The following is a 137,726-nucleotide window of genomic DNA, read 5'->3' as shown; positions in this document are numbered from 1 at the left end:
GCAGTCCAGTAGCCATGGAAGATGTTTATTTTTCTTAGAATTAACCCAGCTGTGAGCTGGATTAACTGACACAGAGGCCTCTGATCACCTCCAGATGTTTGTGAAGTACCCGAATAGCAATCTGTGTCTGCTTTTAAATCTGGTTTGCACTCATGAGGAAGAAGAAAAGGGGAAATAATTTGACCAGTGTTGGATTTGTGTGGTTAAGATGATGAATAATGAATTTTATTTGTGCATCCCCAAATCCAGAAAACTGGTCCTTAAGACCCATGGCTTCTTAGGATTTTCTGGGTTTTGTTTCTTTTATGCTAGAAAACTGTGATATTCAGGGTCTGAGTCTTTGCTGATGAACACCCCCCCCCCCCCTCCCCCCCCCGAGGCTTATTAAGTCAATGCAGAAGTACTGGTAATAGTTTAAACTCATCTTCAGACACCTCTTGCTTCTTGTCCTGCCCCTTAGCTGTTTATTTTACCTTAGCACGGCCACTGATCCCATTATTTCTTATCACAGGTTTTGTCTACCTTACTGAGATCAAGTTCCAGGCAATGCCTTACTACCTGAGAGCTGGACTACAAAGGACATGCATGGGTTGATATGGGAAGGTATGCTACAGTTCGCACTGGCATCAGAGATAAAATTCCCTTTGAGTGCAATAGGAGCGAGCCATCAGTCCCAGGGACTATAATTTGCTACAGCTTTATGTAATGCCTTATGCAGAAGGACCCCAGCGTAGTAGATGCTCGAGAAACTTTTGCCATGAATAATATTGCAGCAACAGGAGTTTCTGATTAAAGGAGACGCATTGCAAAATAAGTAAGACCGTGTAGTGTTGTCAGAGGCATTATGTGGCAATGCATATCCCTCTGACAGCTGGTGCCAAACAGCCCAACCTGTCTCAGAGTATGTCTTCCAACACTCACTCTCCTGTGCCATCCAGCCAGGGGAGGGGGAAGAGCTGCACCAATTACAGCAGTTACTCTCAGTGTTAGGAGCAGCAGGATTTTCTTTGCATTAACATCCCTTCATCCAGTGCTCATAACCTGTTCACTCTGGATTCACAGGACAGCCTGGCAAACCTGTAACAGTCCTGTATGTTCTTAAATAACAAGTGTTGTCCAATTTGGGATACCAGTGTTCTTGGCTTACTGAAATCATAATTGAAAAAATTGTCCCATTACCTTGCTTGGGAAAAAGCTTGCTTTCGTTCTCTTCCCGTTAACTCCTGTCAACATACACAGTGTAAAAGCCTTGTCGTTTAACACAGCTATGTTAATATTGATTTAACATATGTCAGCTGGGACTGATTTCTACCCAATTCATCTATTTGCCTGTTTTATCCACCTGTCTATAAATCTAATTTGTTACGCAGACATTTCATTCCAATATGGTCTTAATATGCACTATGGGAACAGCCTTTGCTGATCCATGCTCCAAGCAGAGAACAGCACCTGTGTTTTCAAAACGGGCTGCACCCAACAGGGCAAATTGTAGATAGCTATAGAGGATCACAGATGAACCAATACCTAAACACAAGAAAAATTAAAGAACAGTTTTCTTAAACCTCAACAGAAATGTGGCTGTGCAACATTCTGGCTTTGGCTGTTATAATAGCCTTGCATGTATTGCCATTCAAACTGTTGTAGTCTTTAGTATGTTATGAAGGTAGTGACAACAATAAAAAATAAGAACAGGGCATACAGTGACACCTTCCAGACTAGATTTCTACATTGGTTTATTTGCTTAACAGACCATTACACAGAATAAAGAGTGAGTTTTCAAAGCCATAAATTTAGTTAGCTGATCACTGGAGATTTAAAAGGCAGAGATATAACAAATGCCTGACCAGCATTCTTCAAATATAACCCCCAGAGATTTTAATAAAAAAAGCTATATCAGGAGCTGGCAAAAAATATTCAAAAGAGTTAATAAACCAAATTATAACATTAACCTATTCAATATTGACTGTTTTGTAAGCGTGAAACTATTTTAAAAGATGAGAATGTAATATATTCCTCCTTTCCCCTTCCTGGAATTAAAATTATTAGTTTATTATTGAAACTTCAAAATAAAAAACAGCACTTAAAATAAGTTTTGCAATAAACAGTACCAGCTCAGAGCTACGCCTTTTCTAACAAATAAAGTTGTCATAGTATAACCCCAAGATCTACCACACATCTTTGCACATACAGCCTCTCCAGCATCTGTTTATAGAAAAAGGAGCAAGATGTGCCTGTTAGTCTACAGACTTTAATTAGCTCAGATGAACAGCACATCTACAGGATCATTTTAAACACACAGGAATAGTAGGTTTCTGAAAGAAGCAAACCAAGGATGACATTTGGATGAATTCTGAGGAGAGCTCTCTGGGAGCTGAACAGACTCAAGAAAGTTCATATAGCTCATTCTGCTTTCCACAGTTCTTAGAGTCATGCTGATACTAATTAATTCCTTTGGTAGTCAAAAGGCAAAAGAGAAAAGACACTGAGGTATATTTTACAGACTTTAATTCTACAAGGTGTTTAGTACCTTAAAAAATAAAGCATTACTGAATCCAGGATGGCCTTTGAGCGTATAACACACAACTGAAGCTTGGATGTCATTAGCACAGCTGTCAGGGCAATCTAGGGCTTACTGAAGAGCCTGGGTGAGCACAGCAGTGGTGAGCCTACACGGTTAGCTACTGCGGCTAACCGGTTAGCTGGCTGAAAACGTGTTCCTGTGCTCCTGCAGAGGAAGCTTGAATGCTTCAGCTGTGTAAGGTGGCCACCCCTGTGTCCGAGCACTGCCTCCCCTGGACTCGAGGGAGCGAGCGCTGAGGAAAGGCTCTGAAGCAGATCTCAGGCGCTTATGTCCACATCCACCGTGAACCAAAGCATCCTCTTCTCCATCTGTGTTACTATGCACTGTCCTCTTTTGCAACAGTCCTTACGCTCAGCCAAAATGGCAGCAGCTACAAGAGGGAGAGGAAAAAGGGAAGGAAGGAGCTTTAAGAGGAGTCACCCTCCTGAATAACTAATAGTCTTTTTATATTCTATCACACTGCCTGTTAGCAGCACAGATGGTAAAAAATACCCCCAAATGCAAAGGAGTCCAAAATCAAGATATAACCATGTGGAACCTAGACAGGCTGACTGTGTGGGGTAAGCAAACAGAGTACATTTGAATACAGCTAAATGGCAAATCATCCATTGAAGACCGCAAGGCATAGTGTAGGTTTGCAGAATAAGGGAACTTGTCACAGCAGTTTGAAGAAGGACGTGGGGTCATGGCAGTTACTGGGCTAATTAGAAGGTCCCTCTGTGACGTGGGGGTCCCAAGGTCTAAAGGAGGAAGTGAAAATGTGCCTGCATCCAGTTGCAAAGAAGTTGCCACATGTCTGTCTGACATCGGTGCAAATCCTGAAGTGCTCAGCTGGCTCCTGATGCCTGCAGCTCAAGAAGGATGCTAGTGAATTAGCGACTGTGGGAGCAGAGCTAGGAATGATTAACAGATTGGAAAATGCCTTCTAGTAAAGGCCTGCAGGAGCTCAAATCTGTGCAGCTTAGTAAAAAAAAAGAGGGGTTTGGATATTCTTGATGACAGTCTAAGGATACTTGTTAGGGCACAGAAATACCATGTTAAGTTTCATTATGCTGACAGAGAATGGTATAGGCAGATTCATTGGCTAGATATTGAAGTGCAATAAACTGTATTCTTAATAGGGAGAATATTTAGGGTTTGGGACCTCCTTGCAATGGTGTGGTGGTTCTACCTCCATGGAAACTGTAATATGGAGAGGGCTGGTTTTCCAACTGGTCTGCTCCAATGCAAACTGAAATGAATTCAGGATGCTTCTCTCACCCGAGTTTTAGAAAAACTGGGACTGCATGGTCACAGCAGCTCTTCTGGGTTTTCAGCACTGAGACACTTGCACCTTCCCTGGCCCAGCTTTCTTGAAATTACAGTTCATCTGCATGCGCTAGGCCTGCATTTCAGCCATAAAATTAAGGCTTGGTCCTGGAAGTAGATAGCTCAAGGGACCTGGCCTACAAATATGAGAGGAATTAAAAGGTTTCAGTGCCTAGAATCAGATATTGCTATTGTCTGGAGCAGCATGCAACTTGTTTGCTAATGAGCTCATTAATCCTTTGCTCTCTGAAGATCTTGCCTTTGAGGTTAGATAAAAGCTTTTCTCCAAGGAGACTTCCTCTTCCTTGGCTGCTTTTCTTCCCCAGGAGCAAAGACAAAACTCATGCAGAAGGGTGTGTTTTGAGTCCGGAGTTTGGCATTTGTTAATAGGGCAGCGAGGGCATTTCCTCGACACCCCAAGTGGTGGCAGTGTTGGATAATTTCTGATCTTAGCCCCGGAAAGCTTTATTTTGCTTAGAGGGGGGTGGTTGCTGAAACTGGAGCTGGAGAAGAGCCGAACAACATGAGGTTGTGCTCATGCTCTTGCCTCCTAACCCTGAAACCTGGATGGATCAAAAGATTGTGTTATGGGGCCCTGGGAGCAGGTGATGGAGGAATAAAGCCATGTGCATTACAAACACTGCTATTTCTCCCTGCTGCATCAAGCCTTTTTAGAGGAATTCGTGTGAATGTTTCCAAAGCCCTCATCAGGATTAGCTTTTACATGTGTCCAGTTCATGCTGCTGCATTTTCTTTGCCTCCTTTTTGAGGCAATCCAGAGGCCAGAGGAAGGCATATTAGCTGGAGTCCAGTAATGAGAGTGAGACCGTGGTCTATACAGGGACTCCACAGGAACAGGGCAGAGCTGCTGAAGATCTGTATGGTGAGAGCTGAGCCCCTTACCTATGTTTCTGTGGGCAAACCTGATGTGATGGCTTCAATACTCCCCAACATCACACTCGTGTTTCCCTGAAGCAGAGGTTTCTGGCTCTAGATTTGGGACGTGGGAAGGAAAACGGTTGCAACGCTTTGATGGGGAAGAACTCATCAATGAAGACCTGATCTTCACATTGGGGTGGAGATGGGACTAGGGGGCAGTGGCGGGGAGAAAACCTCGACTATTTTGATATGTTAGAGGTGTCAGGTGCCTCTTTTCTGACACTGTTACACAACCATTTTACATATCCCTTTTTTCCTGGCCCTCAACATACGAGAAAAACATTAGTTCTTCCTTTTTTTGAAACAGATGGAGGCTGCTGGTCGCCACAGCTCTGCTGAGAGTCAGTTCAGTATTTGGAATGTACATGGACTTGGTAAAATATGTTCCTTTTATGAACTGGCTAATCTTTGAAATGCAAGTTGCCTGAGTTGCCTGTACCATCTTCAAAGAAAAGCAGTCGATGCTTTTTTCCCCACTCTTAACAACCATGCTCTAGAAGTCAAATAACTCAGAAAACAGGAAATTAAATGAATTACTTGCAAAATCCTGCAGACGATTCTAATTTTGTTTTTACAGCTAATTAAGATAATATGTTTTTATACAAGACAGAATAACTACACTGCAAGATTTTTTTTTTGCATGTAATTTATTTACTTACTTTATACTTAGTGTCAGAGTCCATTTTCTGTAACCTTTATTCATAGTAAAAGAAAACAGATATCTTTCATGTAAGGTCTTTGGAGCATATGTACCACAAGGACATCATCATGACACTCTCTGGAAGCTCAGCAGCTTATCAATGAGATCTTTTGAGCTCAGTATTCAAGAAATATGCTTCTACACATACCGGCAGAAACAGGAGCAGTTTTTAAATAAAGACAAGCCCAGTGATGATTCCCAAAAGAATAAGGCAAGAGACCAAAAGGATGGATGGATCTTCTTAAAGAATGAAGAACACTTTGCCAACAGATTGAAAGTATTACTCTTTGCTGTACTACTCCAACATTTCTGTTTGCTGAAAATGATCGGCATGCCTCTGCTGGGCTGGAGACAGCAGATGGCACAGTGTGCCTGTCCCTCAAGGCACTGTTGGGGTATGTATGTGGAATGATTTTTGTTGGTCTCAACCCAGGCAGGTCTCATCTCAAAGGCAGTCATGACTGCTTCATATCCTGGCAGAAGCTCCAGCAGAAAAGCCAGTTTTGGATGTACACAGCAAATGAACTGACCTGAACTGTGGCTTCCTACTGGCACGCTCCTCCAAATTAATTTTTGTTTTCTTTTCTTGGAAGAGACCATCCTCCTCCAGGCCTAGCACCTTCCACATGTATCAGGAATGTACAGCTTCTTAAAGAATATAAAATGCTACTCAGTGAAAAAAAGTACCAGTGAGCTACTCAGAGTGGGGTTGTATTAGCATTAGTGTTTGACATAGGACCATGCTTAGTTAGTGAGAAAACCTGGCATATGGTATCTTTTGAAAATCTCCACCCACAAGCTAGCCTGATACCTACTGGCAGGTGCAGACATTTGTAACAGAAATAGTAGTATGCATGTGAAAGCATGAGAAAAAACAACAGAGCAATGGTTAGAAGAATGACCTGTGCTCATAGCCAAGGACATAATTGTAAGTAAGAAAGCTGGTAAACACCAAGGAATGTGTTGTTTACACCAAGATAAGAGAGCTTGTGCTCTGATAAGGTCACGCTCTGGTGCCAGGAGGATGGCAACAGAAGTACAATCTGGTGCACATGCCATTCTTCCAGATCTCCCAATGGGGCAACATACCACAGATGCACAGATACTGAAAACTGGGAAAGAAAACAGTCAGGAAACTTGCTTATATGTCTTGCTGCTTTGCAATATGTGCTTGTGAGAGTATCAGTGGGCAGAAGCAACTTACACAGATTTGTAAAATGAAATCCCACTTCCCTATCACAGGGTCTTGTGCTCAGTCTTCTTTCACTAATTTCCTACACAGACAGTAAATAACACTTTAATTTATAACTGGGAACTTCACCTAAAGGAGGCCACCCATGAAGCTTTGTTAAGAGGTACTTGCCTTTCTCAGTGTTAAATTTCAAAAAATAATAATTGACAACTTATTGTACCCAGAGGCCATGGGAGCTAGCTTCCACCTGCAAGACATTTTGGTTGTCTGTTGCTTGAGAAGGATGACAGAAAGTGGGTTAAAAAAAAAAAAAAAAAAAAAAAAAAAGGCATATTTGTACTTTCAAAATGTCATTAGTCAAATGGCTGTCTAGATCTGTAACTCCAAACATGTAAATCAATGCTGGTTTGGGAGCTCAGAGCACACACTTCTTCTCTTTTCACCTTGTAGGAGATTATCAGAAGCAGTCAGAAAGAAAACTCCCTGCTGTTCCTGACCTGGAAAGAATGCTCGGGCTGAAATGCTATTGCCTGAGGTGCCAACACAAATAGCTAGGGGGAAAAGTCAACCCCACAGCATGGAGAGGTAGAAGAGGGGACAGGATGGGATAGGTTACTGCAGTAGCAGAGAAAAGAGTCAACACTGCAGAGTTCTGTTCCAGTAGTTAATGGAAATGGCTTCTGAATAAAGTGAGAATAAATAAAATGCCAGAAATCAAGCTTTGTGCTTGATATGCCTCGTTACTAGCTGGAAGGTAAAAAGACACAGAGAAAGTGCTTATAAAGAAATGGGAAGAGTGCCCATACTTCAGAAAAATAAACAGAAAGGTCTCTGCTAACTGTGAGGCAGGTAGTCTGAAGCAAGCAAGTAACAGTAAGGGGGGGAGCTCATCCCAGGATTTGACTCTCTTAGGACTGAGATGTATGCAGTGCAAGTGCTCTGAATCTAGGAGCAGGGCATAGCAGCTACGATGAAGAGCCCACGGAAGTTGAGGTCTGTCAGATTACCAGAAAAACAGGAGTAACCTCACTGAAAGATGGAGTAGATCAAAGCAGAGGAAATAGATCCCAAGCAAAGGTGATCAGAGTGTCATTCTTGAGATCACTGCTGAATTGCAGAACTCCTCAGGAGAGGTGGCATCTATAGCTTGGTATCTGCAATATTCTTTTTATATTCAAAGCAAAGCTTATGCCAGTTGGATTATAACAGGAAACCTGGAAACTTTCCCAAAGATGAACCTCAGCCTGTGACTGGATAGCTCATGGTCACTTTCCTGTGTAGCCGGAGGCGCAGATAATTCACCTAAGATGATTCAAAACCCTTGACAAGCTGCAAAGGCAAGATTCATGCTAGGTCTGTATAAAGTCTGTACAGTTTTAACCAGGACCAGTGAAACAGAACAGAAGTTTTGTATTGCCCATTTGGCATAAATCTCACTTGTGTACAAGTTTATGCTTTATTTGCTGCCAGACTGCCACAGTGAAATTTCAGCTATATAAAGGCAATGAAATTTAGCCTTCTTATACATCCATTACCAGTAAGAAGGCAGAACCTGACCTCCTGAGGAATTCCTGCGTCTTCTTGTTATAGACTCTCTTGAACACTCTGGCCCTTTCTCAAGAGAGCTCCTTATAGAATATATTAAGTGCAAAAAAAGTTACTTCTCCCTTATCTTTCTAATATCTCCAGCAGGTCTAACAAACCTGAATTGCTGAAAAATTTCATCTTTCTCAGTTCTTCCATTTCTCCTGAACAATCAGTTCAAACTACCTCAATGAAAATTGAGACAAGTTGCTACTGAAGACAAAACCTGTTTACCTTTTAGGCCCAGAATAATTCCTTCCTTCTCTACTTGCCCAGATGTATCTTTTTCTAATACTTTTTCATCTTCTTTCTCTGACCACTTATAAATCCAGGTCATTGATTTCTCTTATGTTTATATCTTATGTGTAGTATAAAGACAACTAGCACACTAGCACATTACATTTTTAAGGTGTATGACCAGATGGGATTCAATATGGTAAGAAGCAAACGGCAAAGGCAGGAAACGCAGCCAGCAACTTCTTGGTGGCTGAGGGAACATTCCTGCAGGGAGCAAAGTAAGAGATCACACAGAGCTTTGCTGTAGCATTCCTAAAGAGAAAGGCTTGGTCAAAATGCCTTCAAAAAGTGGAATAAAAAAGGTTGAAATCTGGACACCAAATACATTTATGTCTGTCCTAAATGGACAACAAATACAAGATGCTGATCTTAACACTTTTAGGCATGGTCAGAATGCAAATTCTACATAATGTGAGTCTGGGCTGGTGCCATTTCCATAGTACAAAGATTGGCAGGAACTTTTAGTTTTCAGGCTCAAGTTTTCTCTGCTTCTGCTCAGAGAACAGCTTCCCAGCAGACCACCCTACCTGCTGGCCATGACACAGAGAAGGAGATCAGCTGAAGAGGTCATAATTTTGAACATAATTTTTGCTCCATTAAGCTGGTGTCAGAAGCAACAGGCAATCCACATAGATGCTTATTGGTGGTTGGTTGAAAAGGGGAACTGATATTCTTCTTTCCTCTTAATTGCAAATTATGGCTAGAATATTTTCCTGTCATGGATAGTGAAATGGAGTTTAAAACCCCACAACAACCCCTTAGATCAAGTGATGAGTAACAGCTAAAAGCTGACTCATCAGAGAAAGTCTGCATGATCCCATTCCTCTATTCCTGCTCTTGCTTGGCTTAGGCAGATGTGACAGAGCAAGGGCAAACCACAGCAGGATCCAAGGCAGAAGGGGGTTTGCAGCAGGAGAGCATCTTCCTTGGCACAAATCAGAGCCAAGAAAGACAGAAAAAAAATAACCAGAGCTCACAAAGGGGATGCATATTTGCAGCAGTAGAAAAGAGAAGTGAGGAAGCTCACCCTCGCTCCATGTGTGCAAGAAGAGGGTCATTCTCAGGGGAGCCGTGTTGCTTGCAAACCTTTGTCAGACCACAGGGGCAAAAAGATGAGCAGTTCCAGTTTTTAGCAAGGACCCTGGGGCAGTCTAATCCAATACAACAGCAATACACAGAATTAGGTATAACAGAGTATTCACAAGCTGATCAGACTAACCACTTTGGGCTAAGCATGCTTGCTATGACACTCTCCCACTTCCTCATCAACCCTTCATCAGGCAGTTTCTCCTTGCTTGTTCCCTGCAGAGCCCTCCACTGTGTCTTCCCGGGTGACCACACTGGGAACTAGTAGTGTTAAAGCACATCTACTCCTCCATCCTTGCTCCTGTTCTGGGCTCAGCTGTTCACTGCTTGGTATGTGACACAGAAGCATTGACAATTGAAATTGCTTTCCAAAAGCAAGAGCTATCCACACATTGTGCTGCCATGCACGTGCAAATGATTATCCAGTCATTTCAAGTATAGTTTAGCCATCCAGGTTATTTATGTCTAGATTTCAAAGACTGCTCTACTGGGCAGGAGATATTCAGTGGTCTCTAGAACTAGTCATTTAAGTTTTTTCCTTTGAATGCTCTCAGTTGACTACTACAAACCCATGAATTATAATGAGGCAGCTGTCTGAGGCTGCTACATCCCCATGCTGCTAGAGAGCATCTACCTTTACTTCCCAGCATGAATTCCTAGCTCGCAGCAACCTGTACTGTATGTTATGAAGATCAGTCATTTGGGAACACACGCAATGAGAAAACACTTTGTAGCTTTCTGCAAACCCAGGAGTATTACCAGACTATGAACATCAGATTTCTTCACTGATGTACAGACCTCCAGACTGATGGCTCATGGGAAGTCTCAGGTGTTACTTTGGCAAGTACTGGCTTCCAAGAAAAAAAAAAATCAGAGCTCTTTTCTGCAGTGGCTCAGTAATGAAGAGCACAAGAAAACACTTGGTAAACACATTATTCTTGTGAAGGACACAGTTCTTTTGCAGTTCTGGGAAAAGAAATTGTTTAGTCTAATTCTGATGTTGTAGTCTGCAGACAACCACTCTAACGTAGTTCCTTTTACCATCACAATAATATGTTTTCCTTTCCTACTGCTTGTTTTTCTCCCTGGTAGATATGACATGTTATGCTCTTGGGTTTCCTTAAGAGCTCCTTTTTGTCTCTCAGTGCTGGTTTCTAAAACGATTCATTTATATCCTGTCCTCACTTTACTGCTTAAGCATTTGTAATGTTTTAACACTCCATCTATTTTAATTGAAAGCTTAGCCAATCCAATAAAGGCTGTTTTCTCCCTCTTTAGGCTGATGATGTGGCAGGATTAGAATCTGATCCAGGCTGCTATGGGGTAGCTGGCTTATCTTGGCGGGAGAGCTGGAACTCAGTGTTAAATCACTGCAAGAAGAAACTGTTCCAAAGCCACACAGATTCCTCACAGCACTTCCTACTACAAACATCCTCAGTCCCACTGGAAAGAAAAATGGTGCAGAAAGGTGGCAGTGCTTGTAAGCTGTGTGACTAGAGCAGGATCTTCTCAGAGTAACAGCCTCTGGCTCCACCGACTGGTGTACGATATCCTTAATAAAAGTGAAGCTATGAGTGGGCCCTGGCTGCTATGGGATGAGGACTTACCCCCTTGATCATATGTAATTGGCATAAAATATCCAGTTTAGTGGCCCAGTACTCATAGCTGGTGCTGAATGCACAAGTGAGAAGATTTTCTGCCTCTCTTGTGGATGAGGCAAGCTGGAGAGCTGGCATCTGAGAAGCAGAGAGCAGGAGCCTCCAAGAACCTGTGGCACTGTCAGGAATGGGAGACTAACAAAACCCACAAGCAGCTGGTGTTCCCATTTAGCACTGCCCCATTAAGCACTATTCTTTGCTAGAAATAGCACCAGTTTCAAGTATCTGCCCTTGGGACATATTCCAGTTTGAAACTTTTCTAAACAATTAAGTGAGGAAAGCAGGGTGTTAAAAAGTGCCAAGTCTGGGCAACACTCAAGTTAAAAAAGTGATGTTGGTGTGATTTAAGCTGGAGAACAACAAATAAATAAATAAGTACAACAGTGTTCACTTTTTTTTAAAACTGTTTCTCCAGAATAGCAGCTTTATGAAAAAGATTTTTTGTAAAGGGCCTGTTGTATATTGTACCAGTTCAAAGGGAGGAGCAGTTTGCTCCTTCACTGTGTTACCTCTTGAGTCAGCGTCTGGTTGGAACATGGTTACATCAGCAATTTAATTGATCTGCTGTGATTCATTAAGCAAAACTGTTTAGAGAGAGCTCAGAGTTTGGAAAAGGAAGGTTGTTCAAACACTCATGCACTCTGGCTCCAGATGCAATCCCTATCTGAGGGTGTTGTCTGAAGGTATCCAGACGAGGAGCTGTACTGAGGTTTTTCAAACGCCATGATGTTCCAGCCAGGATCTGATCCCCAGAGCACCCACTGTTCTTACTTGGAGGCTTATCTCAGCTCTCTTATTTTTTGGTTTGCTCCTCTGAGCTGTCTAATATCTTAAGACTTTAACCCAGTGAACAAAGTGAAGGAAAATATTTCTCCTTGAAGTATTCCCATAAAACTCTAGCTGACTTCTTAACTCCACTGTGGCATTGTGTAACTGAAGTACCTAGCTTCAGGTATCCAGCATACTGATGTAGTAGTTTGTAGTAGGAATATCTCTCTTTTCTCCGAGTTTCCAGACAATCAAACATCCTGTGCATAGCAGATTCAAATTCCTAGAAGTCAATCTTCTATGTTCCACGGGGATAGAAAGCATTACCTTAGGTCATAAGACACACCCCTTGTATAAGCAACTTCATCCCACAGAACAGAGTTAAAACATATTCCAAGCCAGATACTCATGGACAACAGGTTTGAACTTGGCCTCTTCCAAATGAAGGCTGCTAATAGACAGTGGGTTATCTCAATACATTACTTTGTTAACTTGATTGTGCCTTAATTTGCTATGTCACTCTTTCATTTTTTTCCCCTGAGGAGTGCTTTTTTTCCTCTCAGTCTTTTTGGGATCTCTGCTTGTCTTCATGTTAAGGTGCACATTTCTTAAATTAGTCACGGTACCTGCACTCCCCCAACTCTTAAGATGTCCCATTTTGAATAGAAAATTAATGCTTTAAGCAAACAAAATCTTTTTGCCTTCTAGGCAGAATATATATATATATATAAAAAAATAAATCTGCTTAATGTTATTCCTTCTTAATATTTTTTCAAAAGCAAACTCCAGTAAAATTCTGGGTCCACATCTCTCAAGCATAAACACAGACCAGGACCATGCCTCCAAAGAGTGAGCTGTTGAAAAAGCTTGCTTTCAAAATTTTCTTAATGTGTTAAGCCATTAGCTGATATAAAAAACTTTCCACCTAACCTGGACACAATTAATTACACCATCAGTAAAAATAAACATCATTTTTCCAGTGAAACATAATGAGTTAGGGCAAGTCCACTCATTTAAGCTTAATAAGGATCCCAAATTGTTTTGCAAATATACTGTTTTTGTCTTAAATCCTGTCAGTGCAAATAGGCAGAAACCAATTAGCAGTTTATTAGTGTGTTAAGGTGTTAGTAATTCTTATTATATAATGAATCAATGTTTCTGCATTAGCTTTCAGTCAGTGATTAAGCAACACACTTAAACACAGACTTAACTCCAATTATGGGAACAGTCCTCTGAAGTTAGGCATGTATTCAAGCGTGTAAATTGTAAAATGCGTGTCATTTAGCTATAAAACCAAGGGCACTCTGAAGCAAGGAAAAATTCAAGCTGACGTGTCTCCTACTGTTGTAGCTTTTCAAAAGCTTCCATTTCTGTTCCTGTCCCCACTACTGTGTTGTTAGTTAATGGTTAGTCAATCCAGAATAGCCCTGTGGGGAGAACAGCAAAGAAAATTGCTGCAGGTCCTAGAGCAGGGTGATAGGTAGCAGTGCAAAGCATACACTGTAACTGTGGGAGAGGAGAAGTGCCCAGGCCTCACATCTGCCTGGAGCCCCTTGCACTGCCATTGTGGCTCTGAGCCATATGTGTATCAAAGTAAACTGAGGAAGGAGTGTCCTAAGCCTGTAGCATGGTAAGGCATGAAGAGGTCAAATTCAGACAGCTCTACAATGAGCTCTGTCTGAATTTGGAGATAAGCAGTACGTATTTCTCACTGAGGTTTCAGACCTCTAGCCCAGAAGAAGACAAGCAGAGCTGAGCAGTGCCTGCAGAGCCGTCAAGACTCTGGTCAGTGCCAGGCTGAGCCAGGTGCTTTCAAGCTGACCCAGCAGAGTTCACCACCGACGGCAGGGTCTGCAGTCTGGCCAGTCCTGACACAGGCAGCATGATCGCCTATAGGGTTTCTGTATTACCACACTGGCAGCCTGCCCATATCCATCCCCGCGAGGGGGGGATGCAGACAGCAACTCAGAGTTGAGAACAACAGTACCACCTTGCATATGTCTTTTACTTGTAAAAAAATGACTGAAGCAGGCAAATGTTCCTTTTTTTTTTTCCCTCGCCCAAAAAAGAAGAGCGAAAAGACTTCATCTTCTGCCTGAAGTGATTCATTCTGGCAAGTTTCATCCTAAATGCAATAGCAGACATTTAAAGATAGGTAACGTTTTCTGTATCAGAGAGTTTTATTGCCTGCCTCTATAGCACTGCCATTTCTTGGGGCTGTCCTTTATTGTACCAATCAGTGACCTCCTAAATCATACCAGATTAATGAAGTACAGTAAGTTCACTGCTTTAAAAGCCCTGAACTTGGCAGAAATCCTCACGTGAACAGAATAACACATTTTGAACCAAATAACTCATTTTAAACATGCTTTTTCTTATGTCAGTGAAAGCTAGTACCTATTAGAGAGGGGAAAAAAAAAAAAAAAAAGTGCAACTCTTTCACAGTACTTTCTCTTTGCCATGCCTGTGTTGGAGCTATTCCCTCACTCTGACATTTTTGGGGTGGGAGAAGTTGACTCCACTACTGTATCCACTGGAGAATTTGTGACCTAGCTGATGTTCTTACCAAGAAGTAAAAATGGGATGACTAAGATCAAAACTGATTTCCTGTGTGTTACTGCCGAAGGCACTCTTTATTGTGTCACTCATTTTCAGAAGAAGGAGAGAAAGAAAGTTTCCTTGTCCCCTTAAATCTGTGGACAGCAAAACATGATATAGAGGACCACTGAATTCATCATGTGTTACCCCCTCACTGGACTGTGAAGCTCCTGAAGTTACTCAAGCACAATGCAGCTCCCCATGGAGACTAAGTGGTTGAAGCACACAGATGCCTGTGTCCCTCAGACCCTCGGAGACTGACCTCTTGCCCATGCTTCTGACATTTCTACGCCTCTTCCACCATGAGTCCTGATTCTGCTGAAATGAGAGAAGTACAGTTAACATACTCACTGCCTCCATCAGCTGGGTTATCAGTCTGTCTTTTAGTAACTCACAGGTAGATAAGCTTCATGGTAGCACAGTGCATCTCTGGCACCTTCCACCCCAGAAATGTCCTTCCAACCCCAAAGTGGTGGGAGGTGGTGTTGGATGGGGGAATCTCTTCACACAGTTCTTGGGAGCCTGCACAGCATAGGAGTGGTGGAACTGTTGATGGTCACACCGGGTCTGGCAAGCAATGCAATTTCCACCAATGCTTGCCCTCCAGAAATGCCACTGACAATGGCAATGTTTCAGTGGAAAGACATCTCATCTCAACCACATCAGTCTGGCTTTTATTCCTCTACCACCAGCATCCTCTGCTTTTGCAGGACAACCAAACCCAAAAATTCTTGTCAAAGGCCCTTTTGTTTTCAGACTGTCCCATGATACGAGTACTCAAGTTGTAATCATAAGGGTCTCCTCACCAGATCCATGGTTCTTTCTTCCTGCTGCTAGCTCCCTGTGCTGAGCAGCACGCTGCAGAAACACAAGCGTATGTGAGGGCAAGTGCAGTGCCCACTGCCTGTATTGGTGGCACAGGAAAAACTTGCCGCTTTCCTTTCTCATTACCAGATCAAGACTATCATAGGTATCTTGTATGTATGGGTTTTTTTCCAGAAAATTGTTTGTCTTTCATAAGCTTAAGTCAATTGCTTCTTTGACAATAAAATAAAAAATCAGTAAGGTGCTTATTAAATCTACAGGTGGTAAGAAGCTTTGTGAGGTTGATAGGCATTGACATTTTGGGGTCCTGCAACATAGTAATTTACTGTGTGGCTGTAGCCAACTCATGACAATCTTTCCCAGTCAGCAGTCAGAATATCCTCTCTGGAGGCCTACTTCAGTCCCTCAGAGATATAATAACTACCTCCATTTCACAAGATACAACTTTCTCAGGAGCAGGTCTGAGACCCTGGAAGTTGCTGTTCAGCCATGCCAGGAGCTAGGGAGCATCTCAAAGCTTAATGGTATTTAATCAAAGTATGAAGAGTGTTTTTTAGAGTTTGCCTTCTCTGATGTGAATACACAGCAAAACCAAAGCAAAACAACCTCCTCTAAACAAGCCTCAAGAGCTCACAGGACCATAAACCACGATCATACAACTCTCTCCCTTTGGCAGAGGGGATGACATTATGAACAATATACCAGAACTGTTAATTTTATTTTTCATCAGTTCTGGAAAGTGTTTGGGTGTCAGAGCAGTACACAATAGACTCAGATGCCATGCTAAGCCTATCTCAGCTCCCTAGATGAATGAGGTGGGATTAATTTTTATGCAAACATTCACATCACAGTTACTTGTTACTTGTTTTCATGTACAAGTAACTAATGTACTCTTGGAGGAACTTGCACAGCTTCACTTCTACACCTACCTTAGTGCCTAAATTGGGGGTGTTTACTTGGGTTTATGTCCTCCTATCTTTAATCATCTGGCTGAGGTGTTAAGGCTGGGAATACAAGTGCTCTTTGACTCACTGAAGGGACTGGAGAGAACCTGCAGAGGACAAGCTCACCCAACTGAAAGCTGAATTGTCTTCTCAACTGCCACCTCTTTCCACTCACCCCACACACATCTTTGGATAAACACGCTTCTAACTTAGGGATCTAGGTCATGTGGGCTTTGCATCATCCATATATCTCTGTACGGACAGTAGTGATGTATCCAGGGATATGCCTTTAAGTGCTTGTCCTCAATACCACTAACTTGTGTCTAAATCTTAACCATTACTGTGCATTAAATCTGGCAAATGCAAGTCAATATATACTCTTGCTAACAATCTCCTTCTGTCTTATTGACAAGCCTTTCCTATGGCTTCCTTAAACTAGCACAGGTTAAATATATATAAGCTATTTTTAAAACTTTAAGAAGAAGGAAATTGGAGCCTATATTATGTGGCAGAACGTACATTCAGCAGTGCTGAATGCAAGCAGAGAGCTCATTGCTGTGGGACACATAGCAATGTTAGCAGCTACTTGCCTTTAATATGAACAAAGTACAGGGAGGGAAGGCTCCTGCACCAGACATGACACAAGACACACTCTGGTGTGTCAGGTCTCTGTCCTAAGCCCAAGTATGCCCAGAGGCTGCAGCACTGCACTTGAGATTTAAAAGAACTGCAGTATGAGGACTGAGGTGGCTTAGGGCAGTTTTTGAAGTGGTAGAGCAACCAAAGGTTGCAGAAATGTTCCACAGGTTGATTCAGAGCATCCAGGAACATCACCCTCTTCACTGAATTGACAGGCAACTCAAAGGGGGAAGCCTGGCTTTAATTTTGGTGAATGTGCTTCCTGATATGTTCATATATCTGTGGAGCGCACATTTCTCATATGAACCATTATTTTTTTTCTATCTCATGCCCTTTGATCTGCAAAGGATGGAAAGTCCTTGACTGGAGAGCCCCACTTCAGTTATTTCCTCCCCATGTATATGTATAGTATGACATTTATAGATCCAAACTTTTATGTGCATGCTTACATGGATGACAAATCAGTGACTAGGCTGAGACACATGTGGAAGTGTGTCCCTACTCTCAGCCCATTTTCTGCCTATACCCCTTTTCCTTTTTGGTTCTTCCCTCATGATTTCACTCTGATACTATTTGTGGTTCTTAATGTCTTTTCTCTTCTTCTAGCCACTGCTTCCCTTTCGTTCACCTGTGTTTCTTCTCCAAGTTCCTTGAACACCTTTGTTTCCCACACAGAGGTGGCAGCATAGGGGTTGCTTACCTATTTTTATTTCCCTTCTGATTTTTTTTCTTTTACCCTCCCTCATGTGTTTTTCTTCTTTTAGTTCCCCTTCCTGAATCACTTGTCTGTTTTGTCTTTGCAGAACCATAATCCTCTGAATCGTCTTTGCTCTTGACTATACAACACCCTCTAGGCTGACTCAGCCCAGGCTGTGTGGGAACTGATTGGGAGTGAATCAGCAGCTCAGTGCTCAGAAGGGAATTAACAATCTATTTACTCTCAGAGATTCCTGTCTCTCCACCTCCATCTCCAGTGACCATTTTCCAAATAAAACTATTTATAATCCTCAGATATATGAACAGCCAGAGTGCTAGAGAGGGGCTGGAAAAGTTGTGTTACGGCAGTAGGTGGCTGAAACCGTTAAAAGTTTCAAGTGGCAATAGCTAAAATTAGTCCAAGTGGAGAGATTATTAGCTAGGAGGCCTAGGAGGCTTAAGGGTCCTACACAGCAGGTGGTCTGTTTCCAGAAATCAAAATGTTCTAAAACACAGCAAATATCTTTTACATTTAATTGTTACTTTTATTCAATTCTAATTACAAAAATGGTCTTTCCTCATGCAGAAGTATCACAAAGCAGTAACAGCAACAAGTATGTATACAGAGTGGGAATTTTATAGTATACAGAAACTTTTTGTGATAATGTTTTGAAGTACAGTTTCTCAATACTTCATTTCCAACACAAAGGCCTGTTTCAGACATGTACTTGGAGCAGCCAAAGCACGCTGCAAAAACCACAGAACACGCAGAAGCTATTCTTCAGCAGAGCCAGATTCCTCTACCTCTGCCCCTGGGGAAATGCTGTTGTTAATAGGATGCTTCCTAATTCTTTTTCATAGTTTAATATTATTGCACTGCCTGCTGTTCCCTCTACATTGGATGAATATGAGGGAATATACTGTCAGCTGTTGACAAGGGGATAAACCAGGAGCTAGTCTATTAAACTCAAGGTCCTACAACGGCAGAAAGGGAATATAAGCAATCAGAGGACAGATTCTGCAGAGGAGAGGGAACAGTTTCTGAATGGCTATTTCTGTAATGGCTGCAGTCTGAATTTGACAGATGCACCTCCAGATGAAACTGTGAGGTCTTTTGCTTGTTTTTATTGTGATTGGAATGAACTTGTTCTCTTTTTGTTGTTTGTCACTTTAAAGTGACTGTGGTCAGCCCAAGTGGCTCAGAAGCAATTAGAAAAAACAAAGCCTTGTAATTTCCCTGAGTTTTTAGGCTTAGAGAATAGGATAATCATCCATGAAAAATGCTTCTAAAAAATTCAACACGACTCTTGTGCTTCACTCTCTGTGCTTTGCCTGTTAAACACATGTCCATGGCTGGCCAGTAACTAAGTACAACCAAATAAAACAAATTGAAAGGAGAGTACAAAACATAATACCAAGGCTGGAATAGAAAGCATTTGCTTTGAGGAAACATCCTTTGATTTGCGAGATGGAGGGTCCAAAACTTTATTTAGGAGGAAATGCCTCAAAATATTTTCCCTGTGGCATCTGGCAAGCATTAAGTTTTTAACTGGTCCAATCTTAAATGGGCTTGGGATGTTAGTTTTAGAAGCAACCCTTCTTGTAAATACACTGTCACAGGTCTGCCACAGAAGAATGGCTAGAGAGCAAGCCAGCATAAATTCCTAATAACCAAGTTATTTGAATTAAAATTGTACCACAGGAGAACCACTTGACTTCCACTATCAAAATGATTCCAAGGAGATTAGAAAGCATTTTAAGAGAGCTATGAATACAGAAGAGAAAGAAGACAGGATGGTTTGGGTTTTTGACAAATTTTGTGGTGCCCACCAAGGTAGGTAATGCACTGACTTCAAGAAAAGTTTAGCAGAGAGTTGAGAGAACTACTGGTCCTTCAGTGACCACTTGTGCACCATTAGAGGGGAGGAAAGAGAGAAATATTAGTTTTTTGAAGAAAATAAATTCTTACGGGTCAAACCCATTTCAATGGATTTTACATTTTGGAGGCTAAGGTTTTAGTTAACAACAACTGAGCTTTACAGAGCAATCTCTGGAGAAGAACAATTCAGATCTTTAGAAGCACACTGACCTGCTAAGCAAATGTCTGGAGGGCTGGAAATAGACTGTATTTTAGGGTCAAGAAAATAAGACATCTTACTATTTGCCTTTTCTTCTTCACTACTTTACTTGAGGAACAATCCCATTATAAACATCATTACAGAGAAATTGTCTAGCTCTTGCACAAATACATTATTAATGAAAATGTGTTCTAAGAAGGTTTCCAAAAGACAGTGTGTTTCAGTGTCACATAATGTGACTTTGTTGCATGCTGGTTACTGAGAAAAAATGAAAAGAAGGAACTCTGAATTAAAAAACAGAGCTGTTTTCTCTGCAGACAGAACCATTAAGGGATGGACATTTCCATTTAACAAAATAATCAATTGCATTAGCCTTTCAGCCCCTCATGGTCCCAGTTAGTGGGAGCATGATACAGACTCATTCTAGGATGCTTTCTTCTGCCTGAACTTTTTCTTTGGAGGACCATATGCTCTGCATATCAAATTCATAAGAGGAAAATCTTCTCAGTTTTAGAATTTTAAATCACTTTACCTCCCTCTTCCCTTTTCTTAGTCTTCTTGTTAGTTCTAATTTTAAAGTTATATTTGATAGAGAATATAGAGTCATAGAATCATAGAATCATTTAGGTTGGAAAAGACCTTTAAGATCATTGAGTCCAACCATCAACCATGCCCACTAAACCATGTCCTGAAGTACCTTGCCTATGCACTTTTTAGAGTACCTCCAGGGATGGTGACTCCACCATTTCCCCGGGCAGCCTGTTCCAATGCCTGAAAACCCTTTCAGTAAAGAAAGTTTTCCTAATATCCAATCTAAACTTCCCCTACCACAACTCGAGGCCATTTTCTCTAGTCCTATATCCAGCCACCTGACAGAATAGACCAGCACTCACCTCACTACAACCTCCTTTCAGGTAGTTGAACAGAGCGATAAGGTCTCCCCTCAGCCTCCTTTTCTCCAGGCTAAACGACCCCAGTTCCCACAGTGGCTTCTCATAGAACTTGTTCTCTAGACCCCTCACCAACTTGGTTGCCCTTCTCTGGACACGCTTCAGCACCTCAGTGTCTTTCCTGTAGTGAGGAGCCCTAAACTGAACACAGGACTCGAGGTGCGGCCTCACCAGTGCCCAGTACAGGGGGACAATCACCTCCCTGCTCCTGCTGGCCACACTATTTCTGATACAGGCCAGGATCGATCCAGCCTGTCCAGATCCCTCTGTAGAGCCCTCCTACCCTCGAGCAGATCAACCCTCCCTCCCAACTTGGTGTCATCTGCAAACTTACTGAGGGCACCCTCGATCCCTTTGTCCAGATCACTGATAAAGATATTAAAGAGAACCGGCCCCAAAACTGAGCCCTGGGGAACACCACTTGTGACCTGCTGCCAACTGGATTTCACCCCATTCACCACTGGGCTCATCCAGCCAGCCAGTTTTTCACCCAGCGAAGAGTACACTTGTCTAAGCCATGAGCTGCCAGCTTCTCAAGGAGTATGCCATGAGAGACAGTGTCAAAGGCCTTGCTGAAGTCCAGGTAGACAACATCCACAGCCTTCCCCTCATCCACTAGGTGGGCCACCCGGTCGTAGTAGGAGATCATGTTGGTCAAGCAGGACCAGCCTTTCATGGATCCATCCTGGCTGGGCCTGATCCCCTGGTTGTCTGACACACTCAAGGTGAAATATGAAGTGAGGAGTTGTGTGGCCAGTTAGGGACACTGTATACACTTAGAGCTTAAGGATACACCTTTGGACCTGAGTCCTTTAAAGCTCATTCTGCCTTGGCTTGCTGCAGCCATAGCAGAGGCAGTGTGATGGGGGTGGTTCACAAAACCCCACACAGACATCTCCTGAGGCCCACTGTCTCAGATGCCAGTGGCAGGCAGGGACATGTGTGAGCTAAATGTGAAGCCAACTAAGAAGCAGCAACTACCTGCATAATGTTTTTGTGGGGCTAAAAGTCCAGGCTAGTCAGTACAAATATGAATCTACCATTTGTTCCCAAGGGCTCAAATTCAGTCAGCACAGAGCCTGGCCTGGATTTTCTGAGGCATTTAACTACAAGTGGCATCAGAGAAAAGTCAAAAGGAGAAATAAATCAGAGCTCCACTGGTGGTGGCTGTTGCTGCCTAGAAAGGAAGAGGGGCACAAAATAAAAAGAGGTTTAGGCTGTGCAGAGGGGAAAGGACAGCATCATGGAGACTAAAATATCTTTTTAAACACCCTCAGCATTGGGGCATAAAGGAGTTGACTGCCAGATGGCCCATCCCAAGCTTCAGGAAGGAGTGCTGTGCTCCACACCAAGATCCCCAGCCCTGTGGAATGGCAGAATTATTGTGAGGTCACTCCTCTCTCATGCTATTTGTCAGCAAAGGAGTGAATTCTTTTCCCAAAGAGATGATCAAGGCTGACTCAGACGGCCTGGTATTTGAATGATATTGGGAAGCTAGCCTCTGTAGAAGCTAACAACTTTAGTCATTAACATAGTGAAGGTATTTTTTGGTACTGTTCTTGGCATGCATTCAGAAACATTGCCATACCTTCAAAATACTTTAGTACAATTTGCTCAGAGTGGACTTTCAAGTGACAGCAGCTGGAACCAACCAAAACCTATTAGACACTTGCTTAACAGGTGCAATTCCTGGCCTCCAGTTTACAGTCAGTGTCCTCAGCTAAGTGGATCTGGATACTCACTTATTTCTCAGATCTTTCAGTCTGTGTCTAACAGAGAAGGGGGTGAGACTGCCTGGATCTCCTCTGCATGATTTTTCTTCTGGAACTGTCATGCAAGGTCTTTTCTTGCATATCACATACTAAATGCTTTTCAGGACAAGGTATGACCACTGGTCTCATCTGACAGAGAACAATGTAAAGTAATTGTACAAGTGCACATCACTGTGACACACAGAGGACCACACTACCTTTTTTGCAACACAAAAGAAAAGACAAGCCATGTCTAGCACAGGCAGATGCCCTGGGTGCTGCATATAGAACAGTGCTATTGGCAGTGCGCTGCTGTGTCCCACACCAAGACTGCAGCACAGGTAAAGAAAATAGGATATGGCTGGAATATCATCTTCTGGCTAATCCCAGCTGTTGGGTATTGATGGCACCTGGCCACAAGGCTTTATTTTATGTGAAGGATCAGGTTAGTCCAAGAATGGCAAAGTCACATATGAGCTGGAAAATCATCTTTCCTAGTTCTATACAGAACACTGCTATGAGAGCATAAAGGTGAAGGAACTGTCAGTAAGCTGATCTAGATTTCCCTTTCAATACCACTCAGAGGATGTTCCTACTGTAATCTCCTTCATTTCTGATAGTTTTTTTCCCAGAATTGTATAGCTCCATCTGAACAATATTTTTGTACTAGTTTGTCATATCACATACCAGAAAGGAAAAAAATGTTGCCCTGTTTTCTTTCTCACCCACTGTAGGAAAACAAAACATAAATACAACTGTCCTAATAGAAGGTCATATTTGTGTGAAATTAAATGAGCTTCTCAACAGCTAGCAGACATGATATCTGTTTGAAAATATCAACATCGTAGATTTGGGAACCTTCAAATTCCTTCTCAGATGAAAAAAACAGAGACACTCCAGTGGGAAAAGCAAAGATAAACCTAATCTTTGGTCCTGACACTTTCTGTTCTTGCCACACATTGCCCCTGTACAGACTACAGGTGACCAGAAACAGAAATAAAACAGACTTTTGAAAAAAATGTATTATGTATAAATTATTTATTGGAAAACACGTGTTTCTTATCTCCAGAATACACAGATAGAAGGTTTGCTCTGAGAAACAGGAAGTGGCATCCAGGAGAGTTATAAGTCCACTGCTATTGCAGAGCAACTTCAGTGATTTGGGTGGTGGAACAGAGCCTACAGAGGACCCTGATGAGAGTTACAGTGACACAACGCTGTTGGAAGACAGATGTAGAGCTCCAAATTACCCTAACAATAGGAAGACAGTGGAAATCCTGAAGGACAAGGACAAATACCCCAAACTTAGGTAAGAATATATAATTACATTTACAGAGGGTGGGAAAAATTTGTTTTGCAGCAGTATTTCAGGAATGGCTCTGTAGGTTTCACTGGATCATAAGCTGAACAGCGTTGTGCTATTGAACAAAAGGCAAACATTTTATGGAAGTATGTAAACATAAGTAATACTTGAAGAAAAAAACTCTTCTTGACTCAGTATTAGATGGTCTCCTTCTCTTGTATTAGGCAGTAGATGTCAAGGAAAAAACCCAAAAGACCAGACCAGTTGGAGAGTTTCCAGAGAAGGAAAAGTTGCTGTTCAGAGGTGTGGAAAATATAACTTCTGAGAAAATAGAATAAAAATTGGATGTAAGCAAAGTAAAGATTGAGCAGAGCCACAATAATGTAAAAAAGTTTCTGCAAACTGTAAGGAAACAGATCTCTCTGCATGTTGCTTGTGAGAAAGGCTACTGCTTATACCATAGCAAGTAACATTTACATTTGGCACAAGGAGAAAGTCTGGAGCCACTAGGAACATCAAGTACCAGATTGTTTGTGAGGGAGGTTACAGAACTTAAAATCTTATGGGACAAGAGAACCTCCCAGAGCAAAGTGATGATGAATACTGCACACCAGTCTTCATGAATGTGGGTCAAAAAATAGCTCTGAAATGTTGCCAACCTTGTATAAGATGCTGGTTAAGACTGCCTTAATATTTCTCAAGGCTGGGGTAATGCTACGTGGGCATTATGAACACTGAAGTGTATGAAAGAGGGCAGACTTTCAGAACAGCCTGAGTTCTGATAGAAGGACTCCTGCTGCAGACCTATAAGCAATAATCTTATTGAGGAAAGAAATGAGCCTTTTTCATGTCCCCAGAGCATCAGGGAAGTCTGCAAGGCAGTGGCTGTCTCTGAGCTGTGCTTCGTTCAGATAGTGACACAGATCGTGATGTGAGGAATAAAGCCATTGGTATCTTCTTGCAGATGAATGTGCAGAAAGCCACTCACTCCACAGTTTCAGCTCTCCTCTTCCTTCCTGGATGGAAGTCACAGCAACCAAGTCCCAGGTTGCAAAGGATTTGCTTTCTTCTGAAGATGCTCTTGGTTGCTAAGCAGTAACTATGTGGGCATTAGACCTCCACAAAATCTTGGGGATCTGCCTCACCAGAATGTCATGGTGAAGCTCAAACATCCCACTGAGATGTGATTACATGCAAAGTTTCCATTATATAGTGCTAATTTTACTGAAGCACCTTAAAATAGTTTTTTTGAAGGAGTTAGACAGGAGACTTTTTTTGAGAGCTTAGGCAACTGGATTCAACATGATAATCAATAGTATGAAGTCCAGTTGGAAGCTGGTAACTAGCAGTGTATCTCAGGGCTCAATACTGGGTGCAATTTTGTTCAACATATTTATTAAAGAATTGGATGATGAGGCAGAGCGTAGTCTCAGCAAGTTTGCTGATAACACAAAACTGGGAGAGTGGCTGATATGCTAGAGGTCAGGCTGACAGCCAGAGGGTCCTTGACAGGCTGGAAAAATGGGCTGAAAGTAACATCATCATGTTCAACAAGGGGAAGTGCAAGGTCTTGCTTCAGGGGAGGAACAAGCACCAGTGTATGCTGGGGACTGACTGACTGGAAAGCAGCTATACAGAAAAGGACCTGGGGAGGCTGCCTTTGTGCTGAGCCTTGGCTGGCAGGGCTGCTGTGGGGTCCCACATGGCAGCTGTGCCGTGGCTGTGGGCACCACTGAAGACTGCCAGACAGTTCCTCTGCCTTCCCTGACTCCTTTATGTACCCTGTCCTAGCTCAAGTCGTGCTAGCTGTCTGGGGGGAGCAGAGGGGTGGGGGGTCTTTTACTGGGGGCTGTGTCCCCTGGGGCAGAGCCAAGGGGGACAGGCAGGTGGGGAGGGCAGCCCTGGGTGCTTGCTGTCCACAGGGCTGCTTCTGCTGCTGCTTTTCAGCCTGCAAGTAGACCCTTCAGCAGGTATTTACCTCCCCTCTCCCACCACTTTCTGGGGCTTTCTTTGTTTTTCCATTCCTAGTGCCAGGAATACTCAGGTGCTTTGAACATCTCTCTTGGCAGGACATGGCATCGGGTGGTGAGGAGGCCCCGGAGCAGAGCAGGTCTCCCGTGAGGGCCACCACCAGCCAGCTGCGGCGGGCAGGGTGGCAGGAGGCAGCAGCAGATCACTCATGCATCATCTGCCTGGGTGAGATCAACAACGCCGCCTATGTCAACGGATGCTTCCACGCCTTCTGCTTCGACTGCATCCGGCGGTGGGCTGCCAGAAGACCTGCATGCCCATTCTGCAGGAGGCGCTTTGACCGCATCCTGCACACGGTGAGGGGGGATGACTACCAGGAGTACGTGGTCGGCTCATCCCGCTACCGGCAGATGATCCCGGCTAGGGAGCGGGTGCGCAGCAGATTGCCGGAGCACCGCTACAACCTGCGCCCAAGGCCCAACAACAACGAGCGTGCCACTGGGGGAAGGAGGCCTGCAGGGAGGGGCCGAGAGTTGGAGGGTAACGCAGCTCCATGGCGCTCCAACACCTCTGCCCGTCAGGCTGCAGGGGAGCGCCCGGCCAACCCGGCGGATGGACCCGTCCACCGCTATGACCTGCAGTCACTGAGAGAGCGTCTGTTAAGTTTCATTGATAGTCAATAAAGATGCAGAAGCATTTCAGGTGTGTTTTTTTCAAAACCGAAAATGCTAGCTACTGCGGGGAATGATTTCCAGCCTCCCCACCTCCCTCTTCCAGCCCCCGGGGCAGAGCTGTCCAAGCCCCTTGACCATCAGCCGGGCCACCTGTCCTGAAGGCCTGCAAAGCCGGGTGCCATGGACAGAGGCCATGCTGACAGCCCTGTCCCTGCTGGGTCCTCCTGCCAGCACCTCCACACCCAGATGGCCCCTGCCATCCTCCAGTCACAGCCCTCTCAGCCTTTCTCTAACACTTCTCTGTAACAGCAGCTCAACTCCTCCAGCTGCAAACACTGTGACTGTGAGGGAGGAATCATCAGGAAACACTTTTTTACCCTGAGGGTAACAAAGCAGTGGTACAGGTTGCCCAGAGAACTGGTGGAGCCTCCATCCCCTAAGATCTTCACCTGGACGTGGTCCTGGGCAGCTCACTGTAGGCAGCCCTGCTTGAGCAGGGGGGTTGGACAAGGTGACCTCCAGAGGTCCCCTCTAATGTCAACCATTCTGCGACTTAGGTGATGGAGCTTCTAGATTGATAGACCTTTGGCATTCAAGGGGAAATGGCACTGTTTTCCAAAGCAGCATATATAACGAAAGATACAGAACCATCTCATTTGAGTTATTGAGTAACTCGGAATTATGTGGCTCAGAAACATTACCTTATCTTCTGCTATTCTCCCTGGAAGTTCCACACAGCCCATTTTTCTGCAAATGACTTACTCTTCCTCTCCCCTCAGTCTCAGTTACAAGAACTTGTGTTCTGCATATAACTGCCCAAATACTCATCAGGGGCACTGGGGTCATTCCAGAGTGAAATCAGAGAAAAGAGTGTTTTAAAAATTTGTCAGTCCCTCTTGTGAAGCCATACTTGGCTGATGTACTCCCACACATGCATACTTTGACGCTGTAGACTAAAGTAGGAGAAAGTGAGAGTGCTTCTCACACTGCTGCAGTCACTTTTCAATTTGTTTTGGGTTTATGTAGTGGGGTTTTGGTAGTGGAGGAGGGGCTACAGGAATGGCTCTTGTGCGAAGCTGCTAGAAGCTTCCCCAGCTCCGTGTCAGACCTGCCTCTGGCCAAGGCCAAGCCCATCAGCGATGGTGGTAGCATCTCTGGGATAACAGATTTAAGAAGGGAAAACTGCAGTGGAAAGGGGAGTGGGATGTGAGAGGAACCCCTCTGCAGATACCAAGGTCAGTGAAAAAGGAGGGGGAGGAGGAGTGGGGGAGGAGGAGCGGGGGAGGAGGGGATGCCCCTGCAGCCCGTGGTGAGGCGGCAGGCTGTCCCCCCCCAGCCCATGGAGAGGAGCGGGGGAGCAGATGCCCACCTGCAGCCTGGGGAGGACCCCATGACAGAGCAGGGGGATGCCCCCCAAGATAGTCATGACTCCGTGGGAAAGCCCACGCTGGAGCGGTCTGTGCCTGAAGGACTGCAGCCTGTGGAAAGGACCCACAATGGAGCAGTTCATGAAGGACTGTCTCCTGTGGGAAGGACCCCACGCTGGAGCAGGGGAAGAGTGAGGAGTCCTCCCTCTGAGGAGGGAGGAGCGGCAGAGACAAGCTGTGATGAACTTCCCCCAAACCCTATTGCTTGTCCCCCTGTGCTGCTGGGGGGAGGAAGAAGAGAAAAATGGGAGTGCAGTTGAGCCTGGGAAGGAGGGAAGGGTGGGGGAAGGTGTTTTCAGATTTGTTTTTACTTCTCATTATCCTTGTTTTGCTTTCATTGGTAGTAAATTAAATTGATTTTGTTTTTTCCACCAAGTTGAACCTGTCTTTTGCCTGTGACCATAAGTGGTGAGTGATCCCTCCCTGTCCTTGCCTTGGCCCCTGACCTTTTCTTTCTATTTTCTTCTGCCCATCCCACGGGGTGGCGGAGGAGTGAGCAAGCAGCTTCGTGGTGCTTTGTTGCTGGCTGGGCTTAAACTATGACAGAATTAGACACTTGCAAAAACAGAAATCAGTGCTGTCACTACAGGCTGCAGGAGAAATGAGAGAGAAAATGTGATATTTGCTATGGCTTCTAGTTTGCTTACTTGTAGATGTTACTGGTTGTACATGGTGGGTGCAAGGACATTTTGGTGGGTGCAAGGACACTGCAAGCAGAGTATAAGCATTTTAAAAGTAAAAAGCAATCATGTACTGGCTAATCCATGAAAGGTATACAGGATTGAGGACAAACTTTTTAGTAGGGCCTGTTGCAATAGGATGAGGGGTAATGGTTTTAAAATAAAAGAGGGTAGATTCAGCCTAGATATAAGGAAGAAATTTTTTACAGTGAGGGTGGTGAAACACTGGAACAGGTTGCCCAGAGAGGTGGTAGATGCGCTATCCCTGGAAACATTCAAGGTCAGGTTAGACGGGGCTCTGAGCAAACTGATCTAGTTGAAGATGTCCCTGCTCATTGTGGGGGGGGGGCTGGACTAGATGACCTTTAAAGGTCCCTTCCAACCCAAACTATTCTATGATTCTATGATTGGACAAGCTACTGAGTGACTGTTAGTATGCTTACCACACTGGTGAGCCAACCAAATACTCTTTGCTAACCAAGCAGGCATCATTCAGGAGGGATGATATACTGTATCATAGAATCATAGAATCATTTAGGTTGGAAAAGACCTTTAAGATCATTGAGTCCAACCATCAACTCAACACCATCATGCCCACTAAACCATGTCCTGAGGTGCCATGTCTACACGTTTTTTGAACATCTCCAGGGATGGTGACTCCACCACTTCCCTGGGCAGCCTGTTCCAATGCCTGACAACCCTTTCAGTAAAGAAAGTTTTCCTAATGTCCAATCTAAACCTCCCCTGCCGCAACTTGAGGCCGTTTCCTCTCATCCTACTGCTTGTTACTTGGGAGAAGAGACCAACACCCACCTCGCTACAACCTCCTTTCAGGCAGTTGTAGAGGGCAATAAGGTCTCCCCTCAGCCTCCTTTTCTCCAGACTAAACAGCCCCAGTTCCCACAGCTGCTCCCCATAAGACTTGTGCTCCAGGCCCCTCACCAGCTTGGTTGCCCCTCTCTGGACACGCTCCAGCACCTCAATGTCTTCCCTGTAGTGAGGGGCCCAAAACTGAACACAGGACTCGAGGTGCGGCCTCACCAGTGCCCAGTACAGGGGGACGATCACCTCCCTGCTCCTGCTGGCCACACTATTTCTGATACAGGCCGGGATGCCATTGGCCTTCTTGGCCACCTGGGCACACTGTTGGCTCACATTCAGCCGGCTGTTGACCAGCACCCGCAAGTCTTTTTCTGCCGGGCAGCTTTCCAGCCACTCTTCCCCAAGCCTGTAGTGCTGCATGGGGTTGTTGTGACCCAAGTGCAGGACCCGGCACTTGGCCTTGTTGAACCTCATACAATTGGCCTCAGCCCATCGACCCAGCCTGTCCAGATCCCTCTGTAGAGCCCTCCTACCCTCGAGCAGATCAACCCTCCCTCCCAACTTGGTGTCATCTGCAAACTTACTGAGGGTGCACTCGATCCCTTTGTCCAGATCACTGATAAAGATATTAAAGACAACCGGCCCCAGAACTGAGCCCTGGGGAACACCACTCATGATCAGCTGCCGAGTGGATTTACCTCCATTCACCACAACCCTCTGGGCTCGTCCAGCCAGCCAGTTTTTCACGCAGCGAAGAGTACACTTGTCTAAGCCATGAGCCACCAGCCTCTCAAGGAGTATGCCATGAGAGACAGTGTCAAAGGCCTTGCTGAAGTCCAGGTAGACAACACCCACAGCCTTCCCCTCATCCACTAGGCAGGTCACCTGGTCATAGAAGGAGATCATGTTGGTCAAGCAGGACCAGCCTTTCATGAATTCATCCTGGCTGGGCCTGATCCCCTGGTTGTCCTGCACATGCTGTGTGAGCACACTCAAGACGAACTGTTCCATAATCTTTGCCGGTACCAAGGTCAGGCTGACAGGCCTGTAGTTCCCTGGATCCTCCCTCCGACCCTTCTTGTAAATGGGCATCACATTGGCAAGCCCCCAGTCATCTGGGACCTGCCCTGTTGACCAGGACTGCTGATAAATGATGGAGGGTCGCTTGGCAAGCTCCTCTGCCAGCTCCCTCGGTACTCTTGGATGGATCCCATCTGGTCCCATACACTTGTGAGTGTCCAGGTGGTGTAGCAGGTCATTAACTGCTTCCTCCCCTGGATTATGGGGGCTATATTCTGCTCTCTGTCCCTCTTCCAGCCCAGGGAACTGAGTACCCTGAGGATAACTGGTCTCAGTATATACCCTGGTGCCATACCAGAGCTGGCCTGGATTCATGGTACAAGCACCTTCCCCTTCCTTGGAGAGAACAGGGAAGCTCGTGGAGGGGATTACAGAGTGCTAGTTGCATACGTCAAGACAAGAATTTCCTTGTGAAACAGTTTTTCATTTAAAAAAATACCTGTTTGTCAAAACGGGAAGGTGCAAATTTCAGTGAGGCTTGCAGAACAATAATTGCACTCTTCCAGAATTACAGCAAGAGATGCATAGCTGTGAAATTGCTGTAAGCCGAGTGCACATCACACTTAGCTACCACTTTCAGCTGTGGTTAGGAGTTGTTGCTTTGTGGATACCAGCTGTTTCATGTGCCAGCACATTCTGTACTGTTTCTGCCACCTGGTTTGAAACTTGCCATTCTGTCATTTCTAGTTTTTTTGTTCCCATAAATGTAGAGGCCAAGGGGCTGAGAAGGGTGATTTAACAATTTACTCTGCTGCACCTCTTCTAAGAAAGCACAACTGCACTCCAGCATCATGGTCCTCTTCAGCAGCTCCATTCATGGCAGTCCTGAGAAAGCTGGCCCTGCTGGCAGCATCTGTGTTTCTTCTCACTGCTAACCTTGTTTCTGCAGTTTTATTCTCCTTTGTCTACAAAACAGACCAGAATTCTCAGCTGAAGCAGGCAGTGAATTGAGGACAGCTGTTCCACACCTCTCAGCTGTGGGGGGGATATCCAAGGAATTGGATTATGCCTAGCCATACTGTGGGAACTGTTGCTCTGAAGCCATTTCAGTGCCACAACTCTGACATAACGTTTGCTTTTCCAACGTGTATGTATGTGTTCCACTGGGTTCATATACAGTATAATTAACTATACATTAAAAAGAGAAGTTAGACTTGCTGTTACATTTCCGTTACAGGTTTACAAAAATAAGCCCCTGGTCCTAACATCCAGCATATCTCTCTTGCCTATTCACTCCTTTCTTTGTGCAGTAAAAGTCAGCATTCATATCTTCCTTGGGTTACAACTCTAACATCTCCAAGCTTTCAATTCCCTATGCTAACAACCTGCTGTCTACACATGGGTGGTGCCAGTCATAGATTTGCTGCTTTGTTAGCATCCTCTTGAGGGTTACAGCCACAATGCCTTTTCCTTTAATTCATTACTTTGTAATCTTTAACGTCCTCCATAACCACTGCACTGCAGATAATAGAGCTGCCTTGCAGTTTCAAGACGGTATATGAACAGAGCATGTGTACCACCTTAAAACACAGATACTTATCTATAAAAGGCAGATCATTATTTTAAGCTTGGAAAGTTAAAGCCAACCTGTTTAACTCAAGATCAAAAAGATATTAATTAAGGGAAGAGTTTTACGAATGTGAAGACCTTAAATTATTTCTAGTCCTGTTTGAAAAACGACAGTGTAAAAGTGTACACTCTCTATAACTGCTTGGGATTTCTTGTAACTCTTTTTGCTCTTAGCAGAGATACTGCTTTTTTAAAGATGAGGAATACACTACAAAGCAGTTGGAAAGTGAGCATTCAGTAGCAGAATAACAAATGCTTCCTTACAGTGAGCCAGAACCCCATGGTACTTGGTGGAGTAACTGGGGAAGAGGACTTTATTTTTTTTTCCTGTTAAATTGAAAGTGACCTACCTACTTTTGTCCTGTTAACTCAAGCAGAAGATGTGCCTCAGGCATGATTAAGGCCCAAAGTAAGCACTTCTAGCATGAACATTTCTTGCAGCAGAAATACTGTTCAGATGAACTCTAACTGCTGTGCTCCTTCTGTGAGGATTTCCAGGGTCCAGCAGCTGTGGAAGAACTGGAAGAAAAGCTGATGGCATTTTTCCACCATGGATATGCAGGTGTCCTGGGAATCCCACACTTCAAGGAATTGCCTGATTTATTGCTCTTTAATTGACCAAATGAAGCACATGAGATGAGCAAGCCCAACCCATTCAGGGTCCACTGAACTTACTGCACATGTGCAAAAATAACTGCAAAGCCATGCAACAAAGCTGAGTCTTGCTACATTGCAATGGCAGAACATAGCATCAATTTCTGCTGGAGAAGCATGTAATAGAAGTATAGGGCCCTGAGCTAAAAAATTGCAGTTTTTAACTTAGGCTTAATGACAAAATAGACTTTTTTTTCTTTTTAACATCCAAGAAATGCCCCAGTTTAACTTCCAAAATCTGCTTTTACACTCTAGAGAGTAATGCCCTTCCTGTACCTGGGCACGCTATTAATATGTGTTCCTGTGTAAATCTGCTGTGACTGAACCACAGAAAACTCTTTACTTAACACATGTTTTTTGCTTTGAAAGGAAAGCCCTCACTTAGTACATTAAATACTGATACAGATTACTTCCTAAGCACTAGCATTCATTTAATAGTTATTTACACTGCTAGTTGCACATCTTGCACATAATATTTCTATTAATATGTGTTCCAGAAAAAAATGTTTGTGGGTAAAGAGAATGATACTAGCAGCCAGTGTGGCACACCAACACCAGCAGATGCTGTTGGAGCACCCTGCAAAGCTCCCTCCCTTGTTGCAAAGTGTTCAGAGTTTATTTGTATTTGATACTTTTTTTTTTCCTGAAGACTGTGCTTCATTCTACAAGTATCATTTTTCAGTAATTTTTTAAAAAAAGATAGCAGGAAGCAGACAGGCAGGTATGTAACACACAATTACAGAATTAGGTAAAGTAATCTCTGTTAATTTTACTTCAAAATATGGTTCTCTTCTTCGTGGTGAATGTGAAAATAAGAGTTATGGGACTATGTATGCACCATGCCTTCTGAGCTGGGCTCATGAAGTGGTGGGAGACAGATTTTACAACCACAGAAGGCTGGGCTATCTAAAGGGATGCTCAGATAAAGGTCTCCTTTTGCCAGCCCAGCACTAAAAGCCACACTGGCTTCTTGCTTGCTCAGCAGAAGCCAATTCTCTCCTGTACCTGTTGCAGCCAGGGTCCAGCTCTCCATTACTCACTACTCAGTAGTGTGGTAATGGTCTGGCAGGTTGAAATTCAGTTGACTACTGCATTAACAGTGCTATGGGTCAATTCCATCTCTGCTTGCAGCACAGCTTCTTCAGGGATGAGAAAAGCATGTATTAGAAATATGGTCTATTTGTAATGCAAGTCCTGAAAAGGAAGGTGGAAAGTATCTGTAAAGCACAGATACTTTCCAGAGTGGAAAGTGGAACTGCACTTGAAATTACGCATTTCTTAACAGTTGACAAAATCATTGCAGGGTCTGGGATAGACACCTGTTCCGTTTCCTTCCAGGCTGTAGTCCTGTAGGATCTGTGCTGCGGAGTGGTTCCTGGTCAGCAAATGCTACTTTCCACCATGGCAAAAAAATTGGACAAACTCAACATGAAAAATGAAGGCACTTTTCTAGTTCAATGTCTCTTCCACAGCACATGGCTGGAAGAGATGCTGTCACTTACTTGCTGGTTGTGTGACTATCTGAGCATACTGAGCTTCTTGATAGCTAGTAAATGCATCAGTGAAATGACAGTAATGTTAACGTGATTCCACCACAGGATGTGACTTTTCAAATTCAGTTTAAACATCAATATGGCAGAGGTCCTATTTATTATTCTGAAATGAGGATGATTCACAAGGACCGTAATTTCTTATTATTCTTAAGTCCATCTTTACATACCTATTCAAAACCCTGCAGTGCTAGTAGAAATCATATTTAACATGTACATCACCGACAATGTCACAGTACTGTGGATTTAGCAACAATTTATTGGTACTGTGCCTTACTGGGTCTATGTCTTACAACAGGCTTACTGATAATGTGTAATTAAGTCCCACAATGTGGGATTGTGTGTGTTAATCTACCTCTTTTAAAGTAAGGTGTCACTAGATCATCTTCAGCACAGTTATATTTCAGTGACATTTCCCTTTTTAAAAAGAGCTGGCGCAAGGGCAAGGTTGTGTCTGCATGCACACACACCGCATGCATGCTGTAGTTTGCAGACATCTTGCCAAGCTCCTCCACCTGATGTCGCACAGAAACATTAAACTCTCTCTGGAGCAGAAAGACCTAAGTGAGGCTTGTGGGTCAACTCTACTGATATTAGCAATATTCCAGTTCAGCACTACTTTGACAGTAGAAATCATTGTTTTTCTTCTTACAGTTAGGCCTATAATCTCACATGAGTGCACAAGGGTTTGCAAGACTAATCTAAAACCTGCTGAAGGGAAAAGAAATTGTTCCTTTTAAGGCAATGTGTTTCAGATCAGTCCAAATATTTATTAACAATACTTACAGTGTTAGGCATCAGCTTTTGTACTTTCAGGATGAAAATAAATGCCTAATTACTGGTGAACTCTTTTACAGTTCTTTGTGTAACTCTTAAAATGTATTTCTATGTAATTCTAAGCATGGAATGATGACCAGAACGTGTACACATACCATACAACCTTACCAGCATTTGCATGAAGTCTTAGTTACTGTCAGCTAAGATAACTAACAACCTTTGCTGAAAAATAAGTCCTGCTGTTTTTGAGGTATTTCTAAATGCTAAATTCATCAAGTGCAAGAAAAATAGTGACTGGGAGGTTTTTTGTCTTTCTTTTCTAGTATGTTGTTACAAACTACAATGGCAAGAAAAAAATGGATGCAACAAGCCTCAAAATCTCAGTTCATCTGAATGCAAAGTCATATGGACTGCACTGTACATTCAAGTGTCTGTGGACAGTTACCTTCTGGAAAGCGAATTCCTGAACTTGGTGCCACTTCAATAGCCATCAGGCAAGTAAAAGGTCACAGCTGAGGTACCTCTAGGCTTTCCAAGGGCGGGAGATTTTACACCATGTATTATAAGTCCTAGAAGTTTAATTGTGGCTTTCAGGACCTGCTTTCCTCACTAATATGAATCTTTTCCCTATATTGAATCTTAACTCTTGTATACTGTTTTCTTGTTCCATTTTGTTCCATCTCTCTGAACAGGATATTGTCTCTAGGCATTTTTTTTTGTCCAGCATAGCTTAATGCAGACCAGGTTTAGACATTCAAATTAGTGACCCTTTCAATTTAAAATAATTTATCCAGCTTTCATATAAACAATAAATACACTTTTTGATACTGCCCAATCTAAAAGCTGAACCTTTTACAAAAATTAGCAAGAAAACAGAGTAAGGCAGTTTTTCAAAATGAATGAAATATTTCTAAGAATGAGGTGCCCCCAGTAAAAACATTTTGCCAAGCTCAAATGTTGTGGTAGTATCTGACTAATAATGCATGGCAATAGACCAGGCTTTCACTTTTCGTGTTAAAGCCACTATTTACTAATTTGGTTGCCTTTGACAAGGCAATTGCCTCTTGACTTCATTGAAAAAGCCACCCAAATAATTTCACGCCATTTTGCTCTCCTCCTCACTGCCTGTCCCCTTGGCAATACATCATGTTGGTGTCCATGAAGCAATCCCACGTTTGGGACAGCAGCCACCAGGGTGAGGAGAATGCAGGTAAAACTGCCCCAGTGCTGGGATTTTTCAGGTTTAGTTCAAAGCACCACATTAAGCTCTGGAGATAGCCAAACCTCCAGTGACCTCACTGGCTGTGGGAGCGTGAGGAACGCACCCTGCCGACACCACTGCCCTGCTTCTTAGTTTATCACCATCTGCCCTGTTGAGTTTTCAGCCTGCCTTCTGCCTCCTCCTCCTCAGCCTTCATGATAACGCCACCCTCCATACCCTTTCTGTCTGTCTTTCCCAGTTAGCCCTGGACCTTTTTCTCACCATCCTCCACATCTCTACAAAACACTTGCTTGAGCCAACAGGGCACTACCTTGCTTTTTCGTTCCCCCCTCTCAGGCAGGCACTCAGGACTGGCACTCTTTAACTGAAATGCCAAAAAGAGCTCTGCCTTAAAATAAATGGTCACAGGATCTTGTTTCTCTTGCCTTAACCACCCCAAGCTATGACAGTGTGGAGCGTGGGTCCTCTGGGACACCAAGCATACAGCAGGCTAAAGCAGCAAGCACATGCCTTGGTGGTATTAAACAGCAGCAACAGGCATCTCCTCTGAGCATAAAAAGCAGAAGCCTCCCTGTAACTCATTTAAGTCCTCTCTTCAGAAGCAAACCCTCTCCATTAGACTTCTGAAATCTGCTTTACTTTGGGGAGTACAGCTCTTCAGCTGAGCTCAGAAATCAGTCTGGCAGTGTAGTCCCCTGTGGCAGAAATCTCCAGAGCAGGCACAGCATGAAAAGCAATGCCCGCCTGCCTTAAGATTAATTTCCACCCAACATCCACTGGAATTCAGCACCGCTGGCACCCATGCATTCAGCCCTTGGGGCAGGCAGGAAGGCAGCCATACCACCGATGTATGAAGTGCTTAGAAAAATGCTTTGAAAAAGCCAAGGGGGAAAATCTGCATCCTATTCCTTTGCTGGCACCAGCCATTTTTAGCCTGCCTGTTTCAATGGTCTTGAAACACCATGCCTCGCTGGTGTCATGCTGGTACTCATGTAGATAACAGGAGGGAGCGGGGCAGATGCAGGAAAATGTCCGCAAGCCTGAAATTCAGAGCACCAAATCGATAAGTGCAAAGGTAAAAAGCAGTGATGGAAAAGGGGTGATACACAAGGTTGCTAGCAACTTAACTCTTCTCTAAGGTCCCAGGTGGCAACATTTCCTTCACCATCGAAACCACCTAGCCAACAAATTGAGGATGAAAAACATAGGGAAGACTTTTACCACTACTATCTAGTTTCCTCATACATGTGTTTCATGAGTACCTATTTACAGGCACAGATAGTTACTGACAACAGTCAGGTAGCTGTCTGTTAGTCTTCTGTGAGCAGGGTAGGTAAGTGTTGCATACTCAAACTTTACATGACTGATATGAAGACTAGTCTGGGACTCACTCATTTTGGAAACATGTAGATTTCTAAGTTTCCAAGCTTTCTTAATTTGTGCATTTAAATAAAAGAGTTGGCAAACAATAACACAAGATATATTAACTTGCAGAATGGTTCAGCTGTTGAAATTTTTTCACATTTTTCAAACATCATCTTGGATTCAGGCTCTGACTGTCCTGGCAAATGACGAAATCATGGCTTTCATGTATTGCAGTGAGAGATGCATTTATTTTATACACAGGCTCACCATCAACTTTAAAAAGGCAGTTAGCACTGTCGTTATTTTCACAGGGAAAGTACCTTCCCCCCCCCGCCTGCTCTTAATGTTCTTATCTAACAAAACATTTTTTTTCCCCTGAAAAGCACTTCTGTGTATATCACTATGTGCACACTCTGTCTGAAGGAGTAGATTTTCTCTCCAGGCTCAGGGTGATGACATGGCCAAGCACTAACTACAGTCACTGATGATGTGGGGGAGAGCTGTGTGTGTGGCATTCATTGGTGAAAACTAGACATCCCTCCCTGACACCCCCTTCCCCTCCCTGTCCCCTGACACTGTAATTGTCAGTTTTCCTGAGAGTGTGAAGCAGGAGATTAGCTGTGCTTCACAAACTCCGGCAGCTCCATGCCTGTGCACAGGGTAAGCACTCCAGCCTTCTCCAGGGCAAAGGCCGGGTGAGCAGCGTCAGTGAATTTGTGCCTGATGGCAAACAGCACCAGTCCTCTCTCTGCATTGAAGAACAACAGTCTGCCGCCACTGTAATCCAAGAGGATGCCAATCCTGGCTGGGTATTCTGTCACACAGACATCGCTCATCACACCGGTGTGAAGAAATCTGTAAAGCAAGCTGTGGGAAAATGGAAACCAGAATACAGTGAGCTTCTTCATGGAGATTTACCAGAAATAACCTGCAGCTTAATTCCCACCTATTAACAGGTGGCTACATACAGCAGCATATCACGTGGCAACAGCATTTTGCTCAGTACATAAACAAAGTGATTGTGGCATCGCTTCAAAGCCCTGCCTGGCATGCTGATTAGCCCTTTCGCTTGGCATCTGTGGACTCTCAGGGTACAAGCAGACTGGCTGTAAGCATATTCCTCTAGATCTTTCTTATTACATGTCTTTGTGGGGATTTAAGCATGAGCTCTGCTTTGGCAAAACCCTCTGCATTTCAGATGTTTCATTTAGGTAGTTATGTTCATGCATCTATATGATTTCACACTAAAAAAAAGCACACTTATTTAGATCAAGAGCACCTTTACACCACCAACAGGGTTACGCCTTACAAACCTCCAAGCAGCCTGGCACTGGCCTGCTGAAGTCTACCCCAGCACCCTGCAGTCCTGCCACAGTGGCATGTGGGTGCCTATCACTGTGAAGGACAAGGCAGGAAAAAGGCATTCCCTATGGAGGCTTGACATCTCCTTCAGATCGAAACAGATTCTAAAAAGACTGCATTTATGTAAATAAATACAGTTGCTGAGATTTTGTGAAGCAGTTCAGGATATGAGCCTGGAATGACAAAGCAGTGGGAAATTAGTTTTTTAAGTTTTATTCACCGGCTGTGTGAAGGGCAGTACACTGGTCTGTTTGATATTAATTTTAGTTTTTAAGGTGCTTGATAAGATTTTTTTAATCAAGAGGAGGTCTAAAACTCCTTTGTAGTTGTCCTTTTCTTATTACTCAAATTTGCAGAAAGAAAGCAGGTGAACCCTTTTGATCTCTTGATTCTTGAAGCTGGCCAGCTTTATTTACATGAAGGACAAGTGACTTCCCAAGCAACCAGACTGACACAGCTTTACCTGGTTCGTGTAGGACAGCACCGCATGCACCAGGAAGTATCACTCAGCCCCAGAACACTGCTCCGTGATATTGCCTCATAGCAAACCCCAATCCTGTAGCTTCTGCAGGCAGAGACAATGATTTCCCAGTAATGACATCCCCGAGCAGGCAGCAGTTCACCCAGGACTGAAGGAAACCTGTTTGTGGGAGAGATGTACAGTAAAGTGAGTGTAGTAGTAGATCAACCCTATTGTGATATTTCTTACAGCCATGTCATGCAGCAGCACCTAAAATTACTAATGGATTGCACACTGTTCTAACTGCAGGGTTTTATCAAAGATTTGAATGTTGCCACTGAGAGTAATTTCATCTTTGCACTAATATGGACTCATCTTAAGGAGTGAAAAACATGCAACTTTACCCAAAATTATTTGAAGCTAGCAAAAGGCAGAAAAGGTAACTTTGGAGGCAAAAAATGGACCTCAAATTTAGAAGGCTTGTTCAAACCTGAAAGTATGGCTGTTTTAAGTAGGTACAGTGACAAACATCTTGTGTGTGTTCAGCTGTAAGAGTAAAAAAGTGCTTAAACCAGTAATACCTCGTTACCTTTGAAGAAGCCATATCAGTGTGGCACAACTTATACAAGTGGACCTGTGTTTATGATGGGACTGATATCAGTATGCCAAAAAAAATAAATCACATTTGCAATGGGTGGAGATAGCCTGATAAAACTGTTTTAAACATATCCCAGGAGCACTTCCTAGTTCTTCAAAGCCACAGATGCTTTGGAAAACGTTACCAATAATGCCATCAGTAGAGGAGCAAAGTATGGAAGATGGATTACTTCTAGCAACAATGTATTAAAAAATAAGCCACAAATCTAGCCTTCTTAGGGCAGCAACAAATTGCTTTGAGGCTGAAGTGCTATGAAGGATTAAGCAGTGACCACGGACTGAGGCAAACCCAGCAGTCCCACTAGGTACCGCTGCCTTCAACTTTCTGGCAGTTCCTCAGTGTGACACTGAACTTTTCCCAGCACCTGCATCAATGCTGCTACTGGCTTTATTGAGATACTGCAGTGTTTGAAATGAGGGTCAATCACACGAAGTCCAGAGGCTGCATGACTGAAGCGACTCAGTTCTTCCACAAAAATTAGTTAGCGCCATGTGAAAGCTACCTATAGGCAAAAATAAGAGTGCGGTGCCCATCCTGAACCCCATAGGGTGGTCGTGCTTGTCATGCTGCTACTCACCCAGTGAATTTGGTTTTCTCAGGAAGGTGAATCACTGTTGCATTGGAGGAGATATGCAAAGCAGGATGGGCTGTGTCACTCAGCAGGCGAAATCGAGTTCCTGGTACAATTCATGACAAAGAAACACCAGTTCTGAGAGGCTGGCAACGTTAACACAAGATGCATCATAAAATGTTAAGCAACAGTTACTGCCATCTTAGCTGAACAGAGTTGTGTCTGCTGGCAGGAAGGAATGACAAAAAATTGGGTCCGAATGCAAGGAGTCTTCCAAGCTGCCAACTGGGACGGCAGTCTAATATTCAGAAATGTAGCTAGGTGATGAAGAAGTCTTCCATATTTAAGAAGGTTGAATAATTTTCAATCAATTGCTTTTTCAAAATAGCAAATTTGAATTTTGAGGCTGGTTTGAAAGAACCATACATGATTTAACACTATTTATCTAGAAACCTTGAAGTTTAAATCATCCGTTACATTTTAAAACAGCTCTGCAAGCTTCCTTATCCCTGAAACCAAAAGTCCGTAAGTTTTTAATTGTGTGGGGGTTTTTTAAGGTCATGGCATCTTTTATCAGAACGTGCTCTGCCAAACTCAAACAAACTGGGATCCCTGAAGAACATTTAATCATTTCATATCTCTGACAGAATTCAACGTTTTTGCTTCTGAGATTGCATCAGTTTTATGTTGATATAAATATACAAACTTCAAGTGAAGTAGTCCCTGATTGTGTTAATTTTAAGCAGATAAAATATGGTCCCTTTTACCTCAATAACTTGCTTATTCTCATATCAGAAAGTTCATGTATGATTTCCAGAGGAATATGCCATCTTTGTCTGCTTTGCCCCTCCATCCCATTGTTTCGACATCAGAAAACGGTGATCTACCTTTCGTTGAGATGAGAGCTGCTTCACTTTGTTCACTTGTCCCAAATGTGTTGACAGCCCTCAAGTAGAAGAAATAGTTCACATTGGGCTCCAGGGATACTTTCAGTTCAGGTGTCCTTATACCAGCAAAAGATCTGCAAATTTTGAAGATTTTCATACATGAAAATGTATGCAGATATCCAAACCAGGAAAGCTGATTTATGTAAACAGCCAAGCCATCTAACAGTATTGTTGATTACTGAAACAACAGGCACCACAGAGAAACTCCAGACTGGAAATGTGAACACTGTTTTCACAAAAACCTGGGTTATGTAGGAGCTTTGGCACTTTACTTGAGGGACCGACGCTCCTTAACTTTGACAAATTTTCAGGCTTTCGTTCCTGTACTACCTTCTCACTCAGTGCAGTCATTTGTTGTAATGCTCACTTTATGTTCATTTTGCAGCATAAGTCATCACAAAGAATGCAAGCAGCACAGAATCAAATTCTCATCTGCCTCCTGTGAAAAGTCTGCTTTACAAAATGAACAAGCTTCTGAAGAAGAAAAGCACTTTTAATTAATTCAGTTGCATGACAGTGAATGCACTTGTGTTTGTACTATCTGGGCACAGGCTCCAGATTCAAAACAACCGATACCCTTATCTGAGACTGCACAGAAACCACACACTTCTTATTATGAACTCACAAATAGTTCCTCAACAAAGTCTTTGCTTTGTCTCCCTCATGGTGCCATGCATTCTAACAGGCTGGTTTTGCAAGAGGCAGCAGCAGGGGAACTGCCTTTGGACAGTGCCCTGTTTTGACAAAGTCTCCCCTTTGTGGTGTCTCAAAACTCCAGCCCCCACAACTTCAACCACTGATGTCTTGACACCTCCTGGAAAGCAAGAATCAGCACCCACTCAATCTGCTTCACGGGTGCTTTGAAGCGCCAAAGTACTTTGGATGGCTAGAAAGATGCCAATTTTATTTTCTATATTGTCAGGAGTATGAAAGATTGGCTTAACAAATTCTCATACACTGGATCCTGATTTTCCCCATTTTGCTTTGTATGACAATGGCTAAGCCAGACAGTATATACCCACTGCATTGTATGCCTGCAGGTAAAGACTGTTTATCTGTATAAAGTAGATAATTTCCTCACAGAAATGCTTACAGGAATCTTCAAGGCAAGTATTTAAATTCATGAACAGAAGACGTGCCTTTCGAGAGCATGCAAGGCACCCTCCCTTCCACCTCAGGTTTGAGAGTGGAGCCCAGGATGGCCTTCGTCCTGTAGGTAATGTCTCTACGGGAAGCTAAATTAAACAAATTACCTATTCCAGCACTAATTACTGTGACCGCAGTGGAGGTAAGGCAGGCAAGTCAGAAGTCATATCATATCGTTGCTATTAATTTGTAGTGACTGTTTTTCTCCGTATCTCCCACCAGAGAGCAGTATAATCTGAAGAATAATCAGTGCTCATCGATCAGGATTTTTGACGTGCCTGTTTCTGCTGCATTTATGACATAAAGGTAAAATTCCACAGCCCTACAGACACCAAATTCCTGCTAACACCACATAGAGCTCTGTGTCTAGGTGGATGGCATCCTGGGGAAAGACTGGTGCATCATCTTGATTAGTCTGTAACAGGCATTTTGTACTGACAGATGTCATTTAAAGTGATTTGAAAGCATTGAGAAAAAGCACTGGGTGCTCCTGTGATCTGTTTTTTCAATTTGAGAGAATTTCAGAGAATTTGGGGCTCTTGCGTGATCAGTGCAGGGCTATGCCACCTTTGGGGAATGTGTTACATTAATGCTGGAACTGATGCAGTAAACAGAAGTGGGTTGCCTGAACACGGTAGCAATTGAACAGTTTGCTTCATCCCCGTGACTAACCAAAGCCCTGACTGTGAGAGCACTTCAGCAAGGCCCTGGGAGTTTGGCAGGCTGGTCGATTCTTACTGAAGGGTTCCAGGAAAAGGTGCAACCTGATGATTTTCCTGATGACAACCTGAGCTCTTTAGACTTGAAAGAGGAAAAAGGCTCATCTGAGTATAGAGGACAAGAGAAAAAGGGAAGATGAGTCAAATAAACATACAAGATAGGAACTGGGCAAGGAAGCAAATATGAAACAAGTGAGACAAAGGAAAACCAGGATGGAAAAAAAGGCAGGGGAAAAGTAGTGGGCACTTAACTAGAAATTTGTCCATGCTTCCTAGAGAAGTCACACCCACTATATTCCTTAAAAGCACCACCCTGACATCTTTGCTGTGAATCTGAAGCACAGAACACCAGAAAGTTTTGAGCAAATAGTTCTAAGTGAGATGAAGGGATGATACGCTAAGCTATTTATCAGAAGCAATTTGTGGCATCATGTAGGTCAACATGTCTTAAGCATAGTGATGGCCTCTATATAAGTCCTTCTTCTGTCTTCTGAAAAATGCCATGTAAATCAGTACCCTTCCAAAGAAATTAGGAGATCTTCTTTTTCACTATGTGCTATTTAACTGATGATTAGTTAATAAAACACAAAATTATTTCTAAATGCAAGTAGACAGGTACATTCTGGTGTAATGAGTAGACCTGGGGTATTCATATTCTGGAGTCTGGATCCCAGAGCGTGGGTATTCAGGGAAGATTTGGGGTCCAGCTAACTGCAGAATAGGTCAGCCATCAGAGTTCAGACTTGTGTCTCTTTCAAATCTGAAATTCTCCAAATCAGAATTTGGTTGTACGTTTAAATCTGAGAGCAACAGCATGCCTCTTTTCAGTTGTAATTGGGAGAGAGAAAAGTCTGGACTTTAAGCAAATCTGGTCAGTGAAACAGTGATCAGATTTTCAAACAGCATTCTCTGCTTGGTAATCTATTTTAGTCAGATTTAAGCTGCCTAAGAATAAGAGCTCGTCAATTTTAGCTACAATTAAGGCTTAAAAAACAGTCTTGCTGCTGCCAACTAATGAAACAGAATATGCCAACAAGAAGGAATTTCATTTGCACCACTCTGAGCCAGGTCTAAGCTCACAAGAGGCTGCGTGCAAAGAAGAAATAGGTCTTGCTATTGCCTCTCCTTCTGTCTAGAGGATAGGGTGAAGAGGGAAAGTGAATACCAAAGGCTCCCTAGCAATCACTGTAGTTTGTCATGCTTCAGGTTGACCCTGCAATCAGTGATAAAAAAGCAAGGATGAGGAGAAGGTGTGATTACTGCTTGGCTTACAGCATACAGGTCAGACATAGGAGAAGGGAAGGGAAAATGCATCCTGACTGCGTGGGGGAAGCCTGTTTCATTTCCGAGCTCTTGTAACAAGCATTGCAGCTAGATCTTCCTCAAGATCACCTTAAGTATTGAACTGTGTAATTTTGGTCAGGAAAGAGAGAGAAATCCACCTACAACATTTCTGATGTCAGCTATTTTCTACTTCAAATACACCTGCCCACTTCATAGATGATTGGAAATGTAATAATGTTGTTATTAAAGCGTGAGGCATCCTCATCTTTAGCCTAAACGTTATCATGTTTGCACTGTCCCCACAATGTCTTCGTATCATGATACAAAATTCAGTGCATAGACATTCAAGAAACATGTGAAGTTAAATATTTTAAGTATGTCCTCTTAATCCCTCTCTTTATAAGAGGAATCTTTAAGTCTCAAAATACAGTCTCCAAATTTCAGTATGCGCAATTCAAAGCAGAACTGAAAGGAGTTATGTTTCCTCACCTTTAAATTGCCAAGGAATATTATAGTAGCATTTGTCTGTTAAATTTGTGATTTCCTTGGTTTTAGGGAAATCCGATGCTGTGTTTTGATGCATGTTTCTCTCATCAGTATCCTCATTTATTTCAAGGAAACAATGTCTGTATGGTATTTTTTAATATTGCATGAACCCAGCAAATGAAATGCCTTGCAGTGTTTCAGAACACCCTCTCTGCTGTATGTAATAGTCATTTCCACCCCCAATATTCCACTGAAACAGCACCTGTGCTGGCACCACCGGTGTGGAGTTAGAGCTGAAAGTATGCAAGCTTCCCAAGATACATGTGGAAGCACACAAAAGGGGTGCACCATGAGCAGAAAAAAGTTCTTGAAGCTAAAAATAAAGAACAAATAGCTCTGAATTTGCTCCCAGCTGTGCATGTTTCCCTTCGTCTCCTCTGTCCCAGGTCTGGCTCTTTTGGGGTTAGATCACCATAGCACCACCTGCAATGGTCCTCGCTGCTCTCTGAGACGGCAAGCCCAGCACATCCAGGGGGGAGGAAGATTCCTTGTTTTCCACACCTTGTATCCTGAGCTGGCAGGACAGTCATGCAGGCAACACAACAGAAGAGAGGCTTCCCTCTCCTTTTTCTAGCATTAGACCTGCTCTATAATTAGACAGAAAATTTTGGTCACTAGAAATGCCAGTCTCGCATTGGTGGAGAGGATGACACTCAGTCACTTCCACTTTTACGAACTGACTGCATACTGTACTAATTTCTGCCTCCCTGAGTCTTACAGATTTCTCATGACGTGATACATGGTTTCCATCTGAACAGCCCACACACCTAATCCCTGGACTACATTTCTCGCAGTTTTCCATCTTCCACCCACAGCTCCATTGACTTCTCAACACAGAGGCTGAACAGCAAGAAAATAGCAGAGCTCTGGAAACTGAAGGAAACATTTCAAAGCCCCATAAAGATTCTGAAAAAAGAATCAACCCGGGAAGGAGCTTTAAAACCACAGCAGCAGGTCAGGGACTCATTGTTGCAGAAGACTGAAGATGGTTTGGTATGAAACCATGTCCCTCAGGTGGCAAGCTGGCAAGGGGACAGAACCCAGAGGGAAAACCAGATTTGGTTTATGGTATTTAGAAGGAAACTTTAAATGAGGATTTACTTCCAGATGCGCTTCAAATTCTCTCCTTGGGGAGCTGGGACTGCTCCAGACATGCTCCAAGGACCTCCTTGGAGATATTGAAAAGCCACCTGGGCAACTGGCTCTAGGTGGCCCTGCTTGAGCAGGGATGTTGGACCAGATGACCTCCAAAGGTCCCTTCCAACCTCAACCATCCTGTGGTTCTGTGACATGGCGAAGGCTACAGGGGTCCGGCCCAGACCAGGGGCTCCACACTCATGTCCGGCTGTTCTATGGGGGCATTTGTCCCTGCCTGCTCCCTTGGTGGTGTCCCTTGCCTTGGGTGGGTTCCCAGAATGACATCCGTGAAAGCAGCCTTGTGGGATGGGACCATGCTGCTTTCTCCAGGTCTACCCTTGGATGTCCTTCCCCAACCTCTGCTTTCACACTGTGCCCGCAGCAGCAGCTGTGTGAACTTTGCAGGGCTGCTGGTACGTGTGTTTGAACTCCCACCCAGGGACTGGGAAATCACTCAGCTACAGGGATGCTGCAAGCATGAGAGGCACAGGCTCTCTGTCAACAGGCTCTATATTTGGCTGGTCCCCAAGATGAGTGTTGCTCAGGAAAGTTGTGTAGGGCAAACTCCAACCTTTCAAGGAAAGCAACCAGAAGAAACTACAGCATTTCCAGACCCAAATGCTAGGTGTGCATAAAGATACAGTTTTATTCCACCTGATACAGGTACTTGACATAGTAAGTCGAAGCTTGCCACAGGTACTTCCAGCAGGCAGCTTCTCACTACATCAGCTACATAAGGAATTGATTTCTAGTCCTAACTTGCACCTTGGGGGCCTTGGATGGGAGCAATACAGGCAGCATGCTCCATCTACCAGCAGGCTCTTTCTTCCTTGGCTTTATGCAAAAAATTGTATAGATATCTTTAAAAAAAAAAAAAATTTATCACTGAAACATCTTGTGCCATTACAGAACCTTTTGAGGTTAATCTCAAGGGGATGCTTTTGGAAAAGGAAACAGGGACATTGCTTTGAGGGAAAATAAGTGGTAAAAGATGGTCTTTGACACTGTAAAAAGAGGTCAGAGCCCTTCTACAAATACAGAAATTTAAACTACAGCAATTCTGAGAAAATTCATGATTTTGTCCTATGGGAATTTTTCACAGTTGTCACAGTAAAAGGCCAGATTCTGCCCAAAGGGAGGCCAAAAAGTCAAATGTGACTCAGTATAATTATAAACATGTTAGATTTTGCACAGGGTCACTTGAGAAAGGGAATAGGTCAGTTCTGGCAGCTTTTTGCCACAGTTCAGACCACACAAGAAAACTGCTTGGTGTTATTGACACCTCACTCATGGATTACAGAAACTGGCACACTTTCTGGTTCAGTTTTGAGAAAAAGAAGCAATTCCAGTTAACAGGAAGGAAACACAAGGGCAAACACACAGCACAGGTTTTGGGAGCAGCTACATTATCCCTGACCAACAGTGACTTCGGCAGGTTGGCAGGGACCTGATGGCCTCACGAAATATGTATGAAACAGAGCAGGTCATGGCTGCCCTCCAAGAGGCAGGAGAGCTCGACAAGACCTCTCCTTGATTGCATTAATGCAGCACATTGGTTTTATGTCAAGTTTTAGCCTACTTTTTTAAGGAGCAAAGCACGCACAATTTCACTGTCATACTTGCCTACTAGAAACCTGTGAACCCTTTAGTCCACTTAACTAATTTTGACTGCAGGGGGTGGAGGTCTTCCCTCTCTGCCACATATCCATGAAGTCCCTGTGAACTAGCCCCTGGGGTGAAGACCATAATCAGGCTCCCGGGGAGGTGAAGATGACAAACTCAGCTGGGCTGAGGCTCTTCCACAGGGTCCCATATGGCAAGTTAACCAGCCCCCCCCCCCCCCCCCCCCCCCCCCGGCTTCTCAGACCTTTGCAACTGTATTTTGCTGGAATATTGTTGTCATTGTTTTTAAAAAACAAATAAACAAAAAAAAAAAACCCAAGCCCCAAAGACATACAGAGCACCACATAATTTTCTCTTCATTTCAATGCAGTGCATGGTTTCATGACTCAGTGGTGCCTACATCCCTCCTTGCCCTCTCATCTACGCAGCACAGACTTAGCATAGGGGAAACCAGAGGGCCTGGCATAAGCAGACACCACCCCCAATTTCAAAGCTGCTCTTTAACCCCTGTGGCATGCCTGCACAGCTGGGAAGTGCTGAGCTCAGCTGTGCTTTGGGAAGCACCTGCCCACACAACAGCGCAGATGGGTCACCAGTATTCCAGGGACACCTGCATCACCCTTGCTATGCCCCAAGCCAGCTCCTATCTTGTTCACCCCCAAGCAGAGAGCAAACTGGGCCAGGCTCCTCCATCCTACTCCTTCCCATGGAGCTCAGCTGCCCTCCCCTACCCTGCCTGGGGCCGTGGCAGCTGCAGGGCAGCAATTGCTTCCCCAGCCAGCACAGCCCTGAAACTTCTGGCTGATTGCAGGCAGCGCAATGTCGCCGGGGTTTTGGCCCCAAATGAAAGGGATTGCCTGGTTAAGCAGAATAAAAAGGAAGTATTTTTATGTCTGAGACTAATCTCATAGATTAGTGTCTGTCCTGTAAGTTCCTCGGCACGCAGAAGCAGATTTCTGCCTTGCGCGGTTGAAGGCAGAATAAACTCTTGCGTAATGACCTGTGGTCTGGTGGACACTCATTAGTGGCTGCCTAATCCGACTGAGTGGCACTTGTGACCACGGCACTGACCTGAGACCCTCTCCTTCGGGCGAGTGCTGTCGGCAGTACTCCAGGGTGAAGGACTCCGCCGATGCCGAGCCGGCACACCAGCGGACAGTGGCTGTGTCCCAACACACCATGCAGTCCTCGGCCTTGATGGTGGGGATGGCAGGTGCTGGGGACATGGGGACAGAGGAACACGTTAGCTGTACTGTGAAGAGGGCGCAGGCGGCTGGAGGGGGATGCTCCGGAGGGAAAGGAAGAGTTGCTTCCCTAAAACCCCATGGGATAGTTAGTTTTGCCCGTCGAGCAGTGATCTTTTGCTTGTTTGTGTTTCAATGGCGGAGGGCGACATTATAGGGACACCCCCCCACCCCATGGTAGGACAGTCGCTGTGAGTGTTTGTGCATTTCTGCACATCCTTAGAACGCCCGTGTAGATTTTTATGCCTTTCATCTAGCACATTTTCCTCATTTCTGCCAGTCTTCAAGGAGCAGGGCACCAAGGCGTACTGCCTACAGCTCTCCCGACATCACCTCAATCCTGTCCTCAGCAGTCTCTGCATGAACTGCATCAGAAACAAATGTGCTGCTGCAGAACTGACAGGGAGATGCTGACTTTCTGCTTAATTATATCCTGTTTATTTTTGCAATGCTAAAATTTGGTACTGTAATTTCTCTTTTTCGGAGCCTCAGCTTAAGAGCTACAGACCCAACTGCAAGACATAAAATGGAATGTAGAATAGTGCACTGAATGCAAGCAATCAAAAGCTATTGTGCAAAATTGCACATCCAACTTCATAGGCTGAAAATGGATTAGTTGTATTCACTTGCTCTTTCCCTTTCCAGGGAATAACAACATAAACGAACCTTACAACCTGTTGTTGAAACTCACATAAACAGTCTTAATACCAATCCTGAAAAGAAAGGTTATTAATTAAAAAAGGTCATAGAAAGTTATTTTGCTTTTGAAGAGATTGGGTTCGGTTCCAAATAGGAGGCCTAAGACAAAAGTAGACATTAGACAATTTTATGACAAGTTAATCTTACAGAGCTGCAACAAGCATTCCAGATACATTCTGTTTTGTAAAAAAATAATTTGTTATTAGTAGAAAAGGAACAAAAAAACCCCACAAGAACGTATCGATTTCCTGGTTTAGTGAAAATCAGGAGGTTAGCAATTCAGGTTAAGATTGATGTTTTACTACAGGAACAGCTAATCTAGGTATTCAGCAGAACAATGAACCTGTGGGATAGATTCTCATCTGGTAATAGATCTGTGTAGCTCCCTTAGCAATAATCCCTTAATTCTCTTCTGACATATTTGATTATTGTCTGTTTTTAAATGCATCTGTTCCTAAAGAATGAAAAATTAATAGCTAAATCCCCTAATACCTGCATTCAAAAACTGACACAAATACCCACATTTATGTATGTGCAAACAGTATGTCACAAGACATCAAGCTTTTTTTTTTTATTGGAAATTATCTGTCTAAAGAGTAGATGGAGTGAGCATACCAGAAAAAGTGTTATTGTGCTTCTGAGATTTTTTTAACAAATTAACTGCAGTTAGAATATATATCTGATGTTCTTGTAATATTCCAGCACTCATATAAGTGATCTTATAAGAGGCAAAGAGCCAAAAAGCCCAAACCGGTAAGTTCTTACTCTGTCCCTCAGATACAGGGTGAGAATCACATAGGTTTTGAACAACAGAAGAAGGTGCATTCATTCCTATAACTTTAGGATTGCAAAAAGCCTTCATGTTGAGATCAGTTTGAGATGGACAGGGAAGAGGAGGGATAGAGAGATACTTGCTGCCTTCAGCATCCTTCCCCCACAGAAGACACTGCATGGGAATAGCATGGTCCCCAGGGGAGGGCAGGGGAGGACAAGCTGTAGTCTGGGAGGTGGAGGAGCAGGAGACAGGAGGTGCTGGAGGGATGCTGCAGCAGCACCCGCCTGCATTCCCCGCAGTTTCCCAGGCCCACTGCCACCTCCACGGGTGCAATTCCAACAGAGAAACCTTGTGGGGGTTCCCAACACCTGGAAGAGGCACAGCTTTGATCTGCTGTTAATGTGTATGTTCCCATAACTGCATACAACAGCAAATTATTTTTTTTATGTGCCAACTTTTAATTTGAATTACTAAAAATAAACTCTAAATTCTTGCTTCTGAGTTCATTGGGCTACTTGAAGAATCAAAGTATTCTAGCTTTATATCAAAGTAGCTGGCCTCACACTGAAGAAGTGGTTTCCATCACCAGTGCTCATCTTTCCACCTTTGGTGTTAATGGGAAGCAGCGGTTTTGCGCTAGTCAGTGCTCGGCATTGTCCCCACAAGTCCACCTGGGGCTCAGTGCACTCCAGAGAAGGTTCACTTCAGCTTGAGGGAAGGTGTTTAATGGGCCCTGATTTGATCTAGTTTATTTGTTTTCTTAAAGAAACAGGCTAAAGGAAGGTATCAAAGACTCCAGGAAATCAATCTCTTTTGAATGCTGTGATTTTGGGAAAAAGAATGGTGAGCCTGATGCCAAAAGGCAAAGACAGTTCCTAACATAATGGCTTCAGAGAGGTGAGAACCCCTTTTTAAATTATGATTTATTATCTAGTAAGAACTCATTATTATTTGACCATTTTGCAGGAATTCTGCACCATGTTCACAATTACACTGTTGAAAAATCTGAATTTCCACTTTGAATTCTCTGGAAGGTGATCTTTGCTAAAAATATGAATAGCAAATTGAATATCAAGGAACTTATTAACAAATTTGAAGTCTAGTGGATTAAGCAAAAGGCTTGAAGCTGTGTTTGCTGCCAAGTGATTTCAACAATATACTCAGTGTTGTACACAGTTATTTCATTACAAAATTATTAAATACTCTTTCTTGTCTGTCTTTTCTGACTGCAAGAATAGAATGATTGTTTTTATCTTGTAGCACTAAAAAAATTGTCTGGCAAGAGGGCCTCAGACACAAGATGCTTCACCTTACTCGTAATTCAAGAAGCAATAGTTTTGTCAATACAAATTACTAAAGAAATTAAAGTTCAAAAAAATTAAGCAGTCAAATGAAGCTCATGAACAATACTCATCTAATTACTCAATTTATACCACTTAAACAGCAGCAGAGCATCTCAGCAACACCTGAGATTTGTGTCCCACTGAGCTAGACGCAGTGTGTAACCTTGGTGAAGCAGGCCTTCCCTTGAAAAGTTAATAATTTGAATCGATGCAGCATAGATGTACTTGGGAGGATGGCAGAGGCAAAAAATGCAGCTGTTGCCTTCATTTTTCCACAGGAGAAGCAGCAGCAGCAGGGAGCAGCCAAGTGGCTTTCCCAGAGCTTACCCAGAGCATTGCAGTGCACCCACAAGAGAAATTCATAATGTGCTACCCCAATGCCCTAGTCATGAGGCCCAAGACTGGAAACGTCTTCAAATCTGAATGCCTTCAAGATTCCTCCCAGGAGCAATTATGCTGCTATATCTTAGCAAAAAGGGAAAAAACTGTGAGTTGCCTGCTATCTGCTAGATGGGCTAAATGAAGCGGTTTCTTCTGTTTCAGTAACGCTATGGACTAGAATTGGTCTAAGGACCTGAAGCTTATATTAATCAAATGCCAAAATATGTACATACCGGTTTTAAAAATGGCTTTTTCACTGGGTAAGCTACAGCCTGTGCCATTCACAGCCATGACCCATACACTGTAGCAGCGATCTGGCTCCAGGTCTTCCAAAATGCAGTGGCTCTCCTTCACCGTCACTCTGTACTCTTCCACCAAAGCTAGGAGGAGAACACACAAATGCATGGGATGTCACACTCATGTGTTGCACTGGTAGGGCCTACAATTGTGCCTCTCAACTAACATGTAAAAACCAGTCAATTAAAAAAAATCCAGAAAGCGTTACTAGCCAAGATCTCCATATTTTACTCTGACTCAGTTTTAACAAAGTTTCTGACGTGCCCTTGAGTTGAGTGCACTCAAACCCCATTGATGGCAAGGGGAGATTATGTCTCTCAGTCCTGCTGAGAACTAGACTGCAAATTTGGGACATACAATCAGCAGTTATCAACCTTGGTTTCACTGCTCTATAACATAACAATTTGTCATAATGGACTTTATAGTCCTTAGTTATAAATTGGCTATTATAAAAAGCCCTTAGCATCCTTTAGCATGCACACACCTACACACATGTGCCCACATACACACATGCACACATGTATTTGTGCAGAGCCTAGGAGCTTAAGTGACTTTATGATCAGTCTGAGCTTTTTAATGAATGAGCATTTCAATCCTCTTTTCTCAATTTCATATTTAACATCTGAAATATTTTAATGTCATTTTGAAAAAAAATCTTTGTCTACACGTGGAGATACTGATTGTCTTTTTCTGTCATTATTTTTATTAGAACACATTTCCAAAGTACAGGCAGGGCCCTAAAAAACAGATGCAGCCCATCCCTTTAGGAGCTCTATCTGCACTCCCCACGAGTATCCATGGGGCAGCATGGACATATCCTCTGTGAAGGTCAGGCCACTTAATAAAACGGCAGCTCAGCAGGGATGGTGCTGCTTCTCTGCAAACAACTGCCCTGCATTTTACAGACCATGATATTTATCTTGCATTTTGGGGTATGAAGGGGAGGAGAAGGAATGGTATCTCCCTCATGCTGTCCTCAACCTTTACCCATCCTTAATCCTACGCATGATGTCTTCATAGCTCCTCTTCTCTCTGCATCCTGTGCCCACTCCTGTAGCTTGGCCTCCCCTCTACTGACCCCAGCCCAGAGCAGAAAGGACTACTGCCATCATGAAGGCAAGACCTTACGCACCCTCTGCATCTTTGCTGGCTTGCAGCTCCTCCATACAGTAGACCTGGAAGCAGTCGATGGCATCCCCATCGTTCACAGACCAGTAGATGGCAATGGAGGTGCTGGTAGCTGAGTTTGGTTGCTGAGGTACGACAGTCGGTGTCTGTGGGACTGAGAGGAAAGTCTCCCATTGTTATTCACACTCCTTTACTTTCAGCCAAATTGCCTACACGTTTATGAGGCAACCCAGTTGCTTATTTTCACTCAGGTTGCTTATTTCCACAGAACACGTACAGCAAGTACATGAAACATGGAATACTGGTGCAGTTTTAGAGCAACAGGTTGTCTTGGTTTCAGCTGGGATAGAGTTAACTGTCTTCCTAGTAGCTGGTACAGTACTATGTTTTGAGTTCAGTATGCGAAGAATGTTGATAACATTGATGTTTTCAGTTGTTGCTCAGTAGTGTTTAGACTACAGTCAAGGGTTTTTCAGCTTCTCATGCCTGGCCAGCGAGAAAGCTGGAGGGGCACAAGAAGTTGGCACAGGACACAGCCAGGGCAGCTGACCCAAACTGGCCAACGGTGTATTCCATACCATGGGACGTCCCATCTAGTATAGGAACTGGGAAGTGGGGGCTGGGAATCACCACTCGGGGACTAGCTGGGTGTCGGCAGGTGGTGAGCAATTGTCCTGCGCATCATTTGTACGTTCCAATCCTTTCATTACTACTGTTGTCATTTTATTAGTGTTATCATTATCATTATTAGTTTCTTCTTTTCTGTTCTATTAAACCGTTCTTATCTCAACCCGGGAGTTTTACTTTTTTTTCCCCAATTTTCTCCCCCATCCCACTGGATGGGGGTGAGTGAGTGAGCAGCTGCGTGGTGCTTAGTTGCTGGCTGGGGTTAAACCATGACATAGGTCCTCCTAAACTAGGAACAGAGTAAAGTAATTGCTCAGTGTTTGAATCTGCCCATTTCCCTCACAGTCTGGACAAAATAAGATCCAGTCCTAGTACAGGGACCACCTGAACCCAACGCAAAGTGTGTGCCCACACCCTGCCCAGCTCTTGGGGTCCTTCCCCATGGGGCAGGACCACCATGCAGATGAGTCACGGCATGGCTGTTCATTTTCCATCTCCAGCAGGGAGGCTCCCAGGGCTATGGCAATCCTGGACACACAGAGCTGTCATACAGCTCCAGCAACCCCTCTCCTTTCCCCAAATGAACAGCTCCCTTCAGGTCAGAGGGAGAGCTCTCCAGCTCTGCATTCCACTTTGAGGCACACGTGCTGCTGAAACCCCAAGAGACTCTTGACAACTTCAGGCCACCTCCTCAGAAAGGCCAGAAGACCCTGGAGCCTAACACAGGCTCCTTTGGGTGACTGTCTTCTCCATTACCTGACCTTGCCTTGTAGCACAGGCGCCAGAGGACAGAACACCCTATGAAGAGGATGACCATGAAAGCAGACTGAAAGCACTTGTTTGTAGCCAACAGCATGGGATAGCTCACTGACAGGGAGTGGGAGCTTGCAGAGGAAGAAAGCCTCCTCCAGAGACAGACATATATGGCTGATCCCAGAAAGGCAGGCAGGGGAAAGGACCTGCCGCACTAGGAAGGGATTCATGCAGTGTGTGAAATCCACTGACATTGACAGCAGCAGGGATGTGCTTTAGGCAAAGGAAGGCTCTAACAACACTGGGGCACAGGAGGCTACCTGCAGCCCTGAGTCCACCCTTCCCCAGAGGTGGACTCCTACTGCAGCTCCACAGCTAGATGCTCCTGCCTGGCACGGCCATTTTCCCCACAGACCCAGTGGACAGAGAATCCTTGGTGCACAGGTGAATCCAAGCTCTGCCAAAGCACCTGAACCCCATGGGACAACCAGGAGCATCCCTCACAAAGAGTGCTTCAAAGACCTCCAAGGCTCCCCACATTTCATATAAACTTTGTCTCCTGATTGGCACAGATCCATCCCTGATGAGATATTGTTCCCCACTACGATTATGGCTTAAAAGAGAGGGAGGAGAGAGAAAGAGGCAAAAAGCCCCCAAAGATGTTCATTGTTAAAGTGATTGCAGGGAATGAAAAGACATGGTTCTATTTCTTCACCCAGTAAATTTCCATATTGCATGAATTCTCCTAGAATCTCAGCAAAAGCTTTTGCTTTTTTTCATTTATCTTCACAGTAATGATGATGATCCCCTGTGGCATGAACAAGGCAAATGCAGATGCTGGCTGTTTCCTTATGATTTATACAGAGAGCTACCAGTACAGTTGGATTACATCTGCTTCCCATCGAAAAAAAATTATCCTTCTCATTGCTAAAAACAATCCACATTTTGTCTTTTGACTGCATGTGGAGTTGGTCAATTTAAAAATTGATCGTGTTTAGGAAAAGACTTCCTTTCAGTGGACCCAGTGGGGAAACCAGCTTTTTTTTTCTTCCTGTGAAGTTGCCTAGAAACCGCTATTTATGATCACAGAAACCCCACAACTGCAAGATTTATTATTATGCCAAATTTGAATGGAAGCTAGCTTAATGAATGAAACTTCTGGGGAAAAAAAGATATATCAAAATCCAGTTCAGTAACATTGCAAAACATTTGATTTCTAATTTCCTTTTGCATAATATGAAGCAAACTTTTGAAAGGATGTAATTTCAAAGCAAGAAGTTGAACTATTCTTTTCAGAAAGAGAACATTTATATGTTATCAAAGTGATGATCCCTTTTAAAATGAATTTTAGTCAAAGAAATGAGATATTTGCACCACAAGTTTGCCTAAATCATATTTTGCAACAGGAACATGTGACATTTTCTCATCAGTTCAGTTTTTCACTGAAGTGCTGTAAGTGTAAGGAATTTTTTCCTTCATGCTACCTAATCTCCACAGCCCCCAGGAGAAAAAATAATAATCCCAAATGTTTTATGGACATTTAGCCCTTTCCAGTGTAATGAGAAATAACATTTCCTTGTCTTTGTGGACTTGAAAGAGAGTAGTTACATACCTCTGTGACTCTAATGGAAGATTGTTACAATAAGCAAAGGTCCTCACCTTCTGGTATAAAAGGGAAGGATGCGTGGCAAGCTTTGGAAATAATTTTTCCATTTTTAAGTTATTCCCACTCTTCTTGTGGCAGAGCCTGGGTTCCAATATGCTCAATGGCATGCTACAAGTGTTTTTTATGCTTATGAATTTGTTAATGAGGGTGGCTGACATGAAAGGAGGAAGAATTTGAGGGGAAAGCACTTTTCACTAGTGGATATGGAAAATTTGGAAATGGGGGGCATTTTGAAGGAAAGATGTTTCTGAAGTGGTGAAAATGAAGTTCTGTGAAATTGTTCTGTAAAAAACTATACTTTCTGAAGGGAAAATAAGTGTATTGGAGAAACATGGCAAATTCACACGTATTTCATCAAATGGCTTCAGTCAAAAAAAATTCTGACAGTGTCTGATATTTGTCTCCAGTATGTGACAAATTATGTACTCAAGGCATTCAATTCCAAATAAAGTTTCGTGTAGGCATTTACCTCTATTTTCCTTCAGGAGGGGCGTACTCTTGAAAAAAAATTATATATATTTTGTCTACTGCTCACAAAAGCAAAAAACACAATAGCAATTGAAATACTTGGTAGTGGAAGTGAAGAATGAAAACCAGGTATAAAGGATGAGGAGCTTTGAAGGTCACTTGCTAGTGGACAGTCATTCATTTCCAGTTAGTCAAAGCAAACTGGTCTGGAGCCATTTGGTGTTCAGCAAACATAGTAGTTAATGTAATTGAAACTGAAAAGCAGATCTCAGCAGTTCAGGGAAAAAATGTGTTGGAGTGTGTTTTGGGTTTGCGTGGTGCAGGGGGTTTTTTTTGGTAGCGTGGGAGGGGGCCGCAGGGGTGGCTCCTGTGAGAAGCTGCTCGAACCTTCCCCAGGTCCAAGTCGGACCCGCCGCTGGCCCAGGCCGAGCCCATCAGTGACAGTGGTAGTGCCTCTGGGAGAACCTATTTAAGAAGGGGAACCTGCGGTGAGCAGTGGGATTGGAATGTGAGAGAACCCCTCTGCAGACAGCAGGATCAGTGAGGAAGGAGGGGAGGAGGAGCGGGGGAGGAGGGGATGCCCCTGCAGCCCGTGGTGAGACGGCAGGCTGTCCCCCCCCCAGCCCATGGAGGGGAGCAGAGGAGCAGATGCCCACCTGCAGCCCGGGGAGGACCCCATGACAGAGCAGGGGGATGACCCCGGAGATGGCCATGACTCCATGGGAAAACCCGTGCTGGAACAGTCTGTGCCTGAAGGACTGCAGCCTGTGGGAAGGACCCATGCTGGAGAAGTTTGTGAAGGACTGTCTCCTGTGGGAGGGACCCCACAGTGGAGCAGGGAACAAGTGAGGATTCCTCCCCCTGAGGAGGAAGGAGCAGCAGAGACAAGGTGTGGGGAGCTGACCCCAACCCTTACCCCCTGTTCCCCTGCACTGCTGGGGGGAGGAGGGAGAGAGAACCGGGAGTTGAGCTGCGAAGGTGGGAGGGGTGGGGGGAAGGTGTTCTAAGGTTTGGTTTTACTTCCCGATAGCCTTGTTTTGATTTGATGTGTAGTAAATTAAATTGGTTTTGTTTCTTCCCCAAGCTGAACCTGTCTTTTGCCCATGACCACTAGTGGTGAGTGATCCCTCCCTGTCCTTGTCTCAACCTACAAGCTTTTCTTTATATTTTCTCCTCATCAGACCATGGCAGCGGGGGGGGGGGACGGGGGGGGGGGGTCGGTGAGCGAGGGGCTGGGTAGTGCTTTGTTACTGGCTGGGCTGAAACCACAACAGAGTGACTTGTGAGAAAGGAAATACACAGCATGACAAAATGGGTCTGTCCTCCTGGATGACCTTGCCACTAGTTAGCAGCCCAGGAGGAAAGAATGATTGCAACCATAGGACTGCAAGAGGAATTTTAGGAACTAAAGCAAGACACATAGCATATTTGCACCACTGTAAACTCTGACTGAGAGTGGGTTACAAAAAGATCTTTTTATCTGACTTGCTAAATAGTGACGCTGAGATAACGCTGTATGCACAAGTGCCTGTCCAAATTCACCTGAGAACCTTTGAATGCCACAGGCAAATTCATAGAAATCTGACAGGGAGGTAAGGTCTCGGAGATAATTCAGTTCCTCTAGGTCTAATAAAAGTAGTGGTGTGGAGGAGAGAGATGATCTCCCCATAGTGACACTGCTGAGTGGTCTCAGCTCTTATTAGACTCTGGAGAGTCTGCACAAGACGGCACTTCTCCAATGTCCCTTAGCACCTGAAAATCCAGCCAGGAAACAAATCACCTTAGGGAAACCGATGTTCTAGTTCCAGTGGTCTGGGACCAAACATGTGAGAAAGAGGCTTTGCTTGAAAAGCCAGAGAGTGACTATGGCGGTGGTGGTGCATGTGATGGTGAATGGGAGGTCACAAAGTATGACAGTGAGATGCGAGATCCCTAAACAAACCTTGTCTTGAGAAAGAAACACTGGAGTGAAGCCCCATTATGAGGAAAATGAATCCACAAATTGGTGCTGACAATTTCTTCATTGACAGCTGTCCAGATCCAGATAATTTCTATAGGTCTATGTACAGGCAGAGCAGAAAGCCTACACAGGCAGGATTTTTACAGGACATGAAATATCAGATAGAGATTAATAAACACCATTATTACCCCATTTTCACTGCTGCCCTCTGAAGCAGAGGCTATTTCCAGCTACGGTTAACCACTTTCTCCTCACGTCCCATGGAAGTTTCAGGTGCCTCTGTTCACTTGCCACAATCCCAGGGACGTCAGCCATCAGCCAGCCCCCTACCCTCCTCCCCACACCAGCAATGCTGGGGTTGTCCCCCTCAGGGGAAGACAGCTCAGGAGACCCTTCGATTGCCTCTTCTGTCCCTGTCTGTGAGGAAACAGCAACTTTAGCCTAGAGAGATTTACAGAAAGAGACCTTCTGCTAGTCTGAGGTACAGATATCTGAAACGATGCAAGAATCCCCCACTTTAGCACTCTTCTCTCTGTTGCTCATCTTAGTGCCCTACTATAAGCCAAACACTTGTGCACAATTAGAATTCATTTTACATTCAACTCTGATTACTAATTACATGGTTTGCAAATTTATACTTCTCAGATTCTGTTTTTAGCTTCCTAAAATTTCCAAAGCATTGCCAAAACATTAGCTTTTGTAAAGACAATATTCTGAGATTCTTACCAGCCACATGTTTTAAGGAGTCCTGGTTGCTTTGTCCTGGACTGTCTGCGTAGTGCTCAAACAGTGAAAAAGCACTGGGCACCTTTTCTAAAGAGAGGGTAGTATCCATTGCAGAAAGTAACCTATTTGGAAGAAAACACATAGCTGTCTGTATAAATCCCTTGTGGTGTCACATAGTTTTCCAAAGGCCAGAAGCAAAGACCACGCGATATGTGCTTCTCTAAATATTGCCCACGAACTTGAGGACAACATGCAAGGAGAAGCTGTTTCCCTGATTTTGAACATATAGAGCATACTGCAATTTCAGATCAGGAGCACAGGGAGAGTGCACACTGTCTGTATACACTTAACCCATGAGAACGTGAGGATTTGAAGTTCACAGCAAGACTCCCAAGAGCACAAGGGTGCAGACTTACTAACGCAGTGCCTTTAAAGGTTACAAACCTTAGAGCTAAACTACAGCAGCTGACTCCAGAGACATAATGTAAAGCAGCTGCTTGTGGCAAGCAAAAAAAAAAACACGGAGAAGGAACATAGATTCCACTTAATTAGCCCATACTTGCTGAGTTCATTATAGGAAAAAACCCAACATATTTTTAACTCTGAGGCAGAAGCAGCTCCAAGGAACAGAAAGATTATTTTTTCCAAGGCAACAGAGTTTTACCTTTCTCGCCTTCTTTTTCAGTCACAAAAGTAGTTAATTATGCATAATCTTAACAAAGCACAATAAATATAAAACATGCTTTCTTCAGAAAAACATGCATTGTTATATAGACTTGTTCTTAACATTTTTAGCAAGTCGGGTATTACCAAAGTAAAGTAATAACCAAACCCATGCACAAAACAGAATAAACTTTAAGTTTAGTGTGTGTAAGTAAACACGTAAAGACCAAGTATACAGAGAGCTTTGGAAAATTGTTTTGTCCCATTATACCTGCTCTATTACACAATAAACTAGATGCAGATATGTGGCCAGATTCTCACATTTTGACTTACAACAGATGAGTCCGAATTTATAGTCCTAATTCTGCAGATTAATAGGAACCATGAAGGAGTGTTTGGCACATTCTCTTTGGACCACTCTTCTGGGGTTGTAATTTGACTGCAAACTGGAACTCTCATGTCATTGTTATACCCCAGACCATGTCAGCATATGTAATGCTGTGATGGCTGAGGCAGCGCTGATGAGGGTATGTTTGATATGCACTGCGCAACGCCCAGGCCCTTTGGGCAAAGTCAGTGGTGGTGGTGTAGGCAAAGCACGTTTGGGGGCTTGCATAGGAGGAGCCTGCATCCAGCATGTCTGAGCGCTTGTAGTTCACCTTATAAAACCTATGGGGGCAATACGGGCTTATGATCAAACACTTCTCTCATAAAGAATGGGTCTCACCAAAATGACTCCCTTGAGGAAATCACTCATGGCAAAGAACTGTTTGTGATTGTATGTATTTACTGGTATGTGCAGGCAGGCCAGGATGCAGCTGTTATGAGGCACCAGCCCTCTGAAACATGCTGAATCAGGCAGTGCCGATGAAGAGACATGGGAAAACATCAGCCCATAGTCTCCTGGTAAGCTTCTGAAAGCTACTTAGTCTCATTTTTTTTTCTGCAGTTGTGTTCAGAAATACAGTCCAACAACCCCAGCCATGTGAGTGACACATTGCATTATAACCTTTCAGAGACCAGGTAATACAGAACCAGACTAGTGAAAAAAGAACATACTACTGATCTCTAAGAGATGGAAGCATGGTCAAAATGCTTTTTAGTATATGTGTGTATAATGATAACTACAAGGAACATCTGTTTAAAAATGTCTGTATAGAGATTTAAAATTGAGCTGACATTTTAAAATGCTATTTGTTTAATTGATGTATTACAGAACATGTGCAAAACACTTCAAAACCAGTCAGTTACAGCAACAAGTATAAAACCTCTTCACTTAATTTCATTATTTGCAAGGTTTATAAAAGTAGCTATGAATATTGGCAGTGTGTTTTCAAAGCTCACAAATACCAAATGAAGCATCCAGCATGCTAGGCCCAGTACTCACTACAGTGCACTTAACCCATACTTCATATACCTTTTATTCAATTCTTTAGATGACTAGAGGAGGAAAAAAAGATATGTATTAACTGTTATTGAAACCCTGAAAATGTTGAAGTGCCACTCATCTGACAGTCTTGCTACTCTCCACAGACATAAAATACGCACAGCTTTATTGACTTGATGTTGTCTGGGATGCTGCTTATTCACACCAGCAGAGAATTTGGTTCCTTAAGAATATTCCACTTCAGAGCTCTGGCTCAGCAGGCTGTTAGAGTCTAAATCTGATTTTAAGCTCCTGAGGGGTCAGTATTCAGTATCCAGGTTTAAATACCAGAGAACAGTCAAATACTTTAGTAAACCAAGGCTTTTGCAGAAAGAAATCACCTGCACATAAAGAACACTTAAATCCAAATTCCAGCTGAAATCTCCTTCATAACTTTTTATTAGTAGAAGATGGGTGAGATTTGTAGTCATGGAGTGAGAGTTTCTCCCATGCTCCATGAATCTTCAGCTAATGTTTCCTGGCTCATGGACAGAAAAGTTCCTGTCCTTTATCACTGACAGAAAGGGGCAGGGAATCTAATAATTTCCACCAAATTTCACCACAAAATAATTTCAGATTACAAAGTTATCTTTCTGCCAAAGCACTGATCCACTACCTCACAAAGTTTAGGAGAATAAGCTATATTTTTCATCCATCCCAAAATCTACCACAGCATTCACTTTCTTACAGGATACTAAGACATTGCGTAGCTTGGAGCAGGAGAGAAAGCCAAATATTGCTCCACCATTTCTATAACTGCTGGTATATGGGCTGCAGGCTTGTATTTAGAAAGCTGTTTTATTTTGCATGAATGATCAATCTTTAGACAGTAATTTGAACTTTTCATTTCTTGCATCCCAGTATAGTTTCTCTGCAGTTTCCAGACTATGTGCTAATTCCTTAACGGGAGAAGATATTGTCCCAGAAATCCCATCCCCTTCAAGACTGCTGATATACTTCTACAGAGGAGAAAGTGCCATGGCTCAATTATAGACAAGTCTTGCAGCACAAGAACAATCTTGGTGGACCTAGGCCATTAATAATTAACTTGCAAGACCCTCTGAAACCACTTTATGGCTGATAACTGTATGAGCTAGGTAACTCCAGTCATGCAGATTCACAAGGGATGATTTTTACATCCAGAAAGGACTGTTACAGACATGTACCTCACATGCACATTCGTAAACCTAACCCATCGTCATGGTTTAACTCCAGCCAGCAACTAAGCACCACACAGCTATTCACTGTTTTTCAGTAAACATTTATCACAGCCTCAATAATTTGAGTGCATAACTATTGTCTGTGTCTGCTCATTTAAAAAAAAAACATAGAAACCCCACAACCCAACAACTCCGTTTCAGATAATTTTCAGTTACACTTTCTTATTTGACCTATATTTTTCATACAGTAAAGTACCTTTTACTCTAACATTTCTTACTCCTCAGTGGATAATTAATTCTGGATAAATTATCAGACTGTCTCTTAGCCTGTTCTTCACAAAACAAAACAGAACCATTTTAATGGCATAAGTCACATTTTCATCCTGTGCATCATCTTCGCAATTCTCTCTGAGCATTCACATGACAAAAGCAAATGATCTAGCAGTTTCAGAGTGGAATAGCTGAGCTTGCAGGATTTAGCTATCTGGAGAAAAAAGGTAAGGTAAATAATTCATTCCCACCCTAGGTACAGTGTAAGTGCTTTCCTAACTAGTATCATAAAAACTACAGTATGAAAGCCACCTTTACTTACATTTAGGAAAACAAATCCATCAAGTTCTTCCATTTCTTTTACTGTTGTCTCCAAAGCTTCCTTTGCTGAATCAACAGTTTGCTGGAAGTTAACCATCTGCTCATACAGGTACTCCATTTTCATCTTCTTTACTTCCTCAAAGTTCTCTGATTTCTCATCATATTGTGCTACCACTTTCTTAAGCATCTCTTCATTCTGCTTTTCCAATAACTCTGCATTTTTCTTACAGTTTTCCTGCAAAATAAAAACAAATGTAAATTGATCTGCAGAATAAAATTAGAACATTTAATGAATATACAGAAATTCTCAATTACCCATACATGAGCCATCCACCAGACTCCTTCTGGCATCCTGACAATAAGAAAACTTTATTTCTGTAAGCAAGCTCATCTGGGAGAAGTAATGCTAAAGAAATACATTAAAAACAATGGCAGACATTTTTTTTACTGTTAGTGTTTAAAATTGACTTCTATATTTAAGCACTGAGACAGGAAATCTGACTACAAAATAGCTAAAAATCCATACTTCCAACTGAAATTAAGACAGTCCTCAAGGGTTAAGAACTTGCGCATTAAGAACTTAAGACACTGGGCAACTCATTTAGATGCTTCATACAGTATTCTAAATAAAGACACAGTGTGAGCTTTTTATAAGCATAAACAAAATTAAGGCAACTTTTTCCTCCAGTGCTTGCCAGTCACATATTCCACTTTGCAATAATGTGCAAAAAAAGCAATCTTTTTCACCCCCTAAAGTTAACACCTTCCAGTGGGAGAAGTCAATTTGAGGACTGGAGAAACAGCCTTTTTTAGTGGAAGCAATGATGCTACAAAACAAGGCAAGCATCTCTTAGAAGTAATTTTGTAGTGGGAAAGAAAACTAGTGTGATAAAACACTGGACTTACCTCAACAGAGTTAAATAGCGATTCAATATCACTCACAAACTGTTCAATCTTCATTGACTTTTCTTCCAGTGCTATTAGCAATTCACTTAACTGATCCTGAAATTTAAAAGGTCTCAGTAACATAAGCATGTTATTTTATAGAGCTTTTACATGGAACTTATTTTAGGTGAATGTTTTTGTTTTGCCACAAGCCACCATTGGAACAATTGCTATATGAAGTTCAAGTATCGCCTTGGCTACAAAGACAGGCACAGATATAGCAACTGGAACAGTCACAAAACTGTTTCCAAACCAAAAAAAGTGAGCTCAGTTCAACAAGGTGCTGAGTGTCTGTACAAGTTTTTGAACGTTACAAATTCCAACACAGCTTTGCTAGAGACTGAGGGTACTCAGAGCCTCATGAGGGTCCTCGAGAGATCACAGGAACAAGCCCATAAAAAGGAAGACAATGCAGGTAATTATGAAGCTAATAGATTATGCAGTGTCATGATTTTTTAATCAGATTTTTAAAGATATTTCCTATAGACCATGGTTGGATTAGGTGTGGAAACAAAAGCAGTCCAAAGGACAACAGGCATCAGAGATGACTCCGAACTTTTTCTTAGTCCTTCTTGACCTTTTGTGAAAACAAGCTGGCTATCTGCTTAGCTGCCATTTATAATTTATAAAAATACTTAGTTTTAATTAGCTAGCATAAATCTAAAAGGAAGGTTAACTTCCTTTGGTAACAGCTTCCTATTATGGCAAACTTCTACAGCTAGATCTGTTGAAAACTAGCATATGATTTTCCATGAATTATAAATGTCACATTGGACCGTACAATTGAAAGCTCACTTTATAAATATTTAGGGCCAATCACCAAAACTCAGAGGCAAACTTCTGTTTGTCAAGACAACCTATAAAATCTGACAGATGCCATCCATAGCTCATTTCATTTACTGTGAAGCTATGTTCCTACAGTTAAAATTCAGGCAAGAAGCATTTTGCTATGTTAATGTTTTCTCAGTAATTATACAGAAGTAACAAGAAACATACAAATGCCATCCCAGAGTAACCTGAGCTCTAAGTGCTAGAGATCACATGAAGCCAAGCTGGTGTTGTGGCCAGATTTAATATTGGCTTCATGTCTGTGCCGTGCAGCCAGGGAGAGATATAATGGAATGTTTATTTGCGGCTTAACTTGACTCGCTGCATTGTGGGTACATTCAAGGGATGGCTGGGGTCTGTGACTTTATGACTTGACTTACTTCTAAGTCAAGCATGAATGGCCATATATAAAAAGCAGCTCCACTGTCATACATCTGCACACCATGGAGATAGTTTGTAAATACTGATCTTTGAAACTGCCACATTGACTTCTCCTACTTTTAATTTCTCTTTTTTGCATATAAGTTAACATAAAGATAACATAAATACCATTGATAAAAGTTTGTAAATACTGATCTTTGAAACTGCCACATTGACTTCTCCTACTTTTAATTTCTCTTTTTTGCATATAAGTTAACATAAAGATAACATAAATACCATTGATAAAAGCTCTTCTTGAATTTCAGTGAAATTACACAAAATCTATATTACCATCAACCAAACAAGCGCCAGGTAAGAGACCTCGCCTTTCTGATACTGGAGTGAGATTAAATAGCTGGTAACCAAGAAAGAAACATCTGTATACTTGTACATGAACAAATCCGATATGGGAAAAGTGAGACATCATATTCATGCTGTTTTCACAAGCAGAACGGCAATTTAATGAAGAATAGCTTCCACAGAAATGAAACATTTTCACTAGTATTGATAACAAAGGACTAGGCTACTGAAATAGAGGGCATTTTTATCTATCTTGTAGAGTGGTACAGCTTAGAGATAGTGGGAAGAAATAGAACTTGCTAAACTCTTACCTGCGCTACAGCTAAAACACTATTGGCACAGATGAACATGAACTTACAGAAGATGAGGATGGCGTTTCAACAAAACTGTGTAGTGTAAACTGTGTAACTCCTCTAATGTCTCTAAGCAACCTACACATGTAACTGGAACAGAGAACACTTTATGGTGATACTGGTCCTTACATATGGAGGTTTCTGTACCTTCTCAAGTGAAATGAGCTGATGTTACTAAAATTTTCTTTTCATAGAAACACTCTTCCCATTTCTCCCCCCACACATACAAACCAGAACACACTTACACAGGTGAGAATGCTAAAGGATGAAAAGTCTGGTAACAGCTACATATAAACAAGGTCATTCAAACTTCTGAACAAATCTAGAGAATACCTTAATAAGACAGTGTCCCTTCAAGATCTCCAACAAGTGTTTAGGAATAATTTTTATTTTATAGATATTGTGACTTAGCCTCTGAACTACTCTCTGGAGTCTGACAACACAGGATTGTCTGGAGAAATTAGCCTCAGTAGCTCCCTCCCTTACCCAAATTAATTCTTACCTTCATCTTTGTTGCAGCATCATCTAGTGTTGTGACTTCATGGTCTTTATGTTCTCCAAAAAGCTTGTCAATAGCAGATATTGGGCATTTGCAGTGGTAACAATATGTGTCTGCTTGTGCTTTCTTTAGTTCTTTTTGTGGGCTCTCAACTTGAGGAATGTTTGTTGTTGATTTTTCAGGATACATCACCACAAAGCCTGAATCTTCAAGCTCAACAGGTGTTCTTTGCTCTGGCTCATTAACAAATTCATAACTATCACCAGCTTGCTCAAAGGAGTCCCTGTCTTCAAACAATAGCTCCTCATGTGTTAATTCTGATGATAATTCATCTTGCAAAAGTTCTTCTTGTGTAATCACGTCATAGTCCATTGACTCAGCGAGATCTTCATCAACATCAGGGTGCTGCTTCTCCCTTTGCAAGTCTGGTTTCTCTGTTTGCTGAATGGTAGGGACACAGGAACGATTTTCCTGAGTATACTGATCATCTTCACTGTCTTCAACAGGAGTCCTGACATATGGGACATATTTTTCCATTTGAGGAACTGCTGTTATATCATGCTCTTCTTCCTGCTTATTACCAGCTTCTTGATATGCAGCTCGCTGATAATCCACTAGTTGACTATACGCTTGATGACTTGATTGCTCTGGCAACTCCTCAGTTGTTTCTACAGGTACATTCTCTTCTCTTTGTTCAGTGGTATCAGTTCTTGCACCTGAAAGAATTACTTTGCTTCCAAAAGGAATGGCATGCATTGGTTTACAGATTGTTGCTTGAATGTCACTGTCAACCTGGACTTTCTCTCTCTCTACAACACCCCTTTCTGGCAGAACCTCAGTTGTGACATGTTGAAGATCACCAGACCCCTGCTTGTGTTTGTCCTCTGAACTCTGAAATGAAATTCCTCCACTAAAGGACTCATCCTCTGGTATCTGGTCCTTTTGAGGACCTATGGCCTTACTTGGAATTTCATCTTTAAGAATGTATTTTTCAAAATATATTCCTGTTCCATCATCTGTGTCTGAATTTCTACTAGGGAAAGATGCATTAGAATTAGCACTTTCCTCATCAGAGGGAGTCTCATCCTTCTTCTTTTCTCCTATTGCTTCTGCATAGAGGTCCTTGTACAAAAATGACAGAGCAGGTGGCTCCTCTAGAAGCTCTGGATTAACTGCAGCAACAGTGGTAGGGAACAACAAAGATCGTTCTAGCACTCCTTCTTCGGAATCAAAGAGTGGGGTCCCTGGTGACTTCCGTTCATCTTCTACATTTGTAACCTTTTTACTGCTAATATCAGTTGATTTCTGCAGAGGTAAAGGGTTTGGAGCATCTGCATAGGACTGAATTTTGCTTTCTTCTTTCACAGTACCATAAAAGACTTCATCCAGATCCTCAAGTAAGGAAAACTCCTCTTCCAAAGTACCTACCTCAGCACTTTCTTTAAAAGATGCAGCTTCTTCCACAGGTTCATTGGGATCTTCTGTCACAGGAAACAATGAGCTCGGTCTTTCAAAATGTGGTTTAATGGGGGACTTGTCATCAATCAATGTATACTTTTCAAAATAATCCATATCGGACATACCATTATTATGATCCAACGCTGCATTATTGTTGTTTTCTGGCAACACGGGATTTTCTTGTTGGGTTTCTCCAGTTTCCTCAACATCATCATTTTTGACCAAACCTTTTAGTTTTTGGCTTGCAGGCCTTCCCAACACTGAGCTTTCTGAAATTTCTGTGGTTCCAGAAGCTAGGACTCTGTGGCCATCGTCAGATAATTTTCTTTTAAATGAAGGATTTGTTTCCAAGTATTCTAGTTTATCTGGCATCTGTTTACTTTCTTCTTGATCAACAGAAGAAATATGTGTAGGAGCATGAATATTGAGTATTTCATAACCTTCTGAAATTATATTAAATAGATCTTTTTGTTCAGCAGTCTCTGGAGGACACTGACTCTCTTCTACAATGCTCACATGTTCCATTTCTTCATCTTGTCCTCTCAGGTAATGTTCAGGCACTTCAGACACTTTGTCTACCTCTGGATGTTGCATTGCTTTCATTTTTGTAGGGTTTCTAATGCCAGTTTCATGCTCTGGAACTTTGTCTGGACCTGGATTATCTCCTACCAGAGATGGTAAATCATACCTTTGCGTTCTCTGACTAGTGTCTGGGGACAGTCTGTGGGAAATTTCACTTGACACTGAATCAGAAACTCTAAACATATGTCCTTTGTTCTTTGTAGCACCATGAACTGTAAGTTCACTGCAACTTCCAGCTGGGAATTGTTTTGATCCAAAACCAGAAGCTTCATTTGGAGAAAGTTGAATTCCTTGCCTGTGTACTTCTGCAGCTCTTACTGGACTAATTGATCGAGCTTTCACCTCTTCTGCCAGCCAGCTAGCTAGCCCAAAAGATGGAATATCTGGATTCTGCTTTTCATCAGAACTAGAGCTAACGGACTTCATTTCTCCTGAAGAAAGTCTACCCTGTTCACCAGAATAATGCTGAGTTTTGTGTGTTGCAGTTTCATAAACAATATCTGATGAAACAGCTCCCAGATGCTCTAAGGTTGTATGTCTTTGCTCTGCAAAATAGTGTTGCATTTCATGTCTATCTTCTCCTTCAGTACAAATGCCTGAACCTATGTTAGACTGCCTTCCAAGCAGGCCTACTACATCAGATAAAGATGATGGAATATTTTGTTTCTCTTCATCATCAGTGAAAGCCACCAATACTGACTTTTCAGGTAATGTATGAAAGGGTACAAATGAATCTGATGACATTGCTTGCTGGTCTGCTACAGCAGACACCTTTAACTCTGTAGTCAACGACCTTGGCACTGTCTGCACATCAAGTTGCATTTCTTGCTTATCCTGCTCAGTAGTGAATTTGGGGGGACTTCTTAGCTGCTCTGATGACAAATATTTTGTGTCCAATGAATGATCCTGAGATTCTTGTTTGTCTTTGTCTTGTGTGTGTGCTAGAGACATATTCTCCAACTGCACTGTGTTCAAGCTTGCTGCTTTAGGTGAACAGAGCTGAATTTTTTGCAATTCTTTTTCATCATGTGGTGGAATTAGATGTTTACACTCTGATTGTGCAGACTGGGGAATAAGTGGCTGCATGCTTTGCTTTTGCTGTTCAGCAAGGGACCATGAGGGAATCAAATACTCAGAGGCTGGTTTTGAATAAGGTGGAATTTCTTGCTGACGTGTCTCATCAGCTGAATAAAATGGAACTGAAGGTTCAGACTCTAGTTTTGAAGGTGCAGTTATATACTCTTGACTTTCTAGAGTTTCTGCTTTACCTGTAGAATACGATAAATTTAATTGTTCATATTCTAATTGTGTAGCTGTGTGAAAGTAATGTGGAGTCTGTTCTCTTACATGTTCAGCCTCTGACTGTGCAGCTACAGGCACATGTAGACGATTTTTTGTATTCTCTGCTTCTTTGCTTGCAAAGAAGAGGCCTGACTCAGGCTGGGCAGTTTCTGACTGCTCTGTTTGACAGTGGGTGTAAGATAAATCTAAGTGCTTGGGGGACAGGCCTTCAGTTACAGGTGAAGACTTTGGACTTCCAGATGCTGTTAGTTCAGTAAGAGATGAATATTGTTGAATTTTTTGGTACTCTGCTTCCTCAGTGGAAAAGGATAAAACTTGTTCAGTTTTCAGCTGAGCAGTTAGAGATGAGGTAGCCCCAGTGTCTCGCTTCTCTGAATGTCCTGCTCTCAGTGGGGCCATTTTGTGCTTTTCTGCTTTGTCAGTAGGTCTTAATAAATCTGATTGTTCAAAGTCCGTTTGTGCAGTTCCCTGCTCCTCAGTCCTGCCAGAGATGTATGATACAGAAAGTGTTTCTGGTTGCTCTGTTTCAACAACAGAGTACTGCAAGTTAATGCACTGAGGTTCAGGTTGGGCCCCATCCCTCCTCTCCATTTCACCCATGAAATATGAAGTCTCTGGATGCTCCAGCTGGGTAGTCTGTGGTTGTTCTGCTTTGCCATACGAGTACAATAAGTCTGGTGGTTTGATTCCATGAGTCTCTGCTTTGCTAAGAGAGTATGACAAATCTGGACATTTTGATTTTTGTTGTTCTGGTTGCAACTGTTCTGCTTTTTCTGTGGAATATGAAGAATCAGAAGACACGAACCCTACTTGTGCAGCTTCCTGTTTTTCTGTTTTGCCAAGTGAATGTGATAAACCTGGTTGCACTAAGCCTAACTGTGAAGCTGCTTTCTGCTTTTCTTCACCAAGGGAGTGCAAAAAGCCAGGCTGGGACATTCCTTTTTTGTCTAGTTTGCCAAAGGACTCCAAAAGCTCTGACTGTTGCAGTACTTCTTGGGCAGGTTGTGAGTGCTCTGATTTGCCAGCTGGATACAATAAATCCATTTCTTCCACTGGCTGTTCAATTTCATGGTGCTCTTGATGACCAATAGAATATGACACATCTGGATAGTTTGATTTCTGATGTGTAGCTTCCTCTTCTATTTCTCTAACAGGGTAAGATAACTGTGGGTGTCGCAACTCTGGCAATATCATTTCTTGTTCTCTTTTGCCAGAAGAATAAAATGAACCTGTATGTTCCAGTTCACCTTGTGCAGTTTGCATTTCACCTGTTTTACCAAGGGCATATGTTAAATCTTGTTGCCCTAAGTCCATTTGTGTTTCTTCTTGTGACAGTGTTTGGCAAATGGAATACAATATACTGGGAAGTTCCTGCTCTGGATGTGCCATTCCTTGTTGCTTTGTTTTTCCAATGGGATGGGGTGTTACAGGCGGCTCTGATTTCTGTTGTGTAGCTGGTGGCTGCTCTACTGTGTCACTGGAATACGACAAATCTCGATGCTCAACTTCTAGTTGTGCTGCTCCTTGCTGTTCTGTTTTGCCAGTGAAATTCAGCAAGTCCTGATGCTCTGCTTCCACTTGAAGAGTTTGTGGTTGCTCTGTTTTCCCAGGGCAAGATGATAAACCTGGTTGTTCTAACCCAGGTTGTGTGGTTTCTTGTTGCTGTGTTTTATCAGTGGAATGTGATAAATCTGAATGCTCCAACTCTTGTTTTGCCATTTCTTGTTGCTCTTTTTCACCAGAGGAATACAAGAAGTCCAGGAATTCCCCTTCCAGTGGGGCTCTATTTGGTTGCTCTGCTGTGTCATGGGAACTTGAAAACATCGGCTGTTCCAATTTCAGTTGTACTGTTTCTCCTGGGTGTAATGTATAGCTTCTCCTCTCCTGTTTGACCTCCAGCTGTGCACTTCGTTTTTCTTCACTAACAGAAGAAGACAAATTGGGGTGCAGTACTTTTTCTGTGGCTTCTGAGACCTCTGGATGTTCAGACTCCAGTGGGACAGCCCATGACGGCTTTGTTTTGACAAAAGAATGTAACAAATCATGTTCTTTCAGTTCTGGCTCTGTTACTTTATGAGGTTCTGCTGTGCCAACAGAGAATGACCAATCTGCATACTCTGATTTTGCTTGGGAATTTTGCAGTCCTTCTGTTTTCTCCGTAGAGCACTGCAGCTCAGGGTGTTCTGCCTGCATTCCTGCACCTTCCCATTGCCCTGCCTTGCTGAGAGATGATGAAAAATCACCTGTCTGTTCCTGCTTTGGTCGAATCTTTTCTTGTTGCTGTACTGTGCCAGTGGAATGTGATAAATCTGGATACTCCAAATCCACTTCAGCAATTTGAGGTTGCTGTGTTTCACCAATTGAATATGATAAATCCATAACTTCTGCCTCTGGTTGTATGATTTCATGGTGTTCTAATCTGCCAGCAGATAAATCTGAATGGCTTGATTTCGTATGTGTAGTTTCTTGTTCTGCTTCACTAACAGAATAAGGTAACTGCGAATGCCCCAATTCTGGCTGTGCTTTCTCACCTTGTGCAGCTTTTTTGAAAGAAGGCAAGAAGCCTGGCTGCTCCTCTTGAGCCGTTTGTGCTTGCTCTGTTTTGCCAGGCCAAGATGATAGATCTGTATTTCCTAAAATCAGTTGTGTAGTTTCTTCTGTTTGTGTTTTATCAATGAAATATGATAAATTAGGATGCTTTGGCTCTGGTTTTGCCATTTCTCTTTGCTCCGCTTTTCCACTATGAGATGATGCATCTGGAACTCCTAGTTTCTCTTCTGCAGCTTGTGGATGGTCTGCTCTGCTGACAGACTGTCCCTCATTAGGGCGTCCCAAGGCTGTGTGCTCCATCCCTCGCTGCCCCACTTTCTCAGTGGGGGATGCCAAGTCTGTGTGGCCTATCTCCAGCTGGACATGTGGGATTTGCTCTGTTTTGTCATGAACATACAACACATCTGGCTGTTCCAACCCCAGCTGGGTTGTTTCCTTCACTTTGTTGAGGGGACATTCTAGACCAGGGTGTTCAGGTTTCAGCTCTGCAGTTTGCAGTCCTCCTGCTTTGAAAACAGAGTAAGGCAAGTTAGGATGTCCCTGCCCTGGTTCTGCCATTTCTTCTTCTTCTGACATACACACAGAATGGGCCAAATGTGGAATTTCCACTTCTGGCTGAACCATTTTCTGTTCTGCTTTTCCAAAGGGGTAAGCTTGCTCTGTTTCTTGTTGTACTCTTTGTCGCACCTCTGTGTTGTCCAGAGGATATATCACATCAGTGTGCTCTGCCTTTGGTGGGGCCACTTCATCATCTGGCCTGTCAATGGAAAATGATAAACCTGGTTGTTTCAAGTCCTCCTGGGCATGTTTTAATTGCTCTGTTTTACCAGGAGAACGTGATAACGTTTCTTGCTCTAACTGCTGTTTTGTCACTTGCTGCTGCTTTTCTCTGCCAACAGAAATTTTTCTGTGTTTCTGATCCAACAGTACTACTTCTTGTTGGTTTGTCTCATCAGCGGAATGTGACAAATCAGGATGCTTCATTTCCCATGTTGCAATTTCTGGCTCATTTGCTTTGCCAGGGGAGTATGTCAAACCTGGGTGTTTCGACTCTGTTTGTGCAGTTGTTGGAGAAGCTCTTTTTCTGGCTTCTTTAGGCAATGCTTGATGTTTAGACTCAAACTCCTGAGTTGCTTGTTCTTTGGTTTTACCAAAGGAAAATGACAAATCTGGATATTTTGAATCCAATTTTGAAGTTTCTTGCTGGTTTCTTTGGCCATCAGAACATGACAAATCTGGGTATTTAGATTCCACTTCCATACTTTCATCTTGTGTTGCTTCACCCAGGGTTCCTATTGAATACAAATGATCTGATTGTTGCTGTGTTTCTCCCATGGAGTATGAGAGCTGTGGATGTCCTGGCTCTTGCTCTACGATGTCACCCGGTTTTGCTTCACCACTGTCGCATGAAAAATCTGGATGTTCCATCACCAGTGGTGCAGTTTCTTGTTGTTTCAAACGAGGTGGTAAGGTTGGATGTTTCAATTTTTTTTGTTGTTGAGGTTCATGAAAGAAATATGACAAATCTGGATATTCTGAACTCATTTCAATTTCCAGTGGAGCTTCTTTTCCGCTGGACAATGGCAAAAATATGTGCTCCAGCTCTGGACGTACTATTTCTTGTTGCTCTGTTTTGCCAGTAAAACATGAAAGAAATGGTTGCTCTGATTTGTGTTCTGTCACATCCTCTTGCATTTCCGTACTTATATAAAATGTCTGTTCTGGATATGCTGGCTCTGTTTGCATTTCTTCTTGCATTTGTTCACTGAAAGTATATGGCAAAGATGGATGCACTAACTCTGGCTGAGCTATTTCTTGCTGTGCCAAATTAATTTGGTCTGTGACCTGTGGCTCTTCTTTCCTCCAGTTTTCTGACAAATCTGAATACTCCATTTCCATTTGCATAGCTTTTTGTTGGGCTGTTCTCTGCTGTTCCAGCTCTCTTTGTACTACATCTTGTTGTTCCATCCTGCCAAAGGAATATGATATATCTGGCTGAGCCACATTCAGCGATGGTGTCTCCTGTTGCTGACTACCAACAGTGGAACAGGAGGGAAGTGACTGCTCCTGCTCCATTTGTACCATTTCCCAGGGCTTTGCTCTATCAGTCGAATATGAGGACCCCAAAGATCCTGACTCCACTCCTTCTTGCATTACTTCTCCAGTAGTAAATGAGAAATCCCTATTTTCTGAAGCTAGTTGTACATTTTCATGTTGTTCTGTTTCACTAATGAAATGTGAAGGCTCTGGACTTTTTAAGTCTCTTTGTACAGCTTCTTGTGCTATTTCTCCCTGGGAATATGGTGAATCTGCTTGTTCCAACTTTGGTTGCCATGTTTCCTGTTGTTCTGTTTTGCCACTGGAATATGATGTCTCTAACTGTTCTGCCCTCAGCTGTGAGGTTTTATGTTGCTCTTCTTTTCTGGCAGAATATGACAAAACTGGATGCTCTGACTGCAGTTGAGTAGTTTCTGCTTGCAGTCCCTTGGCACAGGAATACTGCTTACCTGCGGGCTGTGAATCCTGCTGTACAGGCTGTGGCTGTTCTCCTTCATCACCAAAATACGACGTAAGAGAATTGTCCAAATCTGCTTGTGTCAATTCTTGCTGCTTTGTTTTATTCATGGAATATTGTAAATGTGAACATGCTGTTTCCAGATACCCAGTTTGCTGTGTCTCAGCTCTTCTGGTGGTATCAAATACATCTGGATGTACCAACTGGAGTTCTGTAGTGTTTTCTTTCTCTGCTTCTTGCATCAAACATGATAAATCTGAAGGTACCAGCACAAGCTGTGCTGTTTCTTCTTGCTCTTCTTCTTCAGGGGAATAAGACTCTAGCTGTTTCAGTTTAAAAGGAACAGATTTTTGTTTTTCTGTTTCTTCCCTGGAAAATAAAAACTCCTGATGTTCCATCTTCAGTTGTATACTTCCTGATTCTCCAATTTCTTTGCTGGAACATGAGAAATCTGGATGTTCTGTCTCCCACTGTGCACTTTCTGATTCCTCCATTTCTTCCCTGGAAAAAGAAAAGTCTGGACGCTCCATCTCCAGCTGTGCACTCTCTGATTCCTCTGTTTCTTCCTTGGAAAAAAATTCTGGATGCTCTTTCTCCAGCTGTGAACTCTCTGATACCTTTGTTTCTTTCTTGCAATATGAGGAATCTGGCTGCTCCCTCTCCTGCTGTGCATTTTCTGATTCCTCCATTTCTTCCCTGGAAAAAGAAAAGTCTGGATGCTCCATCTCCAGCTGTGCACTCTCTGATTCCTCTGTTTCTTTTATGGAAAAAAGCAACTCTGGATATTCTGTTCCCAGTTTTACACACTCTGATTCCTCTGTTTCTTCCCTGGAGTATGAGAAATCTGGATGCTTGGTCTCTGGTTGTGCACTCTCCAATTCCTCCATTTCTTTCCTGGCATATGAGAAATCTGGATGTTCTGTCTCAATTTGTGCACTTTCTGATTCCTCCATTTCTTCCCTGGAAAAAGAAAAGTCTGGACGCTCCATCTCCAGCTGTGCACTCTCCAATTCCTCCATTTCTTCCCTGGCATATGAGAAATCTGGATGTTCTGTCTCAAGTTGTGCACTTTCTGATTCCTCCATTTCTTCCCTGGAAAAAGAAAAGTCTGGACGCTCCATGTCCAGCTGCACACTCTCTGATTCCTCTGTTTCTTCCTTGGAAAAAGGGAAGTCCAGATGCTCTGTCTCCATCTGTGTTCTCTCTGATTCTCCAGTTTCTTTGCTGGAATATGAGAAATCTGGATGCTCCATCTCCATTTGTGCACTCTCTGCTTGATTGCTTTTTTCAATGGAAAAATCAGCGTGATCCAAATCTACTGCTTTATTTTTAGCTGAAGTTTTCTGAGTTTCTTCTGTTTCTGTGAGAATAGGATATGAAATGCCAAAATATTTAGAATCTATCTTTCCAGGAATAGGTGAACTTTGGTTAATTCCTTGCTCCACTGTTTCCTGAAAGGAGGAAGAAAAGTCTTGGTCAGACTTTGTTTGCTTCTCTAAGTGAACAGTTTGGGTTTCTGGTAATGGGGTCTTTTGACCCTCTTTTTTTTTACCAGAATACAATAGACCTGAAGGCTCACTTTCTGACAGTGCAGTTGCTGATGAGTGACACTCAGTTTCTCGCTTCTCTGTTTCATCTACAGAATATGGTAAAAGCACATGTTCAGACTCAGATTGTGCAGTTTCTGATGACTGAGGAATAATATCCTCCTGTCTTGTTTCAGACAGACTGGAATATTTGGATTTAGCTGATGGAGCACTAGGTAAGTAGGACTGAACTGCTGACTTCTGTGCTTCCCTCTCAGGATGTTCTGACACAGATGCTGTAGGCAAAATAGGTTGGGTACTTTGTCTGTCCAATTCATTAACAAAATCTGCTGAAACAGATTGTGGTGCAGAATCGGGCTGAATTTCCTGCTGCTTCGGTTCATCGAGATGATCTGATGCTGTCAGCAGAGATTGGTCTGGTTTCTTGTTTGCATTTTCAGCTGAGGAAAGTGGCACTTGTTTCTCTGATTTATTATCAGACTCTAAGGAAACAGAGGTTGTTTGCTCAGTTATTGATGTTTTGGCTGCAGGTGAATAACTTTGCTGCATCCTGGCTTCTTCAGGAGGGCAGGACTTCAGTGATTGTCCTGATACCTGATTTGGAGTCTCTGAAAGAGATGGTCTGTCTTTTTTTTCTTCATGTTGAAGAGTTGTTTCCGCACCAAAGCTTGAAAATCTGCTCGGTGTATCTTTCATTTTAATGGGTTTAATATTTTCAGATGAAACATCATCTTTATTAGTAAGCTCTTTTTCAAGAGGCATTGTTGGTGAAGAATAGCTTTGATTCGCATGTTCTGTGGGTTGTTGTCTTTGCTTCCTTCTTCTCTCTGATGGTGTTTCAAGATTTCTACTTCTTGCTCTCTGGAAAGGTTTCGGATGTGTTGCTTCTGAAAACGAACTGAACTTTTGCAGTCTTTCTTTTACTGATGTTTCAAGGAACTGTTCAGAATCTCCTGAAACTGAGCTACTTCTCTGGATTCTGGTTTTCTCCAGTGTTTCAGGGGCTGGCTCAGTCCCTCCAAAAATTGAGTTAAACAGCTGGATTCTAGCTTGTACTGGTCCTCCAAGAATAGGCCCTACTTTTCTCAGTCTGCTCTCTCTAAATATTGATCTTATTGGAGTACGTTTTACTGGCTCTTCTGTGATGTTCTCTAGATCTTCTTTGTCATCCAACATTTCCTCATCTATGTCTTGTGCTTCCACTTGTTCAACATTCAACACAGAGGCCTGCAGATCTCCTAGAACAGTTCTTGGTTCTTGCCTCTGCATTCCAGAAGAGTCACGTTTTTTATTGCCCTGGCCTCCCTTCAGCCTTGTAGCCATCGGCACCCTATTTGAAGATTTGCGTTTCCTTTTCCGAACAATCTTACCTTCATCCATAATAAAGATAACTTTTCCTGGAGGAGAACCTACTGGCGAACTTTCCATACTGTAAAGATCAGAAGTTGTACTAGTTTCTGAGGCCCAGGGAGTAGAACATCTGCTCGAGCTGGTTTCCCAGGTTATCCCACTATCTTCACTTTGAATCGTTACCATAGAAAAGGAAGGGTTAGTCATGATGTACTGCAGCTTGGGTTTCACATCTGCACCTTGGATAAGATCTTTTAAACTAAAAGCAAAAAGAACAACAGAAAAAAAAAAAAGGTGTAAAAACACATAACAAATTAAATTATTGCAGTAAAATCTAGATTTTTGCATTAAAGCAAAAATACTTTTCAAAGTTGTAAAAACAATGCATGCACATAAATTTTGAAACACAAGCATAAGCAAAGTCATATTTCATCTGACAAATGTATTTTAGATAAATTTTGTAAGGTGCATGTTGCAAGATTAGTTCAATGAAGGGGAGGTCTTTAAATGCTCTTGACAATGCAGGAATATCAGTCTTTGATCTGACTTTGTTTTGCCAGTGTGAGATTGAGCTGATTCTGGGGCTATTCTCCAGTGCATGGTTATCTCACAGTATAATGTAAACCTTGCATTAAACACTTATAAGATACTCTCAGTGTTTTAATAGCACTCACACTTGCTTTGCCCAAGTATAAATGATTATACAACGCTCAGAGAAGTAGAGAATCTATTCACTATTTTGTTACTGTCTTCTCATATGTCTCATCCTCTAAGCACTCTACATACTTAACAAAGTAATTTGGAATACATTCAACAATAAAAATATACTGAGCCCTCCCCAAATGAAATAATAATGTTTTATAAAGCTAACTTTAAACCTTATGATATGTAATCAGTACACTATCATATGCTGCAATCAAATCTCTCTCAGTTAAAAAAAAAGGCTGGAGAAATATTTTCTGGGAAGCTTTACGGAAAAAAAAAGGCTTAGAAATAAGAGTGTAAAGAATAGCAAAACCAGTTAGAAGACATTATTAAAAAAAAAAAAGTATTTTTAGGGTTGCAAAAGTTATTGGAAAAAAGCATAGAAAAGGTAATCAAAACACTCAACCCCAATATTTCTTCAGTAGACAGTAGTTCATTTAGGGAATTGTATTAGTAGCTGATGGAAAGAAAGGCAGAGTATCTGCTGACAAAGGCAGCAGCTTAAGTAGAGCAGAAGAAGTGGTGAAGTCTCTGTCACTCCCATGATAGGATGCAAACCTGTGGCCACACAACGTCCTATTTCTACTTGAACAGAGGCAAGGGTCACTTTCTAGGTGATTAGGATAAAGCACTTCTTCAACGAGAGTGAAGAAATCTAGCTCATTGCCATGGGATTGGAGAAGCAGGACTCATCTGACCAACTGGCACAGGCGGCGACCCAGCACCACATGGGTGCCAGAGATGCCTGCAGGCTGCAGAGGTGGGGGGACAGCCCTGAGGAGCAGTCAGCATCGCTCCGGAGGGCACTGAGTGCCTGGCAGAAGGCAGAGGTCTTTGAAGGAGAGGATGAAATCCCGGGAAGAGCCATAATTGCTCTACCAAGCTAATCCTCTGAACCATATGGGTTTTGTAAAGGACACTCAGCAAAACTGCTCAGTACCTATTGGAAACAAAAAGGTAATCCTGATACTAGCCATGCTGGTCCTATCTTTCCATGAATTTACTCTCTAGAGCACCAAACAAGAAGAGCTGCCCTGGGCTGGCCCATGCTGAGGTCTATGCAGACTGATGCACAGACCATCTCATCTCTGATGTCCTTGGTGCTAAATGAAGACTGAAGTCACCCTGTGGGACAACAGCCTGACCAGGCAGTAGAGGGACAACATGGTATCAAAGTCCACTGATGGGGCTTAAAGCCAGTTGTGGTGAATGGGCTGGCCTGGAGACCAGGCTGGCCTGGAGACCGTGACTAGCAGGACAGCTTGGACTAAAGCCCACCATTCAAAGCAAGTCTGACAGTGCAATACTAAGCAATCAGATCTTAGCCAAAAAAAGCCCTCAAACCAGCCCTCAAACAGATACAAACCCCAGGATGTACAGCTGATTATCTGCCTTGGTGCAGTACTCTCTAGCAAGGCTAGCTCCATAAGGTAAAATTCACAGGTTGCAGGAAGAGCTAAAGCAAACAATTCTATACCGACTTTGCTTCTAGCTTTTCCTTTGCCAGTTTCATGGCTTGGCATTAGGTTGGCTTGGGCATCGCAAAATAAAATAAAATAAAATAAAATGAAGTAAAATAATATAAATAGCAGTAGTACTAAGGAATATTTCAGGCCTTATTTTAGTCCACAATAACAGTCTACTCTTTTTTTACATTTTTCAACTTCTAAATCACCCTATATATTTTTAAACCATTTTTTCTACACTACCTGGTGTTATTAAATAAAACCCCATGCAGAACAGAGCAGCACTCCCACTTCAGCTGATACTAGTGAATACAAATAGGCTGCTCTGGCTCTGCCTATGCAAAAAGCTTGAATTATTCACATCATTGTCTCATTTCCAAGGTTGCGGTCACAGTCCATACTCCTCTACATGCGATGAGATGGTGCTTTACATTTTTAAGACCAGAATGAAAGACACCTAAGTCAAGCATTTCCTTCCAATATAATTCCAAATGCTGCCCTAGTTTTGTATACAATTGGCAAGCTGCAGAGTAGTAGCTGAAAGACCCCTCTCTAGTCAGAGGAAGCACCTGTCATTGCAAAAAGACATTTGCAATGTTTCAGGTCCATAAATGCAGATACGAAGCCACCAACATCCCAGGGCAAAAGCCAGTGCTGCCTTTTTTCCACGCAGACATTCCACATCCAATCCTGTCGGCCCGTGTGCTGTCAGTTTGTTATTTCACTGCTAGGACATTGACTCAAGCCTTTTCTAATTCTTGAAGACACTGACGACTGGTTTTGTGCTTCCTGTCATAATAGCTCAAAACCAGGTTTTTCTTATCGCCTCCTTCTGCTTCTCACAGCTCTCTGCTTCTCACTATGACTTCTGTGCTGTGTCCACTGGGATTTTGGGTGTCTAGTCCAGCCTGGCAGGCTGGGCACACTTTCCCTTACGTATCATACCAGGAAAGAAGTTTTCACCTCCCCAGCTGCCAGAGCAGCCGTGTTCAGATATGCTGAGTGAGGTCTGTCCACCTGTGCTACACAACCGCTGTCATGGAGAATCACAGCCAGCCCATCAGCTTTCTAAAATCCTCCAGTCCTGGCAGCATCAAAATTTGTTGCTGTTTGCCGCATAATACTACGCAAGCTGAAAACAACCCAGATAAAATGACCGAGATGTGAAGCTGTGGCAGTGGCCTGCACTGACAAGATCTCTCATTCCCTGAAGGCTCCTACTTCAGCCCTGCAGGCACAGTGCAGGGGAGTTGGAAATTGGTATTTGCCAGCTTGCCTTCCCAGTTGAAGGAAATACTTTATTTTTTCTGTGTTTGTGTTTTTGTTCTGTACGTTCCTGCCGTAGTTCTGCCTTTACCATAGTTCCGTAGTTTCTGCCTTTACCATACTGCCCCTTTCCCCCTACATTAATCAGTATACTCAGCGAGGTCTCTGCCTATCGCTCTGCATTTCCTAGGGCTGTAGCTCATCCATCTCCTCCTGCAGGGTAAGAGAATTAGGAGCTACAGAAAGTCACTATTTTAAACCTAGCCTTTCACTTGTTAACCTACTGCTAACTTCCTTCAGTGTTAATGATGCCCCTTCTGGCAACACAGTGGCTCACGCATGTGACCAAATTCAAATGAGTAATTATCTGAAAGCAGTAAGACGGCTGCTCGCTCTGCTACAAAGCTGGTTTTTATTAAGAGTAGCTGGGAGCCAGGAGCTGGGCCCATTTCACGCTTTTTGTTCCACCCTGATGCTTGCAAGTGTCTGTCTGAGAAGGGACATGACCTGCTGCAGCACTGGTCTCTTTTGCAGACATCAGGTCATGGCATGACCCGGTGGCATCGCCAGTCACACCTTCAGATGCTGCTTGAGAAACCACAGCACCTTCGTGCCCCAGAGGTCCGCCTTGCTCCCACATTCTGGATTCTCCACCACACAGGTCACAGAGGGAGCGCAGGTATGGAACAAACACTTTGGTCTGGGTGGGAGACTTCCTTTACACAGTGATTCAAGCGCTTTGTTGAGACCTAACGGGGAACTTCTCGAAGTCTGTGTGTTATTTTAGATCCAAACTGCAATACAGACCTTTATCAAGGACTCAGGGTTACCTAAAAGGCTGAAAAGAAGCAAAACACAGGATGCCCAGTTGCAGCCGCCGGCAGGGGCTGGGCCGTGGGCTCGCCGGCTGCTCCGCTCCCCGCCGCAATGCCCTCACCTCGACGACGTTTCACCCCGTTCAGCTGCTCCCAGCGCCCTTCTGCCCGAGCCCCCGCCCTCCATGCTCAAGGTGGCTCCTCACACAGGGCCGTGGAAAGGCTCCGCTTCCCGCCGCTGCCGCCTGCCCCACGCGCCCACCTGCAGCCGGCGGTGGCCGGCCGGCCTTGCCGGCCCCTTCCAGCCCGGCCCAAGGCGAGCGCTGCCTCATCTAGGAAACGAAGAGCACACGCCCTTTCCCCACGTCTTTCGCTGCTTTGAGGAGGGTAGGGCAAACTTTCCCTTGGGAAGACAAAACCCCAGTGCTCCCCTTCCCACCCCTTCTTCCCCACCTTCCCACTTCCCACCATTCCACTCCTTTGCTCTCCTGGATGCCGCAGCATCCCCCACGTAGCAGGCAGTCCCCTTCTCCACTCTGCTTCCCCTTTCATCTGTTTCACTCATCATTCTAAGCTAGATTTGGCTCTAAAGCTTTCACACCTCAGATCTTCTTGTGGAAGGACTGCTTAATTCAAAATATAAATAAAAATAATCCAGAACTCCAGGACTTTCTCCGCATTTACTGGTCTCAGGTCACCACTAAATGAATAGATAAAATGAGCTCCATACCTATCCCAAGCAAACCAGCTACCTGGAAACATGTATAAATTGGCTGCAGAGCCATTTTTATGTAAGCCCTGCACACAGATGCACCCAGAGACCTTCCCACTGCACACAGCAATCAGCCGGGACTGGGCCCAGAGACAGAACTGTGTCAGAGCAGCTTGCCCATCATGTAGTTGTTAGACACGGATATGCCTGTGGGTGTGTAAACCAGTTAACCAGTAAACTATTTTCCTATAGCTAGGCTTAATCCTCACCGTTACGAACACAAAAATTAAAACCTATTAACTTCATCCTCATGTTTGCCTTAAAACACAGAATACATGCTTTCAAAATATTTTCCCTGTTTAGATGATTAATTCTACATGGAGCTAGAAGGAAAAGACTTCTACCACGATCTGTCTCAGATAGTAGAATGCCCAAAGGCCAGAAAATATTGCATGAACCTTCTGAAGACCAGAAGGTTTTTTATGCTAGACAAGGATATGTTGCCATATCCCATCTTTATAATAGGTTCTGATGCTGCATGTTAGCCTCGTTATTTGCATAAAAACCTGTGTTAGGAAACCAAATCATTCGAAGATTACACTGAAAAGGGTAATAAAGACATGAAACCGGATTTTTTCTGCTTTTTATGTGCGTGCATCATAATTTGGGGGCAAGTCATAAGCTCTGCTGCAGTTTTGGGGATTTTATTCCCCGTGGCTGCTGCAGGGGGACTGGTGTGGAAGCAGAGTGGGTTGGTCAGGGCTCAGGGGTTGGTGTCCTGGAGGAACACCAGGGCTCCTCCTCTTCTTCCACAGGTAGTTGCTGACCTTGGGCCAGCCATCTTGCTGCATAACTCTCTTATAAAATAGGTATGAGGATATTTAGCGTGCTTGAAAGGTGGAAATAGGAGCCGATGGGCAATTTCCCCCTGACTGGAATGTTGCATAACCAGGTGCTGTTCAAGTGCATGCAGAGGAGGAAGACAAAAGCAGCAGAGAGCTTGGGGTTGTTAAAAATAAATCAGTGACAGCAGGGTCCAGGACAGGCTGTCTTCAGCCAAGTTTGCATATTGGTTACACCTCCCCTAAGCTATGTTTTCAAAGCATATACACACACACACACACACACACACACACACGCACAAATCTGTTCTGCAACAGGGGCTGCAAAACCTGTTTGTCAACAAATAATTAGCTTACAGCCTGAGTATGTCCCAGAGGCTAGGCTGGCTGTTCTTGCTTAGCCACCACCTCCCAGGAGCTCTGCCCAGGCACTCAGCACGGGAAAAAGCCTTAAGCTCAACAACCGTGCAGACATTTGCAACAACAAAATTTAAGCAGTTAAAGAGTCAGTTTTATATAACTTTACTAAGGTATAGGTGAGCACTTGGTGCAGTTACCATATCTGTGCCAATCTCAAAATTTTACATCTCCTTTAATCTAATTAAACTGATCAAATGGATTTAAATGTACTCAGTTACTACTGAGCACAGCTGTTAAAAACTTCTCTGGTAGACTCTGACCTTTCTTATTAGTAAGACAGTTAAGGATAGAGACAAACTCTGCAGTGCTTAATATAACTGAGAGCTAAAGGGAACGGTTGCTGTGATTTAATTAAGCAGTGAGATGCAATGCCCAAGCTTGCATTGCAGAGGCTGCCAGCCAGAAGCAAGACCCAGCTGTGGGGAGCTGCTAACAGGCAGCCTTGAAGACACTGTCCTCCCGGCACAGGCAGTAAATAACTGTGAGGCAACACAGATTTCCCTCCCTTTAAGGGAAAAGTTAGCCATTCCCACTTATGTTTTATAATTTGAGTTTTATTGTTAGCCATTTACTTGCAGATTCCATTAAAAAATATCCAGTCAGTTGTGTTTTAGCTGCCTGCAGTGACTAGCTCCACTCTACTGACTTCAGCTGGTTTTCTCATAGGGTTGCACCCATGTGCAAGCAGAGTTTATTGGCATGTAACCTCTCTCTCTGACAGTGTGGGACTGAAAAGTCAACATCTCCCTTGGAAGAAAAGCAGCATTACACACCAGGGGCGTCCCCCCACTGCTTTGACAAACTAGCTCTCTATTCCCTCTACAAGGAGGTTTTCCTACAGTCCTGGGCTATGTTTCCCTCTTTGGCTTTCAGCAGCACTCAGGGTGGGTTAGGCTGCACAGAGACCCCCCTGCATCTCTTCTGCTATCTTTTTTCTCCCAGTGACTATCATCAGCAATGTCAGAAAGCACCTTGAGCTGTAATACAGCCAGAATGGCTTGTAAATGCAGGATGGCTCTACAGCACTGAGGTTCTAGGAACATTATGGCCCAAATTTCTTAAAAAACTTGTTTCTGGAAAATACCTTAAACCGTCATCATTGATGTCTTTGGTTATTCCTACAGCATTCACCCAAACCTGATAGGCTTTACTCAAGACAAGGAAGAAATCTTGCGACCCGATATGCGCTGGGGGACTCTCAGGCCTCAGTGTCTCTTTTTGAAAGAGGCTGGCTTTTTGAAAGCGCTGGCATGGCCACAGGAGTCCGGCTGCACAGATCGGGTTGCAGATGCCTGTGCATCCCGCGCAAGACCAAGGCCATGTGCTGGGCGCCGGGCCACTGTCTTGCTTATTATTCTTCTGACAGTAGGAGAGCAGTGTTAGGACAACAAACAGTTTCTGTACGGGAGTTATTAAGAAAAAAAAAAGATATTTAAAAAAAAATAAATCAAAGTGATAAAGTGTTCCTCATTCCACCCCAAAAATCAGCCACACAAATCATGACTGGTGGTGGCGAGCATGTACAACAAGTTTTTCCTTTTTGGGGGAAGAAGAGACTGAATAGGGAGGGACAAATGGGAAGGAAGAAAGGGCCATAAAAAGGAACAAATTTCAATGCGCCATTATAATTTTTTACTATCTTCTCCCTGGCAAGCAAATCTGCAGAGCATTTAAGATCAATGTGTGACAGAGTCAGACAGAGAGGGAGATGCCACTTGAGCTGGCACACCAGGTCTTTAAATAGAAAAGCTTTCAGGGAACTCAGGGCAGGCGCTTACCGCACAAAACTTAATTACAGCCATCCCCATCCCCCCCCCCCCCCCCCCCCCCCCCCCACACACTTTAACAGCCCACACACACTTTTTAGCTGCAGCAGTTGGGGAAGGGAAGGGGGAAAGGCACTAAAACCAGCATGGGCCCCTAATCCTGGTATCCCCCTGGGCTGGTGTATTGGGACGGAGCTGTCAGCTCCCCCCAGGGCTGCAAGTCCCTGGGGAGACAGTACCTGTTAGTCAGCTCCTCTGCTTCCTCTGGGTCCACAGCCTCCTCCTCCTCCTCTTCTTCCTCCTCCTCCTCTTCTTCCTCCTCCCCCTCTTCTTCCTCTTCTTCTTCATCCTCTATGAAGGACGAGGTCTCAGACACCCTGTCACACTCGGCGCCGCGGTAACCCTCCATGCCCTTCCCAGCTCAGGCCCTCGCCGGTGATTTTTACCTCCGACCCTGTCCTCCCCAGGGTTGCCTGAAGCAACTGTCATCCCCAGCAGCTCTCGCTTCTCCTGACTCAGGGCAGTCTTTAAATAGAAGGCAGTGAAGTTACAGCGCCGAGTTGCTGCTGGTCCTACCCTGGGTCCTAGCACCAACCCAGTCGGGTGCCAGGACACGTGGCAAAACCCCACAGCCAGCCATCCACCCATCCAGCTGCTCGCCCCCTTCACCCGCCCACCGATGCCGACAAGGTGTTTCTGCAGGGGAGACGGGGCAGCCAGGCAGCAGCGGGGAGGAAGGGGCTGGGCCCCCAGCACACCTTCCCAAGCCACCTCTGGCGAATTTGGGGTGGACGGCACAGATGAAGCGGAAGGAGAGTTTTCGTGTGGCCCCAAGAAAAAGTGCATTTAGTACGTTCAAAAGCAACCTGAGCACACCCGGAGTGCCTCAAATTTGAGCTAGAGAAGTCAAGTACAGTTTCTAGTGGATGAGCCTAGGACACACATCTTTAATAATTAATACCGTACCGTAAGAGTTATCAGACGCACCGTAGCTTTTAACAACACACAGGCAATAGATTTGAACCCCCAAATCTGTAAATGTCTTAAATCGCAGGTCATTTCAAATTTCCTCTTTGAGTGGACTTTAACGGATTTTAATTTAAAGCAAGGACAAACTACAATACCATGCAGGGTTTAGGTTAAGCCACATTTACCCTTTATTATTCTGCATTTCACACAAAATGTGGTGCTTTTCACAGACAAAATGGAAGTATTTCCAACCTGTACTAGCCAAAATAAGGACTTTTTAAAAAATAATTTTTTAGAAGAGGGGGGGAAGCACCAAAACTCTGATTCTAAATAAAGAACTCCCAAGTTATTTCAGGTATAAAACACTATATGCACCGTATAACTCCAATCCCATTTTTTCTCTCCCCCCCCCAATAAATAGCTGGTTATAAATCAGTCAGCAAACTCTTCCTTGTGTTACAAGTACAGAAACACCCAAGCAGGTATTTCTGAGTACAAGCTCTCTCTGCAATGCTAACTTAAAATTCTACCAACAGATTCACCTGAAGTAAAATATTTCCCAAATGTTACATACAGATAAAACCTGTCTGCTCTCTGGACTGAGGTACACAATTTACAAGGCCAGAACATAATTCCTCAAAAAATTGTTCTCGAAGCAGATACTAACTTAAACTCCAGATTTTATCATGAGCATAGAGACAGTGTACGCAACACAATGAAATTTAAGGTAGAGGACTTCACATTCTTTACACATTGAAGACAAGAGCATTACAATCTTCTAGAAATGCTTATATACGAAGCATACATATATTGCACAAGTTTTGATTCAGTCTTCAGTCTGGCAAGAGGAAGGTGAGTACCCTTTTACCAGAACCCCTTCAAATTATTTCCAGACTTAGTGCTCTCCCTGCTGTACTTCTCACAACTTAATTTGACCTGTAAGTTGACCAAAACAGCATATTCTTTCACACTCTTCCTACAAGTGTCATACTCTGTAAAACCAATGAGGGAATGATTTCTAATAAAACACACAAGTATTAGAGAAAACAAGGCAAACGTAACAAAAACAAACACTACAAAATACATGTGAGAGAACCCAGAGCAAGTAGAGTCCATTAAATTAGGAGTGACATTCTCTGATGAACTTAAATTTAACACCAAGTATACCATGAACTGAGTCCAGTGACACAAGTTCAAGTAAAGCATTGGTTCCAAATAAGCATTTGGGACGGTATTCATAAACACTAACTTCAGGTTACCTACAAATTGTCTTACATCCGTTTATTGTGGCTGCCCATTTCTCCTAAATAACATGTCACCTTTCAATTTGAGTTTTAAAACTGGTTTATATTGAATTCTTTGTAAAGGATTTCTTAAAAATAACCTCTCATACTGCCAGAACACCTTAAGGTACAGGGAGTACACTTACACATTTTAGAAGTGAGAGCAAGAGAGCTAGAAGAGAAACTTCCAAGTTTCACAGTAGACAGCCTATGCCAGTTCTGGCACTACTATTACTGAATGGGAAGCGCTTGCAATAGTTTGGTCCACCAGTACACCTCTGAGCCTGTTAAAAGCACTGCTAGAGCACTAAAGAGAGTTCCTAAAATCCCAAGTGAGACACACCAGTAGTTTCTGACATCATAGGTGAGAAATGACAGGCAAACCCAGTGCCAAAATGAGTAGTCAAAACTAGTCCTAAAATAACAGAGCTGAACTAAAATATTTTTATTTCAAGGTAGTAAGAAGTCTCAGAGAAGTTAGCATCTTGCACACATGCTGAAACTTCCCTCGGTCAGCCATGAAAAACACATTTTACCAAAGGTCTCCCAGAAAAACTATTCCTGCTGGGGTGTACACCAAGGGATAGGTGTGTGAAGGTTTTTATTTTGAAGTTGAGGAGAAAGGAAAACTTCATGTTAACACTAAGATTTATGATAGCCATTGGTGGAGTTCTTGCTCTGGATAACTGCTCAGAGTAGATGAAAATCCAGGTCATTCAACCTCTGAACAACTTCAGAACTGCATCCAAAGTTAAAGTTCAGATCCTACTCACTGTCCGCAAACCATTTATTTTGTGGTATTTTATCTGGAGTTTTCTGATGAAAGCTACAGCCCACCATTTAACCAGTATCATTTACTCACTCACAGAAAGTGGTTCTGCTCGTTTGCTTTGACAGGATAATAATATAATGTGACATCTACTGAAATTTGTTAACATGTGAGAGCACTGCCACTTTCCATGCTCCTGACAGATCACCCACTAGCTTCTTTTGCTGTAAGCTAAACCAAGTTACACCACCTTGCATCCTGCTTAGCTAACACAGGAAATTACTGGGGAGTTTTCTGTTGTTAGAGAGGCTGCGACAAACACGCTTGTCCCCAAACAACTGGGGAAAACTACCATCTAGACTTCATATTTCTGATTGTAAGTGTAGCTTGTCAGAAGTACATAAAATTAAGAAATGCAAAAGGATTCTTTTGAAAGACACAGGCCAGTGTGGTTACAGAGCTGGATCTGTATTAAAAAGATCACTGACCTAGTGGGTCACTTTTTATGGAGTTGCATGGAGGTACCACAATTTTTTAACTGTCCATTTTAAAACAGTTAGGAAGAAGTGGTTTCAAACATAAAGCAGTAATCTAAGGTGTGAGACATGTTGACACATTAGGTGATGTAATGCAAACTCGGAAGAGGCAGACACACACACACAGTTTTGTGCCTCACATCCAGCTCACTTGAAATACATTTTGCCAAGCTTGAACATGTATGTCCCTTCTTAGGCTACATTGTGAAAGTTTTCAACTCTCTATATGAAGAGATAGCCAGCACCTCTTTCAAAAAAGAGCAGCCCTCCCCTATCCCCAAAATCTACCTAGGGCTTGTAAAGCATCTTTGAATCCAGACATCACCTGGTACGAAAAACTTGTGCTTCCATTTTACATAAAGCAAGTCAAAGTGAATGTTTCACAAAGTCTACCATCTTATGAAGATGAAGGGCGGTAAGGGGAACACACACATGGAGAGAGAACATTTTAGTGGATTCTGAGAGTCAGATTAAAACTGAAAGACTGTTTAAATTGCAGAAAGAAGCTGCTTTAAGAAGCAAGTCAAAATCTTACATAGACTAGATGACGAATTGTGGAGTAAGTAACCTCACAGTAGGCAAATAATTTACAGTTTCTAGAACTTCTGAATTGTAAAACTTGAAATACAGCTCAGAAGTTTGCAAGAGATAGTGCTTGTTATTTCACGCAGTTATAATGGTTTTCACAATCTCATTAGATACAGCAATAGATGAAACTTTTACCTGTACAGAGACACAGCACAGAATAGCCATACAGAAGTTTATGATTTGCAACAGGCATCTTATGTTTACAGGGCATTTCATTTTCTACTTAATTACAGGAAATATTTTAAATATGCAGTACAAAATTAAGTGGAAAAATAAGCTGTATCTTCCATATACAAACTTTATTCCACTAAGCACCATACAAAATATTAGACTTAAAATGAAAATGTGAACTTGACATCAATGGCAAGTACAATTTTAACAATGTTATTGGTATTCAATAACAAATATATGAGAGGCACAAAGTGTGCTACAATAGGTCTAGAAGAGGGTACACAATTTTTTTTGGAAAAGCTAAATTTTCAAGATTACTTATTTAAATTCAATTTACATTAGGTGACCAATTTACAAACATTTACACAGAATCAAAACAAAAGCCCACCTTATTGTGGCAGTGGTAGTGTTGTGGGGTGTTTTGGTACGTTTTTTTTGTTTGTTTTCCCCAAAGCAGGTTATCACTACTACTTCAAATATGTAAAAGGAAGCACTGAAAAGTATCTTGCCTACTCTATGTGACTATGAAGTATTTATGTAATTGATTTGTCCTTTTTTTATTCCAACTTCTTTGTAGTAGAACTGTTACTTGGAAATTCCAGTTTAGATTACAGTTCTTGATATCCAGAACACTACCAACCATAAACTAGCTTAACTGTCCTAAATTGTTGCTTGTTATTCCATGTAAGAGAGAAATAAAACTGTAAAGTTGAACAAAAGTGCTTACTGCAATTAAGCAGATGTAAAGCATGGGCTGTCTGTTCATCAAGAAGTGGATACTGTGCACAATGCCTTAAGGATATAGTCAGGCTTGAATATTGTTTAGCTCTGAATGTCTTCATTTCATGGTTAAGTGTGCCTGAATTAATGATTACACAGATTATGGAACCAACAAGTTGGTATATTCCCACACTTTCCTTCAAATGGATTTATTCTTGTGGTTTGCCGTTTGAGTTTCTTCTGGAAGTCAACAATGCAAACATTTTCAGAAAACAAATCTTTGAATGAACAGCTGTATTAAGAAATGTTGATAATAAAATACGCAATCTTTCTTATAAACATTTCCTTAACAAAAGTTTACAGAGAAAAACACGTAATAAAAAACCATGGGGTAACTGCCTCTTGATTTTGATACTCTTTATTTCAGCAAGATCCAGTACGAAGAAAGTGAAAGAAGCTGCTTATCTTTTCTGCATGGTCATTCTTAAAGGTAGTATGCAATTCAGGTCCTTCTTGTCTCGTAATACCTGCCAAGACTGGGGAAAAAATACAAGGTTTTAAAAGGCTAAATAATCTTTGCCATTAATACTTAAATACCACTGTAAACAGTAAGCCTCATAGATCCACAAAAATAAGGTCAGTATTTTTACCCTTCTTGGAAAGAGAGGGGGGTGGGTTTGGGTGTTAAGAGAAGAAAAAAATCCAAAAGTTATACAAAATGCAATGAACTACTGAGGAAGGTACTAGCTTTGAAGAGAGCGTATTTGTGGAGACTGAGATGTTAACATTATTTAAGCATTACATTTGATATTCTGACTGCAAAATAATTGTCTCAAATTCACACATGTCAAAATTCCTAATAGAAGATGTTATACTCTGACATTTCCAGAACTTAACTGTGTCTTTAAAATAGGTTATTTCAATTTTCTTCTGTACTCTAGTGTGAATTCCAAGACACATCTGTCAGGTCATGAACCTACAAATAACTGCAGAGACCCTCCTGTCTTTACACAGAATTCATGTAAACCACAATGTGTAATAAAAACCACAGGAAGAATACTGTCTCATGGGCAGTGAGACAAACAGATTTGTTAGGCTTCTTAAAAAAAGTGCAAGATATATAATATAGGCTTCCAGACAGCTAGGATGAAACAACTGCTTTTGCATTTTTCTGACCACCACACAGGTTTGAAGCAAATTTTTTAACTGAAAACTGTTTTCAGAGAATTTCACTCTGATTTCACAGAACAGTGACAGAGCCCAAGCTCCTCTGTAAACCACTGCTTTATCAGATTCACAAAATCAAGTATTTTATGTAAAAGTATGTTAACAGTTCAGTATTTTGTATGCTAACATGGTTAAGTAGAAGGAAACTTACATTTCTGAACAGAATTACAAAGCAAAAACATTATTCTTTTCTGACTAAGGCAACACCTTACAGCATTTGTTCTATTACAAGTTTCTGGTACTGATTTCCTTTTTGCTGGAGAAGCCCTCAAGGTATTTAAGGACTTCATTAACTGGAGTAAACAGGAGCCTCCAGGGACAGTGTAACAGGGGAGTCTGTCTGGTTAAAGCTGGAAGTGAGTTCTGTGCACTAATTCCTAGGCATAACTACATTATGAATAGTCAGAGATCTCAGAAAACTACAATTTAAGCTGTGATTCCAAATGCAATGCCTGTGATAGGAGACAAATGTAAAAGAGCATTGGTAGCAAGGAGTTTTAGAAGAAAGATATTTAACCAAGGCCTAAATCTTTGCTTGCTTCAAAGTGTCCTTGCCTCCTCCACTGACTGGAACAGTGAAAGCTCCAGTTTGAGCTACTTATGTTCTAAAATCATGAGTGTGGTCTCCCTGAAGTATGCATCAATTTAATTCAGTTGTCAGAAACCAACAGATAACCATTGGTGGTGATATTTATAAAAAAGGGATACTAAGAAGTATAAAACATTGTTTATGACCAGTCAAATTCAGGTAGGAAGAAATAATGAATATAAAGTTGTAATTCTAAAGCTATTAACCATCATTTGAATTTTACACACACAAGAAAATCTAAAGACAAAGGGTTTACTATTTCAAGTACCCATTTCAACATAAGCCTGATGCTTAGTGGCAGACATTAATAAAATTTTCCATAAAATTTTTTGACAACACATTTCTATTATTCCTATAGTACAAAGCATAAAAATATTCATAAAACAAACATCAGAAATAGGCAGGTCAATGACTAGCATTTGTATGACTATCTTGAAAGCCAAAGTGATGGGAAAAATTAAATGAGATGCACTTTTTACCTTCAGAATTTCACCTCTGATAATATCAAACTTGTGTTTCTCATGTACAGCTCTAGCAGTGTTTGTCCTATCAAAGGGCTCTGCAAGATCAAACACAAACATTAAAAAGTGTTAAAAAACCCCTAGAGCTAGGCTGTCTTCACTGAGCAAGTAATCAGACAAAACCCAGAAGGGTCAATATATCATTGCTTCCCAAGAGTGTTTTGAGTGGCTGATTCCACTTTGCTTCTCAATCTTTATTTCTATGTAACATTCATCAAAAAAAAAAAAAAAGCCCCAAACCCTGAATGCTGTAATGGTACGTAATCCATAATAAAGTCAGGTTATTATATCTGTTGAAGCACACTATGATTGTGCTGAATTTATGCATCAGTAATTGTTACTGCTTAATAGTCTGTGATATCAGAACATGATTTTGCATATAAAAATGTTTTGAAACTTACTACACATGTGCCTCTTGGAGCTGTTCACTTTAGATTCATTGAACAGCTTCTCAGTGAAATACAAGGAGTACTGTAAAGTATTTACTATCACTGTTTATAGAAGATGCATCAACTGCTGTAAAAATATACTTTATCAGTTCATACCTATTAAACAATATCTACTCATAAGTTAATTTTGGCCTTCTACTGTCTAACAGACTACAAATTCATGTGATGTCTTCCCTGGGTTTTTTTTTTTGCTAACATAATTAATACTTTGGAACCTTTTTTTAAAAAAAATAAATATTGAGGGATTAAAAAAGTATTCCTTGCTACTGATAGGGTTGCCAACATTAAAGAGGTAGATACTAAAAAATCACGATGCAGAGACTATGCATTATGATGTACTACAAAACAGATTTTAAAGTCTTTTTTTTCCTTAACTGCTTAAGTAACATGGTATATTCACACTGGCAGAATGTATGAAAGGGCCACAGACCACAGACGTTTTTGCTAGATCAGGTAGCTTTTTTGTTAAGTTGGTTATGAATTGCTTTTATTCAAATAGGGACATACAGTAAAATAAAGTACTAGACATCAGAAGGGCTTATGCCATTATGGAGAGTGGGGCTTCAAATGTCGAACATGCTCCATGGCACTGGGTTTTTATTTCTGCAAGCTATTTAAATTCATAAAGAAATTGTTTCATGCATCAATGTTGTATTTGGCAGGTTTCTAAAAGGTTTCTCTTCAAACTACCTATGAAGTTTTCAGTGGACTTTACAGCCAAATGTATTTTACTTTAGAACTTATCATACATTTAGATTGGAACAAAAAACTATCAGATAAAAAAGGTACATAATCCTCTAAAGTCAGTCACATAATTTGACACAGTGACCTACTGCCACCAAGAATTCCATGTCCCTTACAATGTGAAGCAATACAGCATTTCTTTTGCATGTCTTAAATGTGACATTAACTGTTTCTTTAATGCTAAGGACCTTCATGTACTTTGTTGAATCAAGAGATATGTATTTTTTTAAAGCAACAAGAGCAAAGCTGTGCAATCTTCTGAAACTGTCAGCGAGAAAAAAGGTACTCTAGTCACAAAAGCTGACTCACATCTTCCTTTTATTCTTCCTGCATGTTTACTGACTGACAAAAGACAAACTCATTCCCTGGAGTGCAGCAAGAATAATTTTGCAATCAGGTACTATTTACACCACTACATTTTCTAACCATCCAGACAGTCCATCATAAGTTATTTTGTTCACACACAAAAAGATGAGAACATTAAAAGAAAAAAAAAAATACAACTTCAACATGGATGCTTGAGGGAAAGGCTAAAGGGTATCGTCTTTCCAAATGAAAATACAAGAAATCATGAAACTTCAGAACTGCTGCAAACCAAGCCCTGAGGAATTAAAAATAATTCTAAAAATAACATGTGGATCTGAGAGATTTAAAAGTACAAGCATGAATCAGCTGCAGCTTAGACAGCTTCTGATCCAGTTTCCCTAAATGACTATCAATTCAATTGTCTCACAAAATTGCCACGTTTCTAGCTTTTCCAAACTGTGTCTATTTCAATAGGAGAGTGTATGATATTATCTGATATAGACAAGATTTAAACTGAAACCAGAATAGTCACTAGCAGTTTAGAGATTCTGCCAAGGAATGTTCACAAACATCAGCTAAACCTAGTGTTCTCTGTATCCTTGTAAGGGTAACAGCCTGACTGTCTGAAAAGAGCACCTCTAATATATTTGTTTCTCTAACAACAGAAACACAAATGAGAATCAGTCTTAAGGCCAATAAAAATTAAAACAGAACACAATATTTTCTTTGAGTGAGTGAGCCTAAATACAGTGCTACATGCAGAATATGGCAACTTACAGGCAGAGACTTGTGTAATCTATCAAATATATTTAAAATATTTAACAACATATGCACTAATACCAATTACTGAAATTTTAGTCTGCTAACTGGAAAATCTGACAAAGACTTGGAAACCACAATATGTTGACATGTTTAGCTACCTTTTAAAAGCTCAAAGAACACTTTAGTTTATCTACATACTTTGCTAAACTGGTCCAGCTTAACAGCTGTTATAAACATGAAGCCTACTTTGAGTTGAAGTAAGAAATTTAATTTTTCCCTTCCATTTTAGAGGTAAAAACTTGGTCTGTGAGGCTAAAACCCACTCTTAATAAAGGCTTGAAGTACATTGTAATGGGATCAGATGTGCCACCTACATATAATTTTGCTTTTTTAATAGTTCAAATGCAAAATGCACTAGTAAGGAAAAAGTTGTATGTAATCATGTCCATTTAATACAAGTTCTGAAGTGCCTATTCTGTATGCTGCAACTCTATTTTCCAACCTGACAGAAAGAAAACCTAATTATTCAACCACTTTGTAACATCATAAAAAAACTGAGAGCTTGAAACACACAGCACCCCAGCAACACAGCAGATCAGCATCATGTGACAGCAGCAGACACAGCTGCCCAGCATTCCCACCTCCCACATTCAGACCAGAGCCTTGGCAATGTCTGCAGACACTATCCAGAATCATTTCAGCTGTGCAGATACTCTTAATTCTCACATTTCTCAACTCTGAGACTGTAGAGTCGAGCATGCAGTCATCTTTCAGTGTACTTTTCCCCCTATGACTGGTAGTTGATTTCCCCCCCGCAAAAGTCAAATGAACAGGAATCCCATCATGTGGCTTCACATTGCAATCCATATGATTATAGTCAAGCTGGTATGCTCTGGGCAACAAAATAACTCACTTCACCAGGAGGTAATTATTCTCTGCACAGAGCAGCACACATGCAGGAAAGAAATCACATGCATACACAGATGGGTGTGCTCCCATCCCCAACAATGTTGAGGAATGTCTGTCCAGCCACAGGACTTCTGCCTTATTCCCCTCCTCCCCCAGCAAAATTTTCCCAGTCTGACAACTCTTTCCATACCATTTGAGCTCCCATCCAAGTTCTATTCCTCTTTTATCCTAAAACTTCAACCCTGGATATCCTGATCCTAATAGCCACCATTTATTTATGGCCTGGGCCCAGGCCACCTCTCTCATTTCAAACCTTCCCTCTTCACCCCAGTGTCCTAAACCACATACTTCTAATTCTGCCCCCATCCCACTTTGGTTCCTTATCCACAGTGCCTTGCCCAACCAATTCACCTTCACCTACTGCATTCTGGTTCTCACTCCCCTTTCTCATCTCTCTGTGTTAACTGTTTGCAGTTACACAGCACCTCTCAGTCCCTTCCCTGCTTCTCTTTTCATTCTCCTAACATCTCAATACTTCTCTTTGTCTATTTCTTCTCTTTCCCTCATCCAAGCTGCATCTCCTACACATGCTAACTGTTCATCTTCTCCATGTAGGTCCCCCACAGCAGCCGAAAAGCATCAAGAGCACATGAAGCAGGTTCCCTGTATAGCACTACTGTCCAGTTCAGCCTGCACCAAGAAGGCTCAGAACTGCAACTCCAGAAGTTAGCCTGGGTTTACCCTCTGGTTCTGGAGGCCTTCATACAGTCTCTGCAGAAACTGTACATTCACAAGCCAACCAAAAATAGTAGCCACAAGGGGATGAACATATGCATGATCTAGTCATTGCTGGGACTTGGGACATTAGAGCATTTCTAGAACAAAGAATATTCTTAAGAGAGTAATCTCAATATGTGCCTGCTGTGTTTTTTCAAAAGCTCAGTCTTGGCAAAACTGACGACTATTTTTACAGAGCAGGAAAACACACACTACTGGTCATAAAGGCCATTCCTTGTCAAAGTCCTAATCTCTGTTCCAACAGTAACAGGGCAATGAGTGCTCTTGAAGAAAAGGTCAGGAGAGCTATTTTTAAACACTATAGAACTTAAAGCTTCCTTCTCAAATGTTTTTGGTGGGACTGTTTCCAGAACTATTTACATTGGTTAAATTTAATTTTCTACATAAATTTATTACACATGTGAACTATTAAAACACTACCAAGGTGAAGTCTAATTGACAGATTTATGTTATTTAGTCTCTTAACAGTTAAAAATAGTAATGCAGCTTTAAATTTTACCTTCTACACAAATAAATTTGTTTCTCCATTCAGTACCATCAGGTCTTGGAATAGCTTTGGCCTCACGAATGGAAATCATCTGATGGCTCCAACTAGGGAAAAAGAAAACAATGTGCAGAACTTTTAACTCTTGATTCTAAATTAATAATGTCAGTTTAGAGTAAAAGATTGTCAGATTGCTATGTCATAAGCCTGGATAACACAGTACTTTATAATAACGAATAATTTAGTGTAACAGTCTAATCTTCATAATTCACTATATAAGAGTAAGGAATGATGGGTAGGAAACAAGAGAGTTGTCCACAAACAGAAGTTTATTTACAAAAACATCTGCAAAAACATCACATCTATCAGTAACATATATTCATGACAAATTTTTTTCAAAAAACAATGTCAACTTGAATATGGACACCTACATTTATTTCTAAGTTCAAAAGAAATTATAGTCTCAAATCTATCCTTCAGAGTTTTCTGTGGGGAGAAAAGGAACATAAGGAGTGTAAGTGCAGATGAAGTCACATACTGCATTCCATTAAAAATATTAAACAGTATAAAGATATATAAAGATAGCTTGCTTATAGGCCTGCATTTCTGGTGGAAGAAACCTATTATTAGAAAGCACTAACACTCCATGTATGCTGAATTTTAGATCTCCTATAAGTGCAAAAACAGCACAACAACTCAAATATGCGTTTGAAGATATTCTACCACTTTCTGCACACATTTTTACAACAAAACCATAGGAAATGATGACACTGAATAGGAACAGCAGGCAGTTTACAGGGTAATCTTTGTGATGTGCCAAGCATCTTTATGATCCTTATGATGCTTGGCACAACAATGTGCCAAACATGACGGAAGCCAAAGTAACCACTTGAAGTTTTATGTTTGTATCTACCCAGCCAGTTTTCAGGTGCTCTTAAGTAAACAAGGGAACTATGATATCAGCAAAACACTTGGACCCCCAGTGTGTCACCATACACCTTGACTAAATGGGCCGTAGAAATAGCTAGGTAGTGTGCTGCTAGCTGTACTGGTGTTACATACTCCTGACATGATCTCCTGACTGAATCAATCTTTTGATATAATGCAAAGAGAGAGGAGCTTGGCTGGGTGCATCAACCACCTGCAGTAAATCTGTAAATATCAACTGTAAAAAAAATAGTCTATAATTCATCAGTTAAATCTGGAAGAACTCTGTGCTCCCTAGGCCACAGATCAGCTGTCATAATTCCATTAAGTCAGTGGTGATAGGACAGTTTATACCACCTAGAAATCCATGCCTGTAATTCTACAAATTATCTTGGGTACAACTCATGATTAAAACCACTCATGAAAGCCAGTTGTTTGAATAACCATTAGAACAAGTACATTATTCTTCTATTTAAGAATATGAATAGGGGCCATTTCAAAAAGGTGCAGGACACAGCATATGAAGCATAGGTTACTTACACACCCACTGCTGTGTATATTTAGATTTCTCTTGATATATTCTTCAGAAAATTAGCACAGGTCCTGATAATTTCTAGCATTCAATGCAAACTAAAGCTTTCATTCTAACCCATCACTCTCCCTCTCCTTAATTCCCATAGCAGACTACTTTTGCAAGTATTAGAGATATTGTGAAGTACCAAATACTTTTGTATCATGCCTTCTTAATAAACTGCCATCAACACAAGCTTAACAAGAAATTAAGATAAATTTCTCACCACCACCCCCAAACCCCACAAAAAAAGACAAAAGAGAAAAAGCATGTGACTAGAGCATCAAAGAAGCTTAAACTGCAGCTCCAGAACATTGGTCAAGAGCAGAAGCTGACAGTTCAACTCTTCTGCTTTTTCTAAAAGCTTATTTAAAAATCAGAAAGCGCCAGGCCAGTGGGGAAAAAAATAACAGTCACGCAGCAAAGTATTTGATCTGTGTTTTGTTAAACTAGGCAGTATTGTTCCACTTCAAACATGTAATTCTTCTCTTGACTTCTTTTTCTCTAGGTTATACTTGGCTTGATTCCTCAGCAAAAAAATAAATGTGTTTATAATACACTGGTTTAGCAAAAAGCAACAAAAAAGTGGTATTTCTAGCTATTTAAACAGCTTTTTATTTAAACTTGAAAACAACTATTTTATCTAATAGTCTCATTAAATCTTCACTAACCCCACTTTGGTACCAAAATCAGCCTGAATTAGAAATGAATTACCAATAGCAGATGATTTGTGTATCAATTTTAACCATTTTGGCTTGCACACAATAACTTCATTTTTGCCAAGACAAAGGAAATATTCTCCACATACACACTTTCAGTCCTTAAGTTAGTAATAACCATTTAAACAGCTATTTCAATTATCAGTTATTTCTGGTGTCACTGCCCACATTAGGTACATGCTCCTCATAGAGAAGGCAAGAATCTGAAAGAGCAGGCATTTCCAGGTGTGTGTATGAATATACTACAGATGCATTAAAAAGCTTATCTTTTCCAGAGCGTTCTTATAAGCAAAAGCCACTTGCATAAACACACTAAGATGGGTACAAATTGCAAGCATATTTAATTCAATATACTAACAAAAAAATCATCCCTTTATTACCTGAAGAATTCTACCCTGAAGAGAGCCGTAAGCAACTGTATTTTGTCACAATATGTACCCAATCTTTTATCATGTCCACCAAATACAACTTAATCAGTGAATTATCTTAAACAACTGCTACATAGCTTGGAGTGATAAATATAAGTAGTACAGTCCCGAAGGACAATCTCTAGGCTCCCTAGCAGTAACTTCAGGGGGGCAAGGCCTTGCTTCAAGGTCTCACTTTGCAAAGAGACAGCCAAGTGAAAACCTGCTGCCTTCACTCACAGCTGCAGAAATGAAATCAGACACTCTCTTCAGAGGGCCTGGTAAACATGGACCAGTTTCCAAATACTTTCTTTTGAGAACACCTCCATACATTTTTACTTGGTCACATTCACTGAGTGATCAGCAGACCTTTGATAGTTTGAAATACTTAATGTTAAAATGGAATTCTAACTATACTTTTAGCCAGCTGTATCATGAGAAACATTATACAGGCTTAAACTCTTATGGCATGTCAGCAAATCAAGCTTTGCCATATGTCCTGTGTAAATCCAATATATGCAGCAATTTCCAAATCACATTTCTGGTTAAGTTATGAATGGGGATAAAAATTACTTCTTATGGAGACACTGAAAATCCCAGACTAGCACTGTGGAATGGGCACTGTATAAATACATGGTAATCAGCAATCTTATAGTCTAAATAAACAAAGCAGATTAAAAGCATAAGGGAAAAAAATACAGTACAAGGAGATGAGCTTATTCACAGCTACACAGCATGCAAGGCTCCTGTTTCCTCCTTTGTGCTCTACTCTTTGGACCCACCCTACCCTTAAATATTACTCACTACAAATAAAATACAACATAGATTTTTAACTGAAATACCTAGTGGCCTTTGCTAGACCAAGGGAGAAGTTTAACACAACGTATCTCCATCTTCCCTTCATCTTCCTGACCAATACATGCAAAATAGTTGATCAGTTAAGCATTCCAGGCAGGTGGCATCAACAACTCATTGTGTCCAAAATTATGCTCTTCGCACATGATCTGATCATTCTTGACTGCATGCTGTTCTTTCAGCAAAACAGATCGGGTGTATCAAACCTGGTAGTGTTGTGTCCTATACCATAGATAGGAATCTACAAAAGTCGCTTTTATGAAAATTGTAGTATTCTCCTTAGTAATCTTTTCAAACACATTACAGCTCAATAGTGAAATTTCACAGGCACAGTACAGGTCATTTAAATGTAACCTAACTTAATAGTCACAGTATCTGAAATATAACCTCAAAATTTCTGTGCATAAAAACACTAGTAAATGTTTTACCGGGAAAGCAAACACTGAAAAAAAAAGTACTGATTACAGCAATGAAAATATTCAGCACATTCAGGAATAAAATACTAGATCTTCCATGAAAGGCAGAACTAACAGTGTCTTTGTGTTGTGTGTATTTAATTCTTAGTGTCATTCCCACCTATAACATTGTTTCCATCAGCAACCTCAAAGCAAAGATAACAAGTGCTGTGGATAGTGTGACACTGTACCTGTTTTCAGTGGCTGGCTATCACACACACAAATGTTTAAACACCATGTTCTTCCCACCTTTTCCTCCACATGGGCATTAATTGGGTTTCTCTTCTCCAGCCAGTTACGAGGTTTTATGAAACTATACTGAATTTTAGTATCCTCGAGACACACACCCTACTCCCTTCAAAGAGGATTTACATTTGACAGGGATACAGAGATGGTCAAGTAAACAGTAAATCTAAGTTTTATTTCTGTAGCAGAAAGAGTTAAAAATAACATAGGTTGCTGCATTAGGCATGTCATTTCCTGATACAACTTCTCAGCTGTGTAACGTTTTCATGGACTCTAATAGCTACTTTTTGGTGGTTTCAGGCTTGGGTTTTTTTGGTGGTGTTCACACACACCTCCCCCCCCCACCAGCTTCTTTAAACAGATTATCAACAGTCAAATGTTTCCTTAACAGGCATTTAACACTGGAAAAACAAGCCAGATTTTTTTTTTGGTAGGTTAGTTGTTTTTTAAAAATCTTTTCTTCCCTTGACATCAGCAACTATCTTTGCCTCAGTCTTTAATAGCGATACCAGTTAGACTCAGGGTACTCAGTCCCCTGAGCTGGAAGACAGTGACAGAGAGCCAAATATGCCCCCCATAATCCAGGGGGAAGCAGTTAATGACCTGCTACGTCACCTGGACACTCACAAGTGTATGGGACCAGATGGGATCCATCCAAGAGTACCGAGGGAGCTGGCAGAGGAGCTTGCCAAGCGACCCTCCATCATTTATCAGCAGTCCTGGTCAACAGGGCAGGTCCCAGATGACTGGGGGCTTGCCAATGTGATGCCCATTTACAAGAAGGGTCGGAGGGAGGATCCAGGGAACTACAGGCCTGTCAGCCTGACCTTGGTACCGGCAAAGATTATGGAACAGTTCGTCTTGAGTGTGCTCACACAGCATGTGCAGGACAACCAGGGGATCAGGCCCAGCCAGGATGAATTCATGAAAGGCTGGTCCTGCTTGACCAACATGATCTCCTTCTATGACCAGGTGACCTGCCTAGTGGATGAGGGGAAGGCTGTGGATGTTGTCTACCTGGACTTCAGCAAGGCCTTTGAACTGTCTCTCATGGCATACTCCTTAAGAGGCTGGTGGCTCATGGCTTAGACAAGTGTACTCTTCGCTGTGTGAAAAACTGGCTGGCTGGATGAGCCCAAAGGGTTGTGATGAATGGTGTGAAATCCAGTTGGCAGCGGGTCACAAGTGGTGTTCCCCAGGGCTCAGTTCTGGGGCCAGTTCTCTTTAATATCTTTATCAGTGATCTGGACAAAGGGATCAAGTGCACCCTCAGTAAGTTTGCAGATGACACCAAGCTGGGAGGGCGGGTTGATCTGCTCAAGGGTAGGAGGGCTCTACAGAGGGATCTGGACAGGCTGGGTCGATGGGCTGAGGCCAATTGTATGAGGTTCAACAAGGCCAAGTGCCAGGTCCTGCACTTGGGTCACAACAACCCCATGCAGCACTACAGGCTTGGGGAAGAATGGCTGGAAAGCTGCCCGGCAGAAAAAGACTTGCGGGTGCTGGTCAACAGCCGGCTGAACATGAGCCAACAGTGTGCCCAGGTGGCCAAGAAGGCCAATGGCATCCTGGCCTGTATCAGAAATAGTGTGGCCAGCAGGAGCAAGGAAGTGATCGTCCCACTGTACTGGGCACTGGTGAGGCCGCACCTCGAGTACTGTGTTCAGTTTTGGGCCCCTCACTACAGGGAAGACATTGAGGTGCTGGAGTGTGTCCAGAGAGGGGCAACCAAGCTGGTGAGGGGCCTGGAGCACAAGTCTTATGGGGAGCAGCTGTGGGAACTGGGGCTGTTTAGTCTGGAGAAAAGGAGGCTGAGGGGAGACCTTATCACTGTCTACAACTGCCTGAAAGAAGGCTGTAGTGAGGTGGGTGTTGGTCTCTTCCGTCAGGTGGCTGGAGACAGGACAAGAGGAAATGGCCTCAAGTTGTGGCAGGGAAGGTTTAGATTGGCTATCAGAAAAAATTTCTTTACTGAAAGGGTTGTCAGGCATTGGAACAGGCTGCCCAGGGAAGTGGTGGAGTCACCATCCCTGGAGGTGTTCAAAAAACGTGTAGATGTGGCACCTCAGGACATGGTTTAGTGGGCATGATGGTGTTGGGTTGACGGTTGGACTTGATGATCAAAGGTCTTTCCTTAATCATTTCCTAAACGATTCTATGATTACCTTCACTGTCCACTATTTCAAGCTTTGTTTTAACCAGAAGCTTCCCTGTACCTCTGTGATTAAATTTAGGTAACATTTTTTCCTCATTTATGATCGTCATGAAAAATAATATGCAGGGATTACCATCAAGTATTGATAATACAGCGTTTTCAGTCTTCATACTCCATAGTATATCCTGCATGTCTAAGAGCAAACAAAAAAGTCTTCCTGGACCAGCTACTGACTTATGTAGAAATCTGCTCTTGACCATGTTGACAAGCACCCAAACCAGAAAAGTCAAATTAGGTATTTTTCCTACATTTGGATGAGATCTTCACTGCTAATTCGCACAGGCAAACCTGAAATTTTTTCCTTGGCGGAGAAGGTATTTACTTTCATATATGAGAAGATTAACAGCTTGTTATACAGACAAGTACTAAAGTATGTATCTAGTGTCCCACAAATTCGGAACCTGAGGATATCCTCCAGCACCATCTTCTAATTCACCTGTTTAGCAAACAGCACCTTGCCAGCTGAAAGGACAGATACTCAGAAGTAACTTTTAGGACAAGAGAACATTCCCTTATCTGCAGAGATCATTGAAGGAAAATCCTTTATGTGAAAATATCTCAGAATTAGGCTTAAGCATGCACAAAGGACAATTAGTTCATGAATTGCCACAGGCCATATGGATTTAGCTTACATATTCCACATATGGTGCACATACCAGCAATGTTTTCTTTTATGGATTTCGTGATTGTTCACTTCTTACACTGAAGTAAAATATGAACACTTCAAAAATTATAATGAATATCCAGCAGTTATACATTTTGTTCTCCTTCCAGGAAATGGATATGACATACACACACAGGACAGCAACACATATGAATCAACTGCCTCAGAAACAAGTCCTTTAGAAGATCTTTAAGCTTTCTGAAATACAACCATTTGTATTTCATATGGACAAGCACTTTTCCTAAGAAATTCTTGAGTGACAATTTGGCAAAATGTTCATCATCTACAGTTTTCTCAGATGTCCTCACAACTTTAGCTTCTCCTTCCCTTCTACAAGCAATCCAGAAGCCAGAATTAAACTCAGATTCTAGGAAACTGACAAGGTAACTGAACCAACTATATATGGGAGAATTCTTCACTAGATGTGGACTATATTGGTGTATATTATAGTCAAAGTAAGGAGCCACCTGGTCAGTTACCTCCATTGACTCGGGGTGATGGTGAAGGCAAGTGCCCCTATTAAGGTCCAAATAATTCACATCACAGTCAATACCTTACAGTACAACTAAGAAGAACAGATCGTTCTCACTCATGGCTAAGCAGTTACAGAATAGTGTAATATGACAAAACCCAGCTATTTTTTTTTAAAGAACACAGCTCTAACTTCCAGCAGCTATTTTACAGGATAGGACGCTTGGCTAAGCAAAAGATGTCAGACACTCTTTATGAGCATTCCTGTTGTCCTTTAGTCTTTTCATCCATTTCCTTTCTGTCAGTTACCACTCCTGCATTAATGCTATTCTTTCTCTTCAAGTGTTATAAAGTGTTGATATGTTGAATAGAAGGAATCAAAGTTTTGCATACTCTGAAACACTAAGATGAGCTTATTACTTACTCAAATTCTGTGGCATAATACTTGAAGAAGCCTATTAGCAAATCCCCAAGGCTTGATCCGTTTTTTGAGAGGTAAGGAGGAATGGTACATGGAGCTTGATGAACAAGATGCAACTGCATAGTAGGATCAAAAGATTCCTGTCAAAATAAAATCAGAGCGTATGTATATATACACACAGACCCTTAATCTAGGTGCATGTACTTTTCACAATAAAAAAAGTTGCCTATCATTTGCTTATTATAAGTTCAAGGACAACTTACAAGCAAAAGACTCTATTTCTCTTGTGCTCCTCTGTCTAATTCTAGTTGCTCCCCCTGAACTTAGGTAGAATGATCTTGCACAGGAGCGTCCAAGACCATCCCTTGCCTTCTGTTTGCTAAAGAATTTTAACATGGGAGAATCTGGACTTCTGTTTACATGCTAGTGAAACCACAAGAAGAGAAGCTGAGTAATGTAGCCTGCACTGAGCTGGCTGCAGCTGAACTGAGATAAGGTAGGTGAAGCTCATGGACTTATCACCAAGTTCCCATAACTGTGGTACAGAAACTGTCCAAAAGGAAGGCCTGACTTATTTTTCCCACAGCATAGAGTTATAATTGCATATGCAACCCACTGGCTCTAAAATGAACCTGCATCCTCCCACATCATGAGTTCAAAGACTGCAGCAGCACCTCCTCTAGCCAACCTATCTGAAAGAATAAAAAAAAAGTTATACAAAAAGACTGAATACAGAATGCAGCATTTAAGCTGAAGTATGCTTTTCTTCAGTGAGGGGGAGAAAAAGTCAGGTTTGCTATTAAGAGAAGTTACTATTGCCAGCTTAAAAAGGAATCTACACAAGACTAAATTAACGTGGTTTTAGATCTGCTATACTGTTTGGGTGTCCATTGTGTCCTTTAGGTTCTTCTGAGAGACTGGGGTACATGGAGAAGAACATATCTTCTCTTGCTAGAGAAACAACTTTTAAAACCTGGTAATACCAGGATACTACATTTTACAGTAATGTTGTTTATTTTAAGCAATATGAACCCAAGATACACAAGACCAAGCTTTACTCTCAAAGAAATACATCTATGTAAATTTAAGGACCTATTCAGTCATTACTGTATCTCCCCTTCCACCCCACTCCTTTGTTATTTTAAAGAGTCCTATCAAGCATCACTCAACCTTTATAGTACTACAGAAGCATTATACACTGTAATACTATTTCCATGTTCACAGCCAGCAGTGCTTCCTTTGAAAAAGCATGGTTAGCGATCAAACCAGTAGGACTGAAAAGTTTGGGATGCCCGTCCTCTTTTGCCAATTCTAGCAAAACTTCCCAGAACCTTGCGCAACACCTTCTGGGGAAAAAGGCCATTCTTTCAGCTATGAAAAATTTCAAGTCTTGTTCTCACATGATATACCTTTGCATATAAAATACTATCATAGTTAGCAGAGCTCAGAATTTAACAGCTTAAAATCCAACAGAACACACCAAAAACATGGAAATAGACAGACATAAAAAGCAAATATGCATCACATAAAGATCTGAAAGGGGAACAGCTTTTCCTGTGTTATACAGTATATACGGTTTTAATCCTGAAGTTAATCAGACAGGTACTAGAGTGAAAGTCACTCCTTGCCCATGCCCACAAAGTTGTAGAAGTGTCACAACAAATGAATTTAGTATTAGCAGTACAACAGCTCATGAGGAAACAGACACAGGGTGGGGTGGGGGTGGGAAAGGAACAAGGGCTGCTGACCTCCAAACAATACAAAACAAAGGCACAATGAAATTACCACAACAGATGCCCACTAAGGCTATTAAGTACATGTTTGAAAGCAGCAGACATTTTTGAAAAGGAGAACAAAATTTTTCTGTTGATTTTAATGTTCAAATGCCTGAACTCAACTGAAAGAAAAATCTGCCACTACAGCGAGGTTGGCATCCTGAGCAGCTAAAAAGTTAGACTTTGGGATATTATTTTTCAGAATAATAAGTAAACTATTATCTTTAGCACTATTACAAGCTTAGAGAGGATGTTGATTTTTCTTATCAATCTTGATCTTAAGTACATTTTATTTACATTTTGTATATTGATCACAATTAATTAGTGTTCATACATCATTTGAATAACAAAAAATAAATCAACAGTTATACTAGTAGCGAAAGTAGTATTTATCAAATACAGTTGTAGTAAAACTTATGGCAAAAGACGAGAAAAACCCCACATATTATTCTATGAGTGCTCTAGTAAAAATGCAAGTTACAGTCTACAGCAGCTAATCATTAAAAAACCCAACCACCTAGTTTAAGAGACACGTATAACTCCCAACTCCACTCGCTTTAGGGGTTATACCACTATGAAAATGACTCTTAAAAAGACAGCGAAGTATTACAAAATAGAAAGCATGACTGAAACTACTTTTTTAGAAGAATTTTTTTTACACTAACTAAAGCAGACTGTTAATCACGTTTCTGATACTGTCAGTCAACTTATTTTTTTAAACACTGAGTTGCTGATCACCACATGTAGAATTAAAAAAAAAAGGGTTTCATCTTTCTCAAATACAGAAAATTTGTTATGGAAGAAATTGCTATTACCAGATTAGAAGGTTTTACATGTACAACCAAATCAATTATTACTTAAAATTGGGTATGGGGATGATCTAATGAAAGTGTCTGACAAAATATACCAATATTCAATATTATCAATAACCAACAATGTCTTTTGTTTAAGGTCATTTCTTAAAGTAATCACTCAGTGTCCAGTGAACAAGACATCAGACCGGCCATAGGATACCTACGCTCATTTTTCTGCTTTGCCACAGACAGCCCGTGAAAATCCATTAGCCTCAACCTGCCTCCATCCACCTATTGTAAAACAGGGATAACAGTACTTTTCTTCCTGCCAGAGGGACTCGAGGAATAACTAGATAAACAGAACAAGGTACAGCTTACAGATTCAGCACATAAGAGAGGTCGGTAATATAACAGAATTACAAAGCATCCTTCAAACTAGCTTAGTTTCAAGTAGGCCTTCCCTAGAAGGCAAAAACTTCAGCTTGTTTTAAAACTAGTCCCCAATTTGCTTGCTGTATCTTTGCCTCATGCCATCTAAGAAACGGAAAAGAAATTCAGGATCTGATTGAGCAACAAATGTAAATAAACTATCCATTATTTCAAAATACCCCAGAAAAAGGGACCCCAAAGTCTTTTTTCTGTTTTGCTAGATCTCTAATCTTTACCTTGGCTGGCTTATTTCTCTAGAAAACATTAGCATTCAATAACATGCTTCATATGTTCAAGTTACATAATGCTTACACATTCTCATTCCTCCTTACACACTGGAAAGGAACACAAGCATACGTCAAAAAAATCTTTACATTTGAATATCTTGATGTACAATTCTCTACAACATTCTCCCTTCAAAACGGTTTATAGTGGTAACATCAGCACAGTGTCTTGCCATTTTTGATAGGTATCTATATTCACACACATATAAAATACCCTTGCCCAGTCTTACAAACGAACATTTAACTCATGTTTATACTTTTTAAAAGTGCAACTCTGAGTGAAGCAAATATGTCCATCCAGGGATTGACTCCTGTGCATGAAGGAGCTACAGTAAGCACCATCCCATCTTCTGCCCCACCTTTGGCAAGATATGACTGCTCATGAAGCTGAGGCAGCCGAAAAAAATCGCTCATGCTAGAGTCCATGAAGTTCACAACCCAGAGCACTAGTGGAGGTACACCTCCATCTGGATTTAAGCTAATATGCCAGGCTGCTCTGGAACACTGGAGACTCAGGCACACATTCCTTTGACTCTCAGTTGCAGCAATGTTCACCTCTGGCAAACACACAGGCAAAACAACCAGAAGCCATAATGGCCTAAGCCACCACAGGTTCTCCAGAGCTCATCTGTAAGAGTCCTCACTTGGAGGCAAGTTCTAAACAGACATCAGAACCAATCAGCACATTATGTGGGCTACTCTCATCTACCCCATCTGGCTGGGGTGGCAGGAAGCCCCACAATCCAACCCCGCATCTGATATGGTCCAATACTCCCTCTGAACTAGGGGATGCAAAACACAACAGCTCGGTGCCAGCTGGAGACTCCCCCATGACAACAGAATGCACAGGTGGGCAGATCTGGTGGCTTTCCAGGACTTCTCACCCTTCACATCTGCAGTAAGGGATATACTGAGTCACAGAATCTGCCTTTTGTTTCTTGGTCAAAGTAAGCACATCTCTCTTACATGGCACCTACAATTTAAAACAGGTGGTTTCCTTCAAGTCCAGAAGTATTTTCAAGCTGCAGAAAGAGCTGCAGATCTGATTTTGAAAAACTGTAGGTAGGGTGGTTTGTTTCAGAAGGGGAGCAGCAGTATTTATGTGTAGTATTGGGATGGAGACACAGCTTTGACCAGCATGAAAACCACAAGAGAAATATATGGTTCCCTTGGATACTTACATTTGCCCATGCTTTGTAATTACTATTGCAAACTACAAGACCAGAATTGTTTTGGTGTTTTTTCTCATTTTCATTTTAAATTTCTTTGCAGTATCAGTATTCAGAAGCTGTAATTTCACAATTATTAAGTACTTAATTATATTACTAATGGAGACAGTAGACCAAAAATATATTTGCCAACTTCTAGCATAATTTTTTTTATCTTAACCCATAGTTTTGATTTGGTTTTATAGTAAGCACGTCTAAAATGCTCTTTTTATTTCATTAGCACGCCTAGAATATTTAGTCCATCCTCCAAAGGCAAGATAACTAACAAGAACAACAACAAAAAAATCTATGTTGAAACAGGGTAAAAAATGCTGTTCTTACAGCAGCATTCTAGAAACACAGGAACCTGCAAGCGATTTGCCAGTTTCACATGACACAAGATAAAACCCTGCATTTAATACAAATCCATTAGATTTTTCAGCTTATGGTATTGTATACTTTTGCTTTAATCGTTTAAGCCATTAATATCTGCAGTGCTCTGAAAGCCTTTACACAGTTCAAACACTACATATATAAATGTTTGCATTATTACAAAGGAGTCAGAAGTTACCAGTTCTTACAGTTGTTTTCTTTAAATTACATGCTACACAAAAATTAAAACACTATAGTATATGAACTTTAAGCAAACATAATTAGTAAATTTTGCAATTCAAAAAACCCATCGGATAAAGCTAAGTGTACAAGAAATGAAAAACAGCTTTAAATGCTTTTGAGCGCTAACAGTGAAGAAATTAGAAGGTATACAGTACAGTAAAAAAATATATCAGAGGAAAAAAATAAAGACCATAAAAATTTAGCAGAGGTATGCCTAAGCAGGTTTACAAAATAGAAATAAAACTGCAGTGTACTATAGCTAAAAGCTTTCTTCTGCATCTCAGTTATCCTAATTACCCAAAATGGCTGACATCACAGTATTTTCTCCCTGATGTACAGTGTCATCAAATATTCCCATTTCGGCATTATAGAAAATACATGCAAAAGAAAGAATGGCTTTCTAATACTAACTCAGCACAATTATCAGCAACGGTAAAAAACCCATACATAGACAGGGACACTGAACTACAGCAACTATGAATAAAGAAAAATTTAAGGAAGTGACACGTGAAAGGAAGGGTAAGGAAGAAAGAAAAGAATTGGAAGTATTTCTGTAAATAAGTGATAGCATAGAACTATTAAGCAATAGCTTTTTTGTCCCCAAATATTTAGGAGTGTAGCTGTTATTTCTAGGTAATCTTCCTTAGATTAAGTCTCACTAATTACAGTCCTAATTCTGCAGAGGATCATAGCACACCAATTCTCAGAATTCTCTGGAAGTCAATAGTGTATGATCTGTACATAACAACAAAGGCCCAAAAAGGTGTTTTCTTGTTGGACTGAAGCCCAATTCTGTGAGGTCTCTCAAAAGTCTCCTTAGTAAACATCATTCACTCTCTGCACCCAGAAATATCAGGCAACTCAGAAGGTGTGGGAAGGTATGGAATTCTAGAACACCACAGGTGGATGGAAAAAACACTACTTAACATATTAAGAAACAAGAATCAGAAAGTTACAGATGACACAGGGATATTTTCAGGCCAGCATAAAGAGAATTAGGTCAGCAGCTCTAATCGGCACTCATTTCCAACTGTGTGTGAAATTTTGTAACAGACTGTTTCGACTAAAGAAATGATCAAAAGCAGCAAATAACATTTTTAACACTTATGTTTAGTGTATCAATGACCAGGCTTACAGACTGTGTTTAACTTAATGCATTAGAGATATTTAAGAACTCATACATTTTAGATAAGCAGCTTAATACACATATATGATGTAGTAAATTTGTAAGAAACACTTACTGGGTAATTTTTTTGGAGGGATGGAAGGATGGGTTCAGGTAGGGCTATAAAAAAAAAAGTTCAAAGTTGCTGTGATTCATGTAATTCACGGGAAACAATTATCATATCAGCTACACCAAAGGGTTGGACTGATATTCCACCTTAAAACCATCTATCAAGAACTTCACTTTCATGCATTTTGTAAAATAAAAGTAATTCACAAATACTTCTATTACTATATTTTGTATATAGTAGTATAAGGAGTTAATTCAGCTAAGGGAAGCTGTTACTAAGATACTACTATTTGTAGAAGACATGAAAAATTCTACAGCAGCTGGGTACAACTTCACTTTTAAAATTCATGTTAATTCATTGCTATAAGAAACTCATCTAAGATTCCCTAATGAAAAAGTCAGAGCTTCACTCTTTTCTTCCTACATCTAGTACGATATGATTCTATCACAGCAGAGGAAGTCTCCAGATACTGCAAAAGTACATACTCTTCAGCTGCAAAGTATTACATACTGAGTCTCCAAAAGTAACCTAAAGATAAAATGCCCAACACACTTAGTAGGCATTGCTAGAAAAATCTCCATAAAATACATAAATACAGCCTAATGCTGTTAGCTGGTCTACTAAATGGCAAAGAGATTATCAAGATCATGTAGACATTAACGAAAACTAACAAACACAAAATGAACTAAACAATTGTAACTTTTATGAAAGTCATGGATGGGGAGAGCATCCATTGCATAATAAAAATAAGGGGGGGAAAAAGTTATCTCCAAGGTTAGGTGGTCCTACAGATAGACAGAAAGAAATCCCAAAGTATTCACATCCCACTCAAGCCTTAAAGCAGCTATGTAACTGTTAGAGCACTCCACTTCTTTAACATAACATAGAGCACACCTTTAACATCAGGTCTTCAGCATATTTTTTTAAACTATTGGTCTACATCATTCACTAGGGAGAATGATAACTAAATTCAGCACACAGGACTTTGACTTGGGACTGAATTCACCCTTCAGACAAGGTGTCACAGGGGAAAAGATGTTACAGAATTGTTTTTCCTTAGGGACTAATAATAAGAACAGCAGAATTCTCAGAACTGGGATATCTTCAAAGAGTATACTACATCAACTAGCAGGCCTGCTAAGAATATGATCATAGCTGCTTTAACAATATTCTTCTTTTGTTTGTGGGTGTTTGGAAATATGCAAGAACATCTTATTTCTGTAGCATCTTGGATAATTTCCAGTTCTCTGCCACACTAAAGTAAAAGGCAACGAAGTCTGAGCAATACAAGCAATCAAGATATTTTATCTGCGTCTGTATGCTATACTAAGAGGATGGAGTTAAGGGGAAAAGTTACCACTTACCACTAGCATTTGCCACATGAGTTTTCCTTTTCTTACAGTACAAGATAGATGGACCTCTTACCTGGAGGAAAGTTCGTGTACAAGACACTGATGTATCTACAAAATAAACTCAAGCCACCCTAACCTTAGGTGCAAAGACATCCACATGAATCTAAGAATATGGAAATGGATTAAGTAGTGAAGGAAATAAATTTGCCTAGTGAAGACAGAAACGCTATCTACTGCAAAAGAAAGCTTTTGTGGTTTTTTTTCCCCTTCCTCTAACACCAACAAAAGCTGTATTAGAAATTCTATGACTATGACACAAGCTTCTTTCAGTAGCATCACATGCATGTAGCAGAAATGGGAAAAAAAAAGTTAAAATCTGCACAAAGAAAACATCAGAATCCAAACAGCTCGTGCAAGACCTTTGTCCAGAGCCACAGTTCAGCCTTTTTTAGCAGAAAATGCTGATGAAGCAAGGTAAAATGCTCCTCTTTGGTTTGTAGACTGCTGATCCTTCCTAGGCAGCTAACTGATCAGTTCTGCATGAAAAGGATTATTTGAACTTTTTTACCCCTTCCCTAGACAGCTGTGGCAGCTGCCACAAATGACTACAGCAAATGCCCTCATGCTTGCAGGGTTGTTAACATTCTGGCAAGCCTATGCATTTATGCTTCATTTTAAGTCCTACTCTCTTCCCTTTTGTGCATTACTTTCATGCACAGCTCAGTAATTGGCTATCCATGACTGCACATAGCACCCAATACAAGTCTCTGGAGTAACTGTAATACAATGAAAATGATTTCAAGAATAAATTTCCAAGTGAAAAGGCCTTTTTCCATTAAAAGTGTAACACTATCAAGTGCTTATCAAGTCACTGGTAAGATGGTCACTAATTTCTGGACCATGTAAAGATACATTTTCTCCTCTCCTGCTTGTGCTTCACCTTTGCATAGCAATCTTCACATCCAGTAGCTCCCAGCATTTTCAATCTTGTATCTAATAATCACTTTGGCATTTTTAAGTTGTCATTTCATCTCCTCCAAATCAACGTCTGTTTAACCGTTATGGTTTTTTTTCCTGGTGTGTATTAAGGATCCACATTGAAGTACTCTGTCACCTGCAGTATGGTTTCAGACCTGTGACAGACTTGGCTGTCTTTTTTTCTCTTTCCACAGAAACAAAGAAATCTGTGGAATGCCACCACAGTAGATGTAGAGGAAAAAAACCACAGTCACTGGATAGACTACCCTATGTCCTACTGTCCTCACGATTGGTACATTAACAACAAGCACACAGTATGGGCATCAAAGAATTCAAGTAACCCAGCCAGCTGGATCCCAAACACACAAAACGCCCTCCTAGGTCCTCTACTACACATACTGTTCAGCTGAAAGCAAGCCACCAGCTTGAGTCAACTATCATAAAAAGCTTTCCACCCTAGTACAGAGTCCCTGTAGTGTCATCTTGAAACTAATAAATAGTTGGCTATCCATGCGACAGCAAGTATCTACATTCCAGGTCAAACAAGCCGTCAGAGGAGCTAAACATTGTTTCTACCCGATTTTAAAAAAAATTAAAACCTACACAGACTGACAAAGAAGAAGAGTCTAAAATGAGAGCCTATGCAATTTGTCCACAGATATGATCATAAAATGTTAAAACCCAGTTGTCATTAAACTAACATAAACAAGAATAATCAGCACATTACAGAAAAATTAAAGATGTAGAATGAATACAAGCAGCAAAATACACAGTCTATACATGAATTGACAGGAACTAAGAAAATACTTCTACAGAGATGTTACTCCACAACACGTACACTTCAGGGGTTCCTCGTGTTCCTTTCTGAAGACACTTGGCTCCCAATAACCAACGAAGAAACTCATATTGAGCTAAATGATTTCTTAAATGATTCCTTAAATCTTAAGCAAGAGTTGCAAACTACAAAAATCTCAAACATGGACTTCCTCTAAAGAAAGAAAGAAACGGGAGATAAGCTCATTTCAATCTATTTCTCAAACCCATTTCTGGACTGCATGGGTTTCTTGAATTCTCAACAGGGATCCTTAGTTTCTCAGGTAAAACTCTCTAGCTCCATAGAGGTTCAATGTTTCAATATACCGAAGTCACAAGAAAAGCTACTGCCACTGTCAGTCCAATATTCCAACTTCTAATGGTCTTAAACATCTGCCACCTTACAGGAAATGGTAATCAGTGGAAAAGACTAACCACATGGTAGTACATTCTTGCATATACACATGCCTCATGTTCAGTCCTTTGCAGAAAATGACCCCACAGCACTTCTTGCCCCTCTGAATTTTCTTGGCAGTTCCCAAGTTTAAAACCAAAACAAAAAACCCAAACAAAACCAAACCAACCTGCCCCCCCCACCCCCCCCCCCCAAATTGTTATGTTTAGGTTATTCCCTTTGTGAAAAGGCAGATTTTTGTTAACTTGTGCTTGAGTTTATTTTATAGTTACGCTGTGTCCTGCAGGTACATTGATTTTATTTTTTTTAATTTTTTTTTTTTTTACACCTTTTTAAAGCTGGTAACTCTGCCTCCAGAGAAGAGGTCCACTAGTTAAAGAGAAACGCAGCACTAAGGCGCTAAGGAAACAGAGTAAACCCACTTTATTTTCAGATTTTTCTGTGTGGAAGATGACTCCTGCTGGTGTTTAATTTTATTGAGAGTAAAACTACACAAATCTGAACTTAAAAGGGACAGTTTCAACATGTAAAAAAAGTACTTACTCTGTAAATAGTGCAAAACCATCAACACAAGTGTATAGCTGCTTAAAGTACCACGACTGGCATCATTTAGTTCATGAAAACTTGCCCACTTCTTAACAACAAGTACTAATGGACGAACTCGATTCTCAACTGCAAGTAAAATAGATACATCTGAAAAAAAACACATTTAACTGGACAGCAATCAATCAACATTTGCTCCTACTTGATCAACATGATACTCTTGTATTCTAAGGTTACCTTTTGCAACCATTTACTAGTGTTTACTTAGTTATTCTACAACTACTCTCCATCTTATAAAAATCAGAAAAAAATACTTGCATTTGAAAACAGTTTTTTTGAGTAGTTAACATCCACAGACACATTACAAGGGGTATGCCCGGTAACTTGCAGATAAGACAAGACTGGATTCATCAGTCACTGTAGCAGTGTCACATTCTACTTTTAAGTTCTCTCCAGTTCACTGTACTAATTTTCCCTGAATTAACTTGTTGCCATGACAGACCACTTCTTGTTTGTTTTCAGTTTAGGTTATATAAACTTTGAGGGCAGGGAAAAGAATTCTGCTGGTTGGAGGACACAGAGCTTATTTGTAAGTTTTCCTCAAGATCCATGAAAGCAGCAACCCCTGCATACAAACATTAATTTTAAATCTGCCTTGTCCTCATTGGCTTTTTATGTAGATGAGATGTTAGATACAATATCTCATTAAATCAAGACACATGCTTTTCATGAGGAAAGACATAAATACGGTCTTATTCTTGGTATGATCTTCTGAATTTCTAGGGAATACAGATAGCCTTCTAATTAAGGTAGTAATCTGTTGTAGGGAGATATCACTCACCACCACCACCACCACAGGACCTTGCAGCGTACTTAATTATTTGCAGATACGTGGAAGCAGAACATCAGCTCAGTCAAGTGCCTTATGATGGCCTTACAATGCCTTATATTTTCTTCTGTATCTTTTCTAACCTGACATCATTGTGCAAAGTTTTGTATTCTGTACATCAGGGCAGGAATATATCAATAGGTAATCACTTCATCCAGGACAACAGACATGCTACAACAGCACCAGTAGGGGTGCTCTCTTATTCTGAAAATCCTATCAAGCATGTGATTTTCTCACTACCTCTCCACGCTGGTTCAGCACACATGCCCCCGTCAGTGGCACTCTTCTCAGAATGAATGTCCTAGATCTGGAAGACCTTTTAGAAACAACAAAACTCCTTACCACCAGTCACCTCATTCCCGACATTATTCACCAGTGGTTGAACTAAAAAAATACGACTATTAGTATACTAATTGTGAGATGCAGAAGAATTCCTGTACTGACATCATATGAGCATGCATCAACTGAAATAGGATCTTTCCATGAGAGAAAAATGCAGATAGGCTCAAATTCCAAACAGGACTCTTTTGCATGTGTGTGTCACTGTAGAAAAGATCTCTTTTTAATTGACCTTATTCTGAGATAAGATCTTCTGTCTGCTAGTGCTAGTAATTAGTATATAAAAAAGTTAGCATGCACCATGGCCAGTAAAGGGGAAATCTATGGCAGAAGATAGGAACAACTGTATCAACATTAGACTTGAAGTGACCCCTTAGCTTGCATACCTGTATACAAGAACTGAAGAAGGTGGTAAAGGAGGAACTGTCAGTGGCTTAGAAGAATTAGCACGACGTCCACTCCTTTTGTATTTATCTGCCAAATGACATTGTGATGCTAAGTAAGAAAACCCTAGTTTAGCACCAAGTACTGTTTCTATTACTTCCCCTTCAGAAGTCTGTTTCACAATCTTTCCCCAAAATGCAAACTCCTGAGGAAACAAACACCAGTTTTGTTTTGGGGTTGGTATAAGAACGGAAACAGTATTTTGGATTTTCCAAGGAAAGACTCTGTAACAACATACAGACACAGCTAGCTATCAGCTACAGGTCCTATCAGTGGCTGTAAGGAAATAAAAGAAACTGGAGGTTATACCACTAGATAATCATTAGTATCATGATCTTGTTATCTGCAGAATACCGAAGCAGCCCTTGTAGTAAACATGTGGACCTTAATACAAAGAATCTTTATCTTCTGAATATTATAATATTCAATTAAAAACATACCTAGCTGATATATCAGTTTTCTCCATATATTTAGAGTGAGCAACAAGAACTTATCTTAAAGCTATCTAATGCAGCTAATTAGGTATACATACAGTAACCTGATATATTTAACTGAATTTTAATAGTTGTCAATATCAAAATACAAATTCAAAAGGCAAATTTTATAGAAATAAGAAAATACATTAAAAACTTACTGTATGCATAGGTTCTCAGAAGGAATGTATTCCTTATTCCTACAACATTGTTTACATTCAAGTCAAACTCCACACGGCTATTGGGGAGGAGAAAAGAAAAAGAATGAAGCATCGTGGTATTCAATTTCAGAATATTTATTGCCTACTTGGTAACAGAGGTGGAAAAATGTAACTTTAAGATAATACTTTAAAAACTTTCTTCAAAAAGAATTTTGATGCTGTGATTTCTGCTCTGGTTTTGTTTATAGTACCTGAATTGCTTATAGATTTGAATTCCATTGTTACAACAATGCAACTGTTGTTTTACATAGAGAATACATGTACATCCAGATTTAGACCTTATGACAATTTAATACACAATTTTATTTTATTTTTCTTTTTAACAAGTCTTGCTCTCAACTAGACTCACGCTACATGATTTACTATGGAAAACTTTTGATGCCAGGGAGGATTCTCTGAGGTATTAGTTTTGGAAATCATGCCAATGAACTGAGAAGGAGAACTGGAACAGATCAAAAAGTTAAGAATCTCTTTTCTGCAACAATGGTCAGAGATAATTAGCAAGCGCTTTGAAATGAAAACTGCTTATAATAAACATTACATGTTTTGTGATAAAACAGTTTTAATAACTGTTTCATGCTGTTAACAGCAAATAACAACACAGCAAACAAGCACTACCTGCTTTATTTATATCACACCCCACCCCAAAGTCTGAATTTCATATTGCATATAGAGCTTAACTACTCACAGTACTCAAGAAATGATATTAAATTCGTAGCCAATAAGCTACAGCAACACCATAACTTGCAACAGGAAGAGCCTCTTACTGACAAAGAAGTAGGTATCTGCAATGTACAGCTACTTCCATTCTATATATCCAAGTCTAATTCACATAGCATTTGTGTGACTGAATATTCCTTTGGATTTTCTTGAATTGTTGTAAGGGGAGCATGGACCTGGAATTTATTAAACTGGATAAAACACATTAATTTGATGCCTACAAGAGGTTTTTGACATCATTAACTACATTAAAACATTCTTTACATCAGAAATGTTACATAATTTCAAACCAGAATTAATATCAAGCCTATTTTTTAAGAGCATAGTACATAATAGTGCAGGAAATTACAAGCTTGAGCTACTGCTTGACAGTTGTAAAAATAAGCATAAATACCAATAAGAATATTAGTTGTATGTGCAAATATAATAAATGTCAGGCTGCATGTGCAATTCCAATTAAACCCAACTGACAAGATTACTATTTAACAGATGCTGATTAAGCAAGTTCTAGTGCATTTAATAGATGTAGCAATTATGCGAAGTGAAAAAGGTTTTATACTGTTGGGACACAAGTCCTACTGAAAGCACTAAAGATGAGGAAAAGAATCAACTGCACATCAAATGCAGCAGAAGAGGAAGCTTTTGCATCCTCTATAGTACAGAAATCTTGTTAATTAATCAAAGGCTTGTCTGGTAGCAGAGCCAGCATTGGAATTATTTCCTGGGAAAGACTACTAAACCAAGTAGATAGTAAGTCTTTAAGTGCAATGGATCTTCCCTTACTGTTATAGCACTAAAAACCCCTTTAAGATGAAAAAGGAGAACAAAGACAAACGGAATGCTTTCTCATTCCCCAAATCAAAAAGTAAGTGGGAAATGGCAATTTTCAGGTATATATGGACCATTGGCAACACATCAGAATGCAGATGCAGAGATATCCCACACTGAATTCTGCCATCTTCTCCCAGCAGCTGGGCATCAAGGAAACTACCTTTTCACAGGAAGCTTGTCATGTTTAGTTTCTGGTTTTGGCTAAAATAAGCTTAGTGACCTGGATACAGAATATTCAATCCATTTTTCAAGACCTCTGAAAAAAATGAATGAATGTGCATTCATGTATATGTATAAGCCTATGAAATACAGAGGCTGATAAGAGATTGGAGGAAGACAGATGCTTAAGTGAAGAGACAAAATATGGGTGGTGACAGGTTATATAAGAGAAAGATAACTGGAAAGAGAAACACACAAAAAAAACCAAAACCAAACTAAAACAAACCAACCCAAAGTCATGTCATTCCCCACAATCCCCTTCTTCCAGAAAAAAACTACAGGAAACCAGATGGTGAACAGAGCTGGTTTTTCCTCTGAAGAATGTAATGGGCAGCTTCTAGTCTAAGATTATACTTTTATTTAGTAGGAAATAAAGAATTCTTTAAATCCTGTCTGTGAGGTATATGAATATCATGACAGTTACTTTTTTTTGCAAGTGACCATGGTACAGACTATAAATGCCTACAAAAAGACTTCAATCTTCTGACATAATCACTTCCATACTTAAGGGTTCTTTTTAAAGTTTATTTTCTGATTTTAAATTGGAAAAAGAATTTTTGCTATAACCCCATAATTTATTCAATATTTCTACCAGGAATTTAACATTTTGTGTATCTATGAAAAAACTACCATTGTTATATGTAGCTAAGCCATATAACTCCAGTCTTAGCTTGACAAGTTTAATGCTTTCAGATAGCATGGGAGAAAAAAACCTGTACTGTTAGCGGAGAAAGTTAATAGATAAAAATTATTCAAATTTTTAAAAGGCAAGGAAGCGTGCAGATGTAAATATAGGATTAGGTGTAAATGAAAAAAGTATGAAGCAAAAACCCTAACAAGTGTTATATAATCTCAGATGCAAGAAAAGCTCAAATGGATGACATTTATTAGTTCAAATTGTAAATATGACAGATGCAGTTTTATCACAGCAGGGTTTCTGCCTGATAAAGGTATATTGTGATAAAAGCATATTGTGATATGCTTTTATAAAGAGAGGCCACAGAAGTAGGCTTATTTGTTTTTAAAAGACAGAGATAGGGCTGCAAAATTTTACAAGGATACAGGCAGGATAAGATACTTAGATACAAGACAGTTGTTCGAAGTCCTATTTGCAAAGAATAGGCAAACTATGTTATTACATGAATGTGTGTCCTGGCTTTGGCTGGGATAGAGTTAATTTTCTTTCTAGTAGCTGGTATTGTGTTGTGTTTTGGATTTAGTATGAGAATAATGTTGATAATACACTGACGTTTTCAGTTGTTCCTAAGTAGTGCTAAGTCAAGGATTTTTCAGCTTCTCATGCCCAGCCAGCAAGAAGGCTGGAGGGGCACAAGAAGATGGGAGGGGACAAAGCCAGGGCAGTTGACCCAAAGTGGCCAACTGCGTATTCCATATCACATGATGTTATGCCCAGTATATAAACTCAGGGGAGTTAGCCTCAGGGGCAGATCGCTGCTTGGGAACTAACTGGGCATCAGTCAGTGATTGGTAAACAATTGCATTATGCATCACTTGTTTTGTATATTCCCATTCTTTTATTATTATTGTCATTTATTATTGTTATTATTACCATTATTATTTTCTTCCTTTCTGTTCTATTAAACTGTTCTTATCTTCAACCCACGTGTTTTTCTTCTTTTCCCCTGATTCTCTCCCCCATACCACTGGGTCAGGGGGAAGTGAGCAAGTGGCTGTGTGGTGCTTAGTTGCTGCCTGGGGTTAAACCATGGCAGTGATATACTGCTACTGATTCACACCACAGAAACTGAACTGCATCTCAACCACAAGAGGTCTTTCAGGCCATCAAGGAAGTAAGCTGACTGCCACTGCACACTAGCTGTACCAATTTGCAATAGCACTATAGTAGGACACAAATATACAGTGGGACTACTCATATGGACAGTACATATATACTTTCCTGTGTCAGTCTGAAAAATTATATTGAATAGAATACTTGCCTGACTTTATCCCTGAACTTCACTATTGGCACTTTTGCTCGAATCAGCTGAGGTCGCTCAATGTAGCTTGCTGAAAGGGAGAAAAATATCCAATTAAGTTTCATACAAGATGCTGATCTTAAAAAAAAAAACAAAACAAAAAACCAAACCAACAACAAAACAAAAAAAACCCCAAAACCTAAAGTGGAGTCCTATTGACTGATTTATAGCAAACAGTAGCTTATAAAATTTAGCAAAAATATTTGCAGAAGGGTTGTGCTAAACTAAGTAACCTTTAGCAACTGCAGCAAAAATACAATCTAGGAAAGTGGGGGGATGGGGGGGGAAATGCACTAAACATTAGAGAAAAACATTAGTGAAAGATTTTCTGTGGGAAGTATATTCAAGAAATTTGAGCATAAGGAATGCAGTTCTATAATGCTTTCACTGAGCAGTACTTGTAAGAGAAATCCTGAATAGTTATAATTAAGGGTCAAAAAGAGGAGAGCAAGAACATATCCATGCAGGATGGCCAGACACTTAAGCCCAGCACTACATTGTAGCAATGGGCACATGGTTAGCCATGTACTTTTAAATCACGTCTGGTTTGCTTACAGTTGAAATCAATATTTTCTGATCAGTAAAATAAATAACATAACTGTGTCTTCACTATGCACTGATTATGCTTAAAACTTCCCTTAAAAAACTGTTTATTTGACTAAGGTACATACCAAGAAACACATTCCCTGTTGAATTGTTAGAGAAAACAGGACAACGCTTTCCATCAAAGATTGGGTAAGCTTTACCTGCCTTTTGTTTTAATGGTGATAGGACATGCAATAAATATACAGTCACAGGACTGCACCTCAGGTGATTACCCACAAGGTATAGACACATAGGCTCAATGCCAGACCATCCGACCCCAAACATACTAAGCTCTGCCACTCTCACAGTGCCAGCAAATGCACGTTTGCACTCAGCTCCCCCAAACTGTTGCATGAGTCACTATCTGCAATTTCCCTACTCTTGATGATATCTCAGGCTATATTTAGTAGTTGCCCATAATCCTGAATGAGCAATGCACCCAAGAAAGTAATGGAAAAGACAAAGAAAAGCAGAACCTGTAGGCTACAGGATATGAGTTTGGGCAAAAGGCACAATTTTAGTAATTTCTTCTGTTGCAAAATCTAGGACCACTTGAATTTGCCCATATCTAACATCATACATTTTCCCCTTGCTTCTATAAATCAACCTCAAATTAGCATAAATAAGTATGACATAGCTAGAAATAATGCAAACTAACCTTAAATAAAAGCTGATCTTCACTTTATTGGGGGGGGAGGGCAGGGCGGGAAGTGCGGGGAAGCTATTTCTATAGTTTGGATAGAAACCTTGATTAAACAGCGTCATCTCCATTGCATTTGGATGACAATTTCAGGTTTGATAAAACCCTACTTTCAATATTCAATTAAAGCAAGTTTCTTTTGAAACTTTCTGAAAGTGTTCTACGGATACACATGTTTAGACAGATTTGACCTGAGGTAATCCTTTATCTGGATTTAAAGGCATTGTATGATCCTAAGTAACACACGGAGTGGCACTCAAAAAGATATAATCTTATTAACTTACTAATGTTAAAGGAAGCATCTTACAGAACTCCAATCCACGTTCACTGAACATACAATCTCGTACAACTTACACAGGAGTCCCCTCTTTCCAGCTGCACCTGCAGACACATCCAAGCATCCCTCCTCCAACATCCCAGAATGTTCTTAGAGTGAAGCTATAAAGCATGTAGAGCCCTCGGCCTCCTTTCATTTCACTACCAAATTTAAGGCAAATATGCCTAACGCATTAGCACATGGTAGACAGCGGTGGGTATCTACACATCCTTGTCTGCAAATGCCTCCCAACACTTCGTGGATGCTTGTACCAAATTAGTTGGCTAAGAAAAAAAAAAATCCCCAAACATAACCCCAATCTGCTTCCCAAGGTGAAACAAAGCAAAGAGGATGTTAGAAGGCAGTAACTTGCTGCTGGTACCCTCTTTCTTGGCTCACACCAATGATGCTGTTAGCAGAATCCCTATTATACATTAGATCGTTTCTTCCCTTGTATGTATAACAGTCACAAACACAGGATGATGAATACTGAAATACATACAGGTTGAGTAAGTGTCTCAATAACCTGACTATCTGACCTTGAAGCTATGACTAGAAGGGCTATACCAAAATACGTGAGAAGAATTCCACATAGCTGCTCCACAGTTTTGGGCATGTCTATGAAAAAGTCACAAATGCCACTTCAGCTGTTGTGAAAAAGAATATAACCACTTCAAAGAAAACTAAGCACTGTTTCATAAATAACTTATTCATGCAGAATTTCACATTAAACAGCGTTAAGTCTCTCTTTTCTTTTACAGAATAAAAGATTAAGCAATTGTACAAAATATTAATCCCAAACATAATATATGCCAAAAAGATCTTTGGCATCCTGCACACGCAGCCTGCTTTCATTGATAGGCTTACACTACAGAAGTCTGAATCCAGAGTCATAAAGAGTCTAGGAGGGCACAACACAGCACAGGATGAATTAATTGTTGATCTCCGTAGTCCTTCATGGTCATTCAAGTTCAAGTTCCCTTGCTTGTCCTAGCTGTTGCACATTCCCCACAAGAAAACTGTTAGGCAGATTCCACTCTGATAGCCTAGTCTCAACACTACTGCACCTCTTTATATAAGAGAAAATGAGATCTTCGTTATTTATTCAGATAGTAAACACCAGCCAACCCAGTACTGCTAAGTTGTTTTTCAAATGAGTCCTGCCGAGACGAATCCAAAGAGAGTAATCAGTTTGATATTTACTCTCAGTGGTTTGGATTATACTCTCTTCAATATGTTGTAACATTTTCACCCCAAATTCATGTTTCACATTTCTAAAAGACATTGACTTGAGCGTACAGTTCTGGGAATGTTAGCCAATATTGTCAGAAATAGATATGTGCAGGTGTCTGAACAAATAAGTCAAAGTTACATGTACTCTGCTAGTCTTTGAAACAGAAGATGTATTACTGCTATCCTTACATCTCTCTGCTCTAGAAGACAGACAATACATACCTTTAAGACCTACTTCACTCTGTGACTATTCAAAAAAAGAACACATCTTCATTTCAAGCAGTATTCTAGATGCAGAATGACAACACAGAAAAGCCTATTCTCTAAGACTTTAAATCTGATGGGCTCAAATTCCTTGCTCACACTTGTTACCTTTTGCAAGCTTGAAACTGAAGTAAGCTGTAGCTTAGATAAATTTTGAATCTACTTCCCAAACCTCCTAGAATGAAACACTCATCTACCAACCACAGTTATCTGTATACAAAGGATAGAAGAGATGGCACTTACAAGTTCTGAAGGTGATTTACCTTAAAGAAAGACAAACTGTGAAAGACACTGAACTAATCTGTACTCGCAATACTTCCTAATTTATCAATCATGGAATTAAGGTGAAACAGAGAATCACACTCTTCTTATAGCCCTTATTTAGAAATGTACAGGAACATCACAGAGTGCAAGAACAAATAGGAAGATGTTAGGAGAGGCACAGCTACAAAAAACGTCTCCCAGATTTCTGAAGTGATCTGTAAAAAAGGTTAAAAAAAGCTCTAGAACATTACCTATACCACAATCTCCTCCTCATTTCTTGTTGTCTTTCAACTCTTCCACAAAACCAGCCCAAGAACTTTGTTTTAAATAACATCTTTCCTCCCCCTTCTTGCTTCCCTTACATCTTAGAACATACTTTGCTAGCTTTCATGTTTGGCCCAAACTATTTTTATTTCCTTCTCTTGTGTGAAGCAAGGAATAAGTTTAGTGACAGCTCATACACTTGTTGAGAACACGCTGCAGTCTTTCTTCTACAAAAGAAAGAAAGAAATACTTAACTAGTATTGTCAAAGAGGGATTACCTTAAGATTACAGGAATGCATATTAACTGGACAGCACAAAACTTTAAAATAATGATCAGAAGAAGCTTCATACCTTTTAGGCTGTTAAAAAGCACATGCAATAAAATACAGAATACTGTTGGAATGAAATTGCAATTCTTAAAGAAGCTTGGTAAGACAAATCTTACACTTGCTTGTACACAGCAGCAGCATACATGCACTGCTAACCCTTTAAAAGTTGCAAATCTAGAATTCTGGTTCAAGTTGAAGTAACATCTCAGAAGAATTACAATTTCTGTAGGCTTTGTCTTTAAATGTACGTACATCCTTGATGTTTAAGCAGCAGCTGACTTCTGAAGACAGCAGAAGGTAGGAAATCACTTAAACTGAAGCTCTATTAAAAAAAGAACTTAGCAGCTCATCTGGAGCTATCAATGAAGAGCCATTTCTAAGCCCATAAACCTGACTCCACAAACTCAGAGTGCCAACAGGACACCACTGAAGTGTATACTGCTAAGATTGTTTCCCCAGAGGCGAAGAAAAAGCACATGAATCTATAAGTTTCTGAAGTCTAGCCTGGGAGGAACACCCTCCCTGCCCCCAACCAAAACCAACCCACAAGCTGTTTTGAAATTGCGGATGACAGCAATTATATTTGCCTAAATAAGCTTTAGCCAAAATAACTGGGCAACCCCCTTGTTTCAGAAGTACTGAACCTTAGCATAGTTGAGCTACAGTTTGTAAATTAACTAAATCTAAAGGGGAAGACCCATATGGCAAAGCCTTTTAATTTTGAATCAGGTGAACATTTTCAAACAACTTTTATCTATCAGTTCTATCCACAGAGCATCCATACACAGACAGAAGGACAGATGGCTAGGTATAGGGATTCATGCCCACAGTGATGTTAAGATTATGAAGAGATGATCTAAGAGGTCTACATAGCACAATTAAGAGTCTGACAGGAGTAGTAATATCAGTAGTGTTTTGTCCTGCCTCACATTCCAAAGAACATTTTGATTAAACGAAGCTGACCAAGGGCACTTGTGAGATAACGGAGAATTAGGAAAGCATAAAAAATGAGCAATGGCACAAACAAAAACCTTCAGGGATCGCTCCTGCGTGACCATCATGTACCATCTCATACTCGTATTCCCTGGCAAACAAACTTCATTTTGTCTAAAGCTCTGTCACAGAACACAAACTCTTGAAAAAAGAAGAGGGTGAGAAGTTTATTTAAATGCTCCCTTTCTGATCCCTGAAAACACAACTATATTATCATGGTGCTTCTCAGAAAGCACTAGAAGGACTTGCATTCTAGGCAAACCCAAACTAAGTTCTGGACTCCTTATGCAAACATCAATATACAATAGTAATAAGACATTAAATATCAGATGCCTATTCTGCAATGGACCTATCAAGTCTCTCTTCAAGTGAGCTGTTGAAATCTGGGTATGCATACTTGCCAATGAAGAAATTTTGAAGTCTGCATGGTTTGTTCCTTTCACCATTGCAGGAGTGTTCAGAAAAGCAACATAAGGAGTGGCATCAAAGAATATATCACAAGTCTGAGAAGGAGGGGGAGACAGTCATTGATATCAATAAATGACAGGGTCTTTTATAATTCAAAGGATGGTACAAAAGCCTCTTTGAAATAGGATGCTTTCATGTTTAAGTCAAGAACTGCCCGTGTGAATTCTTCATCTGAAGGGAGTCTAAACAACAACTTACAAACTATGAATTTACCTGTTTCTCCTATATGTGCTGGTACTATCAACAGTTAGTATTGTCTTCACTAGGCACCTAAGTTAATTATTTCAGTGGTATCAAGCCCCTCCCTCACCCCCCAATAATCAATTCTACACAGTCTACTGTGAGTGACATCTTATTTTACAAATTCTTAGACTATTGTCCCCAGGAAGGTACTGAAATCTAAAAGAGTAGTCAGAGTTCACTAACAGAGGTTTCCCAAACAGGAATCCACTCCCTATCCCTCCAATTGTGTTTTACAATTCAAAAGCCATTTTAGATGCTACCTGTTTTTCAAGTACACTAGTTTGCAAGGCAACCATTATGTTTTTCTAATTACTATCCACCAGCACCAAGATAAGTAACATTACTAAGTACTTATAGCTTTTCTCCAAACAATACTATGATTAGAAGCTAGACAAGATGCAATTACATAAATTAGTTACAATTGTGCATCAATACTTCTTCCATAATTGTCAATAATCTTACCACCTCACTATAACTGGGAACTTACAAAGTTTAGTACTGAAGAGTTTTTGGACTAAGCTGAGTATATGCCTTGCTTCAGTCTTCTGGTTCACCTGAAATATGACATCAAAATTAAAGAAAAGAGTTGGTATCTCTCTTTCAGAGGTTACAAGTAAGAATGCCTTACTTTTCAAATAGAATTAATTCTCAGAATAAGACATGAACATGTGTGCCAACACATTCCACAGCCTACGTATACATTTAGTGTGGCAAAAGCCAGACAGAACAATTCATATTCAGTATGCAAAGTAACTATCAGACATTCACAAATCAGAACTTGATGAAAACCTAGCCCCACTTACACAAAAATGTCTTTTCCTTCCTTTTCAATGATGCTTCAATTCTTTCAAAGTTATGCTCTGCTTAGGTTGAGAGAAAAGATGTAACAAAAAAGAAATCTAAATTCTACTTAAACATTTTCTCTCACCAAAATCACTTAAGATACTTTGCATATCAAATTCCTTCTTATACCTTTAAGTCACTTCTTAAATTAGTGACTATGAGTCTAAATAATGAAAAAATTGTACTTATTAAAAGTTGTTCCTGCATCTAAAATGAGTTAAAGTTCTCTAAACAATTTTCTTCATGATTCTAGGCAATTCATTTCTCTGTTATGCTGCGCTTTTTTCACTTATGAAGTGAAGGTAATGCTTATTTTTTATAGGGTTAAATTCATATTCGCAACATTATTGGGCCCACAGTTCATAGCTATTATGAGTGCAAAAATGTTATTAAATCAAAGGGATTTGACCATTTGTTTCTCATTTTAGAATCCAGTCTTATAAAAGCATATTCATTTTAAAAGCAGACTTTGTTTTAACTGTATGTTTTAAATTACTTACTGGTTCTTCTTTAACCACGAGGCACAAGTCACCATCGCTGCTACGAGTTCCAAACCCATTCAGCGAGGACCCAACCAGAAAGAGTCTGCTCTCTGTAATAGAAGAATGACAGAATAAAAACTGATGTAACATATCATAGTTTAAGAGGAAGGAAAAACTGCGAACCTGAAGAACATTCAAACTGATATTAAGTAATCAAATTCAAAACATACGTGGAAAAATTTGCTGAATTTCTCTCTGGAGTTCTGTTCTGCAGAGCTCTTTTCTGTTCAAATCACAGGTCTGCTGCTGACATGCTTGAAACAACTCCAAAACCTGCTGACTTAACTTGACACACATATTCAAAAAGTAAGGATACAGAAAAGTGAACATTCTTTCCTGCCAGAGATGCAATTACACAAAACACAGAGGACTGCATTAAAAAAAATAAAAAAAATATCCAGCATTGTTTCACATGACCTATGCCATTGCCTAGAGTTTCACCCACCTTGACTTCATATTGAACAACTCCCTGGAAGAAACTTCTGCAAAGCTTTTAAATTTAAATTTGTTCAATCTATAGAAAATAGTTTTTGCCTCATCAGTACCTGCAGCCTTTCAGGGAATAAGCAGTGAAATACGAGAGGTATCTTCTGCTGACTTCAAGGTCAACAGTGTGCCTACCACTAGTAGGGATAAAAATTAATATTAAGACTAATTTAAGTTAGCTTTCTTTTTTTATCCCACACAAACTAATAAAGAAGTAATCAGATCTTCGGTAGAAGGAGGTATTAACTGTTTCTCTTTCACAACAGTGTTATATGTTACAATCAACAGGCATATTTATACTAAAAAAACCAAACCCAAGCTTCTGTCATGCTGGTGCAGATAAAGTACAAAGACTGATTAGCCACATGCCCACACATTTCCAACACCACTGTCCACCTGAAGACGACATCCTCTTCTATATTCCCGAACAGCTAGGACAGTAACTTTTACCTCCTTCTGAAGAGAAGCAGAGGATATCTTTACAGGCCAAATACTGTCTTTATTCAGAATGGGCTTCTCTCACATTACTAGGGTGGGTTTTCTTTTTTTCCATCAGGATTTTCCCCATTCCCAATCATGTGTCACATGGACCATCACTCCAATTTCTACTTCCTGGACTGGACACGTAGGTTTCCTGACATTAGTGTGGAAACCAAACAACACAAGCAAAACACCCCTACCCCCAAAAACGCTCCAAACTCCAACAAGGCTACACAAGACCATAGTGGCAGCTACATTTATTGATATTCCTTCTAATGACAGCTCAGTGATAGAGACACCATGACACTGTCAAATAACCTTGCACAAATTTTTGTGGTCTCCCACAGCACCATTGGACCCTGCTTACTCAGAAGGCAGATGTAAAGCATAGGCATAGAAAGATACTACCTTATCTTTGGCCACAGGGAGTGGGGTTTCTATAGGGTCTGGAAACAAAGTATATCGCAATGGAGGGACACATCCAGTTAAATCTGGTATGGAATGTGCATGGAACAGTGGTGATTGATTTGATCCTGGGTGGGAGTATCTATGTTCCACGGGTAAAGGCACTATTTGGTTAACAACAGTTGTTTCAGAACGATGGGAATTAAATCGCTGCCGTTTGACATCATGTGGAATACTTTGATCACTGAGTCTCCTGAGGGGGAGAGAGAGAGAGAAAACCAGTAATTCTTCTAGTTTGCAAGCTTCAACCTATCATTAGAAGACAGCTGCTACAAAGTACAAATACTAATGCTTAATTATGGGACTATTTCACTAAAAGCTAGTATTCTACAGAACATAAGGTGTGGCCATTCTATATATTAGTTAAAATAAACCTGGAACAGGAAAAGAGAACACACAACTGCAAAAGTGCAGCTACCCTTGAAGTAAATTGATGGAACTGCTTTACAAGAATGTCTGTATCAACCAATTGAAACCTAAATGGCAAGCTCAGTTAAGCAGCACAGCTCGGGAAGCTGGTCATACTAGTTTGCTGACAACACAGGGGTTTGGGGGTTTGTTTTTTGTTTTTTTTTTTTTTAAAGATACATATAGACTGTGTAAGGGTACTTTTCTTTTAAATCAACATAAGTACAGTGAGAAGTTTTGTCAGTTCTGAAAACCCAGTGATGAATAAAATAAATTCAGTAGTGGGGAGGGGAGAAGAGAAACTTATCATAATAGCCATTCAAAAATGTAGCATTTGTCTCTGTCTTAGACTGCACAGACAGTAAACTGTGTAATCTGGGCAGAAAAGAAACATTATTAATTTGACAAATCTAACTAATGATTGTATTAAGCTACACAGGTCATAAACCTAATGTTCCATGTTCAAACACTAGTCTATGTCCTCATTAAGTCATTTGTCACAGGAATTCAAACGTATTTGAAGAGGTGTAGTGGTCTTACAGACAGCCCCTTGGCATCTAACCCTTCATTAAGAAAAAGTTGTCCTGAAAGCTGACCAGTGCTTGAATGCTGTGTCCATCCACAGTAAAGATAAACAGAGGACATTCATGTTTTGTTTATATGTTAAGAATTGCATAAGGTTGACCAGTATGGTGGTACTCGTGCATTATTTTTTTTAAATTAAAGAACATGAAATCATATGTTCATATATATCAAAGAATTAACTATTAATAAAACTACAGTCACTTCTCGTAGTCAGAAAAGCTGGCATCAAAGTAGTGTGGGGACCTGGATAGATAGTATTATTAATAATAAAAATTCAGCTAGAGACCTCAAGTCATCATTTCAATTTTCAAGTCTGAGAGAAGTTCTGATAACATTACCTAACCGCAATCTTAAAGGAACTCATAACGTAACATTAAATCAAAACATAATGCTGTTTCAGCCTATTTTGACTGAGAAGAACTTGCATGAACTCATGTTCAGCAAAAATACCTTAAGAAGAGTCAACTCAAGATCTAAGGATTAACTAGTTGACCAAAAATCTCCTAAAACACCATAGCTTTCCATAAACCAGACTGGTCAAGAGGAAAACATGCATGCAGCATGAAACCAGGAACTTCTTTAGTTAATATGATAGTTATATACTCAACGATAACTTAATACCATATATTTAATTGCACTTATTTTCTCATCTCTTAAATCTGGAAAAGAAATAGCATATAGTTTGAAGACAGATTACATGAATCTTCCTGCCCATCAGCTGATTCACAGAATTATAACAAACAGATATGAACTGTTATTTCTGAACTGATAAGTGATTTTTTTTCTAGAATGTTAAAAAAACAAAACCATATATTCCTCTGAAATAATAATAATCTGAAATTCCTCTTTCTGTTGCACCCAAAGTAACAAAGGAAATTATGTAAATTCAAGTAAGTTTAGTTTTTTGAAAAGTAGAAAAACTACGTTTCCATGAAATTCCCCTTAAAAAAAGAACTTAACTTGCATATGCTTGAATTTAGCACTTTGCATTTCGAAAATAAAGCACCACATAATTAAGAAAATCAGGAGAAACATCTAGTGTGTCATCAGAAAACCATCACATTCCCATAAAACATTGAGGGTGCAGTCTTACTCTTAACTTGACAAATTAACAGGAAGAGAACACTCAATTACCACAAACCCTCTTATAGTCAAGCACACACAGACTATGATCTATTATAGTATTAAAATAAAGCACGTAAAAATCACAGTTCTGTAAGGCTACAGCTGTTGGAAGAGGAAAAACTACACATACTAAGTCACTTTTAAGTACTAAAATTCTCAAAAGCAGGTACATAAATGCTTCAAAGAGTCATGACATGGCCTGTTTCATCAAAAAACATTTTATTCAGTATTGCCATTTCTAACAAAATTTAAGTTGCACAAGAAATTGATATTAGACAAGCTTCACCATGGGTACTTTACAAACAGAATTAATCACACAAAGAACTTACTTTCTTCCTCGAAAGGCTATGGGGGCATCAGACATATGTGCTGGACTGCCATTTCCATTAGGCATTGGCTGCTGCATAACAGCTGGAATAGTTGCAAGGTTCCCACTCAGAAGAGCCCTGAAAAGACCACAGTCAGTAACTGTTATTCATATCAAGATGCTTTTTATGGGTTGGTAGTTTTTCTTAAGCAAACATTAAACTCAGCAAGTCACATCACTTTTTTCTTAGAAGCAACACATCTGTCTTTTCTACTCAAAATGAAAAGATATTTCAGTATATAATGTATTTTTCATTAAAAAAATAGAAGCGGGTCATTTTTCATAGGACGCGTGTAAGAATTGGTTAGCAAACAAATTAATTTAAGGTACTGTTAAACTTAAGAGCCTAAAGAACACTATGGTATCTTCAAATCTAGCCCCAAGAATAAGCGTTTTTCCCCTTCTCATCTCCTTTCTGTTTTCTTCAGTAAACAAATACAATTGAAGATCTTTAAAACTGAACTGTGGATTATTAAATCTAATCCGTGCAATGGCATCTCATGCATTATGCACAATGCAGGAGAGCATTAAAGCTTGTAGGTCACTAACAGAATTATACAGCTGTTTTACAGGATACCTTCCTATTTTTTAAAGCTTAATACAGTTTAATGTTAAAAACAGTGACAAACATTCTCCATAAACTGAAATACTTCTTTCAAAAGACTGTAACTCTCTTTTTGAACCCAATCCCCACTATCAAACCTTACTGTACTTACACTTCATTCTGAAAGTTAAACCAAGTATCAGTAACTTGCTGGTGAGGGAGAAGCGTAAGTGGTGTATTTAGAGGAAGCTTATTGAAGCAATCACTCTGCTGTTCTTGTTGCTTTTGTTTTGGATTGAAGGGTGGATGACCCGAGTTGGAGGAATTTGGGAACATTCTCCTTTCTACTTGAAGTGAACATGTACCCTCCCACCTACTTTAAAAAAAAGAAAAAAGAAAAAAAGAAATTGAAATTAGGCAACAAGAAATACTAGTTACTCTTTAAACTCTTGGTTTAAAAATTGAAATAATCTGCAATTTATTTCCAGAAATTGCTTAAAAGAATTGTAATTGTGGCCTAGTTTTATCTCCTTTCAGGAGAAGATACTAACTAAATAAAAATACTACATACTTTTAAGTTTCACAATTACTACTTACTTTATTCATGTTTAAAAGTGAATTTTTATTTGCTCCCTTCCATTTTAAGTTTAATTTTAGAAAAATTACAAGACACAAGACGTAACAGTGTTCATCTCAAGGAAAACTAACATATTACAGCGGAATGTAGTTTTTATTTTAAGTATTATGTATTGATGAAAGTTATTTTGGGGATGTTTACTTTTGATTCTGCTGAAGAAACAAACCCATATTGCATGACAAGAAAGTCACCTGACATTTACATTTAATCTGAGTGGTATTTATGTGCAGTCTAAACTTTTCCATTTCTAGTACAGACAAGCAATGTAACACCTGTTAACACACCTCATTAATCTTTAAGCAGCCCAGGCACTCTCAGCATCACATAGAGCGTACATGAGAAGTTTATGGATGTAGTTCATCAGTAACAAACCCGTACGTCAGAATTCAAGACTGAGTTGCACAAGTAACCCGTCTGTTTCAGTCTTTTAAGTTGTAAATACCAGAAAGAAAAGCAACGGAGGAGTTACCTTCCCAAAACCAAACCAAAACAGCGCAGTAGCACCGCCGTCTCACAGGAGTTACAACAGCATTTACCGTGACTTTCAGTAGAGATTACGCTGGCAGAAGTTGCCAGGCTCTCCAAAAAGAGTTTCATAATCTTTACAATTCCAGGACATTTGTCCCAGCGGGCACTTTTTCCAAATGAGCGTGTGCTTTGGGGGGAAGCACACAAGTAAATGCCGGTACACCTCCCGTGCAGGTAAGCCCAAGCGCACGCCCCGCTCCCGCGGCCACCGGAGCCGCACCAGCCCACAGCCTCAGCCCCTGGCAGCCCAGCGGGAGGCGCCCAGGAACACCGACCACCCTCCACCCCTCGGGCCCCGACCGACACCACCGACACCACCCCCAGTACCTCTCCCGACAGCAACAGGGGACCCCCGCTGCGCCGGCAAACTCACGCCGGGCCCGAGCCGAGGCAGGCGGGGAGGGCCCGCAGGCGGCACCGAGGAGCCCCCCCGCGCTCCGCAGGCTCCCCGAGGCGGCAGCACAGGCCGGACGCGGGCAACTACCGCTCCAGCTGAGCGCTGCCCCCTCACCCGGATACGAAGTCGCCAGCAGGAAGTGACGCCCCGCCAGGCTCTCGCGCCGCTTTTTACCCGCTGCGACTTGGCCCCCCTGCCCCCTAGCGGCCCGGCCCGGCCCGGCCCGGCCCGGCCCTGCCCTGCCCGGCCCTGCCCTGCCCTGCCCTGCCCTGCCCTGCCCTGTGGCGGAGGCGCAGCGCGGTGATGCGGCCGGTGGCCGTTACCGGCGGTCACCTCACCGGCGGGTGGCGGCGTCCACGGCCCCCGGCGGCGGGCAGGCCTGGGGCCGGGGCAGCTGCCCGCCGAGCGTACTGGCGGTGCGGAGAGGCACGGGCGGCCCTGTTCTCTGCGGGGCGGGGGGGGGCGGCCCCGTGGCTGGGGCGGGGGGGGCGGCCCCGTGGCCTGCGGCTTGCGGCTGCCCCCTTGCCGCCCGGCTGTGTCAGGCTGCGGAGGTGGCGGCTCGGGCCGTGTGCGGCAGCTGCAAAGAGCATCGTAAAGGCGGAAACCGAAAGCCCGGCCTCACGGCCTGCCTGTTCTCTGTCCCCAGCTGTCATGATTCGCAGGTGGCTTGTCTGACAAAGATCTGACGGCCTCTCTGTGCTGACGACGTACTAAAAGGCAGAGGTTACAGCTCACAGTGCTCCACTGGCAACCAGTTCTGGCTAAGGCCAAAAGATAGACAGGACAGCGCAGCTGTTTTGCTTCCCGAAGTTACTGACCAACTATAACTGACCTACTGTTCAGAAGCGTGTCAAAAAGACAGCATTTGGATAAATAGGTTAGGATTTGGCCACCAGAGATTGTAGGCGTGCTAGGAAAAATCCAAAGTCAAAAATGGGCTAAAATGCTTGCACCCTGAAGATCCAGGAGTCCAGAAGATAGGAGCCAAATCAAGATTTGATTCCTTCCTCTGGAGAAGGACAGTTATCATAAGTGAACTCTCAGCATTGAGTAGGTACTGAAACTGTGAGTTTGTGCACACACAGACGCAGTGTTGAAGCCTCCATCTTTGAGACGGAAAGGGTAAGCTGAGGGCTTGCTCAGCTGTGAGCTGCTTGCCTGGCAGCTTGCTCAGCTGAGAGGAGGCCACAGCTGGAGTTGTCATGGCTTAAGGCTCTGGCTGCTCATAGATAGACTTAATTGATGAGAAAGAGACAAAGTGCAGAGTCCCAGGTGAAGTGGGACTGCAAATGGACTGGCAAGGGAAGGTTTGGACTGCAAAAATTTCCTTCCCTTAGGACTCCATCATCTTGGCCATGGCTTGGGATCCTTGTATAAGGGTCAGCCCGTGGCTGTGGCTAGCATTATATTTGTGAGAGACAGACCCTAGTGGCATATATGGAGTGCAGCTGCAAAGGTAGTGTCAAAGGAAAGCTTAGCCACAAAGAAATTTCCCTCAACAATTTTTAAATCTTTATTATTATTTTATTATGATTACTATTATTTATTTGAGGTCTTAGGGTAAGGCTCAGCACGTGGCTTAGGTTAAGGCTGGGGGTAGAGAGAGACAAAGCCTAGGGGG

General features: G+C 41.4%; 2 protein-coding genes across 8 annotated transcripts; both read right to left on the bottom strand.

Annotated features, from left to right (window-relative positions):
• Positions 1-37,943: 37,943 nt before the first annotated feature.
• CMYA5 (cardiomyopathy associated 5) lies at positions 37,944-87,098 on the bottom strand. Its single transcript, XM_049794395.1, has 13 exons — positions 86,929-87,098; positions 67,397-78,956; positions 64,955-65,050; positions 64,050-64,283; positions 62,289-62,311; positions 60,209-60,330; positions 54,013-54,162; positions 52,817-52,963; positions 49,213-49,357; positions 41,627-41,760; positions 40,746-40,845; positions 39,514-39,690; positions 37,944-38,555 (listed from the first exon to the last, which is right to left on the bottom strand). Exons 1-13 carry the CDS (start codon positions 87,096-87,098, stop codon positions 38,303-38,305), a joined length of 13,311 nt encoding a protein of 4,436 aa, XP_049650352.1. The 3' UTR covers positions 37,944-38,302.
• Positions 87,099-90,716: 3,618 nt separating this feature from the next.
• On the bottom strand, positions 90,717-136,467 carry TENT2 (terminal nucleotidyltransferase 2). Of its 7 annotated transcripts, XM_049794424.1 has the most exons (16): positions 136,036-136,051; positions 135,465-135,604; positions 134,716-134,919; positions 133,962-134,078; positions 131,458-131,707; positions 130,254-130,368; positions 130,042-130,133; positions 129,186-129,252; positions 123,001-123,070; positions 119,213-119,289; positions 116,907-117,035; positions 112,812-112,855; positions 106,469-106,605; positions 98,530-98,621; positions 94,021-94,100; positions 90,717-92,261 (listed from the first exon to the last, which is right to left on the bottom strand). In XM_049794424.1, exons 2-16 carry the CDS (start codon positions 135,467-135,469, stop codon positions 92,187-92,189), a joined length of 1,554 nt encoding a protein of 517 aa, XP_049650381.1. In that variant the 5' UTR covers positions 135,470-135,604; positions 136,036-136,051; the 3' UTR covers positions 90,717-92,186. The 7 variants fall into 7 exon arrangements, with proteins under 7 accessions (XP_049650381.1, XP_049650388.1, XP_049650386.1 ...); XM_049794431.1 differs by lacking the exons at positions 135,465-135,604; positions 136,036-136,051 and adding an exon at positions 136,444-136,467 and having other exon boundaries at positions 134,716-134,916; XM_049794429.1 differs by lacking the exon at positions 135,465-135,604 and having other exon boundaries at positions 136,036-136,221.
• Positions 136,468-137,726: the final 1,259 nt, after the last annotated feature.

Source organism: Accipiter gentilis, chromosome Z (assembly GCF_929443795.1).
Source record: "Accipiter gentilis chromosome Z, bAccGen1.1, whole genome shotgun sequence".
Taxonomy (NCBI): Eukaryota; Metazoa; Chordata; class Aves; order Accipitriformes; family Accipitridae; genus Astur; species Astur gentilis.
Note: the sequence above shows the minus strand (reverse complement) of the source record. Positions and strands in the feature narration are given on the sequence as shown.

What these genes read in the sequence shown, in the direction of transcription:
- CMYA5 (XM_049794395.1), bottom strand. Translation starts at nt 87,098, where the DNA reads ATGGAGGGTTACCGCGGCGCCGAGTGTGACAGGGTGTCTGAGACCTCG. An exon ending in GCAGAGGAGCTGACTAACAG is followed by an intron (nt 78,957 to 86,928) that starts GTACTGTCTCCC and finishes TTTTGCTTTTAG; the next exon opens with TTTAAAAGATCTTATCCAAG. An exon ending in AAAAGCCATTTTTAAAACCG is followed by an intron (nt 49,358 to 52,816) that starts GTATGTACATAT and finishes CCATGTCCCCAG; the next exon opens with CACCTGCCATCCCCACCATC.
- TENT2 (XM_049794424.1), bottom strand. An exon ending in TTTAACTTTCAGAATGAAGT is followed by an intron (nt 134,079 to 134,715) that starts GTAAGTACAGTA and finishes TGGTCTTTTCAG; the next exon opens with GGCTCTTCTGAGTGGGAACC. An exon ending in CAAATTTATTTGTGTAGAAG is followed by an intron (nt 94,101 to 98,529) that starts GTAAAATTTAAA and finishes TTGATCTTGCAG; the next exon opens with AGCCCTTTGATAGGACAAAC.